The following is a 144,179-nucleotide window of genomic DNA, read 5'->3' as shown; positions in this document are numbered from 1 at the left end:
GTTAATAATGCACAGAGTGGTTGCCTATGGTAACCTGCAAGCATTTGGGGTTTAGCTGTGCCTGACTATGACAGAGATTTTCATTTAGATGTTTCTGAAACAAAAGGTGGAGTGAACTGAGTTTTGTTTCAGAAAAAAGGGGGGAGGTACATAAAAGGACAATTGAACAATTGAGTTGAACAATCTTGACATTTAACCACTGGCTAATGTTTTCTTATGACAGGGTTACAGGCTGGGAGTAGAGTTAGTCCAAGGGAGAAGCCCTGGGAATTTTTTGAGAGAATGTGCAACTTTCTTGTGAATCTCTAATTGTGTGGAGTTGACGCATGGCGAGGTCCATGTGCCAAAAGAGGGTTTTCTGGGGAGTTTCATTTTTAAGTTACAGATGGAGCGATGGAGTTATGGTTCTGTAAGCGGTACAGACACCAGGAGCATGCAGTGCCAGAGGAGAAGTGGGTCTGTTGGAAAGGGCTCAAGAGGAAGTGGTCGGGCCCAAGCTGGACCAGACAATTCGAAGTGATGGAAAGGATCTCACACCCAGTCCAGCTGAAAAGGAAAGTCGAGACCTGGCAACACGGGAGCCAGTGTGCTGTGGCGGAAGAGCCTAGGAGGTCTGGAAGGCTCTAGGCCAAAAAGGGGGACTCAACTAATTACCCATACATGGATCCCAGCCCAGTGGCAGAATAAATCCCCTGATCCATGTAACGAACTGAAGGGTAGTCTACTCCGGAAGTTGATGAAAGAAGAGGAGCAGAGAATCACCCGACTCGGAAGATAGAAGGACAGAGATTAATTCACTCCAGCAACTCTGAAATCAGGGTGGAGCAAACCAAACGCAGACCCCATGATGCCACTTTTGGGAAATGGGGAGAGCCTCTATGAAGTCAGTTTGTTAACAGATTTAGAGTGTTGATCTGCCATGGGGCCAGCTCCAGTAATCAGGATGCTTTGTCCATAATCTATAAATCCAGAGGACCAGTGGGTGTCACCAATGGAAAAGACGTACTCCTCATCAATGTCTCAGGGGTTTCCCTGGCTAATAAAGTAAAATGCTGAGAGCCTAGACATAACACTCAATGATCATGACCATCCTCTAATGGCATGGAAATTCCACAATCCAAAATACTCCAAACAATTTTGGGATGAGGAGTTGCCTGGGGTTACTTCTCATCCCCTACCCATCCCTGTGGCTTGTCATGTCTTCCATAATGTTGTGCTGTGGACATTTATGTGCTTTTGTGCAGAGGAGTTTTTTTGTTTCCTGTTCTCGTGCTGTCCTACCATTGAAGCACAGCATGAGTGGAGGTCTCTTTTTTTCCTCTTGTACTTTCCCGTTGTTGTGTACATTTCAGTGTTTTTCTGTAACGCTACCGATCTCTGACTTGTAACCCCGTGTGATGTCTGTGTTATGAGTGTAAGGTCGGGGGGGGGGGGGGGGGGGGGGTCCCATCTCGCTGCAGGGGCAACCTGCTAGTGACAAATAAAAGCTGTTTCATTCATTCATGTAGGGGCCCATACTTCTGGCAACAAAAGGGCTAAAATACGGACTATGTGACGGAATGCAGAGATACTTAGTAGGACATTAGGAGTTCACATTAAATGACATATCCATGACAACGATAACCCACATTAGGTGGTACTTGATGTACTTGTAATGGTAAACCAGTCAATCTGAATCGATCTCTGTAGGTACTAATGGAAAAGGGGTAATTTCCTCATCAGGAAACAGTGTTTTTGTTTATCAGATGGACTGCAACGTCAGGTTTATGTCGTTAACTTGCAATTAAGAATTAATGATAATTTAATGGAGTAAAAAGAAAAGTAATGTAACGAGCAGTGTGACAAATTACTTTGTCCAATGAGTAATTAAATAACATACTCTATTACTTACCACATTCCAAGTTATTTTTAATACTTTCCTGGTTTTTTTAAATTAAAGACAGCAGCACTGACTGCCACATTATTCCTGACCTGCAATAAAAAAAAGTGCTACCACTACTTTCAATCAGAAGACAGTATTTTGTTTGACTTTATTTTAACTTCTTATTTTTTTTTTTAGCTTTGGGAACAAAACAGATGGAAGTGACAGTGCGTTTGGGTTTAAATGCCATTTCACAACATCAAACTCATCCAAATGAGATGTTCAGAGCTTTTCATTAATCATAAACAAAGCACGTGAAAAGTTTAAAGTGAGATTTCTGTCACTGTTGCTGAGAGTTCAAGGTGCCAACAAACACCTTGTGATTATCCCTGACACTCAAAAATCTGACAAAGCAGCATTAGATGGTACTCTAGGAATGATGCCGCTTATTGTGTTATCAGTTCTTGCACACTAGGAGACCTTTGACAGGAAGTAATGTCAAAGATGAGAAAAATGTTGCTGTTTAAACAGGTTATGTGAACAATTTTATTTTATTTATACAGTGCCAAATCACAACAACAGTAGCCTCAAGGTGCTTTGTATTGTAAGGTTAAAAAACCTAAAAAGTCTAGGTTTGTGGAGAGAGTAAAAAGAAATAAATTATATAGTGTTCGCAGATGGCTCTGAGGCCATTACCACATGAATAAGAAACATACTTAAACACATATAAACTCAAATAAGTGGCAATATAATAAACAGGGAGCAGGGCATCTACAGGGTGGGCCATTTATATGGATACACCGTAATAACATGGGAATGGTTGGTGATATTAAAGTCCTGTTTGTGGCACATTAGTATGTGTGAGGGGGCAAACTCCTCAAGATGGGTGGTGACCATGGTGGCCATTTAGAAGTCGGCCATCTTGGATACAACTTTTGTTTTTTCAATAGGAAGAGGGCCATGTGACACATCAAACTTATTGGTAATGTCTGGTAATGTGCCGCAAAACGGTTTGCGGCACAATTTGCATAGTACAGTTTTCTAAAAAAAAAAAAAAAAGAGAGAATAATGTATATCGTTTCAGTTTATTTTGAGAAGTCTCAACAGGATCTTTAGCTTTATTGTGAAAGGTTTATATAGAAAATAAACAAGCAGACGGTGGAGCCACACAGTGGTTTCACCGTCGTTGTTGCTAATGAAATTAAGCATAAAAACAGTCGCTCGTCAGTCCATGGTGTGGTTATTTTAAATATTAGTGAAAGAGAGAACTTTAAGAAATTAATATAGCCACTACAGTGACCATCACAACCATGAAAAAATATTGCTGTAAACGGTGTATTTTGCGACACCACGAAACCAACAATAGCGTATAATATGAAACAATAGATGTTTTAATATCTTCAGCCAATAAATAACATCATATCAAACAGCCCGAACAGTGTAATGAAATTTTTTTACATAAAACACAACTCTCTCTGCCCCCCCCTCCTCCCCCCCATGGGGAGGAGTTGTGTTTTGATTTTAAGTCCACTGTCATTTAACATAAAGTGGACAAAACAAACAAACATAACACATAATTTTCAGCAGAACTGAACAAACTGATGTGCCAAAATCATAACTGTAATCTGTATTCCCCACAGAATTACTTGCACACTTCAAATATGCCTTTACCCTCATAAAATTAAAAATTAGATTTTTTATTTCTTATTTTTCCTTAATCTGAAAGGTCTGTGAGTTGTTTACCCCAGTGACTGACATTATGCTTTACTGTAACAACCATAACAACCGTAGTTAGTTCACCTACTTCCTGCATTGAAAGATTGTATGGTTGTCACATCTGATGAAGATGTGAAGGGTGTCAAACCACAAAAGAATTACCCGTTAAACAACAATCCACGCAAGGCATCCAAAATTATCTGATGTCAGATAACATTCTTTCAGTTTCTGTTGATAAGTTGTCTCGTTGTCTGTCTCAGTTGTAGCCTTTTTCTAAAGAACAACGCACATTCTGACACTGTGGTGTCTAGTGATGACGTGTTTGAGGAGAGATCTCAGTCCTTATCAAATTATTCACATTCTCCGACATCTAAGCATGAGCGTGCTTTTGATTTTAAAAAGAAAAAAAGTGACTGATCAGAACAAATAACAGTTCAGACTTTCCAGAACAGTAAGTTAAGATTGTGTGAGCTCACATCTCATCATTTGCTGATGTGGTGATTTGTGTTGCTTTGTCAGCATAAAATAATTTATCTACATGTCACTTAAATCATTATGATAATAATTAGTATTATTAAAGAACATAGAGCCTTGTTCCTGGATTGTTACCATCCCAACTAATTTCCTCTCATCTGAAGGTGACAGTTTGGGTTTTCTTCCAGACACACAGTGTGAATAACTTATACTTAGGTACATTTGTTTGAGCTAATGATCTTGAATGCATTTATTGGGGTTTGAATGTTAGATAGGATGCAGTTAGTTTAAGTAAATGGGCAATAGAGACATGCATAAAAAACTTCAAGTTTTTATGCACAGAAAACACGCTATGAAAACAGTCCGTTTAGAAATGGCTTGTAAATCTACATTTCTCTGTCTAATCGCTTCACTGGCTATGTCCATACTAATGCGTTTTCATTTGAAAACGCATCGTTTTCTCTCCGTTTTGGCCTCCCGTCCACACTGACACCGTGTTTTCCCAAGGAAAAACGCATACATTTCAGAGCAGAGTTCCCTGGACATCTCCATTGCTTTTTGGTCAGTGAAATGAGTGGTTCAAACCAATCATTTTCATGCTGGTAAAAACTATCAGTCATAACCTTCTGCACCACCTACATATGTTTATGAACCTGTTTGGAAAATCCTAAATAAATTCAAACTTCTGTAGTCAATTCTTGCATTCTTGTTATTAAATTTCAATAAATCATTAAAAGTCCCATATTATCATGATATTCCTTCCCATGATTAGTGGATGTAAACTTCTGACTTACTGTGCTCTTAGATGATTTTCTCTATGTGAGTAACGTAAGTCAGTTTAATGATATTGTAATAGAAACTTTAACGGTGAGACTGGGAAGTCAAGGAAGACATTCTTGTCAACAAATTGTATTGAACAAACTATCATCTAGCTAGTTGGACAGTGGATTTGTTCTGTTGCAATAATAACTGTCTTTTACTATAGAAATTGTACATCAGCAGTTTGCAGCTGGAGGTCATCTGCCTTGGCCAAGGCTGTTGTGTGTTTTGCCCTTTTTCTGGCATGAATAGGGAAAATAGATGCAGAAGTGCTAAAATAACAATGAGATCAAATTCTAAATAGGAGTGCCTTAAAAATAAAATTAATACACACATTAAAATGCTTTATTACATTTGGTTGAAGCAGCAATTAAAACATTTCTATTTTTAGTTTTGAAACAAATCTCATTTACTAACAGTTGGTTGACCCAGGACACGTTGGAGAGATTATATTTCTTGGCTGGCCTGGGAACGCCTTGGTATTCCCCCGGATAAGCTGGAGGAGGTGGCTGGGGAGAGGGAGGTCTGGGCTTCTCTGCTTAGGCTGCTGCCCCCGCGACCCGGCCCCAGATAAAGCGGAAGAAGATAGATGGATGGAAACTAATCTCATTTCCTGACAGTTGGTTGAGACATTTGCTTTCACTGTTCATTATCAGTTATCAGGTACCATCTCAAACTCATGAGCATGAAACATTTCCTCATACCAGAACAGTTTACTACACATTGTATATGATGCGGGAAACAGCAAGTAGATAAAAGGAGGAGAGTCAGAGAGAGAGGCTGTATTTGACGTACAAGTGTCTTTGTGAAGACAGACTAACAGATTGACCATGTCGCTCTCTGCAGTGCTGTTGCTGCTGCTGCATCTGACGGTCTGCAACTCGCAGAATATTGATTTCTTCATTAGCAATTTAAATGGCTTTGTTGGTGCAATCAACTTCTATACAAATGAGAAGTTTGTAGTAAATAATTCTTCTTCGGTATGTACAGGTTTTTTTCTAAAATGTGTTTATATTTTGAAATGTAGGTTTTCTTTACTAAATTCCTATTCACTGTGACTCCACAGCTGACCATTCGTCTAATGGGGAACAATCTCAACTGCACTCCCGAGTTCTCATTTGATTGCAAAAATAGCAACTGTGGGTATGTGAGCACTTTGGTACGCACGGTCGACCAAGAAGGCAGCGGAGAGTGGTGTCAGAATGAACTTAGGTCTGTTCAGCCATCTCCCATTAATGTGGTTGGTTCACTCAGGTGAGTGTACCTCGAAAATATATAAAACGAACTTATTATTCATATTGTTATCATTCTCACACACACACACACACACACACACACACACATACACACACACACACACACACACACATATATTAGTCCATGTAGTGTTTTGCTATATACAGTGTAACACGCTGAAAACTGACTCTCACACTATTTTCTATTGAAGGGTCCGTGGTGTTAATTGGGTGAGTGGCATCAAAAACAACATTGGATCATGGACAACTGCAGTAACATACGACCTGAGGAACCGCTCTGACATCAACAAAGAAAACTCCTCACCCCAGTCTACCGTGATCCCATTTGTGAGGTGAGCCAACTCACTGTTTGTGTCTCTGCTAAAAAAGCAACAGCAGTATCAGGACAAGAGTGACTGTGGCATTACTGCAAACTTCAAATCTGATATTGTTTCCATGTAGAAGACAAAACTGCTCACAGTATAAGGGCAAAGTCAAAAAATATAGACAAAAATATAGACTATAACTTGCTGCATGGTCAACTTTAACCGCTATTGCAACCACTGCCTCCGTAATAAAGTGGCAATAAACTAATTAAATGAACAAAAATAGTTTCCACACTAAAACGTTTGCATTTAAAGGTTTTAATTGTAATCCTATAACTCTTTCCTTAAAGAGCTTCTCTTACAGTACCCCCAGGCTCCAAATGAGAGAAAAACAGAAAATGAGGATGAGTATGAAGATGAGTTAACTTCTTTGTCAACAAATGAGAAAAATCTCTTTTAAGTTTAATTTAACAAACAGACTTCCTGTCAGAAACCTCCTAAAATGAGAAGTGCAGTTAAAATGGAAACATCCCCTGAGAAACTTCAAAGAGAAAATATGCAGTTATTTTATACCTGTGGCAAGTTTAAATTTAAAAAGATATTTTATTTGTCTGTTGTTGTTCCTTATGGCAGCAAATTATAAAGTAATTTTAATGTTCCTCCATGTTTGCTGTAATATTTAAGTAGTTTAGTGATGCTTTAAATTAAATCTCACTTAATATATAAACTATACAATTTAAAGTTTTATTTTGAGACAGTGAACTGAATATTGCTATGTTTAAAATTACCAGTGATCAGGCTGTGGCTGTATTTTGCAGATTTTAAGAGTGAATGCATGGAGCTGCACATTAACTTCACACTAAAGTGAATCCTGGAAAATGAAGATTGTATTTGTAATTCTTTCTCAGAGTTCCTTCAAACTGTCGGAGAGATTTCAGCCTGTTGATGTTTGACCCTGATGGGGATCAGGTTAAATGCAGATATGGAAACTCCTCACTCTTGGAGTGTAACGGCTGTGAGCCACCATCTGTCCTCAGCCTCTCATCAGTGAGCATGACTGTTAATCTAATGTTTAATGAGACAGAAGGATAGTTGTAATAATAAACATTTGCTCATTTGATCTCTTTTCCTTTTTTATTCCTCATGCAGTCCACTTGTACTCTGTCGTTCGGCCCCACTGCCGACAGTAATGTGGGCAACTATGGAGTACAGCTGCTGATGGAGGACTTTCCCAGGAAGAACATCACCATGACTGGAGTCAATGGCACAAAAACAACACAAACACCTAACGATGCTCTCAGCAAAATACCGATCCAGTTTGTTCTGATAGGTACAAGTCCATATTTTAATAGATGGAGTTGAACCTGTAAAGATCTGATCTAAACTTAGAAATACTGTTCTAACTTCAAACTATGAATTCCACCCCGAAAGAAACTCGTTGGTTTTCTGTCATCTTTCAGTGGATCCCCAGGTCTCATCCTGCACAGAGGGAGACTTTTTGCCCAAATTCTTGCCTCCAACCCCAAACAACAGAGCTCGGCTCTACACGCCTGTTGATAAGACTCTGGAAATCAGCATCAGTGCAGAGGCACAAAACTCCACGTAAGTCAAAGAAAAACACATTTGACATTCTTGACATTGTAAAGTAAGGTTAACTATGTCCCACAGAACTGTTTTCAGGTTAGACAAGAAATACATTCACACATCAGTCGATTCCTGTCATGTTTCTGTTCATTGATCAAATCAAGATTTTATCCGTTGCGTTCTGTTTAATCTGTGCATCAGTCCTGCACTGGCACACAAAACAGGTTTAACAAGACACGTAAGAGCGTAACACAGTCAGATGTATACAAAGCTGTATGAGATATAAAGAGTAGGTTCAACACATATTTAACCCAAAGAGAAGTCAAATCTGTTTTAAGGCTATTTTGCTTTGATGCAACATGAGTAAATAAAAACTCGTGAAATTATGTTTAAGTAAAATTTGGCTTATTAACTCAAACCCTTAAAACCAAACAGAAGTGAGTCAGGTGAAGTCTCCGTTCAAAGTGATGCTCATTCACAGACAAACACTTTGCTTTGTATGTCGTTGAAGAAGCTATGAGAATTAAGTTGATTCATTTTTTGTTTCTCTCTTCGATGAAGGATCTCTGAGCTGCTGTTCAGCGGACCATATGATGCAATTCAGAATAAAATTGGACCAGGAAAGTTCACCCTGAGATGGACGCCGTCTAAATCACAAGACAATGACACCCTCCCCTTCTGCTTTGTTGTCCAGGCACTTTCCAAGTTAGTACCTTTTTACAAATTCATCCCTTAGAGCATGAGTGTTTGGCAGAAAGCACTTAAGCATAGACAAAAGAGCTTGTTTGAATGGGTGAATGAGGCGTGCTGCATAAAGCAGAAAAGCACTAAAGAAGTATCAGTCCATTTGCAATTTTGCAGCCATAAACTATATTGGTGAATGTTTAAATCTGACTTTATTAGAAAATTATTTAGACCCCAGGCCCAGAAGGAGTCATGGCAAGAAAATTAAATCCCCCCAAAAAGCCAAAACCCCTTCCTCTGCTTCCAATGACCAACCAAAAAGTTATTGGTTTGTCATAAACAAAGTTTGTCTATGTTAAACTACATCCTAGATAATAAATTGGAGTTTTGCTGTTGAAGCTATGATGTGATGCTTCTATGCTTTATTCATATATGGTTACATTTTAACATCGTGACATTTGGAGCGGGTGTGAAATTACAGATGAGCCCAAACATGTTTTTCCGCCCTGAAAATTTCATGTGAACATCTTCTGTACTTACCAAGATATACAGGCTGTAAAATACAACAGAAATTCAAAAATAATAAATATCAGCCAACAAAAACAGATAACTCTGTGGGGGTTCACAAACAGATTTTTCATTGAATCCGTCTACACTACTGGCATTTGAAATTATAATTACTAAAATGAAAAAGGTGAACTCAAGGACAAATTTGAAGTCACCTATAGGCTTTATTTTACAGATTTTACACAAAGACCCACTTTAATGTTGACTCGAAACAATAACTTATTACGCTTTACTCATTCCTTTTGTTAAAAGACATAATGTTCCTTAATTGCCTACTTATTTAGAACAGTAACATATACAATGCTATTAGTTAAAAATATAATCAGATTACAATAATACATTAGTTTGAAATGTTTTGCGCCCAAAACTGGTGTTACGACCCGGCTCAAAAGCCGCAACATAAAAAAAAGGAGATGAATAACAGAGTGTGGGTGAGAAGAGGTTTCATCCTAAAATGGAAAACCAGGTTGGCTAAAATGGCTGGTGCCACCATCGCAAAGACTAGTGCACTGCCGGAAAGCTTGCCTCAGGTATGCTTTTATCCACACCTGACTAGGTGTGGCCAATTAGCACCAGCTGAAAACACTGAGACGATTAAAAGCTGCAGAGGGACGTAACACTGGTGATTGACAGGTTTAGCTGTCCTAGAAATTTTTTTATTGTTTTGTTTTGTTTTATCTGAAGAGATTATGAAGATTATGTGAAAAACAATAAACTATCTAAAACAGGAAAAATAGCGTATCTGTTAGAAGGGGAAGTTGCAGTGCAGGAAATGCTTTAATGAGGCAGATCAGTAATGAGTCTACTTACTGCCAACAAACCAAGGCTACGTCCACAACTACATGGGTATTTTTCAATTTTTTCCAAAAATCCCGTGCACATGTACAGGTTTGAAAAAATACTTCTGTCCACAATAAAACACCAAAAACGCATTCAAACTCTGTCAAGAACAGAATCATGTAGAAATGTTGGCCAATCAACATTTGGCCAAGTGTAGAAGCCTGGGAGGGAAAGAGAAGTTGGGAAGGCAGCTAATTATGTGCCACTGTTCAAGTGGCTTTATAATTTTGAATGTTAATAACCAAAGACAGTATTTTGGCTGGTGTAGAGTAGCAACCTAGGAAAGAAAAATGCATAAATTTATTCAAAACCATGGTAACGGATTTGGGTTGTGAGAGCGTCTGTGTTGAATGGAGAAGTTCACTCTGACTCCTCCGTCCTTTTAAAATGGAGGGACAGTAACTGTGTGTGTATATGTAAGTGCTTTAAAAGTGCACATGGTAATATCCACCATTGCAAAAATTCATCTCATGTAAATAATAACGTGGCACAGAGCGTGATGCCAAAAACGTTGTGAGTAAATCCCAGTTTTCCTCATCCACAGCTAAAAGCAAAATGCAGTTTAGATGTGAACGAAAGGCCCACATGCATAGAAAAACCTGCGTTTTCAAAAATACCTGTGTACGTGTGGACATAGGCTAAGGGTCATCTAGAACTGTTAATCAAACACACCCATATTACTTGTACATATACTTTGTGTCATTAACAGCAAAGACGATCTTAAAATATAATATAATCTCATGGAAATAATGGAATCACTGTTCTGATTTATTTCCGTAGGGAAACCAAGTATCACTCAGACCTTCGATGTGTCAGCGTGACTGTTGGAAATAGTCCTGTTAGTAGTGCCCCAGCCAGTGCTTCAGCTTGTAAGTATCAATGCCAGGAAGTAACTGTTAACAAATATATAAAGTTGCTAAATGTTTCTAAATCTGCGTATTTGTAAATAATTTTTGACATTGTTGCAAAACTCATTCATGAAAAGCTAAAACAGGATAAATCCCTGTAGATTATTACATTTACATTTATTTTAAGTCAGCTTTATAGCCGTTTACCTGCTCATGAAACGATTTGTATTGCCGGGGCAGTGCTCAGAGCTTTTTTTTTATCTTTAAAAGCCATATATAGATACAGTTTTTAAACTTTGTGACAGCATTTGTCAGCCAATCAGGTCGACTAAATCTTTATGTGTTTTTAAATGAAAAGTCTATCTGGTTGGTCAGAAGTTCTTTAATCATTTTCTACTTGTTTTAGTTGTCCTGGTCGTGGGATCTTTCCTTTCAACTCTTATTCTTGCCTTTCCTTCCATGTAAGTATGTGTCTGCATATTTAGATCTTTTTTTGCCGAAATGTGACATTTTGTGTATTTTTTAAACGTGTTACGCCCATAAAATTATTATTGCTATTATTAACTTTTAAAATGAAACTAAATCAACCCCATTGATCATCATTCTGATGTTGAGTTTTTGTCTCTTTTCTCAGATGAATATGGATAAAATCAGAGGTAAGTTCTTCTATAATCAGATTTTCTACCATAGCATCAGTACTAATAGTACCACTGGTATTGCTAAAAGTAGCAGTGTTGATGTCCAGTGATTGAGCTACAGAAAACTATGAACACACACATAATGGCTATGGCAACCTCTGTAGGAGCATACAAATAATTCGCAAAATATGCTAACACCACACAAAGCACAACTTATTCTATGACATATTCCAGAAATGAATCACATCAGACAATCACTAAATATTTAACATATCAATCTGAGGATTATCTCAAATGTAAAAAAAAAAATTCTATGAATTCACTGTTTCTAATTTCCTTCTAGATTGAAGATTGACTCTGGATTGATGCAACAGTATCACCCTCTACTGTTACAACATGAATGTCATCTGACTCTGCACAAATAACTTTTTTCAAGTTTCTTTAAGTTTTATTCCAACCAATGTAATCCAAGCACTAATTGGAGTTTTTACTCACTTGTCCTCGCTTGTTCCAGGCGATTTATTGAATTGATGTAAATTTCATTTCTGATACTTTACCTTGATTTATTTTATCAAATTATTAATCACATCATCTGTAACAACACCTCCTATTAGTCCACAAACTACTGCACTTTAACCAACACTTTCTAGTCAACTAAACACTACTTTTATAAACCTTTCAAAAACAACATTCCCAGGCAATACTCCTGTTTATGAGTATGAATTACAGATAGTAACTGTTACCAAACACTAAAGCTTCATAGACATGTTGCATCAAGAGCAAAAACTAAACTTGCATGCTTTAATGACCATTAAAATCTAAACAGCAAATTTTTGTATCAGTTTTACTTGATAGAAATCCTCGTCATTCTCTGATGGCAGTGCTGATCTTTGAGAGGAAAAACAGAGAGACACTGACTTGGATTGGATGTGTGTGATGATGATGTTGTTATTGTCATGTTAGCATTGAATTGTAGGCGTGGCAGGGAAGATTGAAAGAAATGAATGGATGTAACATCACTTTTACTCAGATCATGTGATCAGTTCCATGGATGCCAACTTCCACCCCGACCTTGTATAAATGATTTGTTAAAAGGCAAATAAACAACGATTCCTATGATGACTTTCTTTGTAACTGAGTATGTCTGACTGAGGCAAGTGCTTTTTTGCACTGATGAACACCAAGAAGATTTTTAAAAGTCGGTAAAATACAGATTTTGTGTTGCAACTTACCCCAGTTGGGTACTGGGATGTAACAGTGAATTAATCATGTGAAATATTTGTAGTTGTAGGTAGGTGATAACATAAAAAGTGTAATAATCATCTAAATTTGACAAACTATTATATAGGAGTGACAAAATTATAGAGGCTCTGGTGCCTTGCTAGCAGGTTATATCAGGGCGACTCTCCAAAACATTCAGAGATTCATTATGCAACAGGAATATGCATGGCAAAAGCGAGGGAGTTAGACCTAGTGTTATGGCCCGTCTAGGCGTGGCCCGACCATAACATAAGGGCGATCCATCCCTGTCCAACCCCAAGCAGCACATCACGCAAATAATACTTTTTGGCAGTGATTTATTTACAATGAGTGAATTTAGAAACAAAGGAAGGGAGCAAGTTATAACTTGGGGGTGAGCCCAAGGCCAAAAAAACAAACAAAAGGGATCTCCGGGGTAAATCAAACTTACCTATTCAAAAGAATTAAACCAAACGACAATGACTTACCTCCCTACCTAACAAAAACAGGAGAAAACTGTATTCAAACAAAAAGGCAGTCCACCCTTACATGCTCCTACATTAAACAAACATTGCTAAACAGTGAACACAGTCTGCCGGTTGGGTTGGGCTGAGGATGAATCCCCTGGCAGTCCATGGCGGTCTCTTCTTATGTGCTGCCTCCCGGTCATTAGCCAACCGGTATGATCCGTTCACTCTGGATGCACCAATCATGGAGAAGCACCTGCACACTCAGATTTACATATTAAAATTACAACAACAGTCGTAACACCTAGATTCACATTTTTGTAACTAGACAGTATCTATAGAAATACTCACAAGAGCTGAAATTTTCAGTAGACCCACCAATCGTGTGGGAGCCCAGATATTCTCCCAATGGATGATCTGATATCCTCGTGTTGGTGTTGTTCCCAGACCATCATGAAAATGTTGTTCCAGGTTCAACATTGCAAGTGACCAATCACATTGTTGTGACGTTATTCCTTTGCGCGCCAAGCCATTCGTGCATTTATGAAATTCCAATGTTGCAAGGACAATATCAATTCTGCTTACTGTTTATTAAAGGGTTACGGTTAGGGTTAGGGTCTGTTGATCGGCGGACAGAGGCGGTTTCACGCAGCTTAAGTACAGTTTTTTGTTTTACGCCGGTTTTTCCCGAAGTCGCAAAAGTATGACGTCACAACATTCTGATTGGTCACTTGCAATGTTGATCCTGGAACAACATTTAGTATGATGATCTGGGAACAACACCAACACGAGGATATCAGATCAACCTTCTCCCAATATGTATGCATCATTAACAGTATAAGAGATGCCCTTTACTTGCCACTCACATAAGCCTGACACAAGCTTACTGAAAACTTTATCCACAACAGAGCTATGCCAACTGTATTTGGTCAACAGCTGATTGGTGGTGTGGAAAAACTATGGCTTGAAGTCTGAAATGATCTGACCAAACTCAAACTTCATACGGGATAATATGGGATTAATGCCAAACAGAGCAAGCTTAATTTAAGATAAAATATCATGGACTTGACAACAGATTTTAAAAAATTAATTGCAGTTCGCTGCTGTAAAGTTAGTTCAAGTTTGAATCACAGAACTGTCTTCCAGAAGAATGCTGTCTTGGTTTTGTTTATCATTCCTGGTTGGATTATGTTTGCTAAACACTGGTCGTTAAAAAGTAATGTACATGTGCCTGCATGTTGATATTAAGAGTACCTAATGGGCTGAACATTCTCAATATGAAACCCAGTGAAATCCTATCGTTGCACAAAAAATCCCAGAGCGCAAAGATATCTTTACCAACATCTGTCTGTGATGCCACACCTTTCGCAAAACACCAGCGCTTGACTCGTTGGGAACTAACAATAAAATCATGTCTTTATTGTGTTTGGTTTATGAAAAAAGCTCAATTTCCAATTAATTTTAAACATGCTCTTGGGCACACAAAGTCTTGATGACTGGAATGTAAAGAATGCATTGCTTTTCAGTAATTATTTCAATGTTGGCGATGGGACTGGAATGACATTTACACTCAGGGGTCATGAAATTAGCTTGGCATCAAGTAACACTGTGAGGAATCTTGGAGTCATTGTTGACCAGGATATGTCCTTCAGTGTGTACATTATACAAAAGTTGTTTAACTGCTTTCTTGCTTTTGGCATGTCCTAAAATTGTCCTGAAAAGTACTTGATCCAGAAAGAGAGAGCAGATTTCTTCCACACTGGCTGTTCTTCATTGGCTCCCTGTTAAATGAAGAATTTAACATTTAAAAAATTTTAAATTTAAAATCCTTCTCCTCAAATACAAGGTATGAATAATCAGGTGCCGTCTTATCTTAATAACCTTATAGCAGATCATTACATGAAGGAACCTTTTAAATACAAGCGCGCTCATGTTCACAGGTGTACACACGGGTGCTCACACACACAAACTACACCCTTTTTGGCTCCTACCTCTGTCTGTCGATCTTACGTGCTGTCGATCTTATGTGCTGCACAATAATGTTTAATATTTAGTATTTACTGTTACATTCCCATAGATCATCGTAATGTTGTTTATTATGTTGATAGGTGATCGATATATGTATTTTTTGTCTGCTTATTTTGTTGGTTTTTGTTTTTTGCCCCGTGCCTCTTCCCCGCTGTTTTTCTTTCCCTCTTTCTTTCTCCCCTTTCTTTTCCCCAGTCAGGTCTGTCCCGTATTTAGCAAGTGAAAATAAAATAAACAATAAAAGGTGAATCAAATAGACCATTACGGCAAGGCTGGGATGGTCAATTTGGTAAAGTAAATCCGTTGGGCGTCTTCCCATGCCTTCCTCCCCTCACCTTCAACCAGTGAAAGCAGGTAGCTGCCGCTCCCTGAGAGTGATTTCTGTTTTTCTTTCTTTTTAAAGCCCAAAGACCTAAAGGTTGAGGTTACCTTCAAATTACTTATAAATTACTTATAAATTCGAATTCAGCCACTGACAAAACCACAAGCAGAACAAAATGATGAAAAACTTGGGGGCAGATGTGCGCACAAGTCAGTTTACCTTTGGAAACGTCTGATCTCATTGAGTAATGAGTGAATCTGATCTGTGAACAAGTTTCAGTATCTTCACTCAAAAAATAAGTAAATAAAACTATACCATCTTCAAATCCTTAAATGTGACACATTTTCCCAGTATTATTATTTGGGACTGATAATAAAACCACATTAATAATTAATTATAAAACTGTTCATGTTCATAACTACAAAAAATATAGAATTAACATCATTTATGAGGAATCAGTGTCAGATAGGTAGCTCAGATGCAGCAGGAGGGGAGGACTCAGAGAGAGACTCAGAGTATATTGAAGAAAACCTTCAGCGAGCAGCTTAAATTCACAGAGTCAGTAACCATGGTTTCTGGATCAAGTTAACATCTCTTTCTTTTATATAAAAGCAGGAATTTCTCTAAACTCTGGTTCAAGAAACTGCAATAGGGCGCCTGGAGAGAGCCATGTGTGCCCTCTTTACCAGCTTTGTGTTTTAGTTTCGCTTTTCACACTAAACTCACTGTGTGAGTTTGTTTAGGAAACAGTGAAGCTCTAGGTTAAAAACGTGTATACATAAAGTGTTGATGTATGTTGACAATGTGGGGACCAAGTGCGTTGAAGGGTGCTGATCAAGCATTTCATGGTGTCGCTGGTGTCACTTTGTCAAGGACAAAAGACATAAAGACCCCTTTACCGAAGTCTCGCTGTCTTATCTAAAGAAAAACACACAAAATACTATTTAACATAACTGAATAAACACCTTATTGCATTAGGTGTTTTCACATGCTGTATTTACCTCTCAATAAGACCCACCTTATTGAGAGGTAACAATATTCTGCTAACAGTTTGGAGTGAAATAATTAAAGTCAATTTGTAAGTAAGCATAGTGCCACATTTATGCAGGATAAATATTGAAACATACACAGCGGCTGCAAATCAGGTAATTATATCAGTGTTTAAAACCTAAATTATTCTCACTGATCACAAGTCTGCACAGAAATTATCACAGAAATTCACATTAATTCACTGAACAGCCACAAAAGACATGCAGGTAATGCAGTTGTTTGAAAAATGACTGAAAAGATTAAAATACAAACATTTGACCAATCAAATCAAATGTTAGGCAAAAGAAAACATTTGACAAACATATTACGTACAAATAAAACTAATTTCTGTCGCCTGTATTAGGCAATCACAGCACATTAGTATTTGTCATTGCTGACCTCAGTCCTGCAGGCTAGTTATGGAAATTCTCACTGATGTGGAATAAAATCTTGTATACTGTAAACTAAATCACGTGCCATGTTAAAAATACATGAGTCAGTCAGAAAGAGGCTGTCTTTGTAGTTACAAATAAATGACTTCAGTTGCTTATTTTGCTTAGCGAGGTTTTACTCAAGTGGTTTAGCGAGGTATTGTTTTTCTATTTTCACCTCTTGTAATTTTTGTATTTCGTCCCCTCTTTAACCTCTTTGAGCTATTTTGAGCTGTAATATTTTATATATTTCATTGATTTTGATATTTTGGCTGTTGTAACAGTAATTTCTCAGCATAGGATAAAAGTGCATCTTATCTTGTCCACAGACAAACAGACTCACTATGTCGCGCTCTGTGCTGCCGCTGCTCTTCTTCGTGGTTTGCAGAACACAGGCTTTTGACTTCTTGAGCAACCAGCATCCTGGATTTTATGGCACAGCTACATACTACACAAAATACGCTGATAATGGATCTGTTATGGTATGTGTGCTTTCTTTTGTAAAATGTGCTTACTTTTTTAAATTTTCTTGTCCTTTAGTAAAAGCATACTGGCTGTTTTTCCACAGCTGACTGTTCGTTATACACTGAATAACCGCTACTGCTACAATGCTTCCTTGTATAACTGCCAAAATAACAGCTGTGAAAATGTGCTAAACAAAATCAGTGAAATCAGTGGAGAGTGGTGCCAGATGGAGGAAATCTATTATGGTGAGGTTCCTGACAATGATGTGCACCTGGTTATGTGAGTACATCTTAGGAATAACCTTCTCTTAAACTTTAATATTTCAACTAAACATGAACTTTATTAAAAGAAAAGTAAGCGATTGACTCTGATGATTTAATAACACATTTTACATTAGGTTTGATTTTCCTAGTGTATAATACATACCTAATATACACCATGCAACATAGTGAAAACTCAATCTCCAACAAATTTCTACTGAAGGCTGCATGGTGATAATTGGATGTATGCCAGTAACTTGACTTCTGGTGCTAACGAGACGAATGGAGTCATGAGCAACATCACAACTGAAGCACTGATAGACCTGAGGACCCGCTCCGACACTGGCAAAAAAAATTCATCTCCACAGACCGCCATCCTGCCAGTTATGATGTAAGTTTGCTGACTGTTTGAGTCACTGTTTTACAGCTGAAAGCTTTAAACCGTTGTGTGTGTGTGTGTGTGTGTGTGTGTGTGTGTGTGTGTGTGTGTGTGTGTGTGTGTGTGTGTTTTAGATTTGGCCCTCTCTGTGCTTTTATATAGTGCAATTTATCCTAAAATTAAATTACAACATTTCACATTTCTCTGGGCTGTACTGACATCTGCATCTGTTTTATTCCCAACACAACTAAAATATCTTGTTTTGGAGGTAGTCCACCTTCTTCTATCTTTGTGCAATATACCAGGAAGCAGAACAATTCCAGAGTATGATGCTACAACCTAGGAGTGTTCTTAAGTTTGAAAGCCTTACCTTTACTCCTCCACACATACCGCTTTTCATTGAAGCCAAATAGCTCAGTCTTTGCATCATCTGACTCTAAAACTCTTCTCCAAAAGGCATTTGGTTTGTCAGTGAGGTTGTCTTGGAACTTGAAGTTGTGGATTTTAGACCAGGGGCTTCATTCATGGTAAACACTTTGTCAATTCATGTCAGGCTTGAACCTAGGTGGTTACTGGGTCATTCCTGTACATCCTAACCACTTTCTTCCGATCTGAGGGTGACCATTTGGGTCTTCCTCCAAATCTTTATAAAATGGTGAAATAATAATAATGATGGATACTTTATTGATCCCCATGGGGAAATTACTTGTTCTTCTCTGCATTTGACCCATTCACTCAGTGAAGCAGTGGGCAGCCACTAAGCAGGCGCCCAGGGAGCAGTGTGTAGGGACGGTACCTTGCTCAGGGGTACCTCAGGGTAGCCGTTAAGTGGATTCGAACCCCCGACCTTCCGATCATGGGGTGACCACTTTACCTACTGAGCTATCCCTGCCACAAATATCCAAATAACTTGCACATATATGCTGTTGTTTGAATTGATCATATTGTGTTGCCTTTATAGCACTTGTCAAAAATAACACAGCATCCACTTATGCTTTGCGAACTACTGCTCCAAACATTTTATTAACATCATTATTAGTGTCGGTCGCGAACGAAATGGCTCTTAGAGCTGGATCTTTGAAGTGAACGACGCGAGCCGGCTCCTTATCGCGAGCTGTGGGGTTTTTTTTGTTTGTTTGTTTTTCTCTCACCCTCTCTCTCACACTTTTTTCCCGCTTCACTCCACACGCGAGCCCTGTGCTTTGTGCTGGGAAGAGGGGAGAGGGGCAGTAGTTACACTCGCAGTAGCACAGGAACAGAGCGGGAGGGAGAGACAGAGACAGAGAAAGAGAGCCAGGGACAACAACGTCACATTAGAAAGGTATAGTAATCATCCACAACTATTTTCAGTTGCGGATGATAAAGGATTCAGAAAGTTTATTCATGCAGGTCCATATGACAGAGAATATGCGTCTTCTTTTTGTGTTCATATTTTAATTTATATTTAATTGTGTTGTGGTTTGCAGTGTTTTGTGTTGTTTCACTTTAAATTTGTTTAAAAGGAAAAAGCTGAAAATTTAAATAGTTAAAAGGGCAGCACAGTGACACGGTGGTTAGCACTGTTGCCTCACAGCAAGAAGGTCCTGAGTTCAATTCCACCATCAGGCCGGGGTCTTTCTGTGTGGAGTTTGCATGTTCTCCCCATGTTTGCGTGGGTTCTCTCCGGGTACTCCGGCTTCCTCCCACCGTCCAAGGACATGCAGCTTGTGGGGATAGGTTAATTGGATAATCCAACTTGCCACTAGGTGTGAATGTGCGAGTGAATGTAAATGGTTGTCTGTCCTTGTGTGTTAGCCCTGCGACAGACTGGCGACCTGTCCAAGGTGTACCCTGCCTCTCGCCCTATGAGAGCTGGGATAGGCTCCAGCGCCTCCCGCGACCCTGAAAAGGATAAGTGGAAGTGAATGGATGGATGGATAGTTAAAAGTTGAAATGTAAATAGTTGGTTTTTGTATTATATGATTTATTTATTACATTTTATGTGGAGTGAATAAATAAAAGTATATTTACGGTGGACCCTAGAGACAAAGCACATACAAACCGCAAAGCATGTAAAAACTCAAAACACGTACAAAAGACAACAGAAGTGCTCCAGGATGCTGGGCGCAGTGTTGTGCTTTTGTTAAGAAGTGGCTACACAAGCCAGCAAGTACCAATGACTGGATTTGGTGTGTGGTAATAACAGGTAAATGAACTTTTTTTTTTTTTTAATTATTTGAATATATATGAGTGCTTGTGTATAAATACACAAACAATACACATATGCTTTCATATGTAATTTAAGTGATCTAGGCAGCTCTGCTTTTGAAGTTCAGTTAACGCTAGAAATGTTTTTTGGAGTTTGTACGTGCTTTGTCTTTAGGGGCCACCGTAAATATTTATATATAAATAAAACATTAGTAATTCCTTGTGCATAATTTTATATTGTTGTTAATAATAAATTAATTGAAACAACAAAACAACCTGAAGAGCCGGTTCAGAGCTGAAAGAGCCAGTTCTCTAAAAAGAGCCGGAAATCCCATCACTAATCATTATGCAACGTCACAGACCAGTCTTCTTTTATGTGCTCCCCCCGAGGCATTCATGAGCTTTCTTAAATACAGTGTCCCCTGCTGGTAAACCCTATCATTACATCAACATCAACATATCAACACAGATATTGGAATCTGTATTTTTTCGAAATGCTTCCACGTAACCTTCCCAATGTACAATTCTTCTTCTTAGAGCTTCTCTGAGTGCTTTGTACTTTTCCAGTGTTTCTAGCATTGGTCAATCCAATGACTGCTGACTAACAAACCTTTTTGACACCAAAGAGAAACTACTAACTTTATGTTTAGTGTCCATGAATAAGCTCAGTAAAAACTTACTGCTCTTCAATAAAGTTGCTAACCAAAAACTGTTCCAGTTGAGCTTCTTAATTAAGTGGATATTTATAATTCACAGAGTTCCTTCAAACTGTCAGATGAATTTCACCTTGTTGATGTTTGATCCTGATGGGGACAAGGTTAAATGCAGATTTGGAAACACATCAGAGTGTCAGCCGTGCAATTTGCCATCTTTCCTTACCATTTTACCAGTGAGTATGGCTTTCATTTAGAGGATAGTTGGCCCAAAACTAACTTATTAGGCTACTTTGACCACATGTCCTTTTTCTGTCCTCTTGCAGTCATCTTGTACTCTGTCATTCAGCCCCACCAACAGCACTACTGAAGGCTTGTATGTAGTACAGCTGATGATGGAGGACTTCCCCATAAAGAACATCACACTGACTCAAACTAATGGGACAGAGACAAAAATAACAACCAATGATGCTATCAGCAAAGTGCCAGTCCAATTTATTTTGAGAGGTATATGTCTACATTATAAAGTTTTCATATTTTATAAATATTTAAATATTTGGCAACATCAGTGATATGCACTGAATTTAAAATATTGTATATATTTGGGCTGATCTTCACAGGGAGTGAAAACATTGTCTGTCCAAGGTTGCATCACTAGCTTAAACTGTGTCACAGACAGACACTGACAAAAAGAATTCAATCCTCTACAGTTTCATTAAAAACACAAAGCTAGGAGTTGACTGTAAGGGGATGGTTTACATCATACATATTAAATTATGATAATAGCAACTCTTGCTGTAATGAATTGCTTGCACCTTTAATTTGTGTAACTCAATGAGCGATTACAAGCATAAATCATCTGTTTGTATTATGAAATTTGCAGAAAATATGTGGATGCCACTGGGTTTAATTAGCTAAGGTCACCATGCTGCACAAGCCTCCTCAAATGACTGACTTCCTGTCTAGTGATGACATCATTTCCTATTACAGACTACACTGATTTAAAGGGGCCAAGTAAAGTCATTTTAAAATGACTTTAGGGGAGAAGTCCAGACTCACCCCAGTCAAATACCCATACCCGGACCATCACAAGATGCTGCTTTCAATAGGAAGATTAAAGGCTGTACTCCCCTAAAGTAGAGCCCAGCCCCCTTTGAAGAAAACTAATTTCTAACTGCTTATATCTACAATCTAGCTGAGGGTAGTAAAATAGAATCACTGGTAAACTGACAGCTTCACATTCATGCTCAGCTCTCTTCACCATAACACATTGGTGTACCCAAAACCTGTCAGTCTATATTCTCCACTAGGTCCTCACTCATGAGCAAGACCTCTTATACTCCACCACCTGGGTAGTAATGCATCCCTGACCTGAAGTGGGCAGTTTATTTCAGTATAAAAATGTCAGTATGACTTACAAATTTGTTTTATGTATTGTTTCAGTGACTACTGCTGTGACATCCTGTGCAGAAGGAGAGTTTTTGCCCAAGTTCCTGTCTCCAACACCAGCCAACGGTGCTCAGCTCTACAACAGGGCCAATCAGACTCTGGAAATTAACATCACTGCAGAGACAACAAACTCTACGTAAGTGAAAGGGAAAGGTTAATAAGATCTCCAGGGCTGAACTTGTTAGAGATATATCTCTACAAATCATCTGTGGAAGTTGGTAATGATTTTCCAGGTGATTAGTTGAGCAATCTGATTTCTCAAGGTAGCGGAGAATGTGACAAAGGAATGATATTATTTGTCTCTATTACAGCTAATATTGAATTCATAATACATCTTTGTAAATAGGTGTTTTGCTTTTCTCTTTGCTGAAGGATGTCTGAGCTGCTGTTCACTGGTCCATCTAATGTAACTGTGATTAAAACGGGACCAGCGGAGTTCAGTCTGAGATTGATGCCGTCTATAAGAGAATATGGTGGAAGCTATCCATTCTGCTTTGTTATACAGGCAGACTCCAAGTAAGTAACTTGATTTATACAGTACTGTGCAAAAGTCCTGACTAGCTCTTATTTCATATTTTGCTTATAAGGCGGTTTCGAGTAGAAGGGCTTTCTTATTTTCTAAGTAAGTGTTCTCCAGGTTTTCTGGAGGCCTTTTAAAGTCTTAACACATTGGCTGGTTTTTCACAAATTTTCAGTTTAGCCCTTGTACCTGACCATTTCCAGAGTAATGATCTATGAATTATCAAAGCATTATGGCTACATCCCAACTCTAGGAAGTAGTAGCTGTACTCCCCTGTAGCAAGTTTTCAATTGTATCTTTAGGCTCTTTGCTATACTAGCATCCTGTTTCAAAAACACATATTTTTTTTCTATTTCTTCAATTGATTCCATAAAAAATGCCAACGATAACATAGTTTGACAGAAATAAAATAGTATTTTTGCACCAACAAGACAATTCTCAGATAGCTATGAGACTCAAACTTTGAATGTCTAAGCTTGATGTGTGGTGCACCCTTAATTATTTTACAGGCTTAAAAATCTATCGAAAGTACATGAATATTATTTGAAAATCATGGTTTGCATCTAGCCATTCAGTTGAGCTTTCTACTCAAAACACAGACAAAAAGGGCTGATGTATACCAAACTGCAAAAGAACTGCACTAAAAAGCAGTTATTAATCCAAATTTGATGGAGGTGATCAGGAGAGAGGCACAACAGTGGTACCTATGGCTATTTGCAAAAATACTGACATCTCTATTATGGTTAGGAGTTAAGAATACAGAAAAGTATCAGCAGATTTTGCTCAACAACACAAAGCCATTTGAAAAGTTTCTGGTTAACAACAAATTCATTTTTGAGTACAACAATAATCCCAAACACATTGCAGTAAAAAACGCACCAAGGAAAACTGTCAGTCATCAATTTGCGCCCCAGAGCCCAGGCCTCGATATTACAGAAGCAGTGTGGGATCACCTTGACAGAGAATGGATTAGATGGTAGCCGACATTCAAAAAAGAGCTTTGACTGTCCTTCAAGAAGCCCGGAGAACCATTCCTTGAGACTGCTTAACCCTCTACTGCATGACTTTTTAATTTTTTGAGAAAATGATATTTCACCCTATTTGGGGGAGCTTTAGGGTCCCTAATAATATATCAATCATAAAATTTGACACCCTGCCCCCCCCCCCCCCCAAAACGAATATTGGTTTGTTGCTTCAAGGCAACACTGTGCAACAAGAGTAGTAAAATGCCAAGTTATTCCATAATAAGTTGTATTAGTACAACAAGGATAAACAAATAAATAAACAAGAAATAAACAATGTAAACATTTCACAGAACAATAAAACACCAAAATACATCCAACATTTGACCCTAACCCCATGCATGCGTGCGCGCGCACACACATTGTGTTTCCATCACTTTTTGGGACATTGCATTAACCTGCAGTGGGGCAAAAAAGTATTTAGTCAGCCACCGATTGTGCAAGTTCCCCCACTTAAAATGATGACAGAGGTCAGTAATTTGCACCAGAGGTACACTTCAACTGTGAGAGACAGAATGTGAAAAAAAAAATCCATGAATTCACATGGTAAGATTTGTAAAGAATTTATTCGTAAATTAGGGTGGAAAATAAGTATTTGGTCACCTCAAACATGGAAAATCTCTGGCTCTCACAGACCTGTAACGTCTTCTGTAAGACGCTTTTCTGTCCCCCACTCGTTACCTGTATGAATGGCACCTGTTTGAACTCATCATCTGTATAAAAGACACCTGTCCACAGCCTCAAACAGTCAGACTCCAAACTCCGCCATGGCCAAGACCAAAGAGCTTTCGAAGGACACCAGGAAAAGTATTGTAGACCTGCACCAGACTGGGAAGAGTGAATCTACAATAGGCAAGCAGCTTGGTGTGAAAAAATCAACTGTGGGAGCAATCATCAGAAAATGGAAGACATACAAGACCACTGATAATCTCCCACGATCTGGGGCTCCACGCAAGATCTCATCCCGTGGGGTGAAAATGAACATGAGAGCGGTGAGCAAAGATCCCAGAACCACACGGGGGGACCTGGTGAATGACCTGCAGAGAGCTGGGACCAAAGTAACAAAGGTCACCATCAGTAACACACTACAACGGCAGGGAATCAAATCCCGCAGTGCCAGACGTGTTCCACTGCTGAAGCCAGTGCATGTCCAGGCCCATCTGAAGTTTGCCAGAGAGCACATGGATGATACAGCAGAGGATTGGGAGAATGTCATGTGGTCAGATGAAACCAAAGTAGAACTTTTTGGTATAAACTCAACTCGTCATGTTTGGAGGACGAAGAATACTGAGTTACATCCCAAGAACACCATACCTACTGTGAATCATGGGGGTGGAAACATCATGCTATGGGGCTGTTTTTCTGCCAAGGGGACAGGACGACTGATCCGTGTTAAGGACAGAATGAATGGGGCCATGTATCGTGAGATTTTGAGCCAAAACCTCCTTCCATCAGTGAGAACTTTGAAGATGAAACGAGGCTGGGTCTTCCAACATGACAATGATCCAAAACACACCGCCCAGGCAACAAAGGAGTGGCTCCGTAAGAAGCATTTGAAAGTCCTGGAGTGGCCTAGCCAGTCTCCAGACCTCAACCCCATAGAAAATCTGTGGCGGGAGTTGAAAGTCCGTGTTGCTCGGCGACAGCCCCAAAACATCACTGCTCTCGAGAAGATCTGCATGGAGGAATGGGCCAAAATACCAGCTACTGTGTGTGCAAACCTGGTAAAGACCTATAGTAAACGTTTGACCTCTGTTATTGCCAACAAAGGTTATGTTACAAAGTATTGAGTTGTATTTTTGTTATTGACCAAATACTTATTTTCCACCCTGATTTACGAATAAATTCTTTACAAATCCTACCATGTGAATTCATGGATTTTTTTTTTTTTTCACATTCTGTCTCTCACAGTTCAACTGTACCTCTGGTGCAAATTACTGACCTCTGTCATCATTTTAAGTGTACATTCATTTCCTGGAGACTTATCCAGACTCTACCCATCACAAGTCCCTGCCTGATTCTTACCCTAACCCTGACTCAACTTTTACCCTAAAATTAAACAATTTACCTTGCAATTTGTCCCCATAAAGTAGGCGAAACCTCACAATGGGAGTGTGTAAACAAATTTGTGTCCCCACAATAATAAGTAATACGTACACGTCCACACACGCACATACACAGCAAAATTGGTATGGCACGGATCTGGTCCACACAATGTGCTTACACATGGCCCACATACCGCAAAGAATGACGGCCCTTTGGTGGCCCAGACCTGGTTTGCCAGTGGTGGCCCACACATGGGCCAGCACAAGGCCAGTTTCAGACAACCTGGTTGTCCTGTGCTGGCCCACGTGTGGATTATCTCTGGCAAACCTGATCTGGGCCACCAAAGGGCCATCATTCATTGCGGTATGTGGGCTATCTGTAGGTGGTGTGCAGCCACGGGCCAGTTGTAGACACACTGCTGGCCCAGAACGGTTTCAGCTCTGGCCCCAGATGTCAGCCTAATGTCTACCTTAATCAAGCCATGCAATAACAACATGTGCCAGAACATGCAAAACAGTGCAAAAGTAACATGCCGAAACTCTGTTCAGACAGTGAATGGACTGATTTTTATATAGCGCTTTTCTACTCTCCTAGATTGCTCAAACTGCTCTATACAACATGCCACATTCACCCACTTTTGCTTAACGGAATGCTTCCTAACTACATTCATACACATTCACACTCTTGACATGCAGACTGGAGGAGCCAGGGATCAAACCGCTAAGCTTCCGATCAGTTTGTAACCTGCTCTACCACCTGAGATATGGCATGCCATCGCATAAACAGTGGCATCATTGCCAGACCTGGCACACATCTGGTTGACATACACTCTGCCAAAACACCAGTCAGTCAGAAGTGCCAGCTTGATGCCAGATCTGGACCAGACCTGTTTTCTCTAGGCCTGGGCCACATAAACCAAGCCACAATCAAGCCAGATATGGCATGCCATCACATAGACAGTGCCATCTATGCCAGGCCTGGCCCATATCTGGATGACATATGTCTTATCATACCAGAAGTTGGCCAGCAGTGCCGACTTGATACCAGATCCTGGCCAGACCTGCTTGCTATGTGGGCACTAGCACACACACACAGACACAGTTACTTTACCAACTGACTCCTGAGCTCCTAAGTGTCCCGCAAACCTCATTCAGGGATTCACTCCTCTACTTCAATTTCACTCCCTGAAAGCTCACTGTCCTCACTTTCTGAGGACAGAAAGTGCACATTCCCTTGGTTTCCTTAGATAAAAGGTATTTACATCCATGTCCTGTAATTATGAGTAGATTGTAAAGTAAAAAACATTGACTATGATCATATAAATGCACACAAACACATCTCTACAAACATATGCAAATGCATTATATTGCCTGAAAAAAATTGGGCTAACTGCGCAGTGTTGCCTTGAGGCAACGAATGAAAATTAACAGTTTTACTGTATAAATAAATTTTAAAAAGTAGAACAAACAATCAAATATGCTTCTTAACATATTCAAGCACATACAAGTATTTTTTAATATACATTTATTTCACTATAAACATGTAAAATATTGATCTTTATCTTGCCTCCTAATGGAGATGTCCCTCATGTAGTGCAGCTTGCAGAAAGGGGTCCTCCCCCACCAAAATGAAAGTCACACCACCTTCAATTCATCATGTTATTGGAAAAAGATGTGTCTGGTAGCATTATTTGAAAAAAAAAAGTTTTTTTTTTTTTTTGAAGGGCCGGTATAAGGCATGAAAATGTGGATTGTTGTAAGTGAAAGGAAAAGGTTAATAAGATCTCCAGGGCTGAACTTGTTAGAGATATATCTCTACAAATCATCTGTGGAAGTTGGTAATGATTTTCCAGGTGATTAGTTGAGCAATCTGATTTCACAAGGTAGCGAAGAATGTGACAAAGGAATGATATTATTTGTCTCTATTACAGCTAATATTGAATTCATAATACATCTTTGTAAATAGGTGTTTTGCTTTTCTCTTTGCTGAAGGATCTCTGAGCTGCTGTTCACCGGTCCATCTAATGTAACTGTGATTAAAACGGGACCAGCGGAGTTCAGTCTGAGATGGATGCCGTCTGTAAGAGAATATGGTGGAAGCTATCCATTCTGCTTTGTTATACAGGCAGACTCCAAGTAAGTAACTTGATTTATACAGTACTGTGCAAAAGTCCTGACTAGCTCTTATTTCATATTTTGCTTATAAGGAGGTTTCGAGTAGAAGGGCTTTCTTATTTTCTAAGTAAGTGTTCTCCAGGTTTTCTGGAGGTCTTTTAAAGTTTTCTTAACACATTGGCTGGTTTTTCACAAATTTTCAGTTTAGCCCTTGTACCTGACCATTTCCAGAGTAATGATCTATGAATTATCAAAGCATTATGGCTACATCCCAACTCTAGGAAGTAGTAGCTGTACTCCCCTGTAGCAAGTTTTCAATTGTATCTTTAGGCTCTTTGCTATACTAGCATCCTGTTTCAAAAACACATATTTTTTTTCTATTTCTTCAATTGATTCCATAAAAAATGCCAACGATAACATAGTTTGACAGAAATAAAATAGTATTTTTGCACCAACAAGACAATTCTCAGATAGCTATGAGACTCAAACTTTGAATGTCTAAGCTTGATGTGTGGTGCACCCTTAATTATTTTACAGGCTTAAAAATCTATCGAAAGTACATGAATATTATTTGAAAATCATGGTTTGCATCTAGCCATTCAGTTGAGCTTTCTACTCAAAACACAGACAAAAAGGGCTGATGTATACCAAACTGCAAAAGAACTGCACTAAAAAGCAGTTATTAATCCAAATTTGATGGAGGTGATCAGGAGTATTTGCAAAAATACTGACATCTCTATTATGGTTTGGCACCACATGTGTGGTCCAAAGTGAAGGAGTTAAGAATACAGAAAAGTATCAGCAGATTTTGCTCAACAACACAAAGCCATTTGAAAAGTTTCTGGTTAACAACAAATTCATTTTTGAGTACAACAATAATCCCAAACACATTGCAGTAAAAAACGCACCAAGGAAAACTGTCAGTCATCAATTTGCGCCCCAGAGCCCAGGCCTCGATATTACAGAAGCAGTGTGGGATCGCCTTGACAGAGAATGGATCAGAAGGTAGCTGACATTTAAAAAAGAGCTTTGACTGTCCTTCAAGAAGCCCGGAGAACCATTCCTTGAGACTGCTTAAAGAAAGTATAAGAAAGCTTGGCTGTGTTGAAGTTTAAACTTTGTGAACTTCTTGCAGATTTTATAAAATGACCTGTTTTGATGTTTGTCTTTATATGAAATCTACACTGTCTAGAAGTGTTTGCTTGTTTACTTGATTATTTTTAACATGTATTTTCACATTTGAAATTTTGCACAAATCTGACTTTTTTTTCCAGTAAACTTTTTCATCTTTTGAGGTTACAGTTGGAGCCAGAAGATGACATGAAGTCCTGGAAATGTCTACAATACTTAAAAAATTTATTAGACCAGCTATCATAAAAACAAACAAAAAAAAAAACCATAAATATTTTAGAAACCTGCCAAAAACATCTATAAACAATTATTAATTAGTATTTATTAGGCAAATAAAGTGCATGTTTTTGGCCACACTTAAATTCAGACAACCCCCTATGTTGAGCAAAAAGCCAAAGGTCCAGGTGCACCCTGCCTAGGACAGGATTACCAGGGTCCTACCCTGGAGCCAGGTTTGGGGAAGAGACTCCAGGGTGAGTATCTGGTGGCTAGGCCTTAGCCCATGAGACCTAGGTGAGCTCAGTCTGAAAAAGCTACAGGCAAAAGATGGATGGACAGACTTCTCTCCTTCTGCTGTTGGCCAATGCAAGCAAATGACTATAACTTGGCATCTTAATAAGAAAGAAATAGAAAATGATAAGACAGCTGTGCCATAAAGATTACATTAGGTGGTGATTTAATAAATCCATTAAGCACTGTGTGACTAAAATTCTTTGAGCTCTGCTAAACTGTACAGCACCATATTTTTAAATCTGATAAACCATTAATTATTTACAAGCTTAAGAATGAATGTAAATACTTTGGGAACCAAAATAATTGAAAAAAAATTACAATTTGTAACACAAATAATGATGTATCTACATTAATTTATAGCCACAGTGGAACCAAGTACTACTCAGAGCTTCGATGCGTCATTGTGAGCGTTGGAAACAGTGAGCAAAGCCGTTACCCTTTTCTCCCAAGTCTTACATTTTGCTACTGATTTACCCAATTCATGTATTTAATTTAACATCTCTACTTAACTTGATTCACAGAGTCAGAAATAATTATAGCAACGACCACTGCAGCAACTCTTACCAGTGAAGCAACTACTACAACTGCAGCAACTCTTACCAGTGGAGAAACTACTACAACTGGAGCAACTCTTACCAGTGGAGAAACTACTACAACTGGAGCAATTCAAACAAGTGGAGAAGCTCCTACAACTGGAGCAATTCAAACAAGTGAAGAAACTACTACAACTGGAGCAATTCAAACAAGTGGAGAAACTACTACAACTGGAGCAATTCAAACAAGTGGAGAAGCTTCTACAACTGGAGCAATTCAAACAAGTGAAGAAACTACTACAACTGGAGCAATTCAAACAAGTGGAGAAGCTTCTACAACTGGAGCAATTCAAACAAGTGGAGAAGCTTCTACAACTGGAGCAATTCAAACAAGTGAAGAAACTACTACAACTGGAGCAACTCTCACCAGTGAAGCAACTTATACAACTGGAGCAATTCAAACAAGTGGAGAAACTACTACAACTGCAGCAACTCTCACCAGTGAAGCAACTTATACAACTGGAGCAATTCAAACAAGTGAAGAAACTACTACAACTGCAGCAATTCAAACAAGTGAAGAAACTACTACAACTGCAGCAACTCACACCAGTAAAGCAACTACTACAACTGCAGCAACTCACACCAGTAAAGCAACTACTACAACTGGAGCAATTCAAACAAGTGGAGAAACTACTACAACTGCAGCAACTCACACCAGTAAAGCAACTACTACAACTGCAGCAACTCACACCAGCAAAGCAACTACTACAACTGCAGCAACTCACACCAGTAAAGCAACTACAACTCTTTCATTTACCCCTCCAGCTAGTACACCAGTTTTGAAGTGTCACACAAGCCATTGTTGATAAACATTTTTAATCAAGATTAGCACTTTTAACTTTCAGTGTTTTTTGTTTTCTATTTCTTTCAGTTATTCTGATCATGGGACCTTTACTTTCAACTCTTATCCTTAATAAGTAAGTATCTATGCGTCTATGTGTATATACATTAACAGTCAACTCTTCTTGCTATCAATATAATGGTGAGTCTTTGTTTCTGTCTCAGGTGAATGTGGACGCATTGCTACCTGAGGTTGGTCGATTCTTATAAAGCCACAGAACCTCTCACAGTATCACATAATTTCTTTTTACAACTCAGGGAAAGTTTGCATTAGTAGTCATGATTAATGACAGTAACAACTGAAGCTCACTGTTCCTTTTTATCCATGTGCTGACAGGACCAGAAGATACCGCACCAGACCTCAAAAGCAGCCAGTACAGATGAGTGTGCCACCACCTAATTTTAAAACACGAACATCTACCTGCAGGAAACTCTTGAATTCTCTCTGTTTATTAAGTTTATTTACTCATTCATTTTTGTTCTTCTTTAATATTGAATGAAATCGAATGAAGTTTATTATTGTTAATCATTTATTTCACATTTTAATTTTTTATGTGATGGTTGTTAAATGACTGTCCTCTTTCTTTCATGTTATACCTTCTCTAATCAGTTGTTGCTATTAGAAATACAGTGGCTAAAATAAGTAATGAATAACAACACTACAGATGACAACAGAGCTGCTATTGACATGAAATTCTCACCAGATATTGGTAACACTCCGTCCAATCCACACATGCAAAGAAATGAAACCACAGTTGTCCATGAGGAATAACACAGGGAAAAAATATTGAACACGTGAAAAATGGGCCGTGCAAAAGGGTATGGAAAGTCATAAAAACAGCTAAAATATATCATTGTCTTTCATTTATATAGCACTTTAAAAATACACCTGGTAGACCAAAGTGCTGTTCAATACAAACATAAATATAGTAATAAAATAGCAAAAACCAGACATAGCAATAAAATTAATAAAAATGTTAGTTTTTATTAAACACCTATAAATAAACAGAGGGGCAGAGATACTCTGACAGTCTATGGCCTATTTTGACAAGAATGTGGCAAATAGTTGATAGAAACTGGACAGTTTGATGATTTGTGTTGTCTTGCTATTCTGTGTAGTGTGACATTCTTTTTTGCTTTCTATATGATTCTGTTCAATAAACTCTGTTTTCCCAGTGAATCTCTCTGAGTTGTTTAATTTTATTTTGATCTAAAAACCTGAATCTACAAGTTATTGGCTGGATAAAGTTCATCACTCAAAGGTCAAAATTGTTACCTGACAAAAGATACTCCAATGTTTGTTCTCATTGTGTTTACTCTTGTTGTGATTACACAACTTATTTTGTGTAATCATGATTTCTATTTGAGAGCTGATACTCTAGGTCAAGTCTCAAGCTTTTACACTCAAAACAGGTTTAACAAGACAGGTACAATAGCTGTATGACTTTATTTTCATGCAACAAAAAGTACATGAGTAACTTAAAACCAGACACAAACTCCCTTAAGTGGAAAAAATGTAATTAAGAAAGGAATGAGATGCCAAATGGAAAATAAAAACAATCTGGGTTCATAGTTGCTGAAACATTACAAATATGTCATTACAAAAACATGTTCCTTTGTTTGTAGGTGAAGAGGCATTGAAGTTCTCTAGTATATCGAGACTATCTCTCCACACCGTTACATATTCCATATGTACGGGGTATGACCCCCCTTGGTCGTGGCACATGGATACTTCTTCATTAAGACACTCCGGCTTGCCCGGCCACACCCCAGAGTTCAAGTAAAGGTCCCTGCCTGTTTCGGCAGCCTCCCTGGACGCTAGCCTCTCCCCAGTCATTTCCCTGAGCTTGGGTCCCCTTAGTTTTCTCTCGGCCCCAGTCTCCCCTAGTTGGTCTCCTTTGCCGATTGAGCTTACATTTGTGTGTGTGGTGATCGGCCTGTGTTCTCTCAGCGTCTTGCCCGCTTCGCAAGCTTCCCGCCGCTTGGACCTCGCTGTGCTTTGGTCCGGCGAGTGAGCATTCTCCGGTCTGTTAGCCTGTCTGTGTTTACCCATCACCCATCCATATAGATACAGTGGATTGCAAAAGTATTCGGCCTCCTTGTACTTTTCCACATTTTTTCACATTACAGCCACAAACATGAATCAATTTTAGTGGAATTCCACGTGAAAGACCAACGCAAAGTGGTGCACACGTGAGAAGTGGAACGAAAATCATACATGATTCCAAACATTTTGTACAAACAAATAACTGAAAAGTGGGGTACAAGATACAAGTGCTAACAATAATAATATCTTCTTTAAAGAGTCTGCAGTGTACTATTAAACATTCCCAGTTAAGATATTGTTAACTGCTGCATATCTGGAAAGGCTGAAGGTCACTTTCTACTTGTATTTCAATCATGAACTCAAATGTGAAAAACAAAACAAAACATCAGATTTCCATGAACTATTCTAAACTTTGAAAGATATTGTCTGTATTCAAGGTTCTTTCTTTGCTTATCTTCAAAAATGTAAAGAATAAGCTCATTTATTTCCACAGTGGAACCAAGTATCACTCTGAGCTTCGATGCATAGTTGTGAGTGTTGATGTCAGTGAGTACAACTTTTCTTTGTTTTAATGTCAACAGTTATTTACTGTATTAATATTGTTCACTAATAAGCTTTTATTTTGACTTTATCTAGAGTGTTACTACACCAACACCTACAACAGCCAACTCACCAGTTTGTGAGTAACTAATGACAGAGTTAGCCTACCTTGATAGACTTTGGGCAACTTGGAGAATCCCAAAAAAATGGGAGCCCAGGCCTTTGAGTTCCAGTTTTCCACTTAGGCTGTGCTCACTCTTAGTCAGTGTTAGGAAGGTTACTTTTAAAATGTATTCCACTACAGATTACAGAATACGTGCCCCAAAATGTATTTTGTAACGTATTCCGTTACATTACTCAATAAGAGTAACATATTCTGAATACTTAGGAGTACTTAATATATTGACGCACTTTTTACAACTACATGAATGTACTATTGCTGTGTGATTTATTACTATTAGTTAAGGTTTAAGGACATTAGGTAAGGCTGCACTTTTTGCAGCGATTTCGTATAGAAAACTATTCTGTGCGTATATAAAACAGGTCTGCAGCTCCGAACCGTAGTAAAGGGACCTCTGGCTAATACGTCGGGTTCCATATCAGAAAATGTTAGACAGCAGGGATAAACACTCTAAAACGCTCTAAACACTATAGATAATCATACAGTTTAACTCGTTCCCCTTCACACTGTGCCTACTAGTGGCACTTCCTCAAAGAAAAACATTTCATCACTCCAATCTTCTTCAGTCTCAGCTGAATGCAGCTTTCCTCGACCTTATAAACAGTACATTTGCATATGGACCGAAACTTGCATCACTGATGAACAATGGACTGTGAGGTCAGTTTCTTGATCATTAATATTCAAATTGTCATAAGCATTGATCAATCACGGTGATTGGGGAAACCTGAATTCAGGTGAGATTGAAGAAGATTGGAGTGATGAAACGTTTCTCCCAGTGAAAACACTAAGTCCGGATGAACAGAATCAACTTTTTAGGATTTCTTTAACCAGAATGCATCAAGTCATAAACTCATTCATTAAATTTGCTTTCCATGAACACAGCTTCTAAGATCATGTTCTGTCACTGTCTCTGGGACTAACTCAGAGTCACTTAGTCCAGAAATTAAAGCAGCACTGGTGAAAAGGGACTCCCACCTGATGTCCTTCTACAGTTGCGACACAGTGACATGCAGATTGGTGCAACTGCAGTGCCCTGTTATGATGCATAAAAATATGCATTTCATTTTAGTGACTTGATTAAATACTTCTGATGTAAAAAAAAAAAATAAAAAAAAAATTGCATTTTGGATTTGAAAAAGTCATTGGTGATGCCAGATATTTGATATTGTACTGAAAAGGTGTTTCTTTACTTGTTTAGATTATTTAGCATTATTGTATTAGCAAATGGTGTTCTGGGCACATTTTCACTTTAGGTAGGACTTTAGGAACACATTTCCATTAAGATAAAAGCAACAGTATTGTCCATAAAAGAAATTAACTATGATGTGGCTAAGAAAAGTGTGGGTAATACATTTGTGGAGTACCAGTCACTCTCCTTTGTCCTCTCCAGGTATTCATGTGTATCGAAGCAGCTGACCGATACTTAAAGGTTCTGGAAGGGACTAAGGAGAAAGAAGCAGGAGTTTTTAAGTTCGTATTTGGGATTTGTAGGGTTATATTCAATTCAATTCAATTCAATTTTATTTATATAGCGCCAAATCACAACAAAAGTCGCCTCAAGGCGCTTCATAGATACAGAGAAAAACCCAACAATCATATGACCCCCTATGAGCAAGCACTTTGGCGACAGTGGGAAGGAAAAACTCCCTTTTAACAGGAAGAAACCTCCGGCAGAACCAGGCTCAGGGAGGGGCGGCCATCTGCTGCGACCGGTTGGGGTGAGAGAAGGAAGACAGGATAAAGACATGCTGTGGAAGAGAGACAGAGGTTAATAACAGATATGATTCAATGCAGAGAGGTCTATTAATACATAGTGAGTGAGAAAGGTGACTGGAAAGGAAAAACTCAATGCATCATGGGAATCCCCCGGCAGCCTACATCTATTGCAGCATAACTAAGGGAGGATTCAGGGTCACCTGGTCCAGCCCTAACTATATGCTTTAGAAAAAAGGAAAGTTTTAAGCCTAATCTTAAAAGTAGAGATAGTGTCTGTCTCCCGAATCCAAACTGGAAGCTGGTTCCACAGAAGAGGGGCCTGAAAACTGAAGGCTCTCCCTCCCATTCTACTTTTAAATACTCTAGGAACAACAAGTAGGCCTGCAGAGCGAGAGCGGAGCGCTCTAATAGGGTGATATGGTACTACAAGGTCATTAAGATAAGATGGGGCCTGATTATTTAAGACCTTGTATGTGAGGAGCAGGATTTTGAATTCAATTCTGGATTTAACAGGAAGCCAATGAAGGGAAGCCAAAACAGGAGAAATATGCTCTCTCTTTCTAGTCCCTGTCAGGACTCTTGCTGCAGCATTTTGGATTAGCTGAAGGCTTTTCAGTGAGTTTTTTGGACATCCTGATAATAATGAATTACAGTAGTCCAGCCTGGAAGTAATAAATGCATGAACTAGTTTTTCAGCGTCACTCTGAGACAGGATATTTCTAATTTTAGAGATGTTGCGCAAATGGAAGAAAGCAGTCTTACATATTTGTTTAATATGTGCGTTGAAGGACATGTCCTGGTCAAAAATGACTCCAAGGTTCCTCACCGCGTTACTGGAGGCCAAGGTAACGCCATCCAGAGTAAGAATCTGATTAGATACCATATTTCTAAGATTTTCAGGGCCGAGTACAATAACCTCAGTTTTATCTGAATTAAGAAGCAGAAAGTTAGCGGCCATCCAGGTCTTTATGTCTTTAAGACATTCCTGCAGTTTAACTAATTGGTGTGTGTTATCTGGCTTCATGGACAGATAGAGCTGGGTGTCATCTGCATAGCAGTGAAAATGTATGCTATGTCTTCTAATGATACTGCCTAAGGGAAGCATGTATAATGTAAACAGAATTGGTCCTAGCACTGAACCCTGTGGAACTCCATAATTAACCTCAGTGTGTGAAGAGGACTCTCCATTTACATGCACGAATTGGAGTCTATTAGATAGATATGATACAAACCACTGCAGCGCAGTACTTGTAATACCTACAGCATGTTCTAATCGCTCTAATAGGATATTATGATCAACAGTATCGAACGCTGCACTGAGGTCTAGCAGGACAAGCACAGAGATGAGTCCACTGTCAGAGGCCATAAGAAGATCATTTGTAACCTTCACTAAAGCTGTTTCTGTGCTGTGCTGAGCTCTGAAACCTGACTGAAACTCTTCAAATAAACCATTCCTCTGCAGATGATCTGTTAGCTGTTTGACAACTACTCTTTCAAGGATTTTTGATATGAAAGGAAGGTTGGAGATTGGCCTATAATTAGCTAAGACTGCTGGGTCTAGAGATGGCTTTTTGAGTAAAGGTTTAACTACAGCCAGCTTGAAGGCCTGTGGTACATAGCCGATCATTAGAGATAGGTTGATCATATTTAAGATCGAAGAATTAATTAATGGCAGGACTTCTTTGAGCAGTTTTGTAGGAATGGGGTCTAAAAGACACGTTGATGGTTTGGAGGAAGTAATTATTGAAGTTAACTCAGAAAGATCAATTGGAGAAAAAGAGTCTAACTTAATATCAATGGTACTAAGAGTAACTGTAGATAATATTACATCTGTGGGATGATTATTGGTAATTTTTTCTCTAATGATAAAAATTTTATTTGTGAAGAAGTTCATGAAGTCATTACTAGTTAACGTTAAAGGGATGGTTGGCTCAAAAGAGCTCTGACTTTTTGTCAGCCTGGCTACAGTGCTGAAGAGAAACCTGGGGTTGTTCTTATTTTCTTCAGTCAGTGATGAATAGTAAGATGTTCTGGCTTTGCGGAGGGCTTTCTTATAAAGCAGCGAACTATTTCTCCAGGCTAAATGATGATCCTCTAGATTTGTGACACGCCATTTCCTCTCCAGATTACGAGTCATCTGCTTTAGGGTACGTGTTTCAGAATTATACCATGGAGTCAGGTACTTCTGATTTGAGGCCTTAGTTTTCACAGGAGCTACAGTATCCAGAGTCGTACGTAGTGAGGAGGTGAAATTATTAACAAGATAATATCATTTTAAATTAGATATAGGGTTTATGTATACTTTGGAAGATAGTTTCAATCATAAAATATGATATAAAATGGTTTTGTGGCTCAATTGCCACTTTAGAAAATGTGGAAACAGCCGTGGCAGGTTATGAGCAAAGTGTGGCTCATCAGCAGCAGGATATTAAGGTTTTGGCAATTACCCAATTACTTCTGGTTTTATTTCGCTGCTGTTAGGTCACTAGTGCCCACAGAGCCGCTATATTAAGATTTGTAAATTAACATTTTGACTAATAAAAATAATTATATTTGGCATTTGTTAAATCTTAAATCTGTGAATCTCTTTAAAATAAGCCTTACATGTCATGGCTGTGCAAGGGCAGGCAGAAATGCTGGACCCAAGAGCAGGACACACGGAGGCAACGTGAACTTGTAGATACTCAGCTTTATTACTGGTTGCAGGCAAAACAGAAAACTGGCTAAACTGGACATGAGACTAACAGGCAGATAGAACACACAGTGAAAGAAAATGGACGAAGCGACACGGAACTAAGGGAGACTCTGACGTAAATACACAGAAGGCTAACGAAGGACATAAGGACACGGGGAACGATTACACATAACAAGACAGGGAGGACATGAAGCTGAAAATACTGACTCAAGACGCGAACCTTAAACGTAACACACAGAGTCAGCCGAGAGGAGCACATGACGGGATGAGGTAAACATGGAACACAAGAAGTCGGAGCAAAGCACAATAACTCACATCACTAAACACACAGCGGGAGACACAGAGGTTCCTAATACTCATTTGTAGACTCTAGCAAGACACCACTACAGCTGGGAAACCACGAACCACAGATTGGTGCAACTGCAACACCCTCTAGTGACACAACATAAACATCAAATCAATGACTCATGTTTGATATCTGCAAGGCTTGATTCTGATGTGATTTCTCAGCAAGAGCAAGCTTTGGATTTGAAAAATAATTTAAGTCAGCTATTTAAAGTCAATTCATCCCATTATTTAGTCAGTGCTGAGCAAATTTGGCAGTGTGTTTTTGAGTGGGTCTGTGAAATGTGATGGATTTTTGGGAGAAAGGATGAGTGACTGGGCTCATAATTTTGAAATCCATGACCTGACTGTTGAACACCACAGCCCTGTGTTTCAGTACCATCTGGGAAGAATGTGATTGCTAACTGCTTCATTTTTCAGCATAGCAATAATCACAAATACACTGTCAATGCAGTAAAATGCAGCAAATGCACTTGGATAGAAAACACACACAATAGAACGCTATCACTCTGGGATTGGCCTCCCTAAATCTTAGACCTCAACATTATTCAAGTAGTGTGAGATCACCTTGATAGAGAGCACAACAAAATGCAGCCAACTTGCAAAGAAGAGCTTTGAATGTCCTCATATTTGGACATACTAAGTACTGACGTTCAAGTTTTTTAGAATTAGATTTGACTATGATTTTACCATCATAAATCCATTGAAAAGCTGTGAAGAAACACAAAAAATTACTATAAACAAACATAAAAAGATTTATTGAAGTTTCAACTGCTTTAACTGAATAAAGGTACTTTTAATCCCATGTAATCTGTGCTATCTCCAGCTACTCATGTGTGCTTGTCCTGCTAGAATTGTTAGAACGTGCAGTGGTCAATATTGTTAATCACACTATTTTCTATCCTATACAGCTAATATATTCAAATTAGTTGATGTAAATGGGAGCCTCCTTCACACAAAAAGGTTAATTATGGTTCCACATGGGATAAAGTGGCAGGAGTGAGCAGCAGTACAACTGAGCAGTAGCAGATTTAAAGTGGCAGTTGGTACAGTATTGCACGGAGTAAGGGTTTTTATTTTTATTTAAATACTAATAAAAATAAAGTGACCAGTGCAGAGTGTAGTATGTACTTGAGAAACTGTAGGACATATTCTGAGTGCATCCTGTGGAGTGTGTGTGTTTAAGTGTTGTCGTTGAGGTGTCGAATGGCTTGATGGTAAAAGCTGTTTTTGAGTCTTGTAGTCCGTATAAGACAGATGTCCTGAGTGGAAGGAAGCCTCATGCCTGCAATGTGCTCTGCTGCCTTCGCCACCCTCTGTAGTGATTTGCGGCTGCTGGCAGAGGAGCTTCCATACCAAACTGTAATGCAGCTCATCAGCAAGCTCTCAACATACAGACCTGGATGACCTCTGATGTCCTACTTTTAAATTCAGATAAAATTGAGGTCATTGTACTTGGGACTAAAAATCTTAGAAATATGGCATCTAACTAGATGCTTACTCTGGATGGCATTAGCTTGGCCTCCAGTAACACTGTGAGCAGGGCTGGACTGGCACAAAAAAATCGGCCCGGGCATTTTGACTAGAGACCGGCCCACCAAAAATGTGACGTCATTCAGGGGTACAACCGCAAAGGATTCTGGGAACTTGTGGCAAGAGGTACTAGCGCATGCAGGCTTTCAATTGAACTCAGTTACACAGCGATAAAAAGAAACACAAAAAATGGCAAGAAGCTGTTGTATTATTAACTGCAATAGCCGGTGTTGTGCCAAAAAGTGATTGTCTGCCAAAAACTGATTTCCGGTATTTGCCAAAAACTGATTGCTCATATTTAAATTGCTATAAGTAACTTGTTGGGCTATAATATGTGAAACATATGTCAAATGCATCCCTTATGGATGACATAAAGTCATCTCTCCATCTCTCTCTGCTGCTCTTCTGTCTCCTCCACTTTTGATGATAAATCAGCCTGGTGCAACATGTAAGGATTGGCACAATTTGTTAAGATTGTGAGGAGTTTGAGAAACTAACCTTTTTTTTTTGTGTGTGTAACGTTTGGATCTATAGCCATCAGAATTGTTGTCTTGAGGCCAAGAGAGATGCCAAGCGGATTTATTTTACCAAGTGGATCATCATGGCCTTGCCATATTGGTCCATTTGGTTGACCTTTATTATAATTATGAATTTATTTTATTTTCAGTTGCAAACGGGACAGACATAACTGTGGGATAGGACAGGGGGAAAGAATTGAAGAAAGAGGGGGAGAGAAAGAAAGAAAACCAAAGGGGAGAAGAGACGGTGAGAAGGGGGGGAAGAGAGAAAAAAAAACAAACAACAAAAAAAACTCCTGGGTCACCTGTATGGAGAAAAAAAAAAAAAAACAGAGGAGACAGCAAACAACAAAGAGCAACATAATAATAGAAAAAAAAGCACCATCACAATAAACTAGCTAGTCATAGATATTAATAGTTACTAAATAATAGACGATATTGTTCAGCACGCAAGATAGACAGCGCACAGTGTGCTTTGAGGCAGCAGCCAAGAAAGCTGTAGTCCGCGTCTGTGAATACCCGTGTGTACACCTGTGTGCATACCTGTGTGGATCAGCATGCTTGCATTCCAAAGGTTTCTCCATGTAATGATCTGCTAGGGAGTGTGGGGAGCCACAGCCCTGTCCTTTATGGTATCAAGCAGGTATGGAGGAGATCAAAACTCCAGACATCCAGAGGCCCCCAGAACACAAGAGACCAAGGAAGACCCACAGAGGGGAAGCTGCGCCACTGTCCCAGTAAGAGCTAAGGAGAGTCCCAGATGAGGGCTCATTCAGCAGCCGCGGAGCAGAAGCCAGGGGGAGTTGCAGTGCTGCGCCCGTGGGCTCCGCCGGCAGCCAGCTGTGCCTGAGTGACCCCACCTCCGAAATGGCCCGAGCGAGCCCCAATAAGCGGCCGCCAAGGAGTGAGCCGGTGTGTACCCAGACGCCCACCCCCAGATACAAAGAACCACCAACGCACCGACACCTGAGGGAGTCCGCCACCGGCAGGGGAAGTGGTGGTGGGTGGAGATAGACCTCCAAACCTTGGAAGGCCCGAGATGTCCCCAGAGAGGTGGCGTCTGATACCCAACCTGACATATAGACACAAACATCCATTCCCACCCTCATGCTCTCATGTGCACTTCACACTCAACCGACGTGGAGACAAATATAAAGAGACGCTGTATACGCGATCACACTCCCCAAGCGTACTCTACAAACCGGGTCTAGGTACCCCTGCCCCTGGAGGGGGGAACTGCACCCAGACCCAGGTGGTGTTACCCTTTTCCCTGCGGTGGGGAGAGGCAGACCGCCCCGACTCCGCAGCAGCAGGGAGGCCCCACACCCCAGACCGCAGTCGGACGGCCAACTCCTCCTCCTAGCCCCCCCGCTCCAGCAGGCCGCAGAGAATGGGGGTGAGAGAAGACTCCAAACCTCCCTCCACCCGCTCATTGTAGTGTTGACGCATGTGTGTTCTAAGGTGCATTTAAAACCCAGGAGGGCATGGAGCTACCTGCCAGAGAGCAGCAGGTAAGCGCATGGTCCCTCCTGCTGGCCCTCAATGTCTACGTGTATTTAAAATTGAGAGGTGGGCAACGACGCCAGGGGTGAGGTGTACACCCTGATGGTAATTTGGACTCCGTGTATCGTGCCCACCCCCAAGATCCTATATGTATGTGTAATGAGAGTGTGAGTAATGTGAATGTCTAAGTTGTGGGATAAAATTGAGGCAGAGGCAGCCAGAAGGGGACAGGGGGGGGGGGGTAGCCTCCTCTGCACCCTGGTGACATACCCCTACTCCAAGCCCCTGCATGTGTGGGTGGTTGTGGTGGAGCGGGAAGAGGGAGGCAGCTGGAGATGGGGAGGGAAGGAAGGGAGGGGCAAGTGACCCCTCCCTGGGGCCAGCTCCCCCGCTGACCCCAGTAGGCACCCCCATACTCCGCAACCCGCCAGGGAAAGGGGGCCCAGGCCCATCCAGACCGGGCCCAGTGCAGCAGCGCCGCCCGGCCCCACAGAGCCCGGGACAGTCCACCCAACCCCACCACAGAGAAAACTGCACCCACCCCACCATCCACTCGTCTTCCAGACTACATGAGACAATAGACGCCCAGGCTGAGATCTTCCTCCACCTCTCCTGTATCTCCCCCTCCTGCAGAGAGTTCCTGAGGGGAGGAAAGCTCCTGCAAGGTGTAACAATCTCCCCCACCGGTTGAAGAGCCCCACAGGCGACTCGACACACCGGCGGCACCCTGCGCCAGGGATGGGCTCCCATGAGAAACTAACCTTAAGCATAAAATAAAATTTACTATCAGTAACTTCATAGCACCCGCCCAGTGTTGGGAAGGTTACTTTTAAAATGTATTCCATTACAGAATACATGCCCCAAAATGTATTCTGTAACGTATTCCGTTCCGACTATGATGAGTCGATCATGACCAATTGGCCAATCCAACACCTTTCATTATTTATACCCTTCCAAAAAAAAAAAAAAAAAAAATCAATCGGCCCATAAAAACAAAAAATCGCCACCGGCCCACCGGGCAAATGGCCGGTATGCCCGATGGCCAGTCCAGCTATGACTGTGAGGAAACTTGGGGGGTCATTTTCGATTAGCACAGGGGTCGGCAACCTGCGGCTCCGGAGCTGCATGCAGCTCTTTAGTCTTTATACTGCGGCTCCGCAGTTATTTACTGGATTGATATCGTTCATTAACAAGCTTTATTTTGACTTTTACTTTGTGTACAGAATTATCAACACCTACACCAGCCAACACACCAGTTTGTGAGTAATTCATGAGACTTAGTCCAGCTTGACAGATTTGGGGCAACATGACTTGTTTGTTTCAGTTAACTCATAGCTGTTAAACAAAGCCTAGAAGTTAATGTAAAGTAAGTTAGGGAGTAACAAATGTTATACAGGGGCGGTGAAATTTTAGGGGCTTTTATGTCATCTAGCTAGGAAGCTAACCTACAGTGTGAATAATGATCAGACAAGTTCCTGGATTAAATCTTTTATGGTGTTAAATTTACCTTGTATATCTACCATTGTGTTTTATCTAAATGTAAGATCCACTGATTTTTGTCAAATGCAGCTGCTTGCAGCAATGTTAGCTGTGTAAAGCAGAGACTCATGGACAGATTACAACACACTGTATGACTGGTTTGCCTGTCACCAAATTATAAATGGATTTAGGCAAATTGTTTTTCATGTTTTGAGTGATTAAACTGATTAAACAGACAGAAGACAATTCTGACCTATAACGTGGAATCTTTGTGTTTCTAGATGTTGCAGGTCTCAGAATGAAGCTTTCCTCTTTAGTGGGCTTGTCTCAGATTGATAAGGACACCCTCCTAAATCAGGTTAGTCTGTTCTTATCTCATCAGAAATCTTAGTACTTGGGGAAAACTGAAAAAAATCATAATCCCAGACTGATATTTTATAGATTAAAAAATGCAAAATTTGCTTAAAGTCTTGCCTCAATAAATGTTTTTCTTAGATCTATTAAACGTTTCTCTGAGTGTTTTCTTGTGCTCTGCTCTAAACACTAAAGATCCTAGTCTAACTCATTGGCATTCCCAGTGTGCCTGACATTTTCTCCACATAATGAGGCATAAAAGGACCCAGTGGACCTGAGTGTAGCATACACTAAGCAGAGAAAGTAGTGACTCTAACTCGGTCTTCCTTTTTTTAATCCATAGATTAAATCAGCACTGGTGAAAAATGGACTCCCACAGGACGTCATTCTACAGCTGAGAAGCAGTGACCCGCAGATTGGTGCAGCTGCAGCGCCCTCTAGTGGTGCAGCATAAACAGTGACTAGTGTGTGATGTCTGCTGGGGCTTAATAATATACTTCTGATATGATTTCTCAGCATTAGCAAGTTTTGAAAAAAATCATTGATGATGCCAGATGTTGGTTGTTGTACTGACAGAGGTGTTTCATTTAGAGTTAGCATTATTGTATTAGCTAATGGTGTTCTGGGCACATTTCCAATTTAGGTAGGACTTTAGGAAAATATTTCCATATTAAGAGACAGTATTGTCCATGAATGTAATTTACTATGATGTGGCTACAAAAAGTGTGAATAATATATTTGTGGAGTAGCAGTCACTCTCCGGGGTATTCATGTGTATCTAGGAAGTTTAATGCTTCTTAAAGGTTCTGGGAGGGACCAAGGAGAAAGTTTGGTGCTTGGATATTTTTTTTTTAGCTGTTATTGGGGATTTTTAACATTAAATGGTTTTAATTCAGATATAGGATTCGTGTATACCTTGGCTGATTGTTTTAATCATGAAATATGATATAAAATGGTTTCATGGCTTAATTGCTGTTTCGGAAAGTGTGAAAACACCCCTGGTAGGTTATGAGCAAAGTGTGGCTCATAAGTTGAAAGTTATCACACACACAAATGGAGACCACGTGTAAAAGCGGTGAACGTACTCAGGAGTGACTGAGTAGGTTCAGTTATGGATGAAATATTCATGTTTCAAAGCTTAGCGTCAGACTTGTTTTCTGTGATCACAGCTCCGAAAAAAAAATGCCAATTGCCACAAGATGTCACTATGCTGAGCGGCAGCATGTCTCAGACTGGTGCAGCTGCAGCGCCCACTTGTGAGACAGCAAAAACTTAAAAAGACTCGTGTTTCATGTCTGATAATGTTCAGAATATTTAGAAATTCGTGCCTTTGTTGTTGTTACCGCTGTTGGATGTACATGTAATGCTAAAATAAAGTAAAACCCCACAAACCACCGTGAAAAACCAAAAGGAGCCAAAGTAGTTTAAAAGACATCAGTTTAATTCCAGGTGAACGATCCAGAGCAGCATATCAAAAGAAATGATACACAGGTCACGGTTTCAAGGTTGTAACATGACATAAATAAAACATCAGTGAGCTGTAAACTTGTTCATCATGAAGCCGCATGATATTAAACTCTGTTTTTTGGGCTCTGAAACTTCTTTTTTTTTTTTTTTTTTAGCCAACCAACAACCCAATCTGAAAACACATCTTCCCAGATCTCAAAATACTGTTTTTCAAAGTTTTTTGGATTTGGTTCAAATAAACAAAAAATTACAAAAAAATATCTTCTGATTTAGCGCTTGTGTTCGACTGGCGGCCAGCTATGAATTTCAGGCCCTCTTTGTGTGTGCGCACATTCCTTCTCGCTGTCTAGTAAAACAGCACCGAGATGTGCCTGTTTTGTTTTAGCTAGCAACATCTATGCTGGATTTTAACAGAATCAGTTATGAAGAGGCGACTGCCCCGACATGGATCAACAAAAACAAGCGCTGATGATACAAACACACACCTGGACAAAAACATTTACAGTTTAAAATGTTTTTGTTTTTTTTTGTGGGGGGGTTTTAGGTGTTGGACAAATTTGAGGTACAGCTGGTTTTGTTTGTGAGTGATGTTTTGGACTCTTTGTTCAGCCCTGAATAAACCCTCAATTAGACCAAAAATAATTTTAAGGAGAGAATAATTAAAACATCAAACCTTGTGTACCTCTGGACTTCTCTGACGTTCACAAGATCAAAAACATTTCAAACCTCGTTTTGCTTCAAACTGATCAAAAACAAAAAAAGACTGCAGGAACTGTCCCTTCATGAGAATTGCACATCATTGATAGAAAATATGAACTTTCCTATTTACAGCTAGCAGAGACCCGACCTGGGCGGACTGAGTGTTTCTGTCTGTCATGAGAGAAGTTACGAGAAACTTTCAGGAAACCTTTCCAACATCCTCTGCAGTCACTATAAAAGTTCAAAATCCCACAGAAATAAGGCAGCGTACAGCTCGAAGAACGTGCTTTCACACTGTGAACAACATGCAGCTAAACTTAAGATCCAATGTGCAACATAATTCTAAATAAATTAGAATGAGACGAACAGTAAAAGCCTCATATACACGTATGATTTTTCTCTTTAAAAGGTCCAAAAGCCTTGGAGAACTGTCCCAAGCATTTGTAGCCTTTACACGGTCCACATGTTGCATTTACCTGGCAGTAAGGCCCGCCTCACAGCTGAGCAACACGAGATTCTACTTTCTTTGACAGTTTGGAGGAAAATGATGAGCTTAAAGGCAAAATTTAAACTAACATCTGAAAGTTAGAAAATACTGAATCTTTAATAGTATCAATGTTCCAGAAGCCTTGTATTTTTCCTCGTGTGGGGGGATCTTTGTGAGAATCACCCAACTGTGCAAGTGTTTAAGAATAATTTCCTGGTGTGCACTTAAGCTAGCAGTTTATTAGCTTATCTTTCCGTAAAGCTTTGAAACACCTGACCCCATAAGTCTACGGAGTTCTTAATAAAGCCTATGCTGGTTGTTAAGCCTTAATTATACTTTCTGCAGCCAGTCCGCGGGTATTTAAGTGACATAAATTTTCTTCGTCAGACAGTGAGTGCCAGGGTCTATCCAGACATCTGCCGATCTGCATGTTTCTTCTGACTTAACGGACTCATCTGCTGAGACATTACATTAAAATATAGCAACTCTGCCATCATGTCTCCATCTGTCCATGTCCGAGTATAATCAGGACTTAAACCAGCTAGCCACCCAGTTATACTGAAAGTGGCCAGAGACTGGTTCAGACTGAGCCAGTGCAATGCCACAGTGGCCTCCAGTCTACCTCAAATCAATTCCCATTTAAAGATGAGCTTCTCTCTGGAAATATTGTTATAGCAGACTTAACTTGTAACAAAAATGCTGGTGTTTCTTTTGGAAAATCTTACTATGTTAGTTAGCCCTGGCCCTGAAAGGATGCTTGAATTCAACATTTTGACAAGTTTATTGCAATCAATTTCTGTCATGTTGTTGCAGTGTAGGTACAATTAGCCTAATTTCTCAACTTGCACAGTCAAACAATGTTTTCTTTAGCATAGCCAAGTAATTTTTCTAGCTAAGTCTAAAAAAAAAAAGAAAAAGAAAAAACCCCTTGTGATCGTCCAATATTGTGTGACTCCAAAGAAGATACCTGCAGGCTAGACAAAAGTGGCAGTAGTAGCACTTGACGTAGAGCTCCACCTTTGGCCTTCAAGCCACTTTCATTGGTTGACACCACACATCACTATGCTGATTTTGGATAAGCTAATTTCTAGGTCCAATGCTAAGCTAAGCTAAGCGGCCACTAGTCCCAGATCTACATATTTTTTCAGATATGTGGGATGTCCACATTAACAACAACAACAAAAAAACGTAGCAGTACATGTGTGCTTCAACATTTTTTTGACTCATTCTTACTGTAAAAATATTTAGTATAATTTCAAGTGTAACGTTTAAAGGTCAAAATAAACTATGCATTTCTGCACCAGCAGCCCCACGTTGTTCACAATGTGAATGCAGAACTAGAAGTCTTTCTACAGCTGTTTCATAACATCTCTCTAATCTTTAATATTTTGCCTTTAAATTGTTAATAAATATCCAAAAACATGTTAAAATATAAAAAAGGCAGATTAAGTCATGTAACTTCATCTCTCAGCTGGAAAGTTTTGATCGAAACCTCTGAGGGCTGCAGCGAGTACTCTGAGAAAATGGACAATTCGCAGAATATTGTTCAGCCCAGGTTGGACAAGGAAATGAAAAAATATATACAAACATACATAAAACACACAGAGGGTGGAGCTGCCTTCATGTCTGACCTCTGACTCTTTCCAATACAAAGCCACCAGTTTACTTTATAAAATGTATCACATGATCACCATCATCCATTTGAGACTGTTTCCTGTGTTAAAAATACAATGTGCTGATAAATCGCCCGACTCTGGTCATATATACTTTCAAATATATCCAAGTAACAGGTCAGCAGTGAAAGGCAGCCCCACCCCTCACATAAAAACACACACTTGTTAGAGTTAATTCCACAGAATAGTTAGAAACCATAACTAAGTTAAGAGTCGTCCCTTCACTGAGATAACGCAGAATACTCACTGGTGAACTCTGAGTTTGTGTTTCACTGTCAAACAGATTTCAGTGTAGTAAATCCTTTCCCCCCCAAAAGCAGCTTCTTTTTTATACCTTCAATTGCACCAAACTATATATGTGTGTGCATGTGTGCGTAATAATAGTGTAAGAAATCTGCAAATGTAACAAAGTTTAGTAGCACGTCAAACAGAAGAATGAGTAAAAAAACAAAAACCCTAAAACAAGAATTCAACATTCCCACACACGCTTGTCATCCTGGACATGACTGCACAGGAAGCTAATGCATTTATGTTTCAGAATAAAACAAATGAATGTTATAAATATAGAAACCATTTAAGATTGGTTGAGCACGAGAATAAAAATAGATAATTAATTGCCCTCCACGTAAACACGTTAATAAACTATGTGACTAAAAGTATTTGGATGCTTCAGTTAGAGGGCTTATTCATTCCCAATAGAGCCCCACCATCAAAACGTACAAATATCCCTGTGGATAAACTTTCTGGTTGAACACCAGCGTAGATTGAAGAAGCCTAAGTACTTATGGCCACAAAGCATACCATGGTAAACAGTAGTTGCATAAACAAAATTTAAAGCTTGACATGTTTTGCACCACAAGGCTTCACCAGTGTGGACGGAAAACAAACAGAAAACACACAAAACACACAGAACCTAACGAATTCAGTATCAGTGCATCCCGAATAATTAAAGCTCGACTGTACATAAAAACTCAAATAGTCTCTCTATCGTGCTGCAGTGTATGATTAAGAAACACTGAGATGAACCAGGAAGCTGAACTGACCTATTTTAGAAACTTCCTGTGGAGGCTGATGAAAGCTTGAGTGGTAAAACAATCACCAGCATAAATACTGGTTGAATAAAGCAGTAAAGCACTGGGATTTGACCGATATCTGACTGTTAGTGGACATCAGCTGGTCACAGTAGCTGAAACGTCACAGGCATTTTAATTAAAGAGTAACTCAAAGGACGGTTTTCCTCTTCTTACACTCACGGGATTAAAGAACGGCTCCATACCCATATTTGGAGGAAGTTTCGGACAGGTGAGGTTACACGCTCTCTGTACAAATGATACGTTTCGCACATACACAAATGCACAGAGTGACCAGGGGCAGCCAATGAGAAGAAAGCTGTCTTAAAGTGGGAGGAGCTTTATTTAATATAAATAAGGCTTATTTTTAATTTTAAATCATGCAAAGCTGGTCGTGTAGTTTCACCTGCTCACTGGGGTCATGTGATTGTTGGGATTTTGTCTGTATTACTGGAGGGTCTTTACGTTACAAGCCCCTTGAGCTGACTGTTGCTGTGATTTGGCGCTACGCAAATAAAACTGAATTGAACTGAATAGAAAAGTAATTTCCATGAATAAAAATCTGGAGGTTTAACTAAATTTTAAGCATCGTGCCATAAAGAGAGATGTCTCACAAGTATGACGCCAAGCTCAGTTTCATAACTCAGCTATATGAAATCTATTGTTAAAGGCAGAGCTGATGGTGATCAGCGTTTGAACTGAACATGAAAGACAGGCATCGACTCACCCTCACAACACGAGGAATCACAAGGTCAAGTTCTTCGCCTGTCAGGATTTAAACCCTGGTCAGGTGACTTGTACCCGTTTTTGAGTTACTCTTTAAAGAACATTGAAGCGACTGCGCATCTCGTTTTCCCCCCTCCCACAGCTTTGGACGCACTTGATGTGCATGTTGCATTTACGTCTCTTTAGCAGCGCCTGTCATTGGGTTTAGTGGACATTATATTTAGACCTTTTTAATTCAGCCTGTTTAGTGTGAAACTGTCTAAAAGCCACACCAGTCAAATCCCAGAGTCCACACAGGAGTAGCTCTTTCCTATAACTGCACATCAGGACACATCGGGGGGCGGTCAGTGCTCTTTCCTCGTGCCAGGAAAGATGAGAAATAGGTTTTCATGAACATTGTGTTTAGGTCCTGGAGGAGAGTCATACTTGGTGCATTATTCATTCTTCATTCATTCATTCACACCTCGGCCTTCATCCCTTTTACTCTCACCCCCTCAGTTCCAGAGATAAGACATCATAAATATGCAAAAAATTCATTCACGCGCTCACACAAGCACACAAAAACCTCCCTCGCCTTCCCTTTTTCTTCTCTCTCCTCTCCGTCCCCTCTTGTGCCCACGAGTCAGACGTCGTAGTCAGGCAGGGCGGAGTAGGTGATGCCTCCGACTGACGGAGGGCTGGAGTGGAGCGGGAGAAGCCAGCAAAAGACCGACCCTGCAAAGACGGAAAGAGAGATGAAACAGTGCTTTATGTATTTGGAGCGCCGGCGAGACGTAGGTGTCAAAAGATCAGCGCACCTCTCCCAAAGACCTCCCGCAACAGGGCCAGCTTCGGCTTGCGGGTGTGTGAAGGGTGGTGAGGCAGCTGTGAGGAGGGGGTGGAGGATGAAGAGGACGAAGAAGCCCTGTCTTTAATCATCAGCCTGTTTCTCATCTGCTCGATGGGAGTCTCGTCTGTGATTATGGAGACCAGCTGAGAGAAGACAAACCACAAACGAGGGCACATGATTTTTTTCCTTTTGTTTCTTTAAGGAGCTTCAACGTTACTGGCAGAAAACAGACAGTCGTCTTCTTAATTTCACATGTTTGACCTGCGCTACCCACCGGTCAAACATGCGATATAGTAACGTTTCTTTAACACCGTTTAGGGTTTTTAAATGACAGCAGTGTTTTACTCTACTAATCCAAAGATCTACATAATAGGAATGCAATCTGTATGTGTAGGGCTTTTATTGTGAAAGACAAAGACAGGAAGAAGCTGTGTACTGCATGAGGGACGACTTAAAACATGCCTGCATCACCTCTGACTGACGGCATGTTTTCATTAGACTGATCTCTAATACTTAAAAGTGTGTGTGTGTGTGTGTGTGTGTGTGTGTGTGTGTGTGTGTGTGTGTGTGTACCTGATCGTAGAAGATGACCATGACAAACACACCAAACAGCACCGACTCCACGAGGAGGATGATGTAATGCGCCCTGAGACAAAGAGAAGGAAACTGTCACAAGCCTGACGCTTCACCCTGAAAACCAGCCGTCACAGGTCGCTCTGTCTCACACTATCAGGTGTTTGCTGGGCGTCTCCTCCTTCTCTGCGTCACCGCCTCGCTCGTTCCTTATTCTCCACACCCACGCCGACACCACCAGCACCATGGAGTACAGGCTGGCCATACCTGCGCACAGACATCACGTCACAAATCACAGCCTGAGAATCTCTACCTTCACTTTTCAGACTGAGGTGAAAGCAGCAGCAGCAGCTCACCACATTCCCAGAGCGGACCTTTGTCTGTGTTTTTGTGAACACCTCCAGCGTGTGAAAACTTTACACGCTGGAGGTGTTCACAAACTTTACACAAAACTTTTGTGTGTTTTCTAAAAAGTCATCATTTCGACAGGCAGTGTGAATTGTGTGCTCACCAGTGTAGAAGAGAAACTGGATGAAATACTTCTGGTTTAGCTCCCCGACACAATTATTGATCCTAAAAATGACACACGCACATCAGAAAAGCACAGATGAGAAGATGCTGGAGGTGTAAAAACAGAGGTGGGGGTAAAGGTGGGGGGTGGCAGGCCGATGGACAGACGAGGGCGTGTTCTCACCAGGGACAGTGGTGGTCCATGCGGCGTATGCACCTCTGGCAGACGCGGCAGTGATGCGCTCTGGGGGGTCTGTAGGTTTCGCAGCGACTGCACACCGTCCAGCCCTCGCAGCCCTGAACACAGCAGCGCAGCAGTTCATGTGTTAAAACCTCAAACACTCCCAAGTGCAGGCTGAGGGTGAGGATGAGCAGCTGCACGTGCACCAATCATTTCTGCTTTAAAGTTTAAAAAAATAAAAAATAAAAATCATACAATATGATCCAAACTTATAGGCACGCATTCAGGGTTTCCTTTTTTGGCAGGAACACACTTTACAGACAGCTGTAAGCTCGTAAGCGCATAATAACACGCTGTGAAGCAGACACGAGTGCAGCTGCTGGGACGTGAATGAAGGCGCGCTGAGATAAACACGGTGCAAACCTGGTAAAATTACAGCTCAGAGTACAGCTGCCATCCACCGACACTCCCTCTCTGTCATTAGCGTTCGGCTTGTTTTTGCTTATTTTCAAGCCACAAACATCACTGCTGAGTTCAGGGTGGGAACAAAAGTAGGAATTTGGAGCTCTTCCAGTGTTTGTTCTTTTAGCGTCAGTCTTGCTCTCATACAAGTTTTTATAATCTGTGGGATTAAAAACAACAGCTATCATTCTGGTTCTGCTCTTAGCTGTAAAGAATATATTTTTAAAGCTGCCCAGTCTTACTTCCCACATATAAAAATCAGCACTTTCCCCCCTCAAACCTGCAGAAATCCATCCACACGTTTCAGTTCTCCCTCCCTCTCTCACCTCCAGGTCATTAAAAATGCAGACGGCGCGGCGTCACATCACCCCGACTCGAAAGGTTTCACTGATACTGAGAGGTGAACTGCTGTCAGCCTGCAGCAAACTACGCTACAGATTAGTGACGGATCTTTTCAGTCAGTTTGGTGTAGGTGAACTCGATGGATGGAAACGCAGTCATTGGTCCAAATAGGCCAGCAGCCGGCCAATTAGGTTACCCAAGACTAGGGCTGTGCGATATGACCAAAATCTCATATCCCGATATAAGAATTCTATCGTCCGATAACGATATAAATCACAAAAATGTAACATTTTCTGTAAATTCTGTGAATCTCGGGCAGCTCGACTTGCAGGAAGTGTTTCCAGCTGCGCGTCATGTAGCTGGAGTCGAGTGTTTTAACCGATGTATGAAACTACACATTTTTAGACATAAGTTGTAACGGCCGCCGTTTTCTTTGTGAGTATTTATTACACAGCGTGCTGGGGGGAAAAGCCTGTTCTAACGTTTGAGTCTAAGGTTTATTTTTTAGCACCTGCCGGCTCTTTTTTGCTTCTCATCCGTAAATAATCTGCTCTTTCACGTGATTCAGTTTATTTTGAAAAGTCTCAACAGGATCTTGAGCTTTATTGTGAAAGGTTTATGTGGTACATAAACAAGCGGATACGCGATGGTTTTACCGTAGTTGTTGCTAAGGACAACGCATAAAAACAGGCGCTTGTCCGTTCGTAGTGTGGTTATATTAAATATAAGAGAAAGAGAGAACTTTAGGAAATGAATATAACCACTACAGTGACCATCAAAACCATGAAACAATATTGCCGTAAACAGTTTATTTTGCGACACCACGAAACAAACGATAGCGTAAAATGAAACGATAGACGTTTTTATATCGTCATCCGATATATATCGTTATATCGAACAGCCCTACCCAAGACCCTACCGTTTTTACCATCATCCTCAGCTGGCATGAACTGACACTCAGCTGTGCCGCATGTGTCTGAATTTTTATTTGACATCATCACTACAGCGACACCGGCCACACGTTTATGTTTCGTAGCGTGCGCGACGAGACGAGGCCGAGCACGACCGACAGTGAGAGCGGTGTGGGAGCCAGCAATTTAGATTTAGTACCAAAATAAAAGAGCCGCTTCAACCAAACACAAACTGGTGTGGAAAGAATTTAATAAACACCTGTCGAGTACAACCAGGCTACCAAAGAGGTGATGCTAGCAACTGGAGACGTGTGACCTGAAAGACCTGACCATGTGACCTGGAGCGCTTGTTAGCTGTGCTCCATACAACAGGAAGCTCAAGCTGCTGCTTCTTTTAGGAGTGATCACAATGGATCATCTCCATCTCACTATCACACCAACCCCTACATGTCCTCCTGGCTGGCAGCTCCATCCTCACCATCCTTTGTCTAATATATCCACTCTCCCTCCTCTGCACACATCCGCACCATCTCAGCTCGACCTGAGCCGTCCCTCTGACGGACTCGTTTCTAATCCTGTTCATTCTGCTCACTCCCACTGAAAATCTCAGAATGACAAGAGCTGACGGTGCTTTGAAATGATGGGTGTAGTTACGCAGGGGTAAAGCAGGGCTCTGAGCAGCTGGTTAAGCAAGCCCAAGCCAACAAACTTACCAGGTCGTGCTGTCATCAGTGACAGCAGCTCATCAAAGGAAGGATGAACATGCCTTTTATTTAACTGCACTTAGAAATACTGTTGTCTAGCAGGCTTCAATAAAACACTGTCCGGTATTTCCTCTACATCGTCAGAAATATCAGATTTCCCCACTTGCAGTATCGTGATATCATTTTCAGGCTGAACTTGTTTTTCAACCTGCCGGCTCTGTGATCTCAGCCTCCGCTCATGTGAGAATCACATTCTTCTCCCGAGCGAGTGGGCGTCATCTGTGCCGCCTCCTTCCTGCTCTGTCCTGGCGGCTTTCTCCCCTAAACCACACGGAGGATTTTTCCAGCAGTCCGAACGCGTCTGATGCTGTCGTTACGCTCTCAGTGCTACCCGTGACCGAGGAAAACTGCGGAAAACGTCCCCAAACCGATTCTCCTGAAACTTAATTTGTGTAAGTGTGCGCGTCTCATCAGGAGGATCACAAAGATTTCTGTGTTCTTGCGACTCACCCGCTCGTTCATCCGAGACGACTGAGAGCGGAGGTCCGAGAAGTCGATGGCCGTGTCAGGAAGAGGCACCATGCCTAAACACACAGACACAAAAGACATTTGTTTGGATGTTTCCACCCAGAACCCACAGCGTGTGCGTTTTCTTTTTCTTTAGAAAGATGGACTAGCAGTGAGAAACTCGTGCTACGTGTTTGTGAGCTGAATAGTGAAAGAAATTATGATGAAGAGCTGAAAAACTTTCAGAGAGGAAAGTTAGCGGTTTATAAAAAGTTATCTGGCTTACCCTGAAACAAAGGGAGACTGCTACCAGCCCTGAATGAACTATCAGTACGTTAAAAAGCGACACAGTTTCAGTTATTGTGCCAATGTACTACTTATAGGGTTGGGGAACCCTGCAGTGAGATGAGACTGAAGAAGTCATTCGGATGAGTGACCAAATGTTTGTCCCACTGAAAACGCTACGTCCAGATGAACAGAATCAACTTTTGGGGGTATAAAAGACAGACTTTAACTTTATGAGAGATAAATATGACACACAGGGCGTGTGTGTGTGTGTGTGTGTGTGTGTGTGTGTGTGTGTGTGTGTGTGTGTGTCTTACTGACCAGGATCTGAGAAAACAGCTTTAGAGTGGCAGGCTAGCAGAAGCAGCAGAATCAGGTTGAACACTGACCCGTGGAGAGTACACCACACACTGTCAGAGACAGAAGAGACATGCGATTATTACACTTCATCATTTAATCTTCTTAATAGAATTCAATTCAATTTTATTTAGATAACGCCAAATACCAACAGCAGTCACCTCTGGGTGCTTATGTTTAAGGTAAAGACCCTACAGCAGTACAATGACAGAAGTAAAGCAAGTTATTAGAGCTTTAGGGAGTCCACGGTACATTTCAATTCAATTCAATAAAACTTTATTGAATTGAAGGTTGACCCCGAGGGAAATTGGGTAAATATCCTGTAAATGTTCATGATCACAAAAGACAAAGAAAAGCCGATTTATTTATTTATTTTTGCATTAAACTACAACTTAACTGAGCATAAGTTTCTCTGAAGGGGCTGGATGACTGCTCTGTAACTTTGACAACTTTACAATTTTAATAAAATACGTTTTACTCCTTTGCTTTCTAAATAGTCCTGGTTACATCCAATATCATACAAAACTGCACAGAATAAGCAAAAAGCACTACATTTGACTGAAAATAAGAGTACATACAAACATTTTGTGACGCTAACATTTAAAATATTTGGGTGGAAATTGAGGAAGTGCGCGCTTCTCAGCTCAGGAAAGTCTGAATTTGGCATGAAGACTTGGTTAACGCAGTTTTGAATTTAGGACGAATTAAAGAGCAACTCTCGTTGATTTAGATGAAGCTGCGATTCTGGTTTTAAAGAGGATTTTTGTTCTCAGACACGCAGAGCAACTTTAAATCACCCAAAATTTTGAACGACAGCTGGACTCGTCGGCTCCGGAGTAGGCTAATGAAACGCCTCAGCTACGAAAACAAACCGAAAGCCACCTGTGATGGAGCGCGAGCCCGGTTACAAAACCAAAGACGTGAATGGGAACGCGATTAAAGCCACATTACAGTGAGAACAAACGAGATTTGATTCAGTTTCACTGCGCCGAGGGTGAAATCGTGAAGATACCGTTACTGTTGATCTGTTTGCTGTCAAATGAATGAAGGCACAGCAAAGAGGCGGACGACATATTGAGGGATTTTAAGGGGTTTAAAAAGGCGTGGAAATGCAAAACACCCACCTGTCCGAGTACGCGGGGATGAGCACGTACTGTATGACCACATAGTCCGCATAAAACACGCTGAAATAAGTTAAAATCAGGCAGATAACGCCGCAGGGATCTCGCCTACAGCGAAGAACCGCCATCTTCTCCCGGGCTCCACCCCCGTCCCCCGCTTCCGGGTGACGTCAGATGGAAACTTGAAGCTGCCTTCCAGGACCGTCGAGAAAAGGCGATTCATGTTTAAAGGGCCAGTTCATCTTTTTTTTTCTTCAAAAGAGATTAAAGAATATTTGACTCAACAAATAAATCTTCACCTCTGATCTGCCGTGTTTCTTTTTTATTGATACCCTTAAGCAGATTTGTTTTTCAGATCACAGAGCTGCCAGTCAATCTAGTAGACGGGGAGTAAGCTGTGGTCACCATGGAATGGACGTGGTGAACAGTAATACTATGGTAGGCTGTGGTACTCAGCTGGTATAGTGGGGTTCAAAGACTGGATACATGTTTTCATCTTGTTTATGTCAAACTGTGACCATACCATTGGAATGTTTCAGCAGACACTGACATGCAAAAACACCAGACAATATTTGTCCAACCTTCTATGGTCCAGTTTTGATGAGCTCATGTAAATTGTAGCCTCAAGTTCCTTTTCTTTGCTGAAAGGAGCAGCATAAAAGACCGGTGAGGTCTTCTGCTGCTGCCAGGTTTGAAGTCAGCCAGAGACGCTCTTCTGATTTGACTTGAACTTCAGTGGGATCGCGTTGAGCACAGTTGCCCAATTCTGTCGGGTTGCTCCCATGTGATTGGCTGAATAGATTTTGTCTTTAGCAATCAGTTACAATCTTAGAAACATTGTCTCTAACTAGACACTTAATCTGGATGGCATTACCTTGGCCTCCAGTAACACAGTAAGGAATTTTTAAGCATGCTAAACCAATATATTTCTTCTATTTCAATATAATGCTTTCTTGCATTTGGACAGTTTCTCTAAAATTAGAAACATCCTGTCTTTAGCCGTGTCCAAGTTCATAGGCTGCATCCTCCTGAGGACCTGGCCTTTACAGTCTATGTGGACCAGGTCCTTCGAAGGCTGGAAGTGAGTGGCTGTGAAATTGGACCGTCTAGTCTTCAGATTTGCATCACCGGCTGTTTCAGTGGAGTTTAATAAACTCAGCCGTCTGCTCCTTGCTATCTAAAATATAACAGGATATTGGTGTAACTTCTCAATCATGTCACACTGCTGTTTAATCAGTTTTCCGTTTGACATTTATTTAGCTATAATCTCAGCCAAACCAATTTACTCACAAACAAATAAAACACGTGGCAGCACGGTGGCACGGTGGTTAGCACTGAGTTCAATTCCACCATCAGGCCGGGGTCTTTCTGTGTGGAGTTTGCATGTTCTCCCCGTGTCTGCGTGGGTTCCCTCCGGGTACTCCGGCTTCCTCCCACCGTCCAAAGACATGCAGTTTGTGGGGATAGGTTAATTGGATAATCCAAATTGCCACTAGGTGTGAATCTGTGAGTGAATGTGAGTGTGAATGGTTGTCTGTCCTTGTGTGTTAGCCCTGCGACAGACTGGCGATCTGTCCAGGGTGTACCCCGCCTCTCGCCCTATGACAGCTGGCTCCAGCACCCCCCGCGACCCTGAAAAGGATAAGCGGTAGCGAATGGATGGATGGATGGACAAATAAAACATTGAAAAAGCCAAACAATAAAATTTTTAGGTTATCTAAGTGAATATATTATATTATATTATGTTTAACCTGAGTAGCGAAAGACCGCGGGGGACTGAAAACAATGTGCCAGGAGTTTGATGTTCTTGCCGGCTCTAGTGAGCCTTGATCCCCCGGCTAGCTATCAAGCTGGTGGGTAACAGACGTCTCCGAAAAAAGTTAGAGCACTTTTGCAAATATTGATGTCTTAATAAATCGAGCAGATATTTGAAGTTTACACACCTACATTCTCGCCTGAAAATATGTTAAAAGTTTATTTTGTGACCCAGAAAGAGGAATAATAGTAATATTAAAACTAAGTAGTTTCTGCCATTGTTGGAAAGTGGAATTGGCTGGGCTGCACTATGAATTCTGGGATATGGTGGGCCATGAAGGATACACCTGACCCATCCTTCAAATCTGGGGAAAAGGAGGATGCGTTTGTCTGCTGCATTTGGAGGAGTCTACGAATTGGGACAGCCGTCGACGCGTTGCTGTGACGTAATCGACCTACAAATGCAGCCTCAGGAGGATGCAGGCTATGAATTTAGACGCCCACTTAGAATGATGCTGAAAATCTAGTTCATGCATTTATCACTTCTAGGCTGTACTACTACAATTCAGTATTATCAGGTTGTCCTAAAAACTAAAATGCTGCAGCAAGAGTACTGACAGGGACTAGAAAAGAGAGAGCATATTTCTCCCATACTGGCTTCCCATTGTTGGCTTCCTGTTAAATCCAGAATTGAATTCAAAATCCTGCTCCTCACATACAAGGTCTGAATAATCAGGCCCCATCTTATCCTAATCCATATCACCGCATTAGAACACTGAACTCTCAGCCTGCAACCTTACTTGTTGTTCCTAGAGTATTTAAAAATAGAATGGAAGAGAGAGCCTTCAGTTTTCAGGCCCCTTTACTGTGGAACCAGCTTCCAGTTTGGATTCAGGAGACAGACACTATCTCTACTTTTAAGATTAGGCTTCAAACTTTCCAAGCCTGGCCAGCTCAGTTGGAAGAGCATGAGCCTCTTAATCTCAGAGTTGTCGATTGGAGCCCCATGTTGGGCACTCCTGTTGCATATTTGTCCTTAGGGATTATTACATTATTTTAATAAATACTACATAGTTTTATATAGTATAAAAGGATTTTAATAACCCATATAGTTAGGGTTGGATCAGGTGACCCTGAATCCTCCCTTAGTTACTCTGCATTAGATCTAGGTTACTGTGAGATTCCCACGATGCACAGTTTCTTCCTCAGTCGCCTTTTTTCACACACTGTGTATTTAAATATTAGTTGTTATTAATCTCTAGCTCTCTTCCACACTATGCCTTTGTCCTGTCTTCCTTCCCTTAACCCTTAACCAGCTGTGTCAGATGGCCACCCCTCCCTGAGTCTGGCTCTGGTGGAGGTTTCTTCCTGTTCAAAGTTTTTCATTCCCACTGTTTCCAAGCATCTGCACATAGTGGGTCATCTGATAGTTGGAACTTCTTCTTAAACCCTTCAGTATAAAGCCCTCGAGGTGCCTCCTGTTATAAATTGGTGCTATATAAATAAAATTGAATTGACCTGAACCGATGTATCTAATGAAGTGGCCGGTAAGTGTAGGCAGCTGTTGATTCGAAGCAGTTTTGGACTTGCACCTGAAGGCAGCATGAACCACAGATAGGAACAGTTATGAACAGCAGGTGGCAGTAGAAGTGTGTGCGAAGCTGACATTCACACACCGTCGCTCCTCCCTTGAAGGAGGCAGAAAGCTGCGCGTCATCCTCTCCGTGCACTTCTTCTTCTGTGCTCACTTTGTCACTGTGTGTTTGTAGTTTGTTCACTTCAGCCGCCTGCAAGTTAAACCGCCGTTCCTCTCGGATACAGTTCCTCCACTTCGAAGTCAAACCTCTTTACTTATTTTTCTTTCGAGAAGTTTATTTCCTTGTGAAGAAGCTCGACGAGGATTAAAAAAATATATATAGTAGAAGGCAGTAGTCACAGAAGGAGGAGAATAAAAAGTGACAAACCTGGAGGAGGAACAGGGCGTTCATACTTCGAAGTAACCATGGAAGTTCCTGGTATGCAGGTAAGGAGAAAGGTGGACGTGCTGCTGCTGCTCTTCTCTGGGTTTTCAATCGTCCTCATGAGAAAACTGAAGCGGGTCTTTATGAGAAGTGGAGGGGAGATTGTGCAACTGCTGCTGCATGTTTCTTTCTTTTGTAAGAGTGATTACCTGTTGTGTATATGAGCCATAGGAACATACTAACATACAGCGCTGTGTATTCAAATAAACAGACGTAGGTCTCCACATCCAGTTAAAAAAACATCAGGGAAAAGTGACTCGTCAGATCTTCTCTAGCTGTGGAAAATGAGTTTATGGTCAAAATCTCACATGGTGTCTAATTGTGTATTTATACCTGTTTATTCGACCTTTGATGTGCATGTGCTGACTCATAAAGTGATGTAGCTTCCCCAGATTGTGGCTCTGCGCTGTGAAATGAAGCTACACTTGTGTAAAATGTAGCTTTGGTTCCTTAAATTGAGCTGGCTTTTATTTTATGGTGTCTAAATCCCTTAAGTTTTGGCATTATATTTACATAGTTGCTCAATACCTTGCTCTATCAACCTTTGTGTGTTTACATCTGTAATAAGTGTAATTCCAATACCTCTATACCAGCTTATATCATAACTTTGGTGCTCAAAGTTTAGTTTACAGGGCCTTTTCTCTTGATGTGACCTATAGTGTGGATTTAATGACCCATAAAGTTATTTAGCTTATTGAAATTGTGAGGTTGTGGTATTTTATATCGTTTAAAGTGTACTCATAATGGAACTCTGGGGCCATAAATTGAGTTTCCTTTTTATTTTGTGCTTTTTAAATCACTTTAAAGTTGGGTGTTTTACTCAAATAATTGCTTAATAATGTGACTTAACTTCTCCAAGTCGACTTGATAATAACCTTGCGTTATTATCATCTATAATAAGTATAACTATAATCTATACTAGCTTATATTGTGACTTTGGTGCTCAAAGTTTAGTCTAAATTTTGAATTGAAGTTTTTGTTGCATCAAGTGCGCCTAGTTCTAATGTTTAAATCTTTTAAATGAAACTGTAATCTTCATAGAAAGGTTTATAAGGTGGCTCGGCTTCTACAAAATAAGCTTACAGTAACTTTTTAGGGTGTTTTTGTGTCTTCAGTGGTAACTGTGATACTTGCATACACATAGTTCACAGTGCCCTTACCTCTTAATGCGACCTATAATGTGTGTATGATGATTTATAAGGTGACTTTTAGCTTTCTGAACTAGTGAATTTGTAGTGTTTATACAATTTAAGGTGTACCCATGATGTCTCTCCGGTTCCCTAAAACGAGTTTTATTTCATGGTGTTCACATTTTTTAAAGTGAACTAATATTTATCGATATTACCTCATTATTGAGTTTACTGTATGTTTAAGGTGGTTACAGCTGTAAAAGTGTGAAAATAGTGTTTCTGTAGTGGCTTATGTGTTGGCTTTGTTGCTTCATATGTACTTTACAGTGTCGTGTAATGTGTCACGATGGCTTGTGTTGTGACTTTGTTTTACCAACCCAAGGTGAAGTGTGACTGTGGTTTACGTACCGTCGGATATATACATGCGATGAATTACAGTGTGACTCTGCTGCTGTATAAACGAGTTTATTTAACTCTCTTGTGTATTTAGGATTTAAGACTTCTAAATAATCCAGATTTACCGTGACTTAATGTGCTGCTTGTAATCCAGGCACACTTTATGATGACACAATGTTTCTGCCTCTTATCACATCCATATATTTAGTTATTATCAGCTGATATCGCAGACTCACATTATATTGACCTTAATTCTCCTGAACCTGATGTATTTTCTGATTGTATCACTTTTGTGTTCATGTAATGTTTCCATAGTGACACATTTTATAGTCCTCTGTCTTTATCTCCTTAATGATGTGAGCTATGCGTAACTCAAAAGGTGTGTCTAGCCTTCATGATTTCCCGTAACACTCCATGTGTTAATGGCCCATTCTGTATCTGTTGCTCAGGAGCATTGATTGATATCTTTTATAGGACATCCACTGCCTTTAGTCTAGTTGATTAAAATCTACTCTGGGATCATCCTTCCCTTGGAAGTCATATTAGAGGAAAATCTTCAGGTATGCCAGACTTGTGCCAGTAAGAAACAAAAGGTGTCTAACGTGCACTAAAAGTGTGTAAACGCCTCCAACCTGTTGCTCAGCCGGCTTTCAGGTGTGTCTACCTGTGGGACTGGCTCGCCGTGTCTGCTCTGTGCGTCCCAAGTGGGCGGGGCCACAAATGGTGTCACAGGCTGCTTACATCAACACACCCAACGCCTGGCACCAGCTGCCACAGCATCGAGACAGACAGCAAGGTTTGCTGCCAGTAAGAGCAATGATGCATAGTGGAAAGTGCTGTGCAAGACTGGAGCTACCTGATCAGTCGATTAGGTGATAGGATATTTATCACTTGTTGGGTAGTTATTCTTTTAAGCATAAATATCAGTTATGGTGGCTTTCAGATCGCTTTAAAAAAAACAAAAAACCCAATATGTATATATTTGCTTATGTGGCTGGGAATTATGTATTGTTGGCTTAAATGTATAAGTAACTTTGCCACTTTGATCTCTGGTAGCTTAAAGGTGATATAAATAATTTTTTATGTTAAGGAAGAATTGAATCGCTAAGTGCGTTAAAAGGGTGCTTATATTATAACCACTTGGAAATAATACCAGAATTTGTAGTGAAGATGAAGGTACCTAGCATCACTATAATGCTAACCAACTGACCATTGGCATCCAGCGTACAACTAGACATGCAGTGCAAGCTGCTGTGGCGAGCCCTTGTGACAAGATTGGTTAGCAAGCTAAATTTATAGTGTATGAAAGTATCAGGTGATAAGCGTTTTTGCTAATTTCATGCTAACTAAAAGAAATGATAAAAACTTTACTAAAAATGATGATAATAACAAAATGAATGGGCTAGTGGTCTAATAAACTGCAAATCCAGTAATTGTATTTAGCAGAAAATGGATTAAAGGTGTTAAAGTGTTAAAGTCATGAATAGAGTCAAAAGGTCCAGTACAGTGACTTGAATTAGCCAAATGGGCAAAGTTACCTAAGCTAAAGGGCTTGATATTTTTTCCCCCCGCTAAAGCAAAACAAACTTGGAAGAGGAAACAACATATCTGTTTCGCATAATGTCTAAAACTTGTTTTGACTGCCCCTAGGTAGCCAAAAATTTCTTTTAAATCAAGTTTAAGACGCATGGTTGCCATTATTGCAACATTTGTTGTTATTAGACAGCTCAAAAAATAACCCAAAATTTGTGCTGGAGTGTCTCATTTTGTAAGAATTATCCTGTAACAGGTGGGGGGGTATTTAGCTTAAATGAATGAGTTTACAAAAGCGGTACAGTAGCATAATGGATGATTTGTGGCTCAGGATATCAGTTTCACACATACTTTGAACCTCTAGTTCCTCTAGTCCTTCCTTTCTGCTATCAGTGGAAGCTGCTGAGAGATCCCAGCTCCATGGAAAATGTTGTGTAAAGCCTGAACGATATCACTCGGCTGACTCTTACGTTGGTTTCTGGCTTGTGACCATGATTCAGAGCCTCTTTTGAAAGAAATCTTACATAATCCAGAAAAATAAGCTTGATATCATTTGAAACAGTGCTATCATTATAATTACACAAGTGCCCCCAGCTGACTCCTTTGTTTATGTCTTTGACAGTCTGTTACGAATAATAAGTTCACTGTCTGACTGTGATATTTGCTGCCTCGGGCATCACATCGTTGTGTCAGCTCTTTCATGGGTTTCCACACTATGTTAAAATGGAAATGACTCTCTTAACAAATGCCCTCAAAAATACATGTTTGTTATATTGAAACGCTTTCTTCTTCTTTTTTAACCGTGCAGACATGGCAAAACGTAAGATTTCCATTTTACCAACATGGGGGAAAAAAAAGGAAAGCACAAGGTATTCACATCTGAGATCACTGAACTTATAAAGTGATCGACAAACTTCTTCTCTAATATCAATAGTCCTACATTACGCAAGGTTAGGCGAGGCCTAATCTTCATTGATCATAAAATCTCATTAGCGGGATTGAACGCTTAATTAGTGGAAAATTTTGCAATGTTGGGATATAAAAATTGTGTTTATTTTTCCACAGAATCCTAACACCGTGGGTGAAATTCCATCTTTGGTGAAATGTACCAATTTCCACTGATGCCTAAAATCAAATCTAGTGGCGCCACGAAACACAGCTACTAATGTATGATCTCACACTTGCAAATCAGAAGCATCTTGACAGTATGGTTTGAGTTGTTGATTGTCACAGAAGAAAAATCCAATGACTCAGCTGGCACTGTGATTGATTGCGTGCTGGCAGGTATGCAGGAACATGTTTTTATGATGTTTGTTCTTTCAGTAATGGGCTTTCAGTTTTAGTGCCCCATGGCGGTTTAAGGAGGTCATTCCCTGTCAAACAGTACAAACTTGAGGCAAATTCCACAACTTAAAGGTATTTCCCCAAGAGTTTGATTCTGGACATTTGCCTACCTTCCTCCTCGGGCTCCTGCCTCATGCTACACTAATAAATTTTGTTGATCTAATATGAATTTATGTTTAATTCGCAGAATATTATTAGAACTGTCACTCTGTTGGGCTTTGAACTAAATATGACAGTTTAGTTGAATCACATATTTTGTCAATCCAGGGAATCACCCTCAAAGTCAAATATACTTAGGATTTCCAGCCAGCCTTCATTTGGCCAAGAAATGGCAACCAGAGATGTACCAGTCCTACTTTCTACAGTTCTGATCTGATAATGATCAATGACTTTGGGTATCAGCTGAAATCCAGTAGTAATCTGATAGTAGTGTCACATTAATGAGCTGTGATTATGTTTTTTTTTTAAAAAAGAACCGGGAATCGTTCTTTTGTGTAAGACAATGAATTGAACACTGGTTTCGTAACTTCGTAACTACAAAACAATTATCTCTACAAATATAAACTGTACTGGTAATAGGTTTTTCTTTTGTTTTTTCTAAATTTAAGGTACAGATGAACATAATAAAACAAAATTAATTTATATTATCCCTTTAATTTATTCACTCTAGTTTATTTTCAGCTGTCTGTTAGTCTTTGCTGCTGTTAATAACGGCCACGTTAGATTCTCCTTCCCTGGTTCTCCCCTGTAGAGGGGAAGCTGAAAAATATAAAGCCAGGTGACGGCAGAACATTATATTACCATAAGTGTCATAAAGTATTTCAGCAAGTCTTACACCGCTTGTAACGAAAGTTACAATTTTTTTTGGTTGTGTCGGCTAACTTGACAACAGTTGCTGGTTTGAATTAGTGTCATGGCACTAATTTGTGCGACGGGTCAGAGCATTTTTGATGATACCCGATCCAGCTTTTGGATTGGACTGATATCCAATCCAAATATCAGATTAGTGCATCCCTGCAAACGATTAATGGAAACTTTACCCCAATCAAACAATAGCATTTTATCAGCCTCGCTGAGTAACAGTTGTGTAATTTTAGTACCTGAAGTATGGCTGGTGTAGATTTGAAGTTTTATTAGACTGGAAGTGCAGCAACTTAAAAACCAACTTAAAGTTAACTCAGCTGGCAGACTAGCATAAAAAATGGAGCTACGTATGGAGAGAGAGAGGAAAAAACTAAACATGGGTTTTAGGTGTTAAACGTCTGGCATTTTCCTGTTCCTGCCATTTTTTTTTTTTTTTTTTTTTTTTTTTTTTTTTTTTTTTTACTTTGATTCCTGCTCACTGATCCACTACAGGACTTTACTGGCCTTAAAATACAAAAACAAAAAACCCACATATGTGGATGCATCGCTTAATTATTCACAGATACCAACTGTCATAAGGTGAACTACTAAATTAGCAAATAAAACTGTCATTAGAATAAAAGCCAATCAGCGATTGACCCAGCTGGTTGCCTGAAGCAGATATATTTCAGTCACACAACCCTAATGCACTGTAATGTAAAAGAGCCTCTTGAGGCCTCTTGAGTGCGTTCTGAAAAAACCAAAACAAAATTTTTTCTTCATTCAAACTTCATTTAGGACATTTAGCAGCAGTGAGAAATCCTAAAGATTTCAGGATGTCAGCGCAGCATCTAGCTCGGCGGTAGCTCGTTAACGGAGATTTGCCGTGTTGTGGCGTTAAGGTCATTTCAACGAGATTAACCTGAAAGCACTAGTGGGAACACAACGAATATGACTGCACATTTACGCCGACATCATCCTAGTGCAAAGACAAAAACAACAAGCATGCTACTAACTTTAGCCGAGTCATTTAGACAGCTGTTAGCACATGATTCTCCTTATGCTGCTGAGAATATAGCCCAGAAGAAGCGGATAGTATAGCTTTTATTTTGGAAAGAGACATTTCTCTGTAATAAACTCTCTTTTCCAAAGATGAGTGATTCCTCAATCAGATACAGGGCTTGCAATATCGCTAGCCCGACGTCCTGGGGCTAGCGATTTTTTTCAGTCGGGCTACAAAAATCTATCTCTTCCCTGCCCGTCGGGCTATTGTAGGAAAAATATATGTCAATGCTTTTGCATTCTTTCAGAAATGTAGCTGGGTAATTATGTCATTGGCATCGGTGAGCCACTGTCAATATGTGACATATTGAAATCGCGTTTGAATTTGCGCTTGTTTTTTTGCTTTCACTTTGCAATCGTGCGAACTGTGTATAGAGAGCGACAGCACTGATCTGTGAGTGATGATAATTTGCGCACCAATTCCTCTGACATCGTCTTATTAATCGTTAGCTTACTATGCAAACATGACAAGTGAAATCTCCGGCAGCAAGCTTAAACATGTGAGAGGTTGATCGCGCAGAGAATCGCTGAGCTTATGTGAGTGCGTCTGTAAAAGCAGCAGGATATATATTTGACTACGATGACCTGGATGACTGAGAACCTTCACAGACAGATATATATTTTAGTTCTGCTGAGCCAAATAAGACAGGTCAGGGTGAAGAAGTGACAGCCAAAGAAAAGCTTACCACAAAACGGAGAAGTTATGACAAATCAGACTATAAGGCAAAAAGAAAGTGCAGCTTTATGGTTTCATGGAGAAAATAATTTCTGTGGCTGCAATATGACGAGCTAAATAACCAGGGCTGCACATAAGTGGTCCGCAGGTGCGCATTCGCTGTCAAAATAAAAAACACGCACAAGGGTTAGGGTTAAATTTAAAAACTGTACTTTTGAGTTAAAATATATATTTATAATTTTAATAAATGACAAATTAAGAAGGCATGAACATTTTTTTTGTATCGAAAAAAATATCGAACCGAACCGAACCGTGAATTTTGTGTATCGTTGCACCCCTACTACAAACGTCACTGCTGTTTAGTTTTCTGTCTTCATTTATGCTGGAAGTGATAACAGAGCTGTACGTTTTACTTTGTTTCCAAAACCCCGCAGTCAGGACATGCTATATTGTATTTAGATAGACGCTAGCGAGCTAACTTCCTGCTAACTTCTAACTCCGTTAAATGTCATAAATTCCGTTTTCATGGATGCCTGGATGTTAAACTCAGTTGTTACACCTGGTAGAGCAGAACGCTGATCATTTTATTAAAGATGAAAGACTTTAGACAGTTTTTCAACTCTCAGTAATGCCATAGTGATCGTTTGATATATGGACCTGCAGCGGAGTTTAGACCCAGACACGGCTAGTGACGTCAGACTGAACAATCGGATTGTCAAAGTGGCATACACCTGATCAAACACCTGGGAGTGGCCGCTTCTCCTTCTGCTCTTTGTCATTTTTACGGCTGCACCTTTTCAGCGCTCCAGTTCTCACAGCCTGTACGTATCTGTGGCTATATATAATCACAGGCTCCACCACCCTGAAGGTGGTGTGTTTGTGTTTTCCTGAGTGAGGAATTATCAGCAGCTACCAGCCAGCTGCCTGCAAGTTTTGATTATAGAGCGTGAGTCAGTCTTTCTGCAGCCTGAATCATAGTAGAGCATTCTCACACCCCTCTGTTCATGCGTTTGTCTTGTTTATCTTCACATTTTCCTGGATGAGGACGTATAAACAGAAACCGCCTGACGGCACAAGCGGCTCCTGTGTTGGACGGAGTTTGAGTCATTCAAGTCTTCAGTTTCACTCAGTGCTGGCTTCAACATCATTTTGAGGAAACAAAATGATACAAATTATACAGAAATGACTGGCAAGTTATAAAACTGGCCACTTTGTTGTAATTGAGATGTTTTTTTATTTCTTGTGTGACTGAAATTGGTCATTTTTGGGGTTTGAGTTGTTTTATGTAAACCTACCAAACAATTAGTTGATTCTTTTGAAGAATTGATAGATAAATCAGCCATTAACCCATCAAAACAAAAAGAGTTGGTGGTCTTTCAAAGCCACACAGTAACTCAAACAAGGCAGCGGCAGATCGGTAAGTCCTGTGAGGTAAAATGACAAAATTACTGTTGTTGTCTGAGGAGTCTGGGGGATTTTGAGAGAGCAGTATAATTACTTCAGTTCCTCATCGGAAACGGCTGTCTGATGAAATGGTGAAAATACTCTAAATATAGCTAACACTTATAATTTGTGGTTATCGTTTTTTTCAGTTGACAGTAAAATATTGTGGTGCTGATTGTTCTCAGCATTGCATTGCTTATCTTGTGCAGCTGCCTGCGTTTAGATTAGGGCATAATTTTTAAATGTTGGATTAGTTATAGGCGACACAGTAGTCTGGTGGTTAGCACTGTCTCGTCTTAGCAAGAAGTTTTGTATTCGCCAGCTGAGTGGGACCTTTCTGTGTGGACTTCTGCATGTTGCCTCCAGGTACTCCAGCTCCTTTCCACAGCTCCAATAGCTTATGGGACCAATTATTGATTTTAAATATGTTTTTTTTTTTTGTTTCCTGCTTTAAAATAAAAACAGCCAACCACTAAAGAGGATTTTACCTTCCACCAATGGAAAAGCACCAAATCTGTGATAAAACATTATTTGACCAGTCTTTTTTAGCATAAAATGTTTTTTCAGGTGGCAAAAAATAACTGGACTGCACCGGGCTTCCTTTAGATTCAAAGTTAACCTAAGAACCATAGACTCAACAATTTACAGACCAGTCAACCTTATAAACATAGTTATTCTAAAGCTTCAGTTTGAATGGGTGAACAATATAAAAGCTAGTAAGTTATAAGTTCTCTGACAGCAGGTTATCCAGCAAAACTACTTCCACGCACACGGGTATTTTTTCTAAACAGAGATTTTATGTTTTCGTTTACAAAAAACAAAATCCCGTTCACACGTGCAGTTATGGAAATAATATCTCTGTCGGCATGTAAATGCAAAAAACGAAGTCAAAGCTCTTAAGAGCACAACAGGTGGCCAATCGGGAGTCTATGTGAATTCTGTCTAAATCAGTGGTGCACAGTGTGACGTCAAAAAAGGCCGCACTCCTTTTACATTGCTTGACTAAATCTCTGTTTTCCTCATCCACGCGTAAACGGCCAGACAAAGTTTTTGAAAATTTTCACATTGGCAGGACTTCTTAAAACTCTCCATTTACATGTGGATGAAAGGCCCAAACATGTAGAAAAAGCTGCGTTTTGAAAGATACCAGTGTACGTGTGGAGGGGTGGGCGGTATAAACGGTATACGGTAGAAACAATATAAATTTGGCCAACGATAGAGATTTTGACTATACCGCTCTACCACGATAGGGCATGTTGATGGAGTCATCGAGCTGCGCCTGTTTTGGTCAAAAGCATTGCAGCGGCTGCAAACAACATCATCTGTAAATTATGCCGGGCGACAGTAATAGCAAAGAGACGAAGCACTTTTGGAATATGGGGAAAGCCAAAAATAGCGCTTCCTCCACTTCCCTACCATTGATTCATTAGTGCTGAATTCTCTCGCAGCTGCTCTATTCCCATGTTGTTGCAGTAACCTGACTAACCTCGTATTGCGGATGGATTATCTCAGTTGTTCTCTTGACTGAAGTTTGGTCCGTTTATAGCATTTTGCCATGCAATTGCATTTGTCCCTAACCACCCGAAACCCTCACATTAACTTTTACTGAGTGGTAAAAAGTTTGCGTTCATCCTTCAGCTTCACTGTGCTAATGTTATGCTAACGTAACTGTTTTGCTAGCGATCACGTAGCACGTCATTATATACCAGCTAGTCCGACTTCAGTAACCTTACAAAAGTCACTGCTGTTTAGTTTTCTGTCTTTATTTATGTTGGAAGTGATAGCAGAGCTATACATTTTAATTTCTTTTAGAAATCTCTCAGTCAGAACATGCTATATCATGTTTAGGTGGAAGCTAGCGAGCTAACTTCCTGCTAACTTCCAACTCTGTTGAATTTAATAAATTCAGTTTTCATGGATGCCTGGATTAATTGTTACACCTGGTAAAGCAGCAACGCCGATCATTTTATTAAAGATGAAAGAATTTAGACAGTTTTTAACTCTGTGATGCTGCAGTGTTCGTTTGACTTTGGGACCAGAAGTTAACGGAGTTTAGGACCCAGATTACTCCGTGAGGCTCCTGACTACGGCAGCCGTAATGCTCCAACAATCCATCAAGCGGTGCGGCTTCATAGCTTACCAAAGTCGTACTAAAATATTTTTGACAGATTTCTGCGCGCTGTGTACCACATAAAATCAGTTCGAGGTCAGTAAGCACAACCAGAATTCCTACATAAGGTACACTGTCGATTTTTGAGAAAATTAAAGGATTTTAAGTGTGCCTTATTGTGTGTAAAATACGTTATACAGAAGAAAAGAATATATCGCGATATATATCGTTACCGCACATGCTTCAAATTATACCGTGATATGGATTTTAGGCCATATCCCCCAGCCAAATGTGGTTCCATTTTTTTATACATTGACAAGATGTTCAGTTAGCTCAAAGTCTTTCAGTGATTTTGGCTTTCAGACTACAAAACATAGTACACTTTTCAGCTTTCAGCTTTCTACTGCTGCCATTGCCCTGTGTGCTTGGTGCTTGTTTTTCTTCATTATATTGCATGAGTGACGTCACATGGTCTTGCAATCTTCTAATCTGAATGTGTTCTCCTTTGGAAATTTGGCACAGGTTGATTTAGTGTGAATCGGTGCTCTGTAGTAACAACGTAGTTTACTGCCCACTTACTGTACGTAATACGCAGCTAGTGCTGGCAGGTGGCAGAAATATGTGCCATTTCCCAGCCTCAAAATTTGGATAAAAATTCATTAAAATACCAGATACTGCCAGACAAAGCTTGCAGGAGCTTGGAGTAAAATCTTTGGATAATGGTCAAATAATTTTATTTGTAGATAATATGTACTTATTTTTGATATATATTTGACTAAATGCAAGCCATTGGTTTACTTATTTACCTAATTTTATCTGGTTCGAGAGCGGGAGGAAACACAAATTCTTTGGAGACCGCGTCATGAAGGGCATCTTGCAAAAACATCTGCCAAATAAAAAGTGCAGGGCCAGCCACAGTGGTGACCCATTGTGAAAAAGAGACCAGCCAGAAGTAGATATTATTTTGGCTGCACATCCCTAGACTTTACTTGTTTTTAACTTGTTTTAATAGTCAACTTGTTGCCAATCACCTATTATTGGCCCTACTTGTCCCTGATTTTTTTTCAGTACTGGCTGTAGGGCAAAAACAAGAATCCTAAATATCGTTCACCTGCTCCCCACATAGTTGCTCATCCTGCAGCTGGACATATGCCAACATATGGAGCTGTAGCTGTCAGCTATAAACGGTCTTCTGCTCGGAGGATCTGCTGTTAGCTGGAGAGCCAGTCAAACCAGAATCTGCAGTATGCTGAGAGCTGTTTACATGCAGCCGCTCACCGACGTTCCTCGAGGACAAAGAACTGCCATCTGCACCTGCAGTCTAAGATGTGGAGTTGTAGTCCCACCATAGGAGAACAGACAGATAAGTGTTGCAGAAGGTATTTGCCACAAAGTAAAGAAAATATTTTCAGAGGAGTAACATGTTTTTAGAAAAGCAATATCCGTAGAAATTATAAGTGCTTAAAAAGTCTTTGTTGGTGGCTTTTGTAAGCTTTGGATGAGGGCTGTAGTCAATCATTGTGTAGGTGGTAGAGGTGGGCAGCTCAATATAAATATTGATAGTATCGATACTTGCACTGGTATCAGTATGTGATTGATACTAGCACAATTGGATCGATATTTTCTTCCTCTCCTCAAAGTCTAGTATGTGGAGAGTGGGCTGGGCCTATCCCTGCTGTCTTAGGCCAAAAGGCTGGTTACACTGTGGACAGCTCGCTAGTCTATCGCAGGGCTACCACAAAGAGATCATTCACACTCACATTCACACCTGTGGGGAATTTAGAATCACCAGTTAAGCTAACACTACTGCATCCCACTAAACTATTTGGCAAATGTACGATGATTCAGCACATGAATCATGACTCACTGCTTTTTTTTTTTTTTTTTTTAATTTTCAAATAAAATATACATACATACATACATTGTATGCAACATACATACATACATACATACATACATACATTGTATGCAACATACATACATACATACATACATACATTGTATGCAACATACATACATACATACATACATACATACATACATACATTGTATGCAACATACATTGTATGCAACATACATTGTATGCAACATACATTGTATGCATACATACATTGTATGCAACATACATTGTATGCATACATACATTGTATGCAACATACATTGTATGCATACATACATAGTATGCAACATACATTGTATGCATACATACATAGTATGCATACATACATACATACATTGTATGCTACATACATAGTATGCATACATACATACATACATACATTGTATGCAACATACATACATACATACATACATACATACATTGTATGCAACATACATACATACATTGTATGTATGTATGTACAGTGGGGCAAAAAAGTATTTAGTCAGCCACCGATTGTGCAAGTTCCCCCACCTAAAATGATGACAGAGGTCAGTAATTTGCACCAGAGGTACACTTCAACTGTGAGAGACAGAATGTGAAAAAAAAAAATCCATGAATCCACATGGTAGGATTTGTAAAGAATTTATTCGTAAATCAGGGTGGAAAATAAGTATTTGGTCAATAACAAAAATACAACTCAATACTTTGTAACATAACCTTTGTTGGCAATAACAGAGGTCAAACGTTTACTATAGGTCTTTACCAGGTTTGCACACACAGTAGCTGGTATTTTGGCCCATTCCTCCATGCAGATCTTCTCGAGAGCAGTGATGTTTTGGGGCTGTTGCCGAGCAACACGGACTTTCAACTCCCGCCACAGATTTTCTATGGGGTCGAGGTCTAGAGACTGGCTAGGCCACTCCAGGACTTTCAAATGCTTCTTACGGAGCCACTCCTTTGTTGCCCGGGCGGTGTGTTTTGGATCATTGTCATGTTGGAAGACCCAGCCTCGTTTCATCTTCAAAGTTCTCACTGATGGAAGGAGGTTTTGGCTCAAAATCTCACGATACATGGCCCCATTCATTCTGTCCTTAACACGGATCAGTCGTCCTGTCCCCTTGGCAGAAAAACAGCCCCATAGCATGATGTTTCCACCCCCATGCTTCACAGTAGGTATGGTGTTCTTGGGATGCAACTCAGTATTCTTCTTCCTCCAAACACGACGAGTTGAGTTTATACCAAAAAGTTCTACTTTGGTTTCATCTGACCACATGACATTCTCCCAATCCTCTGCTGTATCATCCATGTGCTCTCTGGCAAACTTCAGACGGGCCTGGACATGCACTGGCTCCAGCAGCGGAACACGTCTGGCACTGTGGGATTTGATTCCCTGCCGTTGTAGTGTGTTACTGATGGTGACCTTTGTTACTTTGGTCCCAGCTCTCTGCAGGTCATTCACCAGGTCCCCCTGTGTGGTTCTGGGATCTTTGCTCACCGTTCTCATCATCATTTTGACCCCACGGGATGAGATCTTGCGTGGAGCCCCAGATCGAGGGAGATTATCAGTGGTCTTGTATGTCTTCCATTTTCTGATGATTGCTCCCACAGTTGATGTTTTCACACCAAGCTGCTTGCCTATTATAGATTCACTCTTCCCTGTCTGGTGCAGGTCTACAATACTTTTCCTGGTGTCCTTCGAAAGCTCTTTGGTCTTGGCCATGGCGGAGTTTGGAGTCTGACTGTTTGAGGCTGTGGACAGGTGTCTTTTATACAGATGATGAGTTCAAACAGGTGCCATTCATACAGGTAACGAGTGGGGGACAGAAAAGCTTCTTACAGAAGACGTTACAGGTCTGTGAGAGCCAGAGATTTTCCTTGTTTGAGGTGACCAAATACTTATTTTCCACCCTAATTTACGAATAAATTCTTTACAAATCCTACCATGTGGATTCATGGATTTCTTTTTCACATTCTGTCTCTCACAGTTGAAGTGTACCTCTGGTGCAAATTACTGACCTCTGTCATCATTTTAGGTGGGGGAACTTGCACAATCGGTGGCTGACTAAATACTTTTTTGCCCCACTGTATGTATGTTGCATACAATGTATGTACTGCACTGCTGTCATATGACATGAACCACTCTCACCCTCCAGCAGCTACTCTAGAGTTTTGACTTAGAGGAAGCAGTAGTGAAGGGCTTAACTTATTGTATATAATAAAATATGTTGGTATGTAAGGTGAAAGCATGGTGCCATTATCATTTTACAAAAGTTGTTTTGGAAATTTCGCATCTTGGGTGATTCAACGCATCATGTCATGTTTAAGAGGAAAGAGGAAATGTTAAAGAGTGCTGAGAGTTTCACATGATGCTGTCTGCAAAGGTCATTTTGGAGAATGCTGTGTTTGTACTTCCTCCTCTAGCAGCTGTGACCTTTGACCTCCAACAGGGACATACTTGTACACAGACTTCTCTTGTTTTTGGACAGCACTTGTTAGTAAAAACATGGTCCTTTCTTGCTCAGTTGCACAGTTTCCACAGCTTTGTCCAAGTTTTCCAGGGAAGTGTCATGTTTGTGTTAGCAGCTCACTGACCTCTAACTTTAAACTTTAAACGCTTCTCTTTAGTGCTTCTACCTGACCCGACTCCACCTCTTATCACCTGCTCTGAGGTAGGGCTGGGCGATATATCGAGTTTTTTAAAAAATATCGATATATTTTCATACGAGATATAAGATGTGACAATATCGTTTATATCGATATAGTCTATGTTACGTTATAATTATACTTGTGGAGCCGCAGGTTTGCCTCTCTTTCGTCCACTTTTGTCTCTATGCAAGGTTACTCGGCCTCGCCTCTCCTTCACTGAACACAACTCCCCCTCCCCCATAGCTTCACCTGCAGGCAATGACAAGATGAAAGCGGAAAATCTCTGTTAGCGAGTTACCGCGGATCGCCCCGTGCGTGGGGCTGGACAGCGTCAACGTGTTAGCGAGCTAACCGCGCTAACCACATGCAGCCCGGAGGGGCTGCATGGCCTAAAATCCTTTAATTTTCTCAAAACTCGACAGCGCGCCTTATGTATGAATTCTGGTTGTGCTTCATGACCGCGAACTGATTTTATGTGGTACACAGCGCTCAGCAATCTGTCAAAAAATGTTTTAATATGACTTTGCTAAGCTACGGAACTGCACCGCTTGATGGATTGTCGGAGGATTACGGCTACCGGGGAGGAGCCTCGCGGAGTGATACGTACTGTGCTTCAACGCAATATTACCGTACTGTGTGTGTATAAGGACCACAAATGGCACCTGTTCAGAGACGTGGTGCAGCTGTGAAATCTGTCTCTTTGTTATTATGCTCAGCGTCTATTAGTTTACATTTTGACTGCACAATTGTGAGCTTTTTGTTATGCACAAAAACAACATTGTTTTCTTTTATTTATGGACCATGATTATTTAATAAATGCTGATAATTTATTTTTGAGTAATTTCTTCATATACATCTACGCTGTATGTAAATAAAAGTGCCCGTGTGACATCTGGGACACAGTGTGACTAAGAACTCTCTTTTTGTTCTTACTTTATGGCTTTAAAAAAATATTGAGATATATATCTTATATCACCATCCAGCTAAAAAATATCGAGATATGAATTTTGGGTCATATCGCCCAGCCCTACTCTGAGGCATGTGTGTCGTCACTATATATACATCATCAGTCTCTGTGTGAGATCAGTCTAAATATAAAACACGGCGTATCTTATCTCAGAAGCATATAAGAGGCTATAAAAAGAATGGAAAAATAGGCTCTGCTGATTCAACAGGAATTCCTTCAGGAAGTTTGGAAATGTGAACCAGTTCCAACTTATATTAAAGAAACCCATTTTATTATCTATATCTGGAAGTTGTAAATAATTTAATATATATAATTACACTTGCAATTGGGTGTTTCCACTTCATAGAATGAGTGGCGCTACGTTAATTAGCTGAGCGATCGATATACTGATACACAAAGTCGGTGTTTTACCAATGATTCGATCAGAAGAGTCAGTGACTGTTCGCTGTTTGAACAACTGTGAGAAGCAGGTGTGGTTTAGTCGTGTTCAGTCATGCATGACCAGATGAAGTTCCTCTTTTACTACATTTATTCTATTTTAATTTGTAGTTGTGGTGTTATTTTTAGGGCATGCTTCAAGCTCGGTCATTTGCATATAAACTCTTAAATTCACTTCAAAAACCTTTCACATGCCTATTTTCTGTTTGTCACATAGTTTTAAGGAGACACCAGTACATATTTATGGAAGTCTGTAAATTTAAAGTCATTTACAGTAAGCAATGACCCTCAGAGAATATTTACTTTTCAAATTTGTTTTTGCTGTCATGCACCAGATAATGTATTAAACCAGTGATCCTGCTGACTGGTTAGCTTCCCAGCAGTTTCTTGAGGTTAATGGTGCTTGTGACCTAATGGTGCTGGTTATTTTATAGTCTTCCAGTGTACCCACTTGATATCAACAATGTTAAAGCCAGTTAAAATGTTTATCGAAGTGACAAACAGAATGCAAATACACCTGAGCTATTTTGCATTTGCTTAAACGTTAGCATGAAACGCCTTTTTTCTGAGTATGGGAACTTGGTTTGTTTACCTTTTGTCTAATTCCTGAATGCCTCTAACTGATAAGCCAACATTAAAAATTCCCCTGCTGCATGTCTAATCAGACCCAACGTGAAACAATAACTAGAGCCATTTTTCTTTTTTTGAAGTCTTATAAAAATGGATAATTTAACAGTAACTTAACAGCCTGTAAAATGGTCAGTAATGGTTGAGCAGCTGTTGAATCTTTAACTTCCTCCTGTTACCCAACTGTTTTTCTTTGAGCACCCGGGGACAGAAAGGGCAAAGTGTGACCTCTCAGGGTCACGTAATCCTGCTTTTATTATGATCTATTTATATTTTTATAGTGTGAACCCCAAACCAGTTTTTCCCTGTCAGTGTTTTCACATGACAGGTGAATGTTAGCACTGTCATTGTTGGATTTTTTTATTTTTTATTTTGATGCTTCATGATTCAGTTACATCTATGAAACGGCGATTCTACACCTTTTTACTATGTCGATTGTAGTTTATGATCAGCATATGCAATATGTCTGTATTTACCACGTCTCCTCCTTAAGGGATGAACCTATCTGAACGAAACTTTGCAGAAACATCATAACATCTATATGAACATCGACATGTTTAAAAAAACAAAACAAAAGTAACTCCCCAGTTGTTGGGATTGAAATGTACATGTTCATTTCATCATCCTCATGTCAAAATGAGTTTTCCAACTTCACAGTCACCACAGTTTGGATGCATGATGGAATGTTGAGCATTTTTACTGTTTACGGCAATATTTTTTAATGGTCACCGTAGTGGCTATATTAATTTCTTCAAGTTCTCTCTTACTCTTATATTTAAAATAACCACCCTATGGATGGACAAGCCACTGTTTTTATGCGTACTTATGTTAACAACAACAATAACGACAATAAAACTATTGAGTGGCTCCGCACACAGAATTTACAGAAAATGCACTATTTTGTTATATATATATCGTTATTGGGATAATAAATGTTTATGTCAGGATATGAGATTTTGGTCCTATCGCACAGCCCTATTTCAAATATGAAATAAAGAATTGAAAAAGTGTAAATGTGCAAGGACTTGATGGAAATGTATCAAACTGTATATGAGTTTTATACTCAAAATAATCCTTTCTGTCTACGCTGTTACGTTAAAGGGTAGCAGTTACAGGCCTTTAAGCTACATGAGGGTGTGGTTTGTTTGTTTTTTTGTTTTGTTTTTTTACAGCAATCCTAAAAAAACACATTTCGCAGTGGATTTGCTAAGCAGGGCAAAATAGTGTTTACATGCTCTCAGTAGATAGCTTTACAGGTGAATTACAACAGTTGTGCTGCTTGTTAAAGACTCCTTTTCTGTAAATTCTGTGAATCTCGGGCAGCTCGACTTGCGGGAAGTGTTTCCAGGTGGGTGTCGTGTACCTGGAGTCGAGTGTTTTAACAGATGCATGAAACGATACATTTTTAGACACAAGTTGTAAAGGCTGCCGTTTTCTTGGTGAGTATTTATTACACGGCGTGCTGCGGGGGAAAGCCTGTTCTAACGTTTGAGTCTAAGGTAAATTTTTTAGCACCTGCCGGCTCTTTTTTTGCTTCTCATCCGTAAATAATCTGCTCTTTCACGGGATTCAGTTTATTTTGAAAAGTCTCAACGGGATCTTCAGCTTTATTGTGGAAGGTTTATGTGGAAAATAAACAAGCGGATACGCGATGGTTTTACCGTCGTTGTTGCTAACGAAAACGCATAAAAACAGACGCTTGTCCGTCAGTAGTGTGGTTATATTAAATATAAGAGAAAGAGAGAACTTTAAGCAATTAATATAGCCACTACAGTGACCATCAAAACGATGAAAGAATATTGCCGTCAATAGTTTATTTTGTGACACCGCGAAACAAACGATAGCGTAAAATGAAACGATAGACGTTTTTATATCGTCATCCTATATATATCGTTGTATTGAACAGCCCTAAAGACAAGTTTCTTTCTTGTTTAAAAATAAAATTTATTAAATTTAGACATTTATGAAGGAAAAAAAATTTCCACTGAGCGAACATGTCAGTAAATCTGGGCCTTGAGCTGTGTTTAAAACTGCAGCGTCCACTCAAAGTGTCACTTTGTGAAGAGAAAATCATGTTTTTGTTCAGGTTCAGTGTTTCAGTAGCAAAACTGATCCAGTTTAATGTTTGTGATGTAAAGGAACAATAGTAAAAATTGGTTTGCTGGATGTTTTACCCGTTTTCTGATAATTCACATCAAAATTTGAAAGGGTCATATCACCATGTAGCACAGGTCAAAACGGGCTATAATATATGAAAGGACTTTTTTGAATTTATAGGTCATTGGACTTGAAATGAATAACAAAAGCTTTTTTTTTTTTTAAACTTTTACACAAGTTACACACTAAACTTTAGTAGTCTTTTTTTTTTTTTTACTTTTTTACTTTGTTCAAATTAAGTTTTACAATGCTCGTTAAGAATAAGATGGTAGTAAAATTCTCAGTTTAGTCATGGCTACTGTACAGGTGTAGATAGGAATGCTTGCAAAACAGACGGTGTCTAAAATATTTAATATTCTCTATTTTCTCCCCTCTGAAGACTAATGTCTTGGTTTTTGCTTTAGCTGTTTCTATTTTAAGCTGTGACTGTTTGCTTTCCAAACCTTTTGATGGAAACACAGAACACCCGACCAGAACAGAGCCGTCTCTGTGCCGGTGGAAACGCCCCCAACTGACGTGCTTCCTCCCTGAAGGCAGACATGAGCGTGCTGCTGCTGCTGAGAGGTTCAGGAGCTCCAGCTTTCATACACTCTCTCAAAACCACCCATAGAGACCACCAGGGGCCTGTGGGTGCTATTCTTGGTTTTACCGCCCATTAGTGTTTTTGCATGTTATTTACTTGCAGTTAAAATTACATTTATGCTCCGGTGATGACAAAAATGCACAGTTTGAAAGACGGTGGATTTTAGCGTATTTCCTGCGACTATACTAAATGTGAAGCCTCTGCGCTTTTACTGCACAGAAAGAAAAGTTAAAACATCTGCAATTTAATGTTTAAAGACCTCTATTGTTTAGTTTTACATATAAGAGTCTCCTAAACTCTGTGGCCTGAGGAGGAGAACACCCAACACTGAAAGTATTTGAAATATGAACATTTAAAGGGCCAAAGAGGAATAACAGCACTTAAAAATCCCCAGTCTGCTCATACTTCTAGATTCGTGGGGTTAAACATAACATCTGATTCAAACATTTTTGTGCTAAAGTTTTGTTAAAGTCATTTGGGTGAAGCCATGAGGGCCAAGAACTCTATTTTTCTTTGTTGTCATCAGCAGGTTTATGATGGCTCGGGGGTAAAAACAACGCTGAGCTCATGCTGCTAAAATAATGTGACTGAAAATGATAAATAATGCTGATTGGATAATAGACGAGGGAAGGGAGAGACACTTTCTCTCCGTCTGTCTCTGTTTGTCTTTGAGGAAGCCACGTGGCTCTTTTATCATATTCTTAGATCATAATTGATAAATAAACAGTCACTTTCAGGACTTCCTTATTGGCTTGAAGTGAATTATGAGGCAGGCGATTATGGATTTCCCAGATGGCAAACAAGATTGTACCAAAGGCTTTAATTGCTTTTGGTAACTTTTGCCTTACTGTAATGTAGATGTAGATGTTAATGTAGATTTTTATAGAATTCATTTTATTTAGATGCTTTTACAATTTAGGTTTTACCCCTTTTTGTGCTACATGAATGATTCTTTCTGTTCTCTTTTCTTTTTTTCTTTTTTTTTGTTTATTTCCTTGATTTAAGTTTTGGTCCATAAAGTGTCAGAAAAAAAAAATATATATATATCAGATACCCTAAACCTGGGTATATTACATTTGTTTAATATGTAAAAAATATTAAATGCTGGAACCTGAAAATATTGATCCTTTAAAGAGAAGGAGTGGCTAATTTACAACCACAAACAGCTATGTAAACCGAAAATATGTCAAAGGGCTGTCACACTCACACAGGTATTTTAATTGGCTGTGACAGGTGGGTGTAGCTGGGCTGGGAATTACAGGAAACGCATTTAAGGGAATGATAAAGACATCACTCAGATCACTCAGATCCAAGAGTAGAAATAACTATTTCAGCCTGAGTTGGAAAAGAGTAATCTTTTATTTTTTCTTTAGCCTCTTCTTGTTTTTGTTCAGTCTTTTTAAAGTTGTTCATTCACGGTTCAGTTCATATCTCAGTTTTTGGCCTGCAGTCTGGAGCTCTTTCTGTAAAGACGTCAACTACATCAAAATTAGAGCAAAAATATTTTGTGATGTTCTTAATTACAGCTGCATAAACAACATGATCATGTGACTAGTATACAGATACATGTTTATAATACTAAAGCATTTTCAGTGTTGGGAAGGTTACTTTTAAATGTAATTCACTACAGATTGTAGAATACAGGGCCCAAAATGTAATTACTCAATGTGAGTAACGTATTCTGAATACTTTGGGTTACTTAGCATATTATGACATCCTGCAAATTCTTGTTTGTTTTTCTCTACCAATTGGCTTGTAAGCCCAAATCTCACTGAGTAGACAATTTATTTACTTTAGGGGAGAAAAGACGTATGTCAAGATAAGATGCTAGCTTGGTGGCGAGTAGCCTTCAGTAATAGTAATAAATCGCACAGCAATAGAACATTGAAAATACTGAAGTGCCATATAACTCAGGTAGCTACCGCAACTAAAGCAAGGTAGTTGCAGCAGGCTAACTTTAGTTTTTAAAAAGAACTTCTTCCAGATGTTTCTTTAGGTTGGAGTCTTTTGACGCTGAGAGCAGCTTGTTTGTTGGCAGAGTTTGCATTGCACGGTCAGATTTCGCTCATCCCTTTCTTCTTTAAATATGAAGTGGTGGAATTTCCAAATAAGAAATGCATTCCTGCCCGTGCACTGCTGGCGCTGTTGTGCTGGCTCCAGGTCCATTGTGTAACTGACGCCATCAACATACACAGAATGCTTACATTAGTCTCTTATTGCGTGTTTTGTTTGGGTTTCCGGCAATGCATTTAATTACCAAAATTAGAAACGGAAATGACCCCCATGAAATCCATTTATTCCAACAAAGTAACTGCATTGTAATTATCACCTATTTAAACCGTATCTGTAACAAAATACATTCATATTTTGTATTTTAAATACATAATGCCGGTACATGTATTCCATTACTCTCCAACAATGTGTATTTTCTTTACCTCAAACTGTTTTACCACGAAGCTCAACTCAGTTAAATGCTGTCATGTAATCCTCCTGATCTGTGTTTCTTAGTTACGTTCTTGATGACCACCCTAAAGTCAAATTTTAAAAAAACTAAACAATCAGGCCAGTTGACAAACCTAGAAGCAGTTCAACATTTAGACAAGAGTAAAAATGTTTTTATTGACACCTCTATAACGACTCTTTGTGACTGGTTTCTTGTCATGAAAAGATCTAGATTAAAAAAAATTACTTACTGTACTTATACTTAGAGATGGCACGATACCACTTTTTTATGTCCGATACCGATATCATAAATTTGGATATCTGCCGATACCGATATGAATCCGATATAGTGTTTTTTAATCAACAAAACTGTTTTTTAAATATATTGCTGCATTTTGTATAAGTTCATACTGAAGTTTAAAACAATAACTACACTCAGGCTATTCTGTTATACCTGTATGCAAAAAAAAATATTTCATAGTTCAGCAATACTGATCAATCTAATAAACTTAAACCTACACCATCCTCCCTATTCTGGTATTTTAAAGAGTACTTAGCGTAAATATTAAGCAACCTAACTAATAGGGTTCCAACTCCCAGCAACAACAAAAATAAATAAATAAAAAATAGGGAACCACCCCTCACGCTCCACCTCATGATGCTTAATCGACGTAATCAACTTTAATTTGATGCAGTGTGAAAAAAAAATGCACAGAAATCAATTATTTTTCAAGAAATATTAAATAGATTCAACATCTTTCTTCAACAAAATTGCAGACTGCACAGATGGTACCTTCCCAAAGGAAAATGTACTATAGCTTACTAGGGTATATTCGACTTAACAGTTACTATATACAGTAATGGACTTCTATACATTTTACATCAGATTAAAACTTTGGGTGTAAGATTCAGATAATTATTTATTAAAAGCTCGACATTTTAAATGAGAATAAGAAAGAAAAGTATGTCTTTGTGCCCCCTTTTCCCTGTTAATGCCCTATCGGCCCCCCTGGCTAAACTTTGCTAGATCCGCCCCTGCACAGTTACCAGCGTCAGCTACGTAGAAAAGGATCCTGGTGTAGAAAGTAATATTAAATAAATTCTAACAACAGCTGATCAAGCTTAAACGTGCTGCTGTTGTTCAGCCGCTGGTTTCCTCTTTCTGGTGCAAAGTGGGCCAAAAACAAAGAAGAGAGACGGAGTCGCGACAGAAAAGCCGATCAGCTGATCATTGATCAGTTTCATGATTGAAGTAGCAGCAAGAAGAGGCAGTCGCTTGTTAAGCTTTACGCAGGAATGCTTTACAAACATTCAGAGATGCACTTACACACTTGCTTTACTTCTCTTGGGATAACTTTGTCGGAGATGAAATGCCAGGTTGCTAGCGAAGCTCCAAATGCTATCCAGACCACCACAGGTCCTGCATGCCACAGCCGCTCTATCACGTGATGCATACTGCTCCGAGTGCTAACGTTCTGAGGCGAGTTACGGCGTGTTGCAAGTTTTGTGAGGTGCTTTCGTGATATTTAATGGATCAGATTACATTTTTTATTTTTCTCCGATATCCGATCCAGTAATTTAGGTCAGTATCGGACCGATACCGATACGTAATATCGGATCGGTCCATCTCTACTTATACTGGCAGCAATTTCTCACCTTTAATCACGTTTTTCAATAACCAAATACATTTTATTCCCTCCACTATAGCAGGGGCGTCACCAGGTTTGTTTGTTTTTTGTTTTTTTTTTATACGGTGTCATGAGGCTCCAACAACTAAGTTGGTGGGGAGGTTGTCGGAAAAGCCATACCACTGCATCCCTTTAGATTCAGACAGGCACCATGGCCTGTATAAAAATATGATTTAGTTATCTCCTGTTTCTATTGCATCCTGTCATGTTATTCCCTTGACTTAATTATCTATTGCTTTTTATTGTTTTAATGTACATTTTAAATGGATTTACCTTTTTTGAGCACACAAACTGTTTTCATAATCCTAGTCACATTCATACAGTGCTTTTCTCTAAAATTCACAGACCGATGGATCCACTTGCTTTAAGTATCTTGACAAACTGAGTTGGTCAATCTGCCAGCCTTCAGATTGCTAGATGACCTGCTTTACTACCACAACTGCCCTGTCCTAGTGTGCCTAGATGTTAAATGTGAAGATATAACTGCAGTTTTTGTCATTTCAGCTGTTAGTTGTGCTTTCATGCAAAATGTTTTTTTTACTTAGTCACGCAGGCATATTTTCCTTCAGTTGCTCCTGCGTCATGGTGCTTTTACTGCTTTGTGTTTGTTGGTTAGGTTATTAATTTAAATTATTGTACAGAAAGTTATTGTCATGCTCTGCATTGCTGTGTTCTCCTTTCTGCATTCATCCTTTTTTTTTTTTCTTCGCCTCTCTGCACCAAGCTAAAAGTATCATTAAACAGTAACCGCTGTATTTGCTGACAGGGTGTGGCAGCATTGTGGGTACTGAGTGCGCTTCTGTGTGTGCGTTCTTTTTTTAGTCCAGAGAGGAAACTCAAACAGAATCATAGGAATATCATACACTTCTGTGACCAGCACGTTTTTTACATGTTACTCCAAGTCTGAGGACAAAATGTGAGTGTGTTTCATAACAAGTGCATGAGGCCACTTAAAACACAAAAAAGGCCCAGAGTAGGGTTGTTCGATATAACGATATATATCGGATGACAATATAAAAACGTCTATAGTTTCATTTTACGCTATCGTTTGTTTCGTGGTGTGGCAAAATAAACTGTTTACGGCAATATTTTTTCACCATTTTGATGGTCACTGTAGTGGCTATATTAATTTCTTAAAGTTCTCTTTCTCTTATATTTAATATAACCACACTACGGATAGACAAGCACCTGTTTTTATGCGTTGTCGTTAGCAACAACAACGATAAGACCATCCCGTGTCTGCTTGTTTATTTTCCACATAAACCTTTCAGAATAAAGCTCAAGATCCTGTTGAGACTTTTCAAAATAAACTGAATCACGTGAAATAGTTTGCAGAGTATTTACGGGTGAGAAGCAAAAAAGAGCTGGATCCTCAGGGGTGGCTATAGCTCAGGTGGCAGAGCAGGTCAGCCACTAATCAGAAGGTCGGTGGTTCGATCCCAGGCTGCATCCTGGCTGCATGCCAAACATCCTTGGGCAAGATACTAACCCCGTGTTTGCCTACTGGTGGTGGTCAGAGGGCCCGGTGGCGCCTGTGTCCGGCAGCCTCGCCTCTGTCAGCGCGCCCCAGGGCAGCTGTGGCTACAATGTAGCTTGCTATCGCCAGTGTGTGAATGTGTGTGTGAATGGGTGAATGACTGAATGTAGTGTAAAGTGCTTTGGGGTCCTATGGACTAGAAAAGCGCTATACAAATGCAGGCCATTTACCATTTACCAAGAGCCGACAGGTGCTAAAAAATAAACCTTAGACTCGAACGTTGGAACAGGCTTTTCCCCGCAGCACGCCGTGTAATAAATACTCACAAAGAAAACGGCGGCCGTTACAACTTGTCTAAAAATGTATCGTTTCATGCATCGGTTAAAACACTCGACTCCAGGTACACGACACCCACCTGGAAACACTTCCCGCAAGTCGAGCTGCCCAAGATTCACAGAATTTTCAGAAAATGTAAAATTTTCGGGATTTATATCGTTATCGGGACGATAGATGTCTTATATCGGGATATGAGATTTTGGTCATACCGCACAGCCCTAGCCCAGAGTATATCACACCGAGATAGGAATCATATTAAGGGCCAGATATGGATACACTTAATGGACGCTTAATTGAACTGAATATGCACATCGCACAAAGCCTTCATATATATATATATATATATATATATATATATATATATATATATATATATATATATATATATATATATATATATATATATATATATAATAAAATGGTGGAAGCTCCTGTCAGGCATCATAGCGGCTAAGATGAACAGGCACATGGGTCAACACATGAGCGGGGCACAGGAAGGGATGGGCAAGAATAACTGAGGCGCAAAACACCAGCTACTGGCAGACCAAGCAGTCAGCCGAGACTGCAGGACCAAACTGACCAACCACTGCCTGGATTGATTACAAGAAGGCCTATGACTCAATGCCCCACACCTGGATCCTGGAATGCCTAGAACTACATAAGATCAACAGGACCCTGTGAGCCTTCATCAGGAACTCAATGGGGATGTGGCGGACAACACTGGAGGCCAACCTCAAGCCCATAGCACAAGTCACCATCAAGTGCGGGATCTTCCAAGGAGATGCTCTGTCCCCACTCCTGTTCTGCATAGGCCTTAACCCCCTCAGTGAGATAATTGACAAGACTGGCTACAGATACCGACTACATAATGGAGCAGTTGTCAGCCACCTCCTGTACATGGATGACATCAAGCTGTATGCCAAGAGTGAACGAGACATCGATTCACTGATCCACATTACCAGGCTATACAGCAATGACATCGGAATGTCGTTCGGGCTGGAGAAGTGTAGTTGGATGGCAACAAAGAGAGGGAAGGTAGTGGATCAAACGGAGGGGATCAAACTACCAGAAGGCAACATTGCAGACATAGAGGACAGTTACAAGTACCTGGGGATCCCGCAGGCGAATGGGAACCATGAAGAGGCCGCTAGAAAGGCTGCAACCACCAAGTACCTGCAGAGGGTCAGGCAAGTCAGCTGAACGGTAAGAACAAGATCCGGGCTATCAACACCTACGCCCTGCCCGTGATCATGTACCCTGCTGGGGTAATAGGCTGGCCAAAGGAGGAGATAGAAGCCACTGACATCAAGACAAGAAAGCTCCTTACCATGCATGGAGGGTTTCACCCCAAGTCCAGCACCCTGAGGCTGTACACTAAGCGGAAGGAAGGGGGCCGGGGACTGGTGAGTGTCAGCACCACAGTCCAGGATGAGACAACAAACATCCAAGAATACATTGGGAAGATGGCCCCAACTGACCGAGTGCTCAGTGAATACCTCAGGCAGCAGAAACCCAAGAAAGAGGAGGAAGGCGAGGAACCATCATGGAAGGACAGGCCCCTGCACGGTATGTACCACCGGCAGACAGAGAAGGTGGCTGATATCCAGAAATCCTACCAGTGGCTGGACAAAGCTGGACTGAAAGACAGTATGGAAGCACTAATTATGGCAGCACAAGAACAAGCACTAAGCACAAGATCCATAGAGGCTGGGCTCTATCACACCAGGCAAGACCCCAGGTGCAGGCTTTGTAAAGATGCCCCAGAGACAATCCAGCACATAACAGCAGGGTGTAAGATGCTAGCAGGCAAAGCATACATGGAATGCCATAACCAAGTGGCCGGCATAGTATACAGAAACATCTGTGCCGAGTATAACCTGGAAGTCCCGGGGTCAAAATGGGAGATGCCCCCAAGGGTGATGGAGAATGACCAAGCTAAGATCCTGTGGGACTTCAAGATACAGACGGACAAAATGGTGGTGGCTAACCAACCGGACATAGTGGTGGTAGACAAACAGAAGAAGACGGCCGTAGTGATCGATGTAGCGGTTCCGAATGACAGCAATATCAGGAAGAAGGAACACGAGAAGCTCGAGAAATACCAAGGGCTCAGAGAAGAGCTCGAGAAGATGTGGAGGGTGAAGGTGACAGTGGTTCGAGTAGTAATCGGAGCACTAGGTGCAGTGACTCCCAAGCTAGGCGAGTGGCTCCAGCAGATCCCGGGAACAACAGCGGAGATCTCTGTCCAGAAGAGCGCAGTCCTGGGAATAGCTAAGATACTGCGCAGGACCCTCAAGCTCCCAGGCCTCTGGTAGAGGACCCGAGCTTGAAGGATTGACCGCCCACAGTCGCCCGGCATAATTTGCAGATGATGTTGTTTGCCGCCTCTGCAATGCTTTCAACCAAAAAATGCGCAGCTTGATGACACCATCAACACGGCTATCACAGTAGAGCGGTATAGTCAAAATCTCTACCGTTGGCAAAATTCATATAATTTCTACTGTTTCTACCGCCCACCCCTACTGTACGCAATGATTAGTAAACAGTTAGTTAGTGTTGTTTTAAGAGATCTGAAATGTAAATGTGTCCATTTCTAAAGCGTTAACAAGAGGCCTGTCTCTCCCTTATCTTAATTTTATCTCACATTCTGTGCTGGATAGCTTGATCTCCATTTAGTCTGCTGAAGGGCAATTTACAAAGATTCTGGACTTTAATGTGTGATCTATATCAGCGGTCCCGAACCCCCGGGCCTCGGACCGGTATCGGTCCGTGAGTCGTTTGGTACCGGGCTGCGAGAGTTGAGGCTCAGGTGTGAAATGTATAGTTGTCAGGGCTTTTATCGGTTTTCAGCCTTATTTTGTTATCGTTTTTATCATTTACTCGGTTTTCCTTGGTCTTTTCACGTGTGTTATGAATAAATGTTCTTTTTTTCGGTACCGGTACTAGTTTTATTTTGTTGTATTTATCCGCGACACCTTAAAGGCCGGCCCATGAAAATATTGTCGGGCATAAACCGGTCCGTGGCGCAAAAAAGGTTTGGGACCGCTGATCTATATTATACATGATGTAATCTAACTAAATTGAAACATTTTATTGTGAAAGGTTTTAAAAAAACCACATGGACAAGTTACAGACTTGCTTCTCATCTGTAACTCATGCAGTAGACCACATGCTTACCCACAGATTATAATAGAAGTGGGTTGATAAAACCCGTTGCAAAAAAATGGCCGCGAAATAAAGATGAGTCAAGTGAGGTCAGAGGAAAGGTAAAGCATTGCTTGTTTGCAGGAAGTCGGTTATGCTGTCATGCTGTTGACTGACATGGATAAAACCAGAAAGACCAGCAGCAGCAGCAGATTTGGTCCCATAACTGTGGTAAAAATCAAGAAAAACAGGCAGGAAACTGCAGCAATGATTGCCTCAGAGATCTAGATCTATCAGATATGTCTGTTTATGGAGTGCTCAGAGTAAGAACGAGTTACATGACGTAACCCAACCGCGAACTGTGGCAGTGAGGCTTTGATAGCAGGTTTGAGAGAGCGTAGGTGGGAACAGTCCGAGAGTTTAGAGCTGTTCTTTATAGAAACGTAGGAGAATTTGATTGTGAACCAGAAAGAAAGCTGGTAAATAGGACCGTTTTTTTTTTTTGGTTGCCTAGCTGAGCCTCTAATGGATTGATATTATGTCATATGTCAGCCACCAGTATTCTTCACTCTTCATGGTAGGTAGTTGTTCAGTCGCTCGTCTAGAAGTTTATCTTTGTCCACATCCTTTCAATTCTTTCGCCCATCGTAGCAACAACATTCTGCGGACTTTGGCCATCACTTCGCTGCAAACGGCCTCCTGCATGAACATAGCTTTAGACACAGAGTGCTAGGAAGCTGATAAGCCCGAACATCAGTCATGTTTTCTCACAGTGATGTTGGGGAATTGTTGATGCAGTCATTAAACCTAGTTACAAAATTAACCAGAAAATAAAATATCAGATGGAAATCTCACAATTTGCCAGGCATTAGCCAGTGACGACATCCTGGATTATCCTCTTTTGTGACTTTTAGAAGTTTCTCAATAAAAGAAAAATCTGCAGATTTACTTTGTATTTTATTCTGAGACTGAGCTTATAAAGAAAAGGTGTTTATTGCGGTCATAGCAGAGGGACATTTTTCCATTGGCTTCTTTTTTCAACCAGATGAGTTGCCTCCTGCTGGTCATTAACAAAAATGCAGCTTCCATGTTTGCAAAACTCGAGCCATTTTATGTCCGTGATACTCCGAGAAGACTTAGGCTACGTTCACACTGCAGGCGAAAGCGCATCAAATCCGATTTTTTTTTACCCTATGCGACCCATATCCGATCATGGTATGACAGTGTGAACGGCACAAATCCGATATTTTCAAATCCGATCTGGGTCACTTTCGTATGTGGTACTGAATCCAATACATATCCGATGTTTCAGAAAGCGACTGCTGTGTGAATGGTCATGTCGCATTAAATCCGTCTTTTACGTCACTGACACAAGACAGACGCCAATTATCAGCGCCAGAGAAGTGCCCGAGAAGACATCGCGAACGCTTCCTGGCCATCCGGTGAAACTGCTGGGAAGACAACGTTGGAGAAACGTTAACATTTTATTTGTACTGCATAACCTGCAGATTCTGACAGAAATCTGCAACTATCCTTTGAAGCACCGCTCCCCTAAAACAGCAATAAGGATCATTATTAGGTTATCTACATTATTATGTAAATAACAAAATACCTTAAAGCAAAAATTGGGAAACATGAAGTCCGAAGTCTTTATATGCGTGAATGGGTGGATGACTGGATATGTAAAGCGCTTTGGGGTCCTTAGGGACTAGTAAAGCGCTATATAAATACAGGCCATTTACCATTTATATTAAGGGCCATCAGTCAAACAATATAGTTTGCTCTGGGTCTAAACAGAGCGCGTTGTGTGTGACGTCTTCTTTTGCGCATGCGGGCCGCTTTGAGCGTTCACACTAGAGCGCGTTTGCTGTCGCATTTTATTTGTAGTGTGAACGAGCAGACAAAAAAATCGGATTTGATCAAAAAATCGGAATTGAGCATTAAGACCTGCAGTGTGAACGTAGCCATAGTTGTAGAAACTGCTCAGAGAATAGTGAATTACACACAGTGTAGAGGTAGGCGATATAAACGATATACAATAGAAACAATATAAATTTGGCCAACAATAGAGATTTTGACTATACCGCTCTACCGCAATAGCGCATGTTGACGATGTCATCAAGCTGCACCTGTTTTGGTCGAAAGCATCGCAGCGGCTACAACCATTATCATCTGCAAATTATGCCGGGCGACAGTCATAGCAAAGAGATGAAGCACTTTTGAAATATGGGGAAAGCCAAAAACTGCGCTTCCTCCACTTCCGTAACATTGATTCATTAATGTTGAATTCTCTCGCAGCTGCTCTATTCCCATGTTGTTGCAGTATATTAATAACTAACCTTGTATTGTGGATGAATAATCTCAGTTGTTCTCCTGACTGAAGTTTGCCCCGTGTATAGCATCCTGCTATGCAATTGCATTTGTCCCTAACCACCAGAATCCGTCACATTAACTTTTATCGAGTGGAAAAAAAGTTCATCCTCCAGCTTCACTGTGCTAATGTTATGCTAACATAGCTGTGTCGCTAGCAATCACGTAGCACAACATTATATACCAGGTAGTCCAACTTCAGTAACCCTGCAAACACCACTGCTGTTTAGTTTTCTGTCTTCATTTATGTTGGAAGTGGTAGCAGAGCTGTACGTTTTAATTAGTTTAAAAAAATCTCTCAGTCAGAACATGGTATGAAATGTTTAGGTGGAAACTAGCGAGCTAACTTCCTGTAAACTTCTAACTTCGTTAAATTTAATAAATTCAGTTTTCATGGATGCCTGGATGTTAAACTTAATTGTTACACCTGGTAAAGCAGCAACGCTGATCATTTTATATGAAATAATTTAGTCAGTTTTTAACACTCAGTGTTCATTTGACTTTGGGACCTGAAGTTAACGGAGTTTTGGACCCAGATTACTAAGCTCCTCACTACGGCAGCCGTAATGCTCTGACAATCCATCAAGCAGTGCGGCTTACCAAAGTTGTACTAAAACATTTTTTAACAGATTTCTGCACGCCAAAATCTGTTCAAGGTCAGTAAGCACAACCAGAATTCATACATAAGGCACACTCTCAATTTTTGAGAAAATTAAAGGATTTTAAGTGTGCCTTATAGTGTGTAAAATACGTTACACAGAAGAAAAGAATATATCGCGATATATATCGTTGCTGCACGTGCTTCAAATTATACCGCGATATGGATTTTAGGCCATATCGCCCAGCCCTAACGCAGTGTGTGACACAGAATTAAATGTGTGTGACACAGAATTAAATGTGTGTGACACAGAATTAAATGTGTGTTTCTGATTACTTTGCACAGCAAAATGAAGATGGTGTGCTTTACATTTTATTGGTTTAGGTGATTAAAAGTGTCAAACTTTTAAGTGTGGCTTAAGTGTAAATGTATTTCCCAAGAACGTTGCAGTCTTAAAATATAACTGGAAGTTGCATCAGTCTGAACTGCTGAGCTCATTCTACATGTGAAGCATCACAATGATAAACACGGATGTTTTCTTCCTGTCGATCAAAACTTTCTTTGTTTTTCAAGATTTCTGTGAAATTGTCTGTGCCTACTTGTCAGTTTTCAGCTTTGAGCACTGACTCCTTTTTGGGCTTCTTTTTTTTTTCTGTCACGGCCACGACGGCTTTGCTTGGAAACTCGTGCAGGGTTTTGAGTCTGTGCGAATGCAGAAACGGGAGAAATGAACTGAAATGACGTGTATTTCAGTGTAAGTGCTGCGCTTTGAGCCGCAGCAGCTTTTAGGAAATGAGTGTAACTCAGATAAGTACTGTGCGCGCGCGTGTGTGTGTGCTTGTGTGGTCACGCAGCTGTGTGTGTTCAGTTCCTGTTATCTTCAACTGTCATGCTTGTTTCCTTCTGCACCTCATTGCTGTTTGTGTGTGTCTGTGTGAGTCTGTGGTAACAACATTGCATTCATGTTGCAAAGTTTTGCGTGTGAGGAAATAAGGCAGGTCGCTGGGAATGTGATCAAGTTTTTTTGCGGGTTTTTTTTTTTTGTTGCTCTAATAATTCATCTTTTATTTGGTTTCACTAATGGATCCATATTGATACAGTCTTATATCTTATAGCTGTTTTTGTTTTGTTCTGTTTTGCTGTTTTCACTGCCTTTTAAAGGTTTTTAAACCAACATTTTAATTTTTACGTGTTCATTTTTGTTGTTAAGTATATTTAATTTACATGACAAGTCAATGTGCTATATAAATAAAGTTGTCACTGTCATTATATCAAATGATAAATACTGTTTTAAAAAATTCTCTCTGTGTCCTCAAAACATTTTAGTTTGCTTTGAGGGATGTAAAAATCCAAATGTTTCCATCCGTCCATCCTCTTCCGCTTACCCTTGTCAGGGTCATACGGGGGGGGCAGAGAACACCCTGGAAAAGTTGCCAGTCTATCGCAGGGTTAACACATAGAGACAGACAACTATCCACACTCACATTCACAGCTTTGGCCAATTTAGAATTACTAATTAACCTAACTGCACTAACTGCATGTCTTGGACTGTGGGAGGAAGCTGGTGTACCTGGAGAGAACCCATGCATGTTTTAAAATATAACGTACAAAACATTTGGGCGGTGGAAGACAGTATAGTGTTTGATATTTTTTACATTGTTATATTGTATCGATACAAGGATACTAATGTTGGGGGTCCAGACTGCATTAACTCAACTGAAAAACCACCCAACACTAAACACACTGGGTTTGCTCTGAATTAGAAAGTAGCTTTATCAAGCTAACGGCTCAGTCACACGAGTAAAAATACTACAACCAGCTCCGTACGTCTTTAAACTCCTGTGGCACTACGTATGGCAGGTTTTAGTGACAGTGTTGCATTCTTCTGTCTCATTATGCAGCAAATAAAACTGAAGTGAGATCATTCTTATTGAATAAATCAGATGTTAAAAGATTTTAACTTTGAGGATGTAATTTGCATTTTAAAAATGATTATAAATTGCAATATATGCTGTTTCAATACTCAAATTAATGCAAAATGTTAAAAGTCACTACACCAAAAGGTTGATTCTGTTCATCTGGATGTAGCGTTTTCAGTGGGAGAAATGCCCATTGTTCATTCAGTGGTGCTAGTTCCAGTCATTGTGCAATGACTTTATAAGATTGGGGAAACCTGCAGTCAGCTGAGACTGAAGAAGTCACTTGGATGAGTGACGAAACGCTACGTCCAGATGAACACAGTCAATCTTTGGGATTTACTTACCTGGAAGATTGAGCATGCATCAAGATGTTAAAAGTCACTATAATATCTTATTATTCTGTCTTTCTGCCTAATTTCAGTGATTTTATATTTAAAACAAATCCTGCAAAAACAAGGGCAGCAATTACTCATTAGTAACTCCTCTGCGAATCTTTATAGCTGAAATATTTTGTGCATGATAAGCAGCTGTTTGTTCAGTGAATTCAGCTGAGGGTAGTTCAGCCTCGCTGACCTCATCGTACCTGGTGCCAGTAAGGGTGACTCTCCAGCTTGCAGCGAATCTGCAGAGCAGGCACCTGTATTTACACAGCAAGGTCAGCACACCCACAATATCTTTCTGGGCTTCTCTTAGACTAACATCTGCAATCAGGCTTAGCGACTAAAGGCGGCTATCAGCTGGATAAGTCGGTCACTACATCAGAAACGTAGACTGGTCTATTAGCAGCTGATTTTTAACTATAATTAATTCTGTGATTTAATGGAAGTAGAGCAGCTGTGAAAGAATTCAACATTAATGAATCAATGGGACGCAAGTGGAGGAAGCAAGAAGAAAGTTGAGTAAAGTTTGACTTATCTGACTGTTTTGTTTCCCTTAATGTGCCTTATAACCTGGTGTGCCTTATGGATGAAAACAGACCCATTCATCGACAGTGCATCTTATAATTCCATGCTCCTTATGGTCCAAAAAAATACGTATTTGACTTATTTATTTGGCACACTGCAGTTTCATGTTGCAAAGCACCTCTTTTTATATTGTGTGGATATCATACATGGTTATGCTCGGGATATATCGGCCCATTTCCAATGGAAATGCCTTTTGGTTAAACTGTCAGCAAGGAATTTGCACTGTAAAGTTTTTATATCGCTTTAATGCAATTATAAAGAAACAGCTGCTTGTTTAAGTGGAAATAAATTGATGCTGGTTTTTTTGCACTAATAAAGTTGTGGAGTTGTAAAGTATTTTGTCTTGTGTCAATTATATTGTCAGTTATATCGTTATCGCAAATTATCAAATATATATGGTGATAAATATTTTGCAATATTGCCCTGCCCTACTCCCAGTTTGTCTTCGTACCCAGTAGGCACCAGCTGTGATGCTCTGATGGTTGCTTTTTGATGTGCTGAAGGTTCTGGTGTGTGTTATGCACCTTTGACAAGGAATAATTAACACACACCTGAACTTTTAAACATCCCTGCATCTAAAGCATCATCAGGTATGCAATGAAGGAGGCCGGTGGATGTTTTTATTGAAAGGCCTGTAATGTTTTATGCTACAGCTAGGGTGTGGATGCTACCTTGACCAGGTCTTTCTTAGAAGTTAGATTTATAGAGCAAACAAGGGAGGATCTAACAGGTGATAATCCATTACATTAACTGGCTGTTTATTGACATGCTTAACAGAGTTTTAGGCCTGTTCTTTCCAGCTGCGATGGCAAATGAAGAACAATAGTCTGTAAGGTCACCTGGTACAAATAGGTTCCCTGTTTTACAATCATATTACCATATTTAGGTTCTTGGTTTTTGTTTTTTTGTTTTAACTAGCTTGCAGCCAACAGGAAAAAAAAGGATCCTCGTATGAAGCTATACTTCTTAATGATGCTCATCAGAGACAGACAAAAACTTTAGACACTCTTGAAACCCTCCTGGCAACTGAGCGCTGAGATCCACAGGCCTTTCTTGGAATAGACGCATACCTGTTGAGCTCACACGTGACCTGCTCTGGAGGAGGTTTCATCTGCAGCTCAAGTTACCGTGGTGATGCACCTTGGGAAGAAGCACAGTGTAAAGCACAGGTTGAATGTGAAGTTAAGAGGATAAGTCCCTAAACTAAGGAAGGAGCGATAGAACTGCCTGAACTTTCAAAATAAGAGTTAATTATTTACTAGTAATTCCTGATCAGTTTACACATGATTGTTACACCTGGTGGCGCGCCTGAATAGGCTCAGTGTGTCGATGCATTAACACTCATGAGCCAACAGTTTTACTGGAAGTTATATAATATTCAAATGTGTAATAAACACGCAGGATGTGCAGATGTTTTTGGATCCATTTGACGTCAAATGTCACAGCGCTGCTGAGCTTCAGTAACAGAAATCTGGTTTTCTGTTGCTGTTGTTGGAATTGTAAAAATACATTCAATTTCAAGCTACAGCTTATTTAATAATAAGAGAGACGTTTGTCTTAACCAGACTGGCCATTCCACGTCATGATGTCTGTCCGATATTCCAAGCATGCAAATGACTTGGATATCTGCTTCTGGATATTATAAATGATAGAAATGTGTTTTTAATCTATTTGCAAATGAGCAGCATGAGTCTGTTTGTGTTTCAGCCCGTGTGGTGCATTTATCTTAATTTGTTTGAGACCTGTAGTTTTGCTAATAGTTTATTATTTTTATTATTATTATTATGGAGCTGTTAACTCTTTGTTCGTCGTCTCCTCAGAGTACTCAGCTCGATCCAGAGGAGCTGTTCACTAAATTGGATCGCATTGGAAAAGGATCTTTTGGAGAGGTGGGTGTAATTTATTATTTTTTGTCATCTTCTCTCCTACATTCACTTCCTTTATCCCCCTCATTTTTATTCTTTCTCACCTCTCTCTTTCTCTTCTTCCTCTCCTGGTGATCCTCTTTTGTTTTCTTACATCCATGTTTTTTCACTTCTCTGCCTCCCGTTCCCTCCTGCAGGTCTTCAAAGGAATCGATAATCGCACTCAGAGCGTCGTCGCCATCAAAACGATCGATCTGGAGGAGGCAGAGGATGAAATCGAGGACATCCAGCAGGAGATCACGGTGCTCAGTCAGTGCGACAGTCCGTACATCACCAAGTACTATGGCTCCTACCTGAAGGTAAGGCGGATATTTTCATTCAGCCCGGAAGCCGATCTAAGTCAGGTTTAAAAGGAATTCCACAGGAGTGGGGAGTGTTATTTTGCCACGGAAAATTTTTCACCTACTGCGAACTAAGGATTTTTTTTTTATTCCCAGTATATTGTAGTTGAGTCATTTTTATAGGCACATTGTTGGAAGTTTATTTGTAATTCTGTCTTTCAGGGAAGTAAATTGTGGATCATCATGGAGTATCTTGGAGGGGGCTCAGCACTCGACTTGGTGAGTCTTTATGTCCATTTGTAGAGGATTTATTGTCCATGAAACCTAGTAAGTGAAATAATATCAAGTAATGACTAGAGCCAATGTTTGTGAGGTCTCGCTAATAGATGTAGAAAGCGTTTAATCTCCTATCCTTTAGTTTCATCCTCCCTGTTTTGGAGAATTCTCACTTATGAGTATAAACATCTCTTTGCACATAAATACAGAGAAATTAAACTTTAATTCTTTTAAATCAAAATAAAAAACAAAGTTTTTAAAACTCTGTTTAAAATGAGAAAATCTGATTCATTAACATTTGATTGTCTAATTTTCTGTGTTGGGACTTGTCTTGATTGAAACTGGAATAGGGTGTGTTTGTGAGCCTCCGGCATATCACAGTGTATTTTATACCCGTGTCATCACTCTGCGTGTGTGTGTGTGTGTGTGTGTGTGTGTGTGTGTGTGTGCAGCTGCGGGCAGGTCCGTTTGATGAGTTTCAGATTGCCACCATGCTGAAGGAGATCCTGAAAGGGCTCGACTACCTGCACTCTGAGAAGAAGATCCACAGAGACATCAAAGGTGCGGCAGGTGCTGGTTAGACTGTAGCGCCCGGACCTCTAACACCGATTCAAATATTATATCATTTAAATGAAAGTAAGATTCAGAATCTGAGAATCGGTGCAGGTGTTGGTGCCTTAGGGGAAACGAAACTTCCCACAATTGACGACCTCTTTCATTGGAAGCCCGTCCATTTAATTTATGTCGCAGGATCCATGCAGAAAGCTTTCTTGATCGCTGATCACTACTTGATTTTCTCACATTTGACAAAAGATTTTCATATTCTGCGAGGCTGTGACACTCGAGCGTTACTGAGCTGGGTATTGAAGTAAACACTGTCATAGAAACAATGAAGAACTTCAACATGTTCTCATTACCAACTGTGAAACAGCTCTCAGGATGTTGATCCACCCACACAGGCCTGAGAGCAGGTTTAACATGAGGTCTGAGTAGTTTGATTCACCCTGATGTGTTTAAATCATATTTCAGCCTACTTATGGAACAAAATGACTGGGCGTGCATCAGAAGTTAGTGAGGGTGATCTCTGCCTGTGCAGATATTCTTGGAAAAGCGCAGAAAACGATTCTAATGTTTGTCAAACTACGTCTTTATTGATATATCCTGATGTGTCAAAAGTCATCTTTAAGAGTACAGGGGAAGTCATCAGGAGGAGGAAATGGAAAAAAAAATTTTCAAACCCGTGAAATTGATACTTACTTGATACTTATTCTTTAATATGTGCTAACTTTGTACTCAACATCTTAGCTGTAGGGGTTCAGAGATGAAGGACAGCCGCTTTAGTGGAAATCTGGAATTCTTTTGCGATTTTTATACTTAATTTGACAGCATTAGAATCAGAATTACATTTATTGCACAAAATAACTACCATTAGTTGATGATGTTACTCAGTCCGATGATGTTGCAGAAAGGTTAAATTATTTGCTTCTCTGCAGCTGCCAACGTCCTGCTGTCGGAGCAGGGTCAGGTGAAGCTGGCGGACTTCGGAGTGGCAGGTCAGCTGACAGACACGCAGATCAAGAGGGAAACCTTTGTGGGAACGCCGTTCTGGATGGCTCCTGAGGTCATCCAGCAGTCCGCCTACGACTCCAAGGTAAGACACCTGTTTATACCGTTGCAGATTTCATAAAGGCCATTCATAATCTTTAGCTTATAACTAGAAGGTAGTTGTGGGAATTTCAGAATGCAGAACCACCTCATATTCATTCAAAATGAGCAAACTCTGGCTGTACAAATAAGAGACATTTAGAGGAAGTGTCTTATACAACAGTTCTGCTTGTTTACATCACCCGGACAGCGTGAACTTTTGAAAATGTCCATCAAAACCTGAAGCTTGTACTTCCACTTCCATCTAACAATGAAACTCTAACTTAAAGTCAACAACAGCCATGTAACAATGAGCTTGACGACTCTGCTGAGCATGTGCTTGAAAACAAAAGAAAACTGCCAAATTTGATCAGAATTAAATGTCATTAACATAGTTGCAGTTGTACAAACTGCGTCTGCACTGGACCTGGAGGCATAACACGAAAGAGTTAAATGTAAAACAAACAAAATACTTTCTATTGTGCTGCCCTTCTTCACATCCACTCAGCTCCTCTTGGAAACTGTAATTATCCAATTATGTCTGAGGTGCCATAAGTATGCAAGGCACGACAGACATACCTTTCTATATATGTCTTATTTGCACAAAAGGACAGTAGGCAAAGCATATTTTCACATTTATTTTTAGACTTTATTTTGTTGTTGTTGCTTTTTGCATATAGTTTTTGGGTGTGTTTTTCCAAAAAATATACGCTAAAATTAAGAAAACTAATCAAATTAAGAGCTTGCACATACTGGTGTATTAGCTATACTGTTAAGTTAGGCATTATCCTAATATTGGGTGGTTGTCTAATAAATTTGTTAAACTTGAGAGAAAATTATTTTCTCATAAGTTTAATGACTTTGGGCAAGGTTCACAACAAAATAAAGTATAAAACTATTCTTATGTTAAGCTAATAGCTTCTCATAGTCAAAAATACAAATGCTAAGGAATGGAGAAACCTGTGCTTGTTAGCATGTTAGCATGCATTTCTAGCTAAAGGCCTGATTGTGATGCTGCATTGGTAGTCGGTAGTCACATAACAGCCTTTAACAGAAAACTTCTAATCAGTGTTTGAGACTTATTTTGAAAGAACCATCTTTTAGATTAGTGCAAATTTTCCTAGTTAATTCAAACAGCACCTATCCTTATACCAAGACAGGCATTTTCTCACCCTTTAAAAGTCCACCAGGTCTTAAAAAATAAAAACAATAGACTATCCCGCTTTGTGATTTTCCTCCTACTCTGTTTGCGTGTTGCTGTAGCAACCCAACACATGTGGATTTGTTGTTGTGGCCCACTTTGCATTATTTCCACAGTCCTCTAGGGTTTATTTGCATCCAATAGAGACGCTGCTGCCATCGTGGTGATTTTAGCTTTTATTTGATGAGGATGATGATGATGATCGTCCACTTGGTCCCCAGTTTAGAAGGGATTCCCTCACCGTGTCCTTTGTTTGTGTATCAAAACAATGACTTCAGCAGTGAATGGAGTTAGAAATGCACCTTGCACCTGCTGGCATCAAACACGCAGGTTTTGATGCAAGTCACAGAGCAAACAAAACTGATGAAATTTGTATAAAGAGGCGGAGCTGCTTTCTGTCTGCTTGTTTTATAAGTGTGTTCTTTGGAAATAAGGCAGATCCATTAGGGTGTTTTCACTTGACCTCTTGATGTGGTTTGATTCATGTGTCTTTGTGCGTATATGTAACACTGCCTTCATGTGCCTTTGTGATTTATATTGTGTATTTTGGCCTTAGAGGGATCAGGTAACAAAAAAGGTCTATAAATGATCTAGAAATGTGACCAAAAACTCATTTAAGCTGGACTCGTTCATTATCTCTCTGGCACAGTTTAATTGCTCAAATATCTACAGGAGACCATCATTTAAAGCAGGGGTCCCCAATCTCAGTCCACGAGGGCCGGTGTCCCTGCAGGTTTTAGATCACCCTGGATCAACACACCTGAATCACATGATTAGTTCATTACCAGGCCTCTGGAGAACTTCAAGACTTGTTGGGAAGGTAATTTATCCATTTACATCAGCTGTGATGGATCAAGGACACATCTGAAACCTGCAGGACACCGGCCCTTGTGGACTGAGATAAGGGACCCCTGATTTAAAGGTTTTTTTTTTTAAGTTTTAAAGGAATAATCATGTAGTTTGTGAAAAACAAAAACAGGTTCAAGTATGAATGAATGTTTGAGTCTGTACTGTTTTGTTTTTTTGTTTTTAAAATCCTCTTTAAAGGGAAGGAAGACAAAGTGCAACTTGTTGAAATACCGAAGGCGGTTTGGAGACTTTGCCAACGGTTACGTAAATGTAACCTGAGAAGTTAGAACAAGCCTGCAAACAGAAGACAGCCATTGTACTTTGGTGTGTGTGTGTGTGTGTGTGTGTGTGTGTGTGTGTGTGTGTGTGTGTGTTGCCTAATCTCATATCAGTCTCGGTCACAGACTGTCAGTTGTCCTATTAATACATCAACCATGTGACTTTGACCAGAGGTATTTGAATCTCCGCACCATTTACAGAAGCACTTCCTCTGTCAACCAGCAGTATTTTCAACTTTCTCAAAATAATCTTGTTAGTTGATGTTACAGCCACTCATAACCCATAATTCAGTTATATTTCTAAGAAGTCTTGCCCTGTTTTTCAGTGACTGGCCTGAACAGCCATTAGCGTGAGAGCAGTGTAAAGCCTGCCAGAGGCTGATTCAGGACAGTGACATGACTGAGAAATGTAAATGTTTTTACAAGTTGAATATGTTTCTTTAACTCTGCCCTACTGTTTGCCACTAACACCACAGTTTCCTGTGGGGTTTAGTCCATACAAGTAAAAAAAAAAAAAAAAGCAGACAGGAAGTGGGGGGAACCTCAGCTAGATCGAACTGTAGATAAGTGTAAGGGTTCATCTGATGCACAGATCAGCTGCTCTGCATCACTGGTTGTATTAGAGGTGGAAGAGGCTTGGATCGCCTTTTTTTTATTTTATTTTTTTTTATCTATTTTTTAAATAATAGTGGTCTGCCTCCAGCTAGGTTAATAGTTCAAAAAGGTGGTGCCTCCTACACTTTATGTTGTGTTGAGCTACAGTTGAGAGTTGTGCATACACTCACCTGGATAGTTTTTGTTTATTCTTCTACGTAAAAAAAACCTTTCCAGGCACAGAACAAATTTTTGTTAAATCCTTCTACATATCACAGAATTTATGAAATCACATTAGAGAAAACACTGCAAAAGCTAAAAAATAAATAAATACATAAATGATGAAACAAAGCAGACGTGTTATTGGGGAAACAATAATGCAATGTTCGACCTGATGAAGTGACAAGCTAGCAGTAAATGGCTAACATGAATATACAGTGTTATATGAATCACTGATTAAAACACACGTTACCTCGTCTTGTTTTCCTCTCACAACAATGATGAAATCTGTGCTTCTTTTAAGCGTGCCTCAGTGCAGTCCTTTACATGTTTTGGTTTTTGTTTCTTCTGCCAGTGGTCCGTCACGATATTGTGTCCCCAGGAACCTTTCTGTTTTTGCCCTGTCTTTCTTCCCTCACGCCAAATCTGTCATGGTACATTGCTGTTCCTGGTTTGCGCCAATATGAATAAAATTTTATTCTACTTTCTCTGTATTTTTAGTGCTTTTGCAGCATTTTTCTATTTGCTGGAGTTTTATTCGTTTTTTTTTGAGTGCAACTTACGGGACCCAGACTCAGGCACAAATTTGGTCTTTTTCCTCTTTACATGCAAGAAATCTAATAAAACCTTATCATGAATAATCTCTAGATGAGTAGTTTTCTCATTTTTGTAGGTATTTATTGAGAATTAACTTGTTTTATACCATTTGGTGTCCATCGGGGGGGGTGTGTGTGTGTGTGTGTGTGTGTGTGTGTGTGTGTGTGTGTGTGTGTGTGTGTGTGTATTCCTACCACATGCTGCCATATGGTCAGTGTGACTGTAATGGAGCTGGCAGAGTTAACAGTCAAATAGTGACTGAGCATCCTGTAGTAATGTGACCCTGAACAGCACTGCTACAGCTGAAGTCTGTGTGACTGTGTGTGCATATATAAGACAATGTCTGCTTCTTGTCTGGTCTGCCACATGATTGTTAGAGCAAGTTGAGAAGATGGGATATTCAATCGTTCATGCATGAGTAACGGCTGTGTGTGTGTGTGTGTGTGTGTGTGTGTGTGTGTGTGTGTGTGTGTGTGTGTGGACAGGTATTAACATCTTCATGGGGACCAAAAATTGGTAGTTTACTATACTTGTGGGGACCAAAATCAGGGTCCCCACAAGTTTGAAGGCATTTTTGAGACTCAAAATGTGGTTTTAGTGTCAGGTTGAAAATTAAGTTGTGGTTAGGTTTAGGGTAAGGGTCAGGGTTAAGCATTCATTTTTGATGGTTAGGGTAAGCAGCTAGGGAAAGCATTATGTCAATGAGATGTCCCCACAAGGATATAAATACAGGTTTGTGTGTGTGTGAGTGTGTTCCTCCTTACCAGCTTGACATATGTTTAGTGGGTGTCACAGCCACCGTGCAAACAGAAAGTCAGCCTGACTCAGCATGTTGGCGTGTTTCTGCCTTTATGTATTAATAGCTGCACAGCCTGTATTCCTGTATCAAAGTTGTGCTAAAATAATCTTTACCCAATCACATGAATGTTTAAAGTCATTTATAAGGTTAAAAAAAAAATCATATTCCTTCATGTGTCTCTGTCAGTTTGTTGTTAAGAATACAAAATCCCCTGTGTTGTCTGGGTATGAGTATGTCTGCTTTACATAGCCATAATCCACCTATAAACATGCAAAAAGTCTGTTTAAAGCTTTGATCACTGTCAATAACATGTAAATGTGTTTATTGTTTGCCCCTCCCAGGCGGATATTTGGTCGCTGGGCATCACGGCCATCGAGCTCGCCAAGGGGGAACCGCCGAACTCCGACATGCATCCAATGCGAGTGCTCTTCCACATCCCCAAATCCCCTCCTCCAACACTGACTGGTGATTTCTCCAAAAGCTTCAAAGAGTTCACAGAAGCTTGCCTCAACAAGGACCCTTCTTTTGTAAGACTCACAGCTGACACACACATTTAATGCAATAAACCTTTGGGGGTTTTGTAATTTAAAAGTATTTAGCTGCCATATCCTTTGAGTTCTATTCACATTAAAAATCTATGTTATTTTAACACTGGTGGAAAGTGCTTAAAATTTTCTCTCTGCATTTCTGTGACATTTCTGGTTTTACTTTAGCACTTTGTCCCTTTAATTCCTACTTGGAGTAATCCATATTTCTCTTTTCTGAACTAAGTAATTTCTGTCACATTTCGCTCCTGCTTGTCGAACAAAATAACTTTGTGTGCATCACAAGTTAGTGAGGGTGGTCTCTGGACTTCGGAAAAACCCAGAAACGATCCCAATGGTTGTCAAACCGTGTCTTTATTGATATATACTGAGGCATCAAATGCCATTGAGTGTACAGGAGAGGTCATCAGATCTTGTTTTTATGGGGAAAGAGCTAGAGCAGTTGCATTTATGTGACCAACAGTCTTGGTAACTTTCTGAGGTCGTTTTTTTTTTGGGGGGGGGGGGGGGGGTTTCAATTACCCAAAATAAGCTGCCTTGTATGTTTTGTTGTAAACCCAGAGTTCATGTAGCCTTCTGTACATTTACCTCTAAATGTACTGAGTTTAACTCACTGCTTAGCGTTTTGATATTTGCAGCATTTCTTTCACCACATCACGAGAAACTAGCTTTGATTTCCCTTAATTTAGCCCACTCGGTCTGTATGTAGCTGGCTGATGGAGCTCCTTACTAGCTGACAGTGTAAAAGATGCGATGTTATTATAGATAGCTAAAACTAAAACTCATTGTGGAACATACAGTTTAGTTGACTCAAATAAAATAAAAAAAATTAACTTTTGAAAAAAATGAAAACTAAGTGAAACAATTTTTTGAACTTCCTAGAGAACTAAGCTAAAATAAAAATGCAAAGGAAAACATCCTTAGTTTTACTATCTGTTAGTTTGTGAGTCACCGAAAGACTCTGGATGTCTATGAGACAATGACACATTATGAGTCACCTGCTTTCAAAAAGTCCACTGTTTTGTTTTTTTTATTGCAATACCTCGACTAATTTTTCCCCTAATCTTGCCTCTGGCACGTGCGTTTGTCACTGTTCAGCTAGAAAGAAGTCTGAGAAACTGAATAACATTATGAGCAGCATCCAGAAACACTGTAACAGAAGCAGATTGGTTATTTGAAAAATTAACTTAATAACCAGTAGGTTGAACTACAAAACTAATTTGCTACTTGGTATTTGTTACACTGGTGACCACATACAGCTAAGAAAATTGTTAGATTGTAACAAGTTCCAGATGGCAGTCGCTTCCAGGTGTCAAACCTGGGCTACGTTTGGCGTTTACAGCTCATTTATGGACCTAGAAGTTGTGTTAGCTCAACGTGGTCCAGGTATCGCCACACACCTGACATCTGGCCGATATAAGGTGAACCTGGGGCTGAGTTAATGTAGCCTGAGTCAACACCATCTGCTTCCCAGCTGGGCCCACCGGGGTGTGGGAAGCACTTGGATAAGTGGCGCTGGTGTCAATACTTAGGCACTATTTACAGTGTTTTGTATACTTACTAGCAAAGCTTACGAGTTCAATTTCCTGGCAGTGACGAGGCTGTCGGCATACACGTCTTAGACTGTGTTTACATTAGCTAGTAATATGAATAACTAAGGAAGTTAGTTTACATTTGTACTAATGTTATATCAGTCATAAATGTTAGCATTTCCTGCTGTACGGAGAGACGCGCTACCACATATGTGGCTTTATTGACCCCAGATTATTCATAAGCTGTGTCAGTGTTGGGAAATGGTAGCATGGACTGGGACTTCTATTGTGCGTTTTTACTCTGATTGAGCACACAGAGTGCTTTCTGCTAAAAGTCCCATTCATGCAGCCCGTAATATCTAACAATCACCCACACACAAACTCTATTGGTCATCAAGGGCAACTTAGGCTTCTGATTGGTGGCTTTACCTGCTGGGCCGCCATCCTTGTAAACTCCCCCTTTAGTATTTTGTGAGCTTGGCGCAGATGGCTTCATTTCCTACAGTTAGGGTGGTTTGAATATTTCAGGACAGCTTCCCTGTTCTCTGTGTGTGTGATTTACGTTGGATCCTGCTGCCCCCTGCTGGTCACTTCTGTTTTCAGCCTATCTTTCTGATATTCTTTTTCTCCATCTCCTCCAGGAAAGCTGAAGCTTTTTTAACTTTTCATCTTAAATCTATAGACTAATAACATCATGACCTGTTTTTTTTGTTTTTTGTTTTTTATCTCTTTTCCAAAAAAAAAAAAAAAATTAAAAAAAATTACAATCAGTTTTCTTGTCCTGCAGCGTCCCACAGCCAAGGAGCTGCTCAAACACAAGTTCATCGTCAAACACTGCAAGAAGACGTCCTATCTCAGCGAGCTGATTGACAGGTACAGGAGGTGGAAGGAGGAGGACCACAGTGACAACAGTTCAGACGACTCTGACAGGTATTGTCTCTTGATTTAGCTGGAACTTCGTCTTCAGGTGTGTGTGAGCAGAGAGGTCCGACATCTATCTGTGCATTTAAATGTGTTCATTTTTTCTTTAAGTGAATCTAGTAATAAGGAAAACAACGAGTCTCCAGAGTGGTCCTTCACCACTGTCCGTAAGAAGAAGCAGGACAAGTCAGATAGCAGGACCATCCTCAATGGAAATGTTAGTACCACCTGTGTGTGTTACTTTGTTTTTTAACTTGTAGTTGTTTTTACTTGTATTTTAAAGTCAAATCAGAAGTATGGTCCATAATGGTCTCGCTAGTAATGCCTCAGTCTCAATCGTCTAGCCGGACCAGCCACTTTATTAGTTACACCTTGCTAGTACTGGGTTGGATTTTTTTTTTTTAATGCAATATGAGGAAGTCGGAGGTCAGTATAACTTGGATTCTCACAGTCTTTTGTTTTCTTGTCCTCTTCATCCTTGGGTTCAGGATCAGATGAGTAAATCTGCCAGTCTCACCACAGTCATCTCCCCCGTCTTCACAGAGGTTGGTATACACAAGTCTCCTAAACATCAATACACTCATCCTTTTGTTTCAGACACTGTTTTTGGGATCAGGGAATATGTAGTTATCCTGCCATTGATTTTGGGCTTTTGTGCTGATTTTTGTTGGAGGGTTTTGTGGTAACCTGAGAGAAGTGAGCTAAAATAAAATTAAAAAAAAGATTTTCAAAAATGATTCTTATTGTTCAACTTCTTCTGTAGTTGAAGCAACAGCACAAGGAGCACTCTGAGCAGCGGTTGGCCATCGAGGAGCTGGAACGTAACATTCGAATAGCTGAAGATATCTGTCCAGGCATCACGGACAAGATGGTCACGCATATCATTGCCAGGTACCAGAAGTGTAACCTTTTCTAAATACAGCGTTGCGTTCCTGTTTCTTTCAATTATTTATGACAACCTTCTCTCATTACTCAATTTCTTTTATTGGAAGTTAATTCTCTTATTTATGCCAGAATATGATGCTTTTATTTGCCCTTCGTCCTGTTTCTTTCTCCCTCTTTTACATTATTCAGAACAGAACATTTGTATCCTCCTTCATTTGTTAACCAAATATCTTCCTCCTCAGATACACAACAAATTGAAAGATGGATGGATCGACCCAGGAAAAAGAAAAAACATGAAGAGAGAGAGACTGTGTTTCCTTTACGGTGACGCTGCTGGATGATGAAAATAAGGCAGATTTGCTGTGCAGTATCTGCTTGCTGTACACACACACATCTCAACACACACTCACACACATGCACGCATACACACTACCAATGTAATATATACACTATATTAAACATATACATATAAATTCCCTGCTGCTGGTTGAAAACCTTTTATCTCCCTATGGTTAATTAAAAAAAAATCCACAACAATAACGAAAATAAAATCTGATGTATAGCTTTTATTTCTGATCTGCCTTTACCATAATGTGCCTTAGTTCTTTTTGTTATCAGTCATTTTCTACATTTTCTGCTGTCACTTGTTTTCTTAAGAGGTTTTTGTAGAAATGGCTCACGAAGGAAATGTAATACCAAAGAAGGTTCTCGTCCATCAGCAGTGGTATGTTTTTGTGTCATGTTTTTGTGTCATGAGTTGCCTGGAGTCTGTAGATGTCTTTATTCTTGTTTAGTAGCACTTGAGACAGATGATATGCCAATATTACATTTGTTTTTTATTTTTGTTTTTCAGTAATGTCTTTCAGTTACAGTTCCCTGATCCCAGAATTCATTCAAGGTGGTTTCTGTTAAAGCAGTGTAGATCCTTCAATTTTACTGTTTTGTACAGCGACTTTCTTGAATATTCAAGGTGAAAAGCCTCCTACTCTAAAATGGTACAAATGTGGTGAATTTATGGAACTTTTTAATGTCCAAATGTTCCTAAACTTTTAAATTTCCCCATCAAGTTTAATAGCTTATCTCCAGTCTCTGGCTAGCTTGGCTAGGTAGCCAGTTGCCTGTTAACTGGTAGGCTAGCTGTTATTGTAGCTACCCAAAGTTGCTGGCAAGATATGAGTAGTTAAAATGCTGAAAATGGCTGCCATGTGAATAAGGCTGGTTTAGTTAGTTTTAGTAACAAAGCCACTGGCAGCACACAACTGTTAGTCCAGATTTATTTTGTTATGTTAGTCTTGCTAGCCAAATAGTTAGTAGCTTGCTAAACAGTAAGCTAGATAGCTGTTGTTGTTACTGCCCTTCTCTAATTAGCAGCAGTTAAGGCTTTAATCACAGAGGCTTAGAGACCAATCGGTGACCTAGTAGAGGGGGGAAAGAAATGTGTAGTCCCCGATTGATTGGCAAGTGGTTGCTGGAGTGTTCTTGCACTTGCTAGCTTCAATGCAAACCTCCTACCAATTGCTTTGGTTGCTAGCAGATTGCCACAGTTGTTTGTAGTTTGTACGGAAGATGCAAAAATTGTCTACACTGATCAACTACACCAAGTGGTAATGAAACCTTGAAAAATGTGGTGCCAACTGGAAACAAAGAACGTTCCTTTGTAGGTTTTGCCTTACCACTGAAACCAATACATTTCATTAGGCACATGTCCTCTGTTTCCATTACAAATTTTTTCCAGTTTCACTACCACTCGGTGTTTGGTTAGTGTTTGCAGATAAGTCGCCATCTTTCATGCAGACTGCTGGCAAACATGGCAAGCTGCAAGTGACTGAAGCAGTCACGAGTCTTTCAGTGCAACACACTCAATGCAAACACGTTTATCACTTGCCAACTGATTAGGAGGATACGCCTTCATTCTTAGCAACTGGAGGTTACCATGCAGTCACTGACCAGTCTTTTTGACTGAGGTACAGGATGTTAAAATGATGAAAATGGCTGCCATTTGGTGAGTGTAACTACGTTTGATAACCCACACCCAGTAAGATTGAAGTAATCTTTTTTTTTTTTTTTTTTTTTTATTATTAAAGAATACATGTTGACATGTAGTTATGACACAAAGGTCTTCCAGTGGCTGCTTCATTATATGTAGCATTTTGGAAAACTTGGTAAGTTTCAGATTGTGTCAGAAAGTTTTACGATATCTTCCTTAATAGACAACATTGGAAAGTAGCGCAGGTTTTTTCAAGGGCATGAAGGGACCTGCAGTTGAAGGTGTTACTGATAGTTTGTACCAAAGACACTATATAAAATTCAGTCGCTGTATATTTGTTTCGTTTTTTTTATATATATCATAAGGGATACAATGCTTGTTGAGGGGTAGATGTAAAGTGAAAGATGTAAGATTTTACAGCAATGTACTCATTTTTTGTAGCGGGACTTAGAGTTTTATGAATAAATATTTAAGTTTGATTCAACTGCTTTCACTGGGTTTTATTCAGTGATTATGAGTTCCTTTATTATATATTTTTTACAATCTTGCACTTTATTAATTTTAACACAATTGTCTTCTTGTTTTTAATCCTTTAATGACAAAATGCGACTGTAATATATATAAACCCAAAGTTCACTTTTTACTACAGAAGTAACAATACATTATATAACTACATCACCCAGAAAATGATTCCACCAACATTATGAAGGCATCATACCCACACACAAAGACTTTATATTTAAGTCCTAGAAGGTCCTTTTCCAACAGACATCAAGATTAATTTAGTCATTTTCACACAGATTAAAAATTATTTATTTTTATTGGTGTTTGATTATTTATTATTATTGTTTTGCTCTGTTTTTAAACCATTGCCATTAGTCTGAAATAATGTCTCCAAATACAGCAGTATGTCAACATTAAATAACACAACCTGAAATTCAGATGATCTGATCGGGATCAAATTGACCACCATTTTAGTCTGTGGGAAAGGTTAAAGCCAGCACAACTACCACATTGCTAATAGTTCGCTGGTCCAGTGGGATCAAAACAGACTCCACATGATTTCAGTCCAATCCACACAATCTGTGAATGTTAGATTCCAGTGCTTGATAGGCTGGATTAACTGGTAAGGGTATGGCTAGTGTTTGCATATAACTATAAATGCATATAAACGGCAACAGGGATTTCATTCTCTCTTAGCGTTTTTTTTTTTTTGTTTGTTTGTTTTTTGGATGTAGCAACAAGGGTCTTTGTTGATACACATGTCGCTTATGTTTTACTTTGGACAGTCAGTGAGGATGATCACATAGAAATATAGACAATTATGGACGATTAAAGGTAATGCCAAGAATGCAGATTCTTGGCGTATTCTTTGTACTTTAAAACTCAGTTACACACAGATCGGTTGTTGTTCCCTTGGCAACAACTATTTAGTATGCAAAAAATATGTTTTCCCTTACCAGCTGGCAGTGGAGGTTGCTGCCTGTGGTTAGCAACGTCAAAGATGATAAAATCAACACTTTCCAATAGATGCACTTTTCAGAGTTTCACCACCACTAGGTGATTGTTTGTAGTCAAGTCTCCGTCTTCCACGCAAACTGGATCACTGTAGTGATCTGCCAGTGAGCAAATCAATCAAAAAGAGGTTTTCAGTGCAGTACCATATTCATTTAGCGGCTCTCACTTGGCATCCACTGCCCAGTCAATTGGGGAATACAGATTTTCTTTATCTACCAAGATTTCAGGGGGGTTGTGACCAAACACTCTCCTTTTTTTACCAGCAACTGATAACTTGTCCAGATATGGTAAATTCTGGCTCCAAAAACTAGTGTAACAGTGGCCGAAAAGCTAACGTCACAGTTGCTTCATCCATTTTTTTTTTCAACCTAGGTATGCTTTTCACACATGTACTGCACATAGCTATAGAGTGCTTCAATGAAAGGGGTTACAAAGCAAAAAAGCAACATAGGCACTGGTCTGCAGAAATGTGGAAAAGTGATACGTTTGGGTGAGCCATCCTTAACCATACTGTCAATAAGTGAGAGACTGCATAAAAGACACACATAAAGACATCAAGAGAAAAGCACAGCCTAGAATGCTCGGCCCTTAGAGCATCTGTTGGCTCTATTAAGACATTTGGGGTATTTTGCGGTTTCCTTTTTCCGAGGGGCCACGTTAGAAACTGGGACTTTTTTGGATGGCCACACCAATAAGCTTAATTGATGCAGCCCTGCAGTCCCAGTTTCTCATGTAGTCCCTTGGAAAAATTATTGGCCCACCCCTGCCTTAGAGGGAACGAAAAATGAAAACCAATAGAAAGTTGTTCTGGTTGACCAGTTGTATGGGATGTGAGTGGTCTATTTCAGGATGACAGTGCCTCCACCTATATATGGGCCTACCTTATAGTTAACACGGCTTAAGGAGTAGCCTATGAACTTCACAGTCACCAGATTGCAACTAAAATTAACATCTTCAGGAGACCAATGTGTCTCCATTTGATGATCATCATCAAGACATGAAATGAGGGAAAATATTTAAGAAACATGGTGCCCATACCCCTCTGGTAAAGGAATGTTTGAAGAGTTAATGTTGTAGTGGCTCAAACACCTTAACAAAAAAATTAAATTGTTGTCTGCTTTAATTTGTCAAACATCTTTAATTTCTAAAATACTAATTATTATTATTATTATTATTGTTATTTATTTACTTGTTTTTGTAAGCTTGCACCTATAAAATAGCCACTAAAACAGTAGCCCCTTTTCAAAATCTGAGGTTTTCACTTGAAGAAGGCAAAAAAATACATTTCATCTGCCAGTGCACCTCAAAACGACACACTTCTTATCTAATACATTTATCGTGTTATCTACAGTCTGCAGAGGATGTGCTATTTTAAATTATCCTTCCAGTTTTGACTGTGATCATCAATCGCTTTAATGTTTTAATCTTTTCTACAGCGTCACTTCAGTAACCTTTGCCGCTCCTTTCGTATCCGCTCCTCCTTCACTCTTTTCTTTCTTCTCCTCTTCACCCTCTGGCTCCTTCTTTGCAGTTTCTTTTGCTGTTGCATGCTCCTTCTCTTCCTCCTCCCCCTCTTCCTCCTCATCAAGTTGGAGACTCCCCGATGAAAACCTCATCCTGGCTAGTCCAGCGGACCGTACCATCTTGCCTACCTGAGGGGCAGGGCAGTAGTATGGATAGAAAACCTCCGGGTCTGAGTCGCTGTAGCTTCCCGCAGTGCTGCCAATCATACATAGTGAACTGGGGCGTTCAGGCAGAGGGGAAGAGTTTAGTGGGAGGTAGGTGGGTCTGGAGGGGCGCGTCAGGTGGGGGTAGTAACCAAGAGGGCGAAACTCAGAAGCAGGGTTAAAGGCAGTGTTTGAGCTCCTCGAGAGGTTTAATTTGACATCAGGTTGGCTGGCTACACGGCGAGGCAGTCCAGGAAGGAAGTTGGAGTCATCGCTGTAATGACCCGCCTCTGTATGTCCAACGCCCCTGATTCTTGCACCATTGCTTCCTGGTTGGTACATTCTGGCCAATCCCAGCCCACCTGAACCACTGGAGCGGAGGTTTCTCCTGATTGGTGAACTAGATGGCGAATCGTGACACATTGGGTAAAAAGATGGCCGTGTTATGCCATCCATTGTCACATAATCCCGCCGTCTTGTATGTGGAATTCGTTCCAGTGAGGAAACGGTAACAAATTCCGACAAGTAGGGATGTCGGTTGAGTGGCGAGGAGCCAGCTAATGGGAACGATGGGAGGACAGGATGATACTGGTAGGCAGGGCTGTTAGGGTAGAGAAGGACCAGCTGCTGTCCTGCATCTGGATGTGGCTGGGGGTTGGGTCGACGTCTAGATCGGTTTCCATAGACACCAGCTAACCGCTGGGCTTGGCGCTGTGTCCCGATTCGTACCCCCCTTGCGTCCTCTACTACAGATATCGAAGCAGATCTCGTCTTCAGTGAGGGTGAAGGCGGCGTTGTCTGGTTGACAGATGGAGAAAGAGGAGTGACTTGGGAGAGGAGGCGAGGCCTCTGGCTGACCTCAACACATGAATGGCTGCGTTTAGCCACTCTTTCGTTGATTTCAATATCATTGTCTCGATGATGCGGGTCCAGCTGATCCTGGCTGTGTATTGCCAGAGCACGACTTGACCGTGGGAATGGGTGGGAATGTTCGTACACCTGAGAAGAAAAGGCACGAACACTCGAGTTGTTTTTATTACTAATATTTTGATTATGCTACCATTAATTAATTCGCTCATATGATATCAGAGTATGTATGTATTAGATAATATCAGAGAACTGTAAAAAAGAAGAAAAAACGGCCCAAGAACATGTAATGAAATTTTGAAAAACCCATAGCTCTTCAAGTTAATTAAACAAAATCATTAAAAACAGATAATAGAACAGTAGCTGTTTTAATTTTGTCAGACATGAATATGCTTTGTGTGTCAAGTAATAGTTTTAAAGACTGAACAGTCATATTTATTACCTGTTTGGAGACATCTGTGAGGAGATCAGGAGAAGATCGACATTGTCTGGGGTCACAGTCTGTCTGACTGTACATCCTGGACAGACAGAGAAAGGAATAAAATAACGGATGTTATACACAGACTATAAAAATTGATCACAAAATATTCCTCTGTTCCAGATCCTTTGACCTTTACATAAGATGGCTTAATAAAATATGTTGCCGTTTCAAGTACTTAAAGCTCCTTGCTTTTGAAGTACATGCATAAGCAAGTTTCTTGCTTATGAAAAGGAAATTGAAGCATCAATAAAATCTCTCTCTCACTTTTCAAAGTGTGAAGGCTTCTTCTCCCCTGATCCCAGACACTCCAGCAGCTGCTTCTGGGTCCGACCACTGCCAAACAACATTACTAACATCAGATGGACACACTACCACACCTGACTGAAAACAAAGAGTCTGAATATTCATCAGAAGAAAAGGGTAATAAAAAAACGCTCACAGTCCATCATATTTCTCAGGTTTTTGCTTATAAATCAGCAAATGACTTTGAGCACAGTTTGGTTCAATTCTAACCAATACTATCAGTAGGGATTCTTGTGAGTTGTGGACAGACTGATCACCACGACATGATCTGTCCTTTGGATAAGCTGGAAAGCTCAGGATGGTTTATTCAAACACTACAAGAGTAGGTAAGTAAAAAGTTTTGTGAGTCAAAATATTTGTGTACAAGCTTAAATCCAGATGATGTACCACTAAATGGTTGGAGAACAATTCATGCATAGTAGACACTGGAAGTAAATGACTTTGATTTTGGGCAAAAGATGATTAATATATATATATGTATTATACAAAAGCCTGAATGCACCTTCAGATTATAGCATTATGTGCACTTGTCTGCATTTTACCTGTATCTGAAGCTGGAGCCTTTACATGACAGCAGAGTTTTGTGTATGGCCTTTGGTTCCTCAGCCAGCCTGAAGAAAGCATGGTACTCCACACACATCTTCCAGAATGATTTACACACATCACGGCTGGCCATGGCCAACTCTAGTGTATCCTTACACGAGGGCTGGATGGACATGAAATAAGACGATGATGAGTCAAATATTTACAACCGCCTCTGTATAGCATGCTGTCTGCACTTCAAGTCCCAAAAAGTCTTCTACCGGAGAACTTAAAAGCCCCCATAGGGTGCTCTGTGGAAACTGGCACCAGTGCTTTAGCTGTAGAACCTTTACATTAGTAACTTGGTAGCTGCTATGGATCGGATTTGATCTTTACATTGCCTATTTGCATGCTGTTCACAAGTACTTAGAACTACTGGCCAGGAGATCTCCACAAAAGCCTTACTCTTTTGGCCAGAATGTTTTGTTCCTTCCAAAGATCTCTTAAATATTTGGACCTGCCCATTTTTCATGCATCCATCACAAGAGTCCCCTGTTCACTCACAGGGGAGTGAGACATAAACTCACTCATTATTCCATACTAAATACTAATGGTAGGTGTGCCAGTTTAGCTAACTGGTAGAGCAGGTGACCACATGCCATATGGCTGAAATGCAGATGTCCAGGATCGAGTCTGGCCCATGGCTCATTTCTACATGTCTACCCCACACCACCACCACCCTTTCTTTTCTACTCTTAACAGCTCAACTATTGAATAACGGACAAAAAAAACCCCCCATCCATCTGCTTCCCCTTTTCCTTTTTCAGGGTTGCGGGGGAGCTGGAGCCAATCCCAGCTGTCTTAGGGTGGGAGGCAGGGTACACCCCTCAAAGATAAATCTTCATAGGACAAAAAGCAAAACCGTGTGGCCCAAATTGGACCAGTTTCTCACCCCAACTTTATCATGTAGTTTGATGAGGAAATGCTTGCGTTTGAAGCTTAGCTTGCGGATCTTTGCCCAGCTGAATGTGTTGATTTTTGTGTTTCCCTGGAAAAACACAAGAAAAAAATAATGAGAGATTATATGTAATGTGTAGTGTAGCATCTGCACACATATTTAGCCTCAAACAGTGTTCCTCTCCTAAACCTGTTAGTTGATTTTTGAGAAATGCACATGGAAATTGTAAACTTTTATTGGTACTGTAAAAACTAAAAAGGATCACCGACGTCCTCAGGTTTTATCTCTACACATCTCGCATATCTTGTTTTATCTCGCATACAATGAATGATTGTTAGTTTATTAGATCCATTAAATTTATTGTGTTGTAACTTCACAAACCAACTTTTTTATGCTAAAACAGCAACTCCTAGCTTAGAAGAAGAGGAAATTTTTCTGATGGAAAAAAATAAAAAGATTTGTCCTTTTATGTGGAAGTGGACACACCTGAAAGACTAGCACTCCAGAGTGTGTGACAGCCAGATTGATCCTCATTCCCTCCCCATCATAGGCAGGGTAAGGCCTGATTCCGTACATGTCCAGCTTCCTCGCCACCTCCAGCAGCTGGATGTCGGAGTTTGCTGGAGAGAGTCCTCTATGGACAGAAACAAAGAATCACAATTACTATCCAGCCTCTGATTTATGGAGAGTTGGATGCATTGCTGTTGTTTTGCTGCCAATTTGACCCAGCAGTCACTTCTGCTTTTCCAACAAAATTTCTCCTAGTTAGACTCAAACAACACGTCAAACACATGTTTCAAAAGTGGCATTTTGGTTGGAAACGATCATATTTTCAAATCTATCGTCTTTTTAAAAGAATCTATGGGTGGGATGGGGGAAAGAGGCGCAGTCCTACATCCAGTTAATACTTTGCCCTTTCTCTCTGGTCAAAATTAACACTAGTTTGACAAAACTGTCCGCATACTACAGAGCACCAGTGTCTTCTGCTTCACTTCATACCTGTGTTTCTTGTGAAACTTGATGATTTTGTGGTCCAGATATTCCTGGTTGGGAACATAGTGCTTCATCTCCAAATGCTGGCAGTCCAGCTCCTCATCATAGTCCCCTATCTCTGCTGTAGCACAAATGCAAATGCATGCAAACACATATTTAGTTTCTCTGCGTTTTAAATATTTAATTGCAGCATAGTCGCCATTTTTGGGCCATTTGGGAAGGAGAGAATCTGAGTGGGTCGTTGCTCTAGAGGGAAATCTTTGACTAAGTATATGAAACACATTTTCAAAAACATAATGTATATAATGACTATGTACTCCCCGGACCCTTTATTAGGTACACATGCAGAAAAATGCATGTAGCCATGTAAACATATAGATTTCCTACCAAAGTTCAAATTTTAGTGTGGCACAGTTGTTGGTACCACATGGGCTCATCTGAGCATTTCAGAGACTGTTAATCTACTGGGAATTTCCCTCACAACCATCACTAGGCTTTACAGAAAATGTCCCAATAAAGATAAAATATCCCACGAGCAGCAGCTCTGTAGGTGAAAATACTTTGTTGATTCCAGAGATTACAGGAGAAGGGCCAGACTGCTTTGAGCTGATAGGAAGGCAGCAGTAAATCAAATAACGTGATATGAAGGTATGCAGAAGAGCATCTCTGAATGCACAACATGCTGAACCTTGAAGCAGATGGGCTATAGCCGCAGAAGACCAAACCAGGTGCCACTGTTGTCAGTGAAGGCCAAGAAACTTGTAATTGTAATTGTAAGAGGATACTTTCTTAAAATACACATTTAAACAGTTGAACATTGTTTAAATGCCATTGCCTATGCCTATCCTCTGATGGCTGCTTCCAGCAGGATAACACACCATGTCACAAAGCTCAGATCATCTCAAACTGTTTTTTTGAACACGACAATGAGTTCACTGTACTCAAACGCGCTGCACAATCACCACATCTGAATCTGAGCACCTCTGGGATGAGCACCTGCGTCTGTGTAATGCTATCATGTCAATATGGACCAAAATGTCTGAGGAACGTTTCCAGTACTTTTCTACGGAGCCCCACAAGGGACATGGGAGAAAAAAAATTAAGACTGACTTTTGCGAGATCTCGCAAAACAAACTCAGGATCTCACAAAAGTTTTAGCCGCATTCTTTGGTGGCCGCCAGCTCGAAGCCGACCGGGAGGTCGAGGCACAATGTGCCGGGAGAGCGGTGTTCCTCCCGGCTGTAGTAGGTCTCGACCTCCCATTAGCTTCGAGATGGTGGGTGTCAGATCTCCAAAAACGTCGGAGCACTTTTGCAAATATGTGATGTCTTGTAAACCCAGCAGATATTTGACGTTTACATAGCTACATTCACACCTCGAAATATCTTAAAAGTTTTGCGACATCTCGCAAAAGTTTTGCGAGATCCCGAGTTTGTTTTGCGAGATCTCGCAAAACTTCATCGTAATTTTTTTTTCTGCCATGTCCCTTGCGGGGCTCCATACTTTTCTGAATCTTCCGCAAAAACAAAAAAAAAAAAAAAATTACAGCAGGTGTGATGCACTTTGATGCTTACACTGCAGTATGTGAGAGACCAGCAGGGCGGCACTGTTGTCATTACAGGTCAGACTGCCATTAGACAAGTCCTGCTTGATCTGTAAGGCAAAAAGATACCTGTGCACACACAAAACAGTATGAGTACACCTACTGTGGCATTTCACATATATCACATCTATGCTCAGACTTTACCTGGTGAGGCCTCTCTTGAGTTGTCCAGGATCTGGTGGAAAAAATTTGACTATAAACCTGAAGAATAAATCATTGGTGTCTGACAGAGGGGAAAAGAAAAGAGATTATAGACGTAGGACAATGGTGCCAACGGAGACGTTGAGATCTGGAAATATTTGGAGGAAATATGAAGTCAGAGCACTAATCTTAGGACAGATATGACTTACATTTGATCTGTTTGACCAAAGGTTTCAGCAGCTCCAACCAAACCTGCAACAGAAACTTGTTAAGACATTAAAAACCTCCCGCACTGATCTGTGCGTATCTGTGTGATCCAGCATTTCTTACATAATTGCCACTGTGGTGTCTGAACTCCAGGCCAAAGTACTCCTTCTCCAGCAGTTTCAGATGACCGCACACTTTGTTGTAGAAGTCGCCACCTAAAACCTTTTGCTGGAAGAAAGAGTGGGAGAGAATTAAAGTGAGAAGGATAATAGGACTTTTTAATTGAGACGTTCTTAAAACTAAAGTCCGGGAGTGCTCCTGGGAGCCCAGAAAAATGTGCTACAGCTCAGTTACTTTATCCACTAATACTTTGCTTAATGAGAGTTTGCATAATCATGGCCATTTTTTTTCTTTCATATTTAATTAATCTGTGGAAGATATGCATAGGGGACATTAAATGATTAAAAGACAACAGACAGAAAAAGTTGAGGCATGACAGAGGACAACGGCAGAAAATTTTGAACTGTATCCATGGAAACTGAGACCTTCATTGCTCGTCTTACTTAACCTCCTAATGGTGAACACGTCAGGCGAAAGGTTAAGATTAGGTTTGTTTTTTTTTTTCACTAGTTTGTTAATTAGGCACATTTTCAAATATTAGAAGGTGTTGCCTTTCACATGAAGTCTCACACATTTCTTTTGCCGTCATGGTTACAAATCTGTAAAAATGGTGTATTTCAACTAATGTCCCTGACTCTGGATTCCAGTGACTTTTGGGTCATTGGAAACTCAGTTTGCTGGCAGATATGTATAGATATATAAACCTAAGGGGTCTTCTCTGCCAATGCCAAAAGCACAACTATACAGGCTGATTTGTGACAAATGCTGGTTGATGAATGGGATGCCATCCCACAGCAGTGTGTGAACGAGCTGGTGACCAGCATGAGGAGGAGGTACCAGGCTGTGTATGGTTCTTCCACATGGTACTGAGGTCCATTTGTTCAATGAATAGACTGTAAACTGTTGCTATGTCTTGTTTCTTCAGACTTCAATTATCCAATCCATTAAATTAAACCAAACAAGACTCAAGAATAAATTGTTTGGCCTTGGCAGAGAAGGTCTGGCTTGTTTTTCATGGACAAAACCCGCATACTCAACTCTGCTGCTCAACTCACAAATGTATTTCCCTTACAAACGTGGCTCCATTTGAAGGGAAATAATGAACAGATTATAACAGATATATACACTGCATTCCAAATTATTATGCAAATTATATTTTTCTCTGTTTTTCCGAAATAGTCGATTCAAATGACAGTCGGTATCATTTTCGAGTCATCGACCAACAGAATATAATTCAAATGTTGCTGAACAAAACTCCCAATGAAAACAGTATGTTCTTCAAAAATAAAAAACTTAAAATGCACTATTCCAAATTATTACGCACACAGAGCTTCAAAAGATTTTATAGGTTGTAGAGAATTCAAAATAGTCATTTGTTGAATTTGCAGCATTAGTAGATCAATTTCACTGAAATCAAAAGCTATTTCAATCAAAAACATCTTAACAGATCAAGTTACATATTAACATAGGACCCCTTATTTGATAGCAGTTTTACAATTCTTGCATCCATGGAACTTGTAAGTTTTTGGAAAGTTTCTACTTGAATGTCTTTGCAGGATGTCAGAATAGCCTCCCTGAGCTGCTGTTTGGATGTGAACTGCCTCCCACCCTTATAGTTTTTTGCTTGAGGATGCTCCAAAGGTTCTCAGTAGGATTGAAGTCAGGATGGGGACCACAACATGAGTTCCTCTCCTTTTACGCCGATAGCAGCCAATGACCCGACTCACTGGACCCTCTACAGTTTGCATACCGCCACAACAGGTCCACTGATGATGCCATAGCCCTGACACTACTGCCCTGTCACACCTGGAGAAGAGAGACACGTATGTGAGAATGCTGTTTGTAGATTACAGCTCAGCATTCAATACCATCGTTCCCTCGAAGCTGGACAGGAAACTGCAGGATCTAGGACTGAGCAGCTCCCTCTGCAGCTGGATCCTTAGCTTCCTGTCTGACAGACGCCAGGTGGTCAGACTGGGCAGCATCACCTCATCCCCCATCACACTGAACACTGGTGCTCCACAGGGGTGTGTACTGAGCCCTCTCCTGTACTCACTCTACACCTACGACTGCACAGCCACTAACAGCTCCAACATCATTGTGAAGTTTGCGGACGACACTACAGTGGTGGGTCTTATCACCAACGGTGATGAGACGGCTTACAGGGAGGAGGTCAGCGCCCTGACCCACTGGTGTCAAGACAACCATCTCACCCTCAACGTCGCAAAGACAAAGGAGTTGATAGTGGACTTCCGGAGGTGCAGAGAAGTACACACCCCCATCACCATCAACGGCGCTGCTGTGGAGAGAGTGAGCAGCTTCCGGTTCCTTGGTGTACACCTGGCTGAGGATCTTACATGGTCAGTACACACAAACAAAACAGTGAAGAAGGCGCAGCAGCGCCTCTTCTTTCTCAGGAGACTGAAAAGATTCGGCATGAGCTCCCGCATCCTCAGGACCTTCTATCACTGTGCCATTGAGAGCATCCTCACTGGATGCATCACCACCTGGTATGGCAACAGCACCGCCTACAACTGCAAAGCTCTCCAGCGAGTAGTGCGGTGCTCTGAACGGATAATTGGAGGTGAGCTTCCCTCCCTCCAAGACATCTACAGGAAGCGGTGCCTGAGGAAAGCGGGGAGGATCATCAAGGACTCCAGTCACCCCAGCCATAAACTGTTCAGACTGCTTCCATCAGGAAGGAGGTTCTGCAGCATCCGGTCCCGAACCAGCAGACTGAGAGACAGCTTTTTCCATCAGGCCATCAGACTGCTGAACACGTCATAGACACCTCAGCTTCACTACTGGAACTTCAACATTATGCACTCCATACTGTATATAAATGCCACTTGTTTTGCACATATTCAACTCTGTATATTTTATATATTTTATTATTATTATTATTTTTTATTTTTATTTTTATTTTTTTACTATTTAATTTGTAAAAATGTGTATACACACACACACACACACACACACACACACACACACACACACACACACACACACACACACACACACGTAGGGAAATATTTAGTATACACATCCAGAAATGCATACACTATTATATATTGTACATATATTTATTAGTTTCAGGTTGGCCATTCTTGTATTTTGCTCGTTTGTGTTGTTGTGTTTGCACATCTCTGTTGCTTGTGGGGCTCGCACACAAGAATTTCACTCGCATGTGCTGTGCCAGTGTGCCTGCACATGTGATGTGACAATAAAAGTGATTTGATTTGATTTGATTTGATGCAGAGGTGTTCCTTGTAGCATGAGATGGTGCATTGACTAGCATGAAGATGGTTATGTTGCAGAAGGCACAGTTCTTCTCTTTCTACCATGGAAGAAGGTGGTCAGTCAGAAACTCCACATACTTTGCAGAGGTCATTTTCACACCTTCAGGGACCCTAAAGAGGCCGATCAGCTCTCTCCCCGTGATTCTGTCTCAAAACATGACTCCACCACCTCCTTGCTGACAACGCAGCCCTGTTGGGACATGGTGGCCGTCCACCAGCCATCCACCACTGCATCCACCACTGCATCCATCTGGACCATCCGGGGTTGCACTGCACTCGTCAGTGGCCAAGACTGTTTGAAAATTAGTCTTCATGTAGTTCTGGGCCCACTGCAGCCATTTCTGCTTGTGAGCATTGGTTAGGGGTGGCCGAATAGAAGGTTCATGCACAACTGCAAGTCTCTGGAGGATCCTACACCTTGATGTTCACAGGGCTCCAGAGGCACCAGCAGCTTCAAATATGTGTTTGCTGCTTTGTAATGGCCTTTTAGCAGCTGCTCTCTTAATCTGATGTATTTGTCTGGCAGAAACCTTCCTCATTGTGCCTTTATTTGCATGAACCCATCTGTGCTCTGACTCAGCCACAAATCTCTTAACATTATGGTGATCACGCTTAAATTTTCGTGAAATATCTAAGGTTTTCATTACATGTCCAAGCCATTCAACTATTTCACTCTTTTCAGCAGCAGAGTGATCATTTTTCCTTCCTATATTGCTTGAAAATGTGGTCTGCTTCATAATGTGGAACATCCTTCTTTAGTAGTTTTTCCTTTAATTGGGCTCACCTGGCAAACAAATGATCATAGGTGTCCGAGATTGATTTCAGTGATACAAAGAGCCCTGAGACACAATTCCATCCATGAGTTTAATTGAAAAACAACTTATTTACTCTTTATGACACTTAAACACAATTTGCATAATAATTTGGAACGCAGTGTATATAAGCTGTGCATCTTTCCTTTAATGTTTGTTGTTAAATTACAATGTTTAAGAGTTTCTGCTACTACTTTTGTTTGCACACCAACCTAATTGGTGTGACCCCCTACATCCATATGAAGTTTGTGACTCCAGCCAGAAATTAAATCACTTTGAAACTGGGTGATTATTTTTGATATGTCCTGTTTTTACCTCCATTTCTGTCCTTTAAACTAACAGTTATATTTCCTCTATTCCCCCCCCCCTTTTGTTATTTTCTAAAAACTGATATTTATTCAATCTTGTCACAATCTTATATAACCAGATATTTTACTATTTTAATCACTTGTTATTTAAGTATTTTGTATTTAAGGGGCAGCCAATCAGAAGAAAGTCCAGTTAAAGCGAGGTTGGGGCGTCAAGCCACACTGGAAAATGTAAAGTCAGGTGCATCTCCCACATCGTCAAGATTATTTTGAACTCTGGATCATGCAAAGCTTTTCTAGTAGAGTCCAAGAATAGAAATGTGGAGTCAGATCAGAAGAATGGGTCACTTTAACCACATTAGACAAAAATACAAAGGACACTACAAACATGTAAAAGTACTGCCTTATTGTTTATCTATTTTGAAGACCCTGTGTCTTAAATTTAATTCAGGATTAAATCAAAGTAGTAGTGTGTGCCCACATGGAGCCCTGAACCTGTCTCTGGTGTTTGTGCGGTGTTCACTTACTGCAGTGACACGTTTTTGCTTTTTTTTTAGCCTTCACCGTCTTATAGCTGGTGTTTAGTGCCCTGTTGGGGGGGTCACTGGACGTCCCTCATTAACTTGTCATGAGGGAAGGAGAAAGGTTATTAGGGGAGAGGGAGGATGACGAAGGACATGGCAGCTGTAACTGATTATAGAGAGAAGAATAGGCCTAACTGATAATTACTGGAAGCAAACAGCCGCCCACAGATCAGCAGAGCAGTTAGTTTCCAGCAGAGCAGAACAGAGGAAAAAGTGAGCGATGTGCAACTTTGGATGTGAATTCAAAGCAGAAAACAGCAAAACAGTTTCATTAATGATATCTGCACAAGCTTACACGTGTTTGTTTGACTAGTGAAGGGCCTTCATTGCATACAGCAGTGGAGTGTTAGCTCGTTCAAGCTGGTTCCAGAGGAACAAACGCAGTTTTGTCAAATCTCAAAGACAGGCACAGAGTTACCTTTGTCATAGGTGTCATGACACATTGCGAGGTAGCAGTAACACTGAACATGTCCAGCTCATCATGTACGGACAAGTTTAAATTTCAACATATTGGTTAAGTATTATTTTTCAACATGTGCGGTTGTACAGGCCATCAGGCTACTGAATCACTGCCTGATTACTGAACTGTGATGTACACATTATGATACAGTTTTATATAATAACACCTGTACAATCTGTATGTCCTACCTTAGTATGACTATGTACATCTAATTGTATTTTATATTTGGACTTAATTCTACCCTGATATATAGTTCTTGCATTATTGCTGTTTATTTCTATTTCTTATTATTCTTTCACATCATTTTATTTATTTTACTTTTGTGAATTGGACACATGCAGTTCACAGAAAATCCACCAGGGATCAGTATTTCATGCACCAGAGGGCACAAAGTTGCCAGATGTAGCAAAAATAATACAAATTAAAACTCAGTCATTGACCCAAACCAGTTAACCTTAAAAGCTTTGGACTGAAACCAGAGACTCCAGAGGAAACTCAAGCGTGTAAGCTTTATTCACAAGTTGTTCATAAACCAAACATAGAAATTGCTGTCATGGTCCAGTGACGCGTCACAGTTCTCTGTTTTAATCAGCGGACTCACCTCAGTCTTGGTGTCACAGCTTTGATAAACTAATCTGAAGGTTAAGAAAACATGACCTGAGTGACTGAACCATGCACATCGGGGAAAAATTCAGCATGACAGAACATGTCTAACATTTTACGGATTAGCTACCACAAGCTTTGCTAAACATCCACAAGGTGCTGCCATAATTGTTAAGCAGACTGTAGCAAACAAACACTATTGTGTATTTCTGTACCATTAAGCTATGATGAGTAACATATTCAGTTCTTCCTGTTGAAACAGAATAAATTCCAGCAACCTATAACATCTCCAAGTTTCTGGCTTTGATCCTCAACCCGCTGGTAGGCAGCTCTGAACACCACATCCAGAACACCCTGGATTTTGTTGAGAAGGTGAGAGATGTCATTATGGAGGCAGATGAAACCATGGTCTCGTACAACATTACATCTCTCTTCACTTGCATCCCAGTCACGGAAGCATTGGAGGTAGTTCGTAAGCGATTACCGGATGACCCAACCTCAGCAACAGGACCACTCTCAGCATCAACCAAGTGTGTTTGCTTTTGGAACTGTGTCTTCATTCAACCTACTTCACAAGGGTCAGTTCTACAGGCAGAAACATGGGTGTGCCATGGGCTCCCCAGTTTCACCCATCGTGGCCAATTTGTACATGGAAGAAGTGGAAAAGAGGGCTTTGTTATCCTACCATGGAACACCACCAAGCCATTGGTTCAGATATGTGGATGACACCTGGGTGAAAATCAAATCTGAGGATGGACCACAATTCACGGATCACATTAATTCGGTGGACCAACACATCAACTTCACCAGGGAGGATATGAAAAGTGGCAGGTTAGCCTTCTTAGACTGTGAGATTTCCATCAGTAATAGGGGATATCTAAAAGCTGACGTGTACCGTAAACCTACACATACGGATCAGTATCTAAGGTTTGACTCTCATCATCCACTGGAGCATAAACTGGGTGTCATCAGGACGCTACAACACAGAGCGAACACCATCCCCACTGACACAACGGCCACATAAGCAGAAGAGCATCACATCAAGAAGGCCCTGAGTAAATGTGGTTATCCCAGCTAGACTTTTGTCAAAGCTGGAAAGGCACCTAAAGAAAGCTCCAGCTGATCCAGGAGAGAAAGACAACCGCTGCCCAAGCGAAAACCTGCAGTGATCCCATATGTGTCAGGAGTATCGGCGCAGTCGAGACACATTTTTTTCTAAACACCGGGTCTCTGTGGCTTTCCAACCCCAAAACACGCTGCGCCAAAAACTGGTCCGGCCCAAGGATCGGGTCCCCCAACACAAACAGAGTAACATAGTGTACGCTGTTAAGTGCCAGGAGGATTGCCAGGATTTATACATTGGGGAAACCAAACAACCTCTGGCGAAGCGGATGGCACAACACAGAAGAGCTACCTCGTCAGGCCAGGACTCTGCAGTCTATTTACACCTATAGGCCAGTGGACACTCTTTCAAGGATGAGGATGTACACATCCTGGACAGGGAGGAACGCTGGTATGAGCGCGGAGTCAATGAGGCCATTTACTTGAAAAGGGAAAGACCATCTCTGAATCGAGGAGGGGGCCTAAGGGTACATCTTTCACCATCTTACAATGCTGTGATTGCAGCCATTCCCAAACTCTCTGTGAATGGTACTCATCGCAATTCATCAGTGATCTTTGATCAATGAGCCTTGATCAGTGGTGTTGATCAATGCTCAAGAGAATTTGCATATTAATGATCAAGGAACTGACCTCCCAGCCCATTGTTCCTTCAGTGGGCTGGTTTCAGTCATTATGCAAATGTACTGTTTATAAGATTGGGGAAACCTGCAGTCAGCTGAGACTGAAGAAGTCACTTGGATGAGTGACGAAACGTTTCTCCCACTGAAAATGCTACATACAGATGAATAGAATCAATCTTTTAGGACTGCACAGAAATGGTTCAGGAATGGTTTGAGGACCACAACAATGAGTCTGAGGTGTTGACTTGGCCTTGAAGTTGCCCATATCTTAAGCAAGCATCTGTGGGATGTGCTAGACAAACAAGTCCGTTCCACGGAGGCCCTACCTCACAGCTTACAGGACTTAAAGGATCTGTTGCTAACATCTTGATGCCAGATAGCACACCATGCCTTCAAGGGTCTAGTGAAGTCCATGCCTCAGTGAGTCAGGGATGTTTTGGCAGCAAAATTAAGCTAAATTAAATTTTATTCATATCACACTAATTCCCAACTACAGTCACCTCTAGGTTCTTTATATCATAAGGTAAAGACCCCACAGCAGTACAGAGGGGGACCGACACAATATTAGGCAGGTGGTTGTGATGTTATGCCTGATCAGGGTGTTTACTAAATTTATCACATTTTATTTTTTCCCTATTCTGTCCATCCATGCCTTTTCCTTCAGCTCTCTTTCCTCTTGTACAGACTCTGCTAATGTCCCGGAGGCCGCTGGGAAACTGACAGGGAAGAAAGCATGGGCATGGAAAAATGGAGCTCCTTTGCTAGCACAATACTGCAAGCCATGCACACACACTCACACACACTCACACACAGATTCTTTTTAGATTGCAATACTGCCTTGCAGGCGACGTTACCATGTTGAAAAAGAGGCCCGTTGGTCTGCTTTTTCTGACCTGGATAGTAGAGCAGCACATGGCTGTTCATAGACAGCAGAGTGTTTACACCTCACACAGCTGGTAAACATCTGCAGCTGTTTGGCCCATTAAAAAAATAAAATAAATCTTTCTTTTGACAGACTTAATTAAGTCACCAAGAAGTGACTGTTGTTGTGATTTTAACCTCCTAAGACCCGAACTCTTCCACGACACGCATTTTTAATTTCTCTTTGATATTTGGGCTGATTGGGGCCTGATGAATGTAAAAACAAAGAATTACCAGATTTTATTTTATTTTTTACCTTATTTTTTTTTAAAGAAAAATAAGAGCCACATATGAGGATATTCATTTCATATTTTGATAGAACAGTAGCAGTATAATGTCCTCGTAAGTGGATATCAGGCCCTTGTAGAGCAAAATTGAGTATTTTAGTCTAAATAACCCAAAATGTGATGTCCACATATGTGGACGACAGGTCCTAGGAGGTTAAATAAAATTAAATTGAATTTTCCATCTAAGTTTAATTCTCTGTCATTACTTTGTGGTGGATGTGCTTACAGCCACATGACTTATGAAGCTGGTAACAACATTCAGGTTTTAGGAGGTGTTCAGAGACACACTGTACATACAACCACAAAACTTTTTCCAATAACTTTTAGCAATGCAGATGTTAACAACTGTGATATTTCTGCTTGGTATCACTTGATAATGTCAGATAGATCAGGCAGCGTTTCATGAAAGATCCACTTCCTGATGCAACCCCAAATGGCTATATGTGTCTCTAACTGGAATTGTTGACATGCTAACATTGGAAACATGCTAGCACAGTGATGATACTGCATGGCATATCAGAATCAGAATCAGAATCAGAATACTTTATTGATCCCTGGGGGAAATTATTTTTTGTTACAGTGCTCCATTTTAAACCAACATTAAGACAAGACAGACAATACGCTAACTAAGAATAGTACAATATATACATATATATACATACATACATACATAAGTCACTTATAAATAAATATTTGGAAAAGAAACATGTGTAGTTGTAGCAGCAAACAGTGTGTTAAGTGGATGCGTTGTACAGGGAGATGGCCACAGGCAGGAATGATTTCCTGTGTCGTTCAGTGGTGCTTTTCGGTAATCTCAGTCTCTCACTGAACGAGCTCCTGTGACTGACCAACATGTCATGGAGTGGGTGGGAGGTGTTATCCAACATTGTCTTTATCTTGGACAGCATCCGCCTCTCCGACACCACCTTGAGGGAGTCCAGCTCCATCCCCACAACATTGCTGGCCTTACGGATCAGTTTATTAAGTCTGTTGGCATCTGCGACCCTCAGCCTGCTCCCCCAGCATGCAACAGCATAGAGGATCGCACTGGCCACCACAGACTCATAGAAAATCCTCAGCATTTTCTGGTAGATGTTGAAGGACCTCAGTCGCCTCAAAAAATAGAGACGACTCTGGCCCTTCCTGTAAAGTGCTGTGGTGTTTTTAGCCCAGTCCAGTTTATTGTCAATGTGTACTCCAAGGTATTTATAGTCCTCCACAATGTCAACACTGACCCCCTGGATTGAAACAGGGGTCAAGTGTTTCCTGGTCTTCCTGAAGTCCACGATCAGTTCCTTGGTCTTTGCCACGTTGAGCTGCAGATGATTCTGCTCACATCACGTGACAAAGGAGTCGACCACAGCCCGGTACTCTGTCTCATCATCCCTGCTGATGCATCCAACCACCGCAGAGTCATCAGAAAACTTCTGAAGATGGCAGGTCTCTGTGCAGTGGCTGAAGTCTGTGGTGTAGAGGGTGAAGAGGAAGGGGGAGAGGACAGTCCCCTGTGGTGCCCCTGTGTTGCTAATCACCTTGTCAGACACACACTGTGGGAGACGTACATATTGTGGTCTTCCTGTCAGGTAATCAACAATCCAGGACACCAGAGAAGCATCCACCTGCATCGCTGCTAACTTATCACCCAGGAGGGTCGGCCTGATGGTGTTGAAAGCACTGGAAAAGTCAAAAAACATGACCCTCACAGTGCTCGCCGGCTGTATATGCATCTGCATATGTAAGAGCCTGATGCTGTGGCCTGCTTTTATCCCTCAGGATGGCGTTTCTCTGCTGTACGGCTATTTCACTGCGAAAACACATCCTGGCAGTGAAGTTTCTCTCTTCTAATAAAAGAGAAAAATGAGTTCAAGAATAACCAGAAATGCATAGGAGTAAACAGGAGCACTTAAAAGACCTATCAAAGTGCGCCGATTTGACATATAGTAACATTTCTAGGTAGGTACCTATCAACTTCCAGCACACCCACAGCATAGATTTGATATTGAAATCTATATCATGGTAGCTTTAAAGTAGCTCACCAACATCGCTAATCCAATAGCTAGTTCTCTGACAATGTTGACATGTGCCATTTTTCTGGTTTCCGTAGCTCTAATAACACGCTTATTGGCCAGGGGTGATTCTGAAGTCTTCTGTTTGCTGTGACAGTAAAATCAGCTGTCATTCAACATTTATCAGCTCCAAGTCCAACATGAACAGCTCAGGCAGTCCTGATGGCAGATCAGGAACATCAATGCACAAGTATGAATGCAAACAGTACAGGCTATCTTTCTTCTTCTTCTTTTGTCCCTAGCTGGTGGTTGTCCACGAAGCCAATACATTGCTGTGGGTGCCGTAGGGTTTCCATTTTGGTCAATGATGCATTCCCAGGCCTTGTGGTCTCTTGCCTTCACATTTGCTTGCTCATTTGCTTGGGTTAGGCGTCATTGTTTAAAATAGTCTTCAATTTGCTTGATCCAAGTCTTCTTAGGCGAGCCACGCTTGATTCTCCAGTGGGCGGGGTGCTGCTGCATCAAAAGGTGATGCGGCAGATGTGGCCAAATCATTGCAGTCACTTCCTAATCCACTCTTCCATTGAGGGCTGCTGGTGACATTGACTACGTATCACGCTGTTGCTGAGACGATCACGGAGGGACACTGGGAGAATCTGACGCTAAACAGCGGATTTGGAAGCACTCCTGTAGGATGCTGTTCAGCAATCCTGAAGCACCTACAACTGTAATGAAACTTTTTTTTTTAAAATCAGGTTACAGGGTATTTTTTAACTGACTTCTGCCTGTCATTATGTTACTGAAGACTGCATCAGTATATTTAATGCTGAGTGAAAATTAAACTGTATTAGTAATGGCAGTATTAGTCACTGTGATGACTAATACTAATATTTAAAGACAATTTCTCTCATTTGTGCCTACCATGTGAAACAGCCCACGTAAGAGTTTCTGAAAAGACATTTTGGAGCTTTTCCATTTTTAAAAAATGAAAGTTTAGACAGGAGATGGTTCAAACACACCATTTCTAATGAAGAAACTGGGGTTTGAGCCTCGTTAATGCATTAATTTCAGTTTTTAGGGGGGAGAGCAGTCCTAGCAATGCATAAATCTACACAAACCTGCCTTCACAAACACTTTTCTGTCGCTAAACAGCACCTGCAAGACAAACAATCAACTGTTACAGCTGTACCAGTGTTGTCAGAAAGCTTGAGAGTTTGTTTCCCTATTTCATCTTTTTCCCTATTTTACTGGACAAACTAACAGAGAGAGAGAGTCAAGAGTGGCAGTAACTCAGGTGGGAGAGGTTTTGATTGTTCTCCTCACTTGTGCTAAACTGCACTTGGATATGACACTAAAACTCAAGTTGCTAATGTTAGTAGGCAAGCAACTCACATTGTAGTTCTCTTTGTGAGCCACTAAGGTAAAACGGTGTTATGTAAGTGCAAGCAGGAAAGGACATAACACACATTTATCTCCTGTGTGTTCTCCATATCATATAATCCATCATTTCTTTTATGTCACAAAAGCTGTGAAAGCTGCCGGGGGCAAATGTAATTGCATGTAAACGGACCAAACTTCAGTCAGGAGAACAACTGAGATAATCCATCCACAATACGAGGTTAGACATTCATATACTGCTGCATGGGCTGGGCTGTAGTTACATCGTAAGGTTTTAAAAACCGAGCTCTAAAATGAATAGTGGCAATAATCACAGAGAGAGTCTCACAGTTATCACTGACTTTTTAAAGGTGCTTGTTCAGATTAAATAGAACAAGATGCAAAGCATTAAAACATGTTAAAAACACAACAGCCTTAATAAACTCAGAGTAGTTTGGACCCGGAAGCAGGGTTCATACGTCATCACCGAAAGACCAGATTGACAGACCTGAAACTCTTTCCATCTTTTTATACAGTCTGTAGTTATCTGTAATAGATAAATTAATTGATTATTGAGTGCAGCAATCTTGTGCTTTTGTATCTTTGATTGCAGTTTTGCCACTGATTGAAACCCACCTGAAAAAATAAGTACATGGGAATATGGTAGTATAGCTACAGTATACTGACCACAGATCTGCTATTTATTTAAATATAACTTGCAGCGCTCTTCTTCTGTTTTTGATTGTTCAACAGAGATAATCAGAGACACGGGGTTTGTGTCGGATGTTGGTGCCTAAGAATAAGGAACACTCGTAAGCATAAATGTGAAGCACATTTATGCTTAAATGGTCAGTTTCTGTTTTGCAGTCTAACTAAATAAATACTTTAGTACAAGTACACACTCTCTGCTGCATAAAGCACGCTATAAAAACCTAAAATAGTGTCTATAAAGCAGGCTTAACTTATATTAAACAGCAGATTAAACCCTGTCAGACCAGAGAAGTGCATGACCAGGTACTCCCAGATAATAATCCTCAATATTATATTAAAGCGTAAATGTTGGAGAAGAATCCAGTCTGAACAGAGCCCGTGGTGGATTCCCCCTCTTTGATTTCTTTCTTTTTTCAGGAAGGAGGGGAAGAAAGTTGCAAACAAAGTGACAGAAAGCTTTATCAAAACGGGGAAAAAATAATATCCAGACAGATTTAAAACGCATATTCGACACATTTGATCATTTATAATATTGTTTTGAAGAGAGACACGTGCTGTATGTGGATCCACTCAGAAAAGTAAATATGAATGTTTTCACTGCCCCCTGTGAAGGGCTTACCTCCACTTCGAACGTGCGCTCGCTGTCATCCAGGAAGACCACGCGCAACCGGAGCTTGGTCTCCTTGGAGACCCGGGACTTGGTAGTGAGGTTCTCGAGTCTCCCGGTCCGCCGCTGTCGGTCCCCCATCTCTCCCGCTCCTTTCTGTTTGTCTGCGTCTCTCAGGAGAAGTAACAACTAAAACAACTACGATCGTCCATTAAATCCATGTCCACGAGAGTTAATCCCACGAGAAACGGCTTCACGCGCTCCCCGCCATTACCATCAACACCAAAACCTCCACGATCGTGTTCATCCTCCCCTTCGCTCCTACCGCTGGAGCGCGCGCTCTCCGGATGCGCAATGGCACGCTGACGTTGTCTCCAGACAGCCAGACCTCATCCAGCTTCTCGTTCACTGAGAAATCACTGGATTAAACTCACTGCACATAAATATTACTGCGCTTAAACACACTTTCATGTACTTGTACTTTAGAGGAGTAATACAGCTCCCACCTTCTCATCTATTGTGTCTTTTTATTGGCTATTGTGACAATTTCTTATTTATTTTACACTCACAGGGCTTTGTCTTTAAAAATCGCCTAATAAACAAACTTTACTCGCATTTCACTGCATTCACCTTTAAAAAGTGCTTAGAGTGACTTCTAACACTGTGATCTTAAAAGTTGATTATTTAGACTAAAAATATCATCATTTGCACGAAATGTGGTGATTTGATACTTTTTAACAAGTTACTGGGACTCAACGGGACACTGTCACTGTGTTACTGATGAGGAGTTCTCACTGTTTTTTTTTTTTTTTTTTTTACGTTTTAATACAAAATAGTTTATAAATTAGCTCCACATCAGCCACATCAAAAGAGTACAGCTCTACTTGCAGTAAGCATCAATGCATGCGTAATAATGATCTAATACTTTATAACAGTACAACAGATCATTATATGAGCACACAGGGGGCAATTTGATTTACTGAATACTTAACGGATACTTACTCTTTACTCATAGCAGAGGTTTTCTGTGGTCTCCAAGGATTAATTCTTAGACCTGTTAGAAATCCTGTATTGATGTGACTAAAAAGGCACCAGAAATTGTTTCGTTCATCTTTCTTTTATATTAAGGAATGTATCCATGTTCATCATTACTACCTATGCACTACACTACAACTGTCATTTTTATGCTGTAGTTAGCTGAATCAAAGATAATAATTCACTATACATATACACATACGTGAATATGTACTGGATTAAAAAAAAAGGCCAAAATGTGTGAATATAATAAGAAAAATGTTTCAATATAAAATTAATTTTAAGATGTCTTTATGAGTCTGTTAAAGTAGGTGCTGTCGTGTTTTTATGGCTTATTGTACATCTACCAACAGCTATCAGTAGTACATTTACCAAAGTAAATTTTTATGGACATATTTAAATTTTATGCTTGTAAAACACATTTTTAGTAAAATATGTAGGCATGTTCAGTATATAAAGAGACAATATATGGTGTGTGTGTGTGCATGCGTGTGTGTGTGTGTGTGTGTGTGTGCTGTGTGTGTATGTGTATGTATGTGTGTGTGCTTCACGGGAATAATATGAATTTCACGGTGGCTGGACGCTTTTAGAGGACTGACCTGTCCAAAAGTAGGCTAGTAGTGCAATGCCTTCAGTCGCCTCCAGCATGGACTGAGCACTTTGCGCGTGTGTGTGTGTGTGTGTGTGTGTGTGTGTGTGTGTGTGTGTGAGAGAGAGAGAGATGGCACACATATGAAATGTTGGTCAAGACACATCCTCACTTGGCTTCCTTTCTTTCATCTCCTACCGTCATAGATGCACACGCTCACACACTTACACTAAAATGATGAAAATTACAAATTTACCTGAGTACATTTGAAGCTTTTTCACATTTCCGCTTCATTATTTTTTCATTTTCGGGTACTATTGTTGCATTTTAATTTTAGCATATTTGTGAGGTAAGTTAAATATTTGATCAGATTTTATTCCAATATGTTGATTTGAAAACTTCAGCTACAAGTTACTTAATAGTTTAACACTATGCACACTAAATATTTTTGAGCTTTCAATTACTTAAAGAAATAAACATGAAAAATGACCAAAAACAAGTGCAGGTGTCACATGTGTTGACTGACTGAGCTGACATTTTTTCACTATTTTTTTTACACCTCACAAAGTAAATCAGTGGTTCAGTCAAGAGAATAATGAGCAGATTATAATGTTAAAAAGCTATTTAGAGGTTAGCAACTTTAACAAATTAATTATAAGAAAACAATGTAGCAAATCTGAAAATATAGAATATGATAATTATGATTGTTTCATTTATCTTGCACAGATATAAACAGAGCCACATAGTGATTACTCAGGACAACAGCAGATTAAAAAAACTAAATGTGTTATATTTAATTACATGTGATGTAAAGGTAAAAAAAGAAGAAGAAGAGAGAATTAAAGCAACATAAAGGTCTTTATCTGTTGTACTGTTTGCTGTGATCATTTTCTTCCGCTGTGATCACCAGATGTTTTAGGCCGTCACATCCTTTTCTGTCCAGCAGGGGTCGATGTTGAGGCAGCTTTTGTAACTCTTTTTTTTTTGAGCGTCTTAAAGATGTGGCAGAGCTGTTTTAGCCTCCTCATCTTTCAGCCCATCTTCCAGGGGCGTAATTTCCGGGGAGGTTATGAACCCCCCAATAATCAGACCCAACCAATAAAACCCCCATAAAATTATGAATAATCTTGCATAAATAGGCTGTTGATTTTCTTTACTCATATCCGTTATTACCAGCAAAATAGTTTCACGTTTAATCATCTGAGTTTACCCAGATTTATTTATTTATTTAGACAGAGATCTTGACCCCCCCCCCCCCAATTTTCAGCACAAAGTTACACCGATGTCTTCTCTACTGTTGCAGACCTTTTAGGCTGTGCAGGTGTTGCAGATCCTTCTAAGACAGCTGGAAGGTGTCAGTGTTTTTCATGTCCTTCTGCACTACCCTCCAACATCCTGAGCCACATGGTAGCACCGAGTTAACATCACTATTATAGAGCCTGGTCTTGGTTTTAAAGTTGTGTTGCTTCAACTTCCTGAAGTGACTGAGCTGGCTATAAAAGCACCTCAAGCTTTGTTAACTCTGCCTCTGATGTCTTTATGGTCACTGCCTATCAGGCTACCAAAGTACTTCAGCATTCTTCAGGGTCGACCAACTAACATGTTATCATCATTTCTGTCTACTTCTGGTTGATATATAGACCGGTTTCCTTGGCATAGTTACACAACACAACATAAGATGAGGCCACACAGCTGAATTTCCACTTAAGGTGAGAAATTTAAGAATAAATGTATAAGTGCTCAAATCATATAGGGACTTTTAAGCAAAACTGGAGCCTTTGAGACCCATCGCGTTCTTGGTAAGAAATCTACTTTGTGATGTAAGATTATGTTTGTAGAATAAAAGTTTATCTAAGCAAATCTGCAAAGATCCAAAAAGGCTGAATGAATAAAAATACAACAGTGATTCAAAGGACAGAGAGCACAGTGATTTTATAGTGCTGCAGCCTGGTGGATCACATTTATTTGTCAGTACTACAATCAGACCACTAGATGGAGATAAAGGCCTGAGGATAATCCAGAGTAGCTGATAAAAAGGTCCAGTGCAGTAACACACACACACACACACACACACACACACACACACACACACACACACACACACACACATATTTGTGCTTGCATCTTTGTGAATACACTTGCTGACTTCATCTTTACCTTAACCTGAACTTTTTGGATTTGTGCATTTTGACAACCCAACATTTGTACCATCAGTAGCAAAAATTTGGGTAATTTCCATGGGAAGAATGTCATACTACCCACAATCTGTAGGCCGCCTTTGCCAATTATTGTTTATTTCTTTTGAGGAAACCACTCTTGTATCCATGGATCGTGGGCCCATCAGTTCTGTGGTTGCCAGCATTTTCTTTTAGAATAACTTGTCCTAGATTGTTCACAAGGATTATGTGTGTTGATGGAAAATAGCTAATAGTCAGCTAAAAGGTCCTACTATGGTCAAAAACTCAAACCAGCAGATTCCTGAAATATGACTTATACAGATTTATTCTTCGTCCCATCTCCCCACAATATGAATAGTACAAGTACTAGTATAGAACAGCTCTTTGAAGTTATATCCAAAGACCCATGGACTAAAACTGAAGCCAATTCTCACAAATACAGCAGCAGAGGCACACTTTATACCATCACTTAAACTAAAATGTGTCACTGAAAGTTAGTGATTTACATAGTAAATTATTATTTTTAGTTCACAAAGACAAGGTGTCCACAATTTGACAGTCTGCTTAACATGGACTAGCGTATTTTTGTGCTTTTGTTTGTGGTAAGTACCTCAAACCCAGTCTGAACACCCAAACATGCCTTTAAAAGTCTGTCCCACAGTGGGGACCAGCCAAAATTGTCCTTGCCTTCCTTAAATATCAGAAGAATTAGAAATTTAAATTTAGGGCTGTCTGGCAAACACACACATAACCTTTACTTGGATAGGCCTATTTTGTAGTCTGCTTGGAGAACACTTTTATAGTTGGTGCCCCTATGCCAAAATGTGTGGGCCTGAGCTGTACCACCCCCAGTTTGTCATAAAGAAATGGGAGGTACACAGACATTCACACAAAGCCTTGCCCCTCTGATTCAAAAATTTCCATTTGCTGGACCCAAGTGGAGTGTTGCAGGTGTGGAAGGTATAACAGTTATGTAAATTTAAACTTCAACCTTGCTTTGCTAGTCCCCACAATATGTCTATGCAAACAAAGTCCCTAATACAGGATCACACACAATAACTGCTGGCATAAGACTTACTTTACAAGTTTTCACACTAAAACACATTCACAGCAAACACATTTTCATCCCCACAACAGGAGTAATACAAAGACAAACATGGCGAGTGTACAAACTTTATTAGAATACACGAGTGTTACTTTTTACTCCAACTTTATCTTTCACAAATTAATCGCTAAAAGTGAGCCGGAGGCCTCGATCGGCCTGTTGAAGCTGTAAAGAGAGGCCAAAATGACAGTTTGTCCACAGGGATGCAGAAAATGTACAGTAAACATGAGGAGTTATTCTGATACTGCAATATGAACCTGCCTCTCTCCATCTCCACTCACCATCTGCCACACACACACACACACACACACACACACACACACACACACACACACACACACACACACACACCACCTAACCTGTCTGACACAGTAGCATCTGGCGTCTTTATGCTGCTGCCTCTCTCCTGAGACAGACGCACAGACACATACTCTTTACTACTGCAGCAGCAACATGTCACAGGATCATAATTTACCTGCAGTTTAATAACTGACACAGGAAGTCATTTAGTTAAGGAAATCCCAGAAAGTTGAATCTCCCGCTGAAAACGCTATGCCCAGATAGGGACATTGAACTTTCTGCGACAAAGTTAAAGTGTAGTTAAGGCACATTCAGAGCTAAATGCAATTAAGTTTTATTGCCGCTACAAAAAAATCCAAATATGAGTTTTACATTTTTATCATATCATTGGACTTTATAGACTTTTTGCTGCTGTACATATTTTAATCTATTTAAAACAGTTTTATATTTAAGTAAAAAATTTTCTCCCGTGTTGAGCCAGTGCTGGCTGTATATTGAATGACAATAAAAAGTCTGTCAGTCATAACTGAGTCGTTGAGGATGTACATTGTGTTTTGTTTGTTTAGGTGTATAATCTTTTGTGTCTTGAGGTCAAAGAAGAAAGCAGTCACTGCTGGGAAGTTATAGTATGAAATCTTTGTAGGTGGAAATCCAAACCTGTTTTATGAAACACAATAAAGTTATACCAAATTTTTACCACTGTACAGTTTAAAGGATGAAAAAATATATGACATGGCAACAAGACTAATAGAAAAGAATAAACTCCAAACTCCATAGCTGAATATTGCAGTTCCCCCAGTGGCCACTTGAGGCTGATCTACATCAGTCCCCACAGTTGATGTAAAAAGGTCCAACTTTACAGCATTATGAAGCAAATTTACAACATACACAAACCTTTGTGGCCAGTTTCCCTTTACATAACTCTGAGGTGGATTAATATATTTGCATACTGGAGTTAGGAGTGTGACCACATTGATTATTAAGTGTCCTGACCAGAGATAGGCAGTAACGTGTTACTTGTAAAGCGTTACTGTAATCGAATTACTTTTTTCGAGTAACGAGTAAAGTAAGGGATTACTATTGCAAAAACGGTAATTAGATTACCGTTACTTTCCCGTAGGAACGCTGCGTTACTGCGTTACTAAAACCGTGATTTTTTTTGCGAGAATGTCTCATGACAGTGATATAAGCGAGTGCGCTGTTAGTGACAACAGCTGTGTGCAGATCAACAACGGACAATATATCGAGTGCTGGGAGAGAGTATGAGCGTGCAGCGTTTAAAGCGTGGAAGTACTGACCTTACTTTGAGTTTGATTCCATAAAAAGTGACAAAAACATTAGTGTCCGTTGTGCGTGGGAAGAAAACTTCTTTTTACAGCGAAAAAAACCCCTAAACTTCCAAGCAAGCACCGAGTGCGCAACGACGTAATGGGAAATTCACAGAGAAACTCGCAGATTCTTCAACTGACCGCGGCACACCTGCACCAGGGTAAACCTCCGCCTACCCTACTCCTGCTTTACAGGTGAAAATAGAGCAACAGGACCTCTGAGTCTTTGATTTTATTTATTTTCTGCTGTGTTTTACTTGCATCTACTTGAAAGAGTGAGTGTAAACACAAAAAAATATTTTATTTTATGTGCTGGAATGTGTAGAAAATAGCTTTAAATGATAATTTCTTCCAGTAAGAGAATGGTGCATATAATAAAACTTTTGCTTGATGCATAAAGTTAAAAGATTAAAACTGATAAAACAAGTTTTAAAAAGAGACTTTTCCATTTGATTACATTTTGTATGATGGATTATGTAGGAAAAGTAGAATTGGGCTGAAAGATCTATCGCTTTATCACCTCTTCAGGTTGTAAATCGTGTTTTTAAAAAGTAACTAAGTAACTAAGTAATTAATTACTTTTGAAAAAAGTAATCAGTAAAGTAACGTGATTACTTTTTTGGGGAAGTAATCAGTAATTAGTTACTGATTACTTTTTTCAAGTAACTTGACCAACACTGGTCCTGACACAGGAAGCTCTAGCCAAAGTGTGTCTGCAAGGGGTCAATCCTGCCAACTGGAGTCACTGAACTCCACTATGTTTGTGCTGGTGGAGCATTTTTAGGGCATGTTAATGGACTGCCTGATGTTATGGCATGCTCTGTGGTGCAGGGCATCCAATAGGTGTATATACGAGTTTTGGTGAGTAAAAGTCTAATACTTTATTAGTCTAGTATTAATTAACAGGTACTTACATCTGTACAGGTTATGGATCCAGTCGGTTAAATATATTAGTTGGTAACTTCAGCCTCTTCTCTAAATATGGCAGTTTTGTCTCCAAAAAAACAACAACAACATCAACAAATGGTTATATCCATGTTTTTACATTACTAAATTTTTCCATTATTCGTCCATGTCTGCCTCATACCCAGCCCTCTGCTCATCCCTGAGGAAGTAGTCCCACATGGACTGTGTTTCTGTTCTGGATTGCACCACCTGTCAGCGAAGTTCTCTATTCAAGGCAGCCTCAGGTTCTGTAAATCAATCCACTGGGACTCACACGCTAACCCACACTGAGGAATTCATGTATCTCTGGGTGTTGCTGACGAGTGTGGAGTGGTGCTTTACCCTGTACCGGATTGCTGTTGTGTATGGCAGCTCTTGATTTACGTGTTAGAACTCTAGAGTCCTCAAAGGTCTCTGCCCTTACAGACTAGATTTTGATTCAAGAAAATGGATGGATGGATGGATGGATCTTGACCCACTTGCCAAGTTTGTGTGGACTACAAGTATGGCATATGTCTAATGTGACTGCTAAGCCCAAGAGCAGTACTCTAATGCTTCTCTAACTACAGATGTCTGCTAATTTAAGCTCAACTAGAAATCACCATGTTATGTTGATCCACCCTTTTCCCCCCCTCTCATCCAAGGGTGTGTGTAAGGGTGGCTGTCACCGGGCTGGGATTTGCAGGATACAGCCACGAGAGCTCGCCAGCCTGTCTAACAAAAGTTAGAGGATAGAGGGTCACCGCTTCGAGAAACTGAAGTGTACTTGGGTCCACATTGTTAAACACAGGCTAATGAGGAAGTGAGGAGGAGGAACAAACATGCTTGACTGTTAAATCTGCATCGTAGCTATGTCTTAACTGCAAACTTTTTGGTAACCCTACACCGTAACCTGATGTGTATCTTCCTAGAATTATAACCACATCTTGCTGTTGATGCAACCCACACAGATATAAATCCCGTAATGGTTTCGACCACTTGTTTATACCACATCTTAGGCTCTAAATAGATCCTCCACCAAAGCATAACTTTAGCATCAAGCACCTGGGCCTCTTAGAGATAGTTTAGGAGCAAAAGCTTGAAGTTGAATCAGTCTGAACTCTGATCAGGATGCCTGTAACGAGGGTTTCAGAGCTGGTCCACCTGGTAGGAGACTCCAAGGGTAGACCAAAATCACACTGGAGAGATTGTGTATTTGGACCTGGGTCACCTTCAGATTATCCAGCCTAGACTACATTCAGCAACAACAAGCCAGGGAAACAAACATTTATTGTTTATTTATGCAAGTGGAAAAATTGTACCCCATTTTTTTTGTTTGTTTGTTATCTTTTCTATTAATTTTGTGTCTTTTTGTTATTATCAGATTGACTTTTCACCAATAAATGCTAATAAATAATGTTAAACTGGGGCTCTTCACCATGAGCCTTTGGGTGTGCCAGAGTCAGTGACATGCAGACTGGTTCAGTAATGCAAGTCCACAAGGAGATGGGAGGCACTACCCATAATAACTCTGCCCATTACCTATTATGAGACAACCATCAAGAAATTGATAGATCCTTGGTAAACACTATTTTAATAGTTCTTTAAATAACATACATGGCAATTTATAAATGCCGGATGCATATTTTTAGATGCAGAGAGTTGGTTAGGCAGCAAACGTTTAAATATGCCAAACTATGAAAGTCAGAAGAAGAAAGAGAAGAAATGTTCAAATACAGAAGTTAACATCTGCTTATGGGGGAAAAAAACTGACATTGAATAGTCGGTCATTATGAAACAGGAGATGCACCGTGACCAAAAAAAGGGGACAGGATGTGGAAAAACCAGGCAATCTGACCGTACATGTGCTGATTTTTGAAAAGTCTGATGAAGTGTCTGCTGGAAAAAAGCTGCTGAGAACAGAGCAGGGCAGGTGCAAGCCATTAAAGCCTGTGCGGAAAGTCAGAAAACTGGATGAGATGGAGAAAGGGAGCGAGACAATGGCCACCTAAAGTCACCGACAGTCAGACTTTCTGGCTCCGCGATCAGTAAACTCCACCTGCCTGTTTTGCCCAGGTGCTCAAAACAAACTCCACTTTCACTTTCTGCTCATCTCCTGCTTCCTCTCCATGTTTCCCATCACTGCAGACATTTTTTGATCATATCAGGACACTTTAAAAAAATTATATATCTCCAAACTTGTGTATTTGACCCCGTTTATGTGTCACTGATTTATTTTTTAATGTAAAACTGAGGAAGGAAGCCAAACTTTGGGAATAATTGGACAGAGGGACATTATTTTAGAAGCAACACCATTTCATACAACTATTTTTAAAAACTTTCCACATATAAAGAACTGAAATGTCACTTACATTAATGGGTTTTCAGCATTTTAAACTGCTTTTTGGCTTCTCGGTTGGGCAAATCAAACAGCTTTAAAAACGTGGGAAACTAAACGGGCACTTCTGACAATTTTGTGACATTTTAGACCAAAAGATTAAATAATAAGCAGAAAAAAATCCCACCGATTATCTGACAATGAAAATAACCCTTAGTTGAGGAAACTTTATGTTAAATCTCTCCAAAAACTCCCTATATTGTGATTGGATCTCTTCTGTGGCAGTGATGGATGCGCTGTTTCCTGTTAAATGAGTGAAAGAGTCGTTAGGCCGAGCTGACTCTCAGATGTATCAGTGATTGTGTCACATGAATTTATCAGCGGTCAGACTCAACATTTAAGGCCTGGAAAAGGTAAAAAAAAAAAAAAAAAAGGAACAGAAAAAGAATGAAGTGAGTTTCCTGGCGGGTTAATGGGAGATAATGGAGGTCTGATTGTAATGTGCAGCAGGACGGATCTGATGTGGGAAAACGGAGAGAAAGCTGAAGGCAGAGATTCTATCTGCTGGGAAAAACAAACCTGCATCGCTGCTTTTCGTTCTTTCTTTCTTTCTTCTTCCTTTTTTTTGCTACTTCTCTCAGATATGATGCAGTGCAGTTTTCTTTCACATTTCCTCTTCTTCTACTTTCATTTTTCTTTGCTTTTTCAAGCATTCCTGATTCATTCATGTTGTTTTACTCCCATCCTTCCAGCCTCTTTCCCATCTTACCTCATCCTTCTCGATTCTTTCTTTTCTCTCTTTTCTTTTGTTTTCTCTCTCTCATTGCTTTGTGCTTTCTTGTTTTCTCGTCCGTCTTCCTCCAAATAATTAATTATTTTTCCTGAACTCTTCTACATTCCCCTGTGATTCTTTCTTTTTCCCTTTCCTTCCCGGTTCACTTGTTTGATGCGTCTCATTTTTCTCCTTTTCTCCTCTTCCTTGATTCCATCCTTGTCTCGTGCTTTTCTCTTGTCCTTTTTCATAAACCTTTCTCTTAATAATTCAGTTTTCTCTAAATGTTTCTTTCCTTCAAATCTGTTTTTGTTCTCTCAGCAGTTTAACGTTT

General features: G+C 40.2%; 5 protein-coding genes across 6 annotated transcripts; 3 read left to right on the top strand and 2 right to left on the bottom strand.

Annotated features, from left to right (window-relative positions):
• The first annotated feature begins 5,666 nt into the window (after positions 1 to 5,666).
• LOC146579541 (uncharacterized) lies at positions 5,667 to 12,694 on the top strand. 2 transcript variants are annotated; one of them, XM_085263293.1, is made up of 11 exons: positions 5,667 to 5,850; positions 5,937 to 6,124; positions 6,318 to 6,458; positions 7,340 to 7,478; positions 7,581 to 7,761; positions 7,892 to 8,033; positions 8,577 to 8,720; positions 10,887 to 10,975; positions 11,361 to 11,415; positions 11,589 to 11,610; positions 11,936 to 12,694. In XM_085263293.1, exons 1-10 carry the CDS (start codon positions 5,701 to 5,703, stop codon positions 11,590 to 11,592), a joined length of 1,233 nt encoding a protein of 410 aa, XP_085119419.1. In that variant the 5' UTR covers positions 5,667 to 5,700; the 3' UTR covers positions 11,593 to 11,610; positions 11,936 to 12,694. The 2 variants fall into 2 exon arrangements, with proteins under 2 accessions (XP_085119419.1, XP_085119425.1); XM_085263299.1 differs by lacking the exons at positions 11,589 to 11,610; positions 11,936 to 12,694 and having other exon boundaries at positions 11,361 to 11,419.
• A 4,505-nt stretch (positions 12,695 to 17,199) lies between these two features.
• On the top strand, positions 17,200 to 32,420 carry LOC146579540 (uncharacterized). The gene is made up of 14 exons (XM_085263281.1): positions 17,200 to 17,265; positions 17,438 to 17,590; positions 17,677 to 17,852; positions 18,057 to 18,224; positions 21,156 to 21,288; positions 21,379 to 21,559; positions 22,496 to 22,637; positions 22,874 to 23,017; positions 28,081 to 28,224; positions 30,208 to 30,266; positions 30,369 to 31,169; positions 31,312 to 31,357; positions 31,446 to 31,472; positions 31,618 to 32,420. Exons 2-13 carry the CDS (start codon positions 17,453 to 17,455, stop codon positions 31,447 to 31,449), a joined length of 2,136 nt encoding a protein of 711 aa, XP_085119407.1. The 5' UTR covers positions 17,200 to 17,265; positions 17,438 to 17,452; the 3' UTR covers positions 31,450 to 31,472; positions 31,618 to 32,420.
• Positions 32,421 to 45,611: 13,191 nt separating this feature from the next.
• On the bottom strand, positions 45,612 to 57,261 carry LOC146579539 (palmitoyltransferase ZDHHC3). The gene is made up of 9 exons (XM_085263266.1): positions 57,099 to 57,261; positions 55,939 to 56,027; positions 55,336 to 55,409; positions 52,410 to 52,522; positions 52,227 to 52,288; positions 51,868 to 51,982; positions 51,716 to 51,788; positions 51,111 to 51,285; positions 45,612 to 51,027 (listed from the first exon to the last, which is right to left on the bottom strand). The coding sequence occupies exons 1-9, from the start codon at positions 57,221 to 57,223 to the stop codon at positions 50,936 to 50,938; spliced, it is 918 nt and encodes a 305-aa protein (XP_085119392.1). The 5' UTR covers positions 57,224 to 57,261; the 3' UTR covers positions 45,612 to 50,935.
• Positions 57,262 to 60,592: 3,331 nt separating this feature from the next.
• LOC146579538 (serine/threonine-protein kinase 26-like) lies at positions 60,593 to 110,659 on the top strand. The gene is made up of 12 exons (XM_085263254.1): positions 60,593 to 60,873; positions 97,468 to 97,536; positions 97,710 to 97,871; positions 98,076 to 98,132; positions 98,582 to 98,690; positions 99,623 to 99,780; positions 104,652 to 104,837; positions 107,175 to 107,317; positions 107,420 to 107,525; positions 107,797 to 107,853; positions 108,072 to 108,199; positions 108,436 to 110,659. The coding sequence occupies exons 1-12, from the start codon at positions 60,853 to 60,855 to the stop codon at positions 108,449 to 108,451; spliced, it is 1,212 nt and encodes a 403-aa protein (XP_085119380.1). The 5' UTR covers positions 60,593 to 60,852; the 3' UTR covers positions 108,452 to 110,659.
• LOC146579537 (FERM domain-containing protein 7) lies at positions 110,246 to 133,583 on the bottom strand. Its single transcript, XM_085263244.1, has 12 exons — positions 133,290 to 133,583; positions 119,564 to 119,668; positions 119,443 to 119,485; positions 119,237 to 119,315; positions 119,064 to 119,161; positions 117,496 to 117,610; positions 116,983 to 117,130; positions 116,491 to 116,586; positions 115,559 to 115,722; positions 114,978 to 115,046; positions 114,675 to 114,750; positions 110,246 to 114,364 (listed from the first exon to the last, which is right to left on the bottom strand). Exons 1-12 carry the CDS (start codon positions 133,416 to 133,418, stop codon positions 113,129 to 113,131), a joined length of 2,358 nt encoding a protein of 785 aa, XP_085119370.1. The 5' UTR covers positions 133,419 to 133,583; the 3' UTR covers positions 110,246 to 113,128.
• Positions 133,584 to 144,179: the final 10,596 nt, after the last annotated feature.

The sequence above is a fragment of the Mchenga conophoros genome, linkage group LG3 (assembly GCF_057382185.1).
Source record: "Mchenga conophoros isolate Kocher_MC1m ecotype Shallow Benthic linkage group LG3, M_conophoros_male_GT1.1, whole genome shotgun sequence".
NCBI classification, from domain to species: Eukaryota; Metazoa; Chordata; class Actinopteri; order Cichliformes; family Cichlidae; genus Mchenga; species Mchenga conophoros.
This window is presented reverse-complemented; position numbering and strand designations above follow the sequence as displayed.

Bases quoted from the DNA above. Each gene is read 5' to 3' on its own strand.
- LOC146579539 (XM_085263266.1), bottom strand. From the start codon at position 57,223: ATGGCGGTTCTTCGCTGTAGGCGAGATCCCTGCGGCGTTATCTGCCTG. The intron at 52,289-52,409 runs GTGAGAACACGC...TGTCATTTTTAG, and splicing joins ATGGACCACCACTGTCCCTG to GATCAATAATTGTGTCGGGG. The intron at 51,789-51,867 runs GTGAGACAGAGC...TCTTTGTCTCAG, and splicing joins CCCAGCAAACACCTGATAGT to GGCGCATTACATCATCCTCC.
- LOC146579537 (XM_085263244.1), bottom strand. From the start codon at position 133,418: ATGGGGGACCGACAGCGGCGGACCGGGAGACTCGAGAACCTCACTACC. The intron at 115,723-116,490 runs GTGAGAAACTGG...ATGTCCATCCAG, and splicing joins AACTACATGATAAAGTTGGG to CCCTCGTGTAAGGATACACT. The intron at 115,047-115,558 runs GTAAAATGCAGA...GTTGTTTGGCAG, and splicing joins GGCTCCAGCTTCAGATACAG to TGGTCGGACCCAGAAGCAGC.
- LOC146579541 (XM_085263293.1), top strand. From the start codon at position 5,701: ATGTCGCTCTCTGCAGTGCTGTTGCTGCTGCTGCATCTGACGGTCTGC. The intron at 7,479-7,580 runs GTGAGCATGACT...TTCCTCATGCAG, and splicing joins CTGTCCTCAGCCTCTCATCA to TCCACTTGTACTCTGTCGTT. The intron at 10,976-11,360 runs GTAAGTATCAAT...TACTTGTTTTAG, and splicing joins CCCAGCCAGTGCTTCAGCTT to TTGTCCTGGTCGTGGGATCT.
- LOC146579540 (XM_085263281.1), top strand. From the start codon at position 17,453: ATGTCGCGCTCTGTGCTGCCGCTGCTCTTCTTCGTGGTTTGCAGAACA. The intron at 18,225-21,155 runs GTAAGTTTGCTG...TATAATTCACAG, and splicing joins GCCATCCTGCCAGTTATGAT to AGTTCCTTCAAACTGTCAGA. The intron at 31,170-31,311 runs GTAAAGCAACTA...TATTTCTTTCAG, and splicing joins AACTGCAGCAACTCACACCA to TTATTCTGATCATGGGACCT.
- LOC146579538 (XM_085263254.1), top strand. From the start codon at position 60,853: ATGGAAGTTCCTGGTATGCAG. The intron at 98,691-99,622 runs GTGCGGCAGGTG...GCTTCTCTGCAG, and splicing joins GATCCACAGAGACATCAAAG to CTGCCAACGTCCTGCTGTCG. The intron at 107,318-107,419 runs GTATTGTCTCTT...TTTTTCTTTAAG, and splicing joins AGTTCAGACGACTCTGACAG to TGAATCTAGTAATAAGGAAA.